The 144179-nt window shown below is 40.5% G+C and overlaps 2 protein-coding genes across 5 annotated transcripts; one reads left to right on the forward strand and one right to left on the reverse strand.

Annotated features, from left to right (window-relative positions):
* Window positions 1–27564: 27564 nt before the first annotated feature.
* On the reverse strand, window positions 27565–84199 carry APOO (apolipoprotein O). 4 transcript variants are annotated; one of them, XM_057539096.1, is made up of 11 exons: window positions 83950–84199; window positions 68082–68186; window positions 61585–61692; window positions 60044–60163; window positions 56146–56200; window positions 53029–53124; window positions 44842–44933; window positions 44149–44187; window positions 41341–41421; window positions 31239–31304; window positions 27565–27815 (listed from the first exon to the last, which is right to left on the reverse strand). In XM_057539096.1, exons 1-10 carry the CDS (start codon window positions 83956–83958, stop codon window positions 31269–31271), a joined length of 741 nt encoding a protein of 246 aa, XP_057395079.1. In that variant the 5' UTR covers window positions 83959–84199; the 3' UTR covers window positions 27565–27815; window positions 31239–31268. The 4 variants fall into 4 exon arrangements, with proteins under 4 accessions (XP_057395079.1, XP_057395078.1, XP_057395080.1 ...); XM_057539095.1 differs by having other exon boundaries at window positions 68082–68232; XM_057539097.1 differs by lacking the exon at window positions 44149–44187 and having other exon boundaries at window positions 68082–68232; window positions 83950–84198.
* A 190-nt stretch (window positions 84200–84389) lies between these two features.
* Window positions 84390–111935, forward strand: CXHXorf58 (chromosome X CXorf58 homolog). The gene is made up of 9 exons (XM_007185140.2): window positions 84390–84473; window positions 88062–88197; window positions 89206–89305; window positions 93224–93318; window positions 93732–93843; window positions 104107–104238; window positions 108531–108760; window positions 110894–111056; window positions 111610–111935. Exons 2-9 carry the CDS (start codon window positions 88082–88084, stop codon window positions 111784–111786), a joined length of 1125 nt encoding a protein of 374 aa, XP_007185202.2. The 5' UTR covers window positions 84390–84473; window positions 88062–88081; the 3' UTR covers window positions 111787–111935.
* Window positions 111936–144179: the final 32244 nt, after the last annotated feature.

Below are 144179 nucleotides of genomic sequence, written 5' to 3' on the forward strand. Positions count from 1 at the left end.
GAGTCTACTAGTTCAAGGCCTTCAAACTGGGAAATACTTGCCATTTGAAGTATATGAGAACTTTCCAGGTGACTGAGATTTAGGAACTTGCTTTCCAAACCTCAAATTCCATATGTACTCTTTCTGGAAATAATCTGCCTGACAGTGCCCATGAGGTAACAAGGGTTCCTCTTGACCATCTCCCCGTCCATACTAGTCCTTGCACTTGAATACAAAAAGATGTATCCCTCATCTACCCTGAATCTTAGCAGAGTGTGTTACCTCAAAGTGTAAAAACCTCTGGGCACCAAACCAAGGAATAATTCAGCAATGTATAGCTCCTGAGGGAAGTTCCCTGAGAGTTAAGCCAGAGTCAGGGAGGAAAAATAATTTTTTCTCGACCCTTCTAGGTTCTTGGCTGAGATCTCCCTATAATGAAAGACAGATTAACAGGAGATAAACAAACAGAAGTTTAACAACATGTATGCCTCCTGTATACCCAGGAAAACTAATGCTCCAAAATGGCCCAAGGCACCACCTTCAATACCATCTCTAGCTAAAGACAAAAGAAAGATGTTAGGGGAGAGGAGAGCCAGTTACGGATGGTTACCAGAAAAAGCACAGTAAACAGTAAAGGGTATGGCAGATTTAAGTTGTCTTCTCCACTGATAAGAGGTTCTAGAGACTTAGACATTTTCTTTCTCCTGGTACACAGAGGGAGACACCCTTACAAACGGATATTTCTCTTATAAGTGTAAACGTCTCTTACAAAAGGGTAATTTCTACTCGATTTTCAGAGCTTCTCCTGTGTCTGCTAGTTCTTAAAAATAATCAGCCTAAAATAATCGTCATGCCAAAGAGGCATGTTTGGGGGGAGGGATATTCTGCTCCCCTTCACCAGCTTCTCAGATTGCTTAGGAGCACAAACCAAGGTTTATATTTCAAACTCCACAAAGAAAGAGGCTCCTGAGCAAGCCAATTCAAAGTGTCTCTCTTGGTAGAGATCTAAGTGGTACAATAAAGGAACTACTGGCTAAAGAGTGTCAGCAGTCAGTTGGCTCCGGGCAGGGGCGGGGGCGGGGCGGGGGGGGGGGGGCGGTGGGGTGGGGAAACGACCATAAATTTCCACGAGATTGCTGGCTCAAGCATTTTATCATGATTGTTTATTACATCCCAGAAGAGACTGTAAATTCCATTAGACATTTGGGACAGTTTTCTCTCTCAAGATCTGAGAAAGAGATCATTTGGTTAAAAAACAAATTGAGAGGAACGGCAACTTATTTTATCCAGGTGACAAACTGCTTTATCTAAGCATTAGAAGTGGAAGTGAGGTAATATTTAACATTTATTTGAATTGAAAAATAAAGTCAGATTTTCTTTAAGGATTTCCATTCCCTTTCACCTAATTAACTCCTACTCTTCCTCAACGCTCCACTTAAATGTCACTTCCTCAGGGAAGCCCTCCCAGACCACCTCCTAGTATACATTCCACTAACACCTCCTTCATTGCAGTCTTCCCATTTGTGACTTGCTGTTTATCTGTGAAATTCTTTAAGATCTGTCTCTCTCATTAGAACAGAAGCTCATAACAGCAAGAATCATGTCAGTTTTAGGTCCACCATTGGTTGGTGAGCAGGGAGAGGGTTAATATTTTGCACAATTCTTTAAAAGTTAGTTTGCTTTGGCTGATTGGTTTGACAATGAGGACTGGCTGTGCCATTAGGTGTACAGCAGGCACTTTCCATTAACTGAATGAGCTAAATGAGCTGTGCTGAGATTTCAAAGCAATAAAAATGGATTTAAAGTATGTGCATAATGTACAGTACATCAGAAATCATGTTCTTTGCAACTATTTAACCTATGATTTTAAAAATATAAAATGTCAATTCAAAATGTACAAGAGAAAATTTGAAAATTAAATTTTTAAAAGATGAAATACGTGGAGGGGTACATAGTTGTTCAAAATTCTTTTGACCAGAAATGCCTGAACGAAACTGAAATAGTACAATCACTGCATGAACACAGGACTCCCACTTCTACTCTTCCTGGGTGGGCGTCAGTCAGCATCTGCTTGAACACATTCGGTGCTGGGGAAGTTACTACCCTACATGCTAGCTCAAAGCACTGTTGGAAAGCTCCATTTGTGAAAAAGTTCAGCTAGCTTGAAGTTGAAAACTGTCTCTTTGTTGTTTCTATTCACCCAACTGTGGCCTTAACTCTGCCACTGGAGCTGGAATAGCCCCTCACCCACTGAGCAGGCTTTTAATGATTCCAAGATAGACACATCCAATATCCAATCCTTTAAAAATTCTGTATTATATTATTTCTTGGCAGGCCACCATCCTTCTTTGAAGATCTCCATTCCCCTTCACCTAATTATAGACTCCTACTCTTCCTCAGCAATCAGCTTAAATGTCACTTCCGGCACCTCCAAGCAATGTGTCCACTTTCTGCGCAGGGAAAGGGGGAAGGCAGAGGGTAAAATACACAGCCTGTCCTTAAACAGCTCGGCCTTTTTAAAAAAATTCTGTAGAACGCCATCTCCAAAAAAAAAAAAAAAAAAAGAAAGCCTTCTCTAATCACTTCCATCTACATTTCATTGGCTGGGACGTGTCACAAGGAAACTCTTAGTGGTAAAGGAGAGGCTGGGAATTCTAGTATGTTGCTTTCCGATTACTCTTATAGAAAGTCATGGGTATAAGGTGAGCAAAGTGATAAATCACATATCGGAAAAATTACAAGCTATGATTTTAGAAGTTATTTAGAAGACTGTAAGGTAAACTAAATAATCAGCTAACAAAGTAGTTATTAAGACAAAACAAAACTTTGACAGTGTGTAAAGCAATGCAATTTTCTAGTTGGGTCAAAGCAAAAATATAAACAGTTCACCAAAAAATGTAGACTCACAAAAAAATAAAAGGTAGTATACATGGCCTGACATCGCTTTGCTCTTGAAATTTTCCAGTGACTTCTCTTTCCACTCCCAACTCCAACCACCCTACCCCAAAGTGTTAAATGGTTGTGATGTTCACGTTTCCTAATCAGCATTAAGTCAGAAATTCTTAAAATGCATTTTAAATTGTGAATCATACCAGGACATGACTTTGTCTATAGAGCAATTTGATTTTTTAAGGCAACTTAATTTTAAAAAGACTTGCACACAAATGTTCAGTTGATTACGATTAAGACCATTTTCTTCTGGTGAATCAGCATGATTTCTTCATCAAATTATGCATTTTTTCTGCTTTGTGGAACATTGGCAGTTTCATTTCCTGTTAAGGAAACAGTATCTTCAAAACTCAGATAAACCTTTGCCTTTACTATTTGAGTACTGAAAATAAACCAGGAAAAATCTCAAATAAGTCTTCATGATTACTTAAAGGTTTAGAAGGGGATTATTTGTTCTGATTGAAAAAAATTATCTTTTCATGTGAGTCTTTTATATGGAAGATCATTTCTGAAGCTTTTGTGGCTGATACGGTTGGATTCATACCTAACTTCTTTCTTCTTGTAAAATAGAATCCTGTCATCATCACAATCTATACTCTCCCACCTGGACTCTCAGCAGGACCCTGGGGTGGCTCCAGGGGTAAGAGCCCCAGTTCTCTCAGTATACATTGCATACAAACATCCTAACAACTTTTTGCAAAGTGTTTCATTATTAGTGTTTTGTTTGAGAAAAAGTCCAAAAGAGGATATGGTGAAAAGTCTACAGGATAAGGAACATGAGGAGAAAGAGACAGCATTTTAAAATAGAATCACATGATTTGCAAGCAGAAAAAAAACAAGAAGAAAAAAAAAGAGGGGTGGTGAGAAATCATAGAGAAATTGTGCTGAGTGGCAGGGAAGAGAGGCTAGTACCATACTGAACATTTTTTGAAGTGTCTGTATAGGCGTTGGTATGACAGTGACCTTAATGTACCAATAGCATCCTGTAGACAATACAGGGGGACTACATATAAGGTTGTTTGGTTTCTGTTTTTTTTTATGGAATGGTCCAGATTTTTTGTTTTCTGTCTAGAAAGCAAAAAAAATCAAAAGTGCAAATATCATGGCCTGCAGAGGCTCTAGCTTTCGCCCAGCCCATTCCCCATCTCCCTCCTCCTGTTCATTAGCAGAACTCCCCTTCCACCTACATGGTCCCGGTGTCCTGGTAAGATTATCAGTCAGGATGCCAGCTCCTCTCGAAGCTCCCATCACCCCAGGACTTGGCTCAGGGCTGGGTGTACCCGGGCTCCACAGCCCCCACTAGTTCACAGGCTACAGGCTGTAGCCGGGGGCTGTTGGCTGCCACCGTCCTCGCCTTGAGGGAGCACCTGCTGTGAGATGCACCGAGGCCTGTGGGAGCCAGAGCCAAGCGCTGGGTTTGACATGTTCCTCCTACCCTTGAACTCTTAGCTCACGCTCCACCATGAACCGCAGCCTCCCCATTTATAGGTTGCCTCATATTCTTGAATCTACCCCACGAGGGTAGCTCTTCTCCCCACCTAGGTCCTAAATGGCTTGGTAGCAGGTCAGGTCATGTTATGTTGTTGTGTTTTTTTTCCAAGAAACAAGGAAATGTAGTTAAGATTTGTTCAATTCTTTTCTTGTGACAGAAAGTATACTAAAACCAGAATGTTTTTCTAATAACTGAGCACACTAGGTGGCTGCTTAAAAAACAGCATTTATGGTGCAGAACTTACATTATCTCATTTAATCTGCACACCTGACCTGTGAGGTGGATGTTCAAGTTTATGACCTTGGAATTTTGAACTGAGTTATAAATTGCAGTGAACGCAAGTACCTCTGACTCCAAATTCTGTATAAGAAAACGAACGGCCCATAATGCCTCCTCTTCGCCACGCCCCACCCCCCCACCCCGCAACCAACAAGCAAACTTGCACCACCTTGTTATTCCTGGTTATCTCAGGGATAAAGGATGTTCAAAGACAAGGCCTTACAAGCTGAATAAACTGGACAAATTATCCACTTGAATTTCATCAAATACATTTCCCAAGCAACAAAGTATGTGATTCAGCATAGAAAAAACTAACTGCTCATGAAGATAACACATTTTCTGAGAGTGCCTTTGGCCAACCTTAATAACTGTCTCTGCAGGAGAGGCCTACATTTGGGGAATGGAGGGAGGGAGGACAAGCCAGTTGTTGGATTGGGACCTTCCAGAACCACAGCTGTGACCCTTAACAAGATAGCTGACCTAAAAAAAAAAAAAAAAAAGATAGCTGACCTGGGCCTTTCATTTCTTTGACTTTATTTATGCTTTTAATTCCAAAGTTGCAAATAACAGGAAATGAACCACAGTGTTAGCCAGTTAACATCAAAGGTAGAAGGAGACCAGGAGGCCGACTGTGAAAAAGAATTAAAAGGGTAAACATTCCAGTGAGTCACAAGCATTCAAAACTCACTAGAACCACAAGAAGCAAATAGTGTGGGAACCCAGAAGTGGACACCCCAAGGAAGAGCAGACCTGGAGCTCTTTGAAAAGTATAAAGTTCTATACAAATGTGAGAAATAAGACATAAGTCACAGTTAGGGAAAATATTCATAAGATAGAAAAATGATTTTTTTTTTTTTTTAAAGGGGTGACAACGTTTTTATAGCTACTTTATTTATTTATTTATTTCTTTATTTTTGGCTGTGTTGGGTCTTCGGTTCGTGCGAGGGCTTTCTCTAGTTACGGCAAGTGGGGGCCACTCTTCATCGCGGTGCAGGGACCGCTCTTCATCGCGGTGCGCGGGCCTTTCACTATCGCAGCCCCTCCCGTTGCGGGGCACAGGCTCCAGACGCGCAGGCTCAGTAGTTGTGGCTCACGGGCCCAGCTGCTCCGCGGCATGTGGGATCCTCCCAGACCAGGGCTCGAACCCGTGTCCCCTGCATTAGCAGGCAGATTCTCAACCACTGCGCCACCAGGGAAGCCCAGAAAAATGATTTTTAATGGAAATTAATTTGGAGATATACTGACCTGCACTATGTACACGCTAGCCATTTGTTCTTTCTTGTAGAGAGAATAATCCTTGAAGGATACTTGCTCTTATATTTTTCAGACCGTAAATATCACAGATTATATGGTACTTCAACTTTGAAATGAAAGTTTGTGTGCTGTGTTTTAATAAAAATGGTAAATTTACAAATCATGGTGCTGAGAGGAAAGCAGTAGCAATCTGCTTTTTCTCTTTGGCACAGTGGTTCCCAGCCTTGGGGAGTCTTACAAAATACTGATGACTGGGTTCCCCCTGCTTGTCTGCCCCAGAGAACCTGATGTCATTGGTCTGAGTACAGCCTGGACATCGGACATTTAAAAATCACCCCAGGAAAAAAAAAAAAATCACCCCAGGGACTTCCCTGGTGGTGCAGTGGTTAAGAATCCGTCTGCCAATGCAGGGGACACGGGTTCGAGCCCTGGTCTGGGAAGATCCCACATGCCGCGGAGCAACTAAGCCCGTGTGCCACAGCTACTGAGCCCGTGTGCCACAACTACTGAAGCCCACGCGCCTAGAGCCTGTGCTCCGCAACAAGAGAAGCCACCGCAATGAGAAGTCCGCGCTTAGTAACAAAGAGTAGCCCCTGCTCGCCAAGTAGAGAAAGCCCGCACGCAGCAACGAAGACCCAACACAGCCAACAATAAATAAACAAGCAAACAAAAAAAATAAAAAAAATAAAAAAAAATAAAAATCACCCCAGGTGATTCAAATGTGTGGTTAAGGGCAAGAACCACTACCCTCAAAATTGCTTAGAAAGCAAGGCAGCTGCTCAGAGAAAGAAGGGAATTTCTTTTAAAAAAAAATTTATTTATTTGGCTGCTCTGGGTCTTAGATGTAGCACGCGGGATCTTAGTTGCCACATGGGCATGCGGGATCTTTAGTTGGGGCACGCGGGATCTAGTTCCCTAACCAGGGATCAACCCGGGCCCCCTGCGTTGGGAGCACTGAGTCTTAACCACTGAACCACCAGGGAAGTCTCGGGGAATTTCTTGAGGTAGATGGAATCCATAGTTCTGATTCCATCCCCCTTAGCTTAGCACCCTCCACCGCAGGTATATCCTCAGAGAGTTTCTACTCTAAGAAATCTGGGCATCAAAAAAACCTTTTAGGGAATTCCCTGGGGGCCCAGTGGTTAGGACTCCACACTTTCACTGCCGAGGGCGCAGGTTCAAACCCCGGTCAGGGAACTAAGATCCTGCAAGCCACTCGGTGTGGCCAAATTAAAAAAACAAAACAAAAAACCACCTTTTAATTTTCCCATTCTTTCAGATGTTTGGGAGAAAAGGGTATAAAGGAGAAGTTCCACGGCTGGCATCTGTCATGCTGGGTTTGCTCACCACCACTTAGGCTGAGTTTGAACGCCAAAAATGTTCGAAGTTAGACTGTTTAAGAGATGGGACCTGCATGTGTATGTGTGTTTTAATGACAATCAGAGAAATCTGGTGTAAAGGTGCTTGACATCACACTTATTGCTACCTCCATCTGACCAAAAGCTCATGTAACTTTAGCCATAAAAATATCTATGTAATGATGCACATGCGGGAGCTTTAGTTTCTGTCTAGTTTTATTTCACCTAACAATTAAACAGCGCTAGATGAGGAAAAAAGTGATCTGTAACTCCTCTTTGTCTCTGAGAACTCATTCTAGTAAAGTAAAATGAGGTTTAATGAGAGGAGGTAAAAAATAGTATAAAGAAGTGAAAATCAGATTGAAAATGAAGATACATTTTCAAGTCTGATCTCGAAATGAAACGTTCACTGCTGTGACTTCATTACAATTTCATTTTGACCATTTCAATTTGATATAAATTCTGCTCCACCTTTTTTTTCTGTGTCTGCCAAAAATATTGGTATTTCCTTGATGTACACTTCTGAATCTGCGAAGAGATTAAGATTTACATATCTCTGGGTTAAAACTGAAAGAGAAAAACAGTATGGAAGTTCCTCAAAAAGTTAAAAATAGAACTACCACATGATCCAGCAATCCCACTTCTGAGTATTTATCTAAAATGGCTGAAAGCAGGTCTCAAAGAGATATGTGTACACTCAGGTTCATAGCAACATTTTTCACAATAGCCCAGAGGCAGAAGCAACCCAAATGTCCATAGATGTATGAACAGATTAACAAAATGTGGTACATACATACAGTGGAATATTATTTAGCGCTAAAAAGGAATCCTGTCACATGCTACAACATGGATGAACCTCGAGGATATTATGCTAAGTGAAATAAGGGCAGTCACTAAAGACAAATACTATATTATTTCATTTATATGAGGTATCTATCTAGTCAAATTCATAGAAACAGAAAGCAGAATGGAGGTTCCCAGGGGTTGTGGGGAGGGAGAAACAGGGAGTTGTCGTTTAATCGGTATTATAGGGGAGCAAAACTTGCCATCCCAAAATGTGTCTCTTCGGCATGTGGATTATTTCGAGCTGAAAACAACCAAGGCCCAAGACTCAGGAAGAACCTCTGACCTGCCGCCTAACTGCCTAAAAGAATTTAGGTAAAAGGCCTGCTCCCCAAATAGAGCTATCACCAGAGATCTCTGTAAAGAACGTGGGCGAGGTGTGATGAAGGAGATTCAGCAGGGCCTAGAGAGATCAGAGTCTACTATGTACCCCACTGTCTCTGCCTGGCCCAGCAAACATTGTTTATGAAACATTTGCTTATGGTTCCATCTTCACTATGAATTGCCTTCCTCTCCTTTGAAGTCCCAAACCACTACCCCCAACATGCTCTTTTGTCTTTAGCTGAAGATGGTATTCAAGGTGAGGGCTTAGGCCGTTTTGGGGAGTGACTTAGTTTCCCTGGGTCTCTCCCATGTATACATGTTATTAAACTTTTGTTTGATTTTCTCCTATTAATTTTTTCATGTCAATTTAATTCTTAGACCAGCCAGAAAAACCTAGGAGGGCAAAGGAAAATTTCTTCCTCCCCAACAGTACAGAGTTTTAGTTTTGCAAGATGAAAAAGTTCTTGAGATCTTTTTCACATCAATGTGACTATATTTACTACTACTAAACTGTACACTTTAAAATGGTTAAGATGGTAAATTTTATGTTATGTGGTTTTTATGACAAGTTTTTAAAAATCTTGGTTTCAAATGTCAGAAACAGAATCTGGGTAACTTAAAGGAAGAAAATTTGGAAGATGATGTGATCACTCATGGATCAAATCTGAGAAGGCTGAAGATCCAAACTTGTAAGAACAAGAAAGACTGGGAATCAGGAAATTGGGTGGTCCCTTGAAGTTGGAGAGTTTTGCATGTTCCTTTGACTGGGAAGCATCCAGTAATAAATCTCGGGTTCATAAATATCATGGGGGAAAAAAAACTAAAAAAGGAAGGCTGAGCTAAAGAAAGTCAAAGGGTTTGGGCAGCAGGTGCCCTCCGTTCTAAATTAGGACAAGAACAGTCGTGCAACTGCAGACTCTGAAACAATAAAAGGCAGAGGACTCAACAGTACTCTGAAAAGGTATTCCATTGTGATGTATTTTGATCTGAGTCTGTTCTCATTCTATTAAAAGAAAAGTCTCTCTTTGGTGGGAACTAAAAACAAAATCTGATTCATATTGAATTTTTTCCCAAAAGTTACACAAAGGGAAATAATAATGCCAACTGTGAGAATTGAAGTGGAAATCAGATCTCAGCCCGACTAGAACAACCAATGGGGACAATAGACAATAACTGTGACTCTAATGAAATTCATTTCTCAGCTGAAGGCACTGGGCCTATGTTTCTCTTGCTCTATTCTTAGTACTAAATTTAACTTTTTCCCTTTCAGGGAAACAGCTCTCTTCAGTTTGAAACAATAGATATTCACACTGCATTCCATATTTTCTGGGTTCTCAGTGTTGCCTAAAATGTCATGACCTCCTCTCTTCCCCCACAATATTTCTCCTTCTGCAGCGGGGGTGGGGGGTGGTGGTGTCACAGCTGTTTTCAGCACATGAGAGTGGAGAGTCGGGGTAGGCGGTGCAAATCTACGCAGCAGGAGCAGTAGTGATGAAGTGAGGGAAGGCACAAAAGCTGTATCTTACTCATCTCTTCCTCTCCAGTGCTATGCTGCCATTTGCTGGCATTCAGGAAATTTTGCTGAATGAATAGGACAGACAAATTTGGTATCTTTCTACACATGAAAATGAGCTAAAAGTTTTAAAGTAAAAGTGGTTGTTGCATTATGACACCTCAATAAATGCTAAGGGAATGTGTGGCTGAATGAACTAGATTTCCCAGTAACCATGCCTGCTGTTGCCTTTTAGGCTGTTGTGGTGCAGGGCCTAGCTGCCTACCAAATATACTCTCCAATTCTCTCTCACATTAAGAGAATCCCAGTTTTTCACTTGGCATATTGCTTCTCAGCTAAAAGACATTTGTCAGACTCCGTTGTAGCTTGGTTAAGTTATAGTCAACAAGTAAGCTGAAGTAATGGGTGGAAGTTCTGGGAAGTCTTGGAAGGGAGGTGGCATATGCACCATCCTCTCTTCTTCTATTCTGCTGCTTGGAACTATGGTGTGATGGCTGGAGCTCCAGCAGCCATTTTAGACCACAAGGATGAAGAGTCTATCCTAGAGATGGCACAGTGGAAAGCTGAAGGGAGCCTTAGTCCCTATGACCATGAAGCTGTCACACCAGCCCTTGGACTGCTTACTTCTAAGGTTCTTTTATTTGAGAAATAAACTTCTGTATTTTCAGCCACTAGTTTTAGGCTGAACCCAATCCTAAGAGATACAGCTGTGATCTCAGAAAATCAAGAACTAGGGGAGAGGTCTCAGACCCTCCCCTTTCTCTCCTTAACACATCAAACTCAGTTTAGGGAGGGTACCAGTCCTCTACCTTACAAAGGTACCCCTTTGTTTTCATGATATATTCCTGTATTACTGCAAAGGTAGTTTAATTTGACTGGCAGACTCCTGGCTCCTGACTCCTCTTCTGTATTGCTAGAAGCCAGGTCAGTGCCATGGTGCTTACCAAAGACTCCCCTTGGCCTCTCTGCTGCCTTCCCTTGTGACCTCTTCTAGGCCTGCCTTCTCCCTACGGCAAAACTGTCCAACACCCTCTTGCAATCCGATTAAACTGATTCACAGTGAGAATGAATGACTAATAGTCTTCATCTAGGGAGAAGGGTAGGCGAGCACACATTCTATGGGTGTATAATTCAGAATGCATTTGTCACTCGGGGAGAGAGAGAGTGGAACATGGTTGTAAAATGATTTGTGAGGTCACACAGGCGGTGAGGCACAGGCCTGGGACACGAATCCAGGCCTTCTACCTCCTGGTTCAGTGTTCTTTCCTTCAAGCCAAGGAGTCAGGCACACTAGGCACTCCACTTCAAAACTGGTGTTGCCATGTCCAGGAAGAGCATGTGGAGGGTGAGACGAGTGCCTTATGAGCTCTGCCAAGTTATAATCTGTTGGCAGAGCTGAAGCCACAGGAGTGGGAAGCACATGGGGATGATCACAGGCTGAACTTTTAACCCAAAGGCTCTGAGCGGCACATGATGGGAAAGGGAAGAGGCTCCCACTGTGTGCACGTGACTTCTCTCGTGTGGCTCTTTCATGGAAGGCTTGCGAGGAAGAGATGAAACTGCCCAGAAGGCATCTCTATTGCTTCTTCCAGGGCTAAATTTGTGGTATGGGTCTCATATCTTCTTGGTGATATTCAAAAAACAGGCTATATAGAAATCTTTTTTTTAAGTTGTAAAATTAACATAATATAAAATTTACCATCTTAACCATTTTTAAGCATACAGCTCAGTGTCATTAAATACATTCACATTGTTGTGCTACCATCACAACCATCCATCCACAGGGCTCTTTTCATCTTCCCCAACTGAAACTCTCTCCTCATTAAACACTAAGCCCCCGTTCCTTTCTCTGCAGCCCTCAACAATCACCATCCAACTTTCTGTCTCTATGAATCTGACTACTCTAGGTGCCTCATATAAGTAAAATCATACAGCATTTGTCCTTTTGTGTCCAGCTTATTTCACTTACCTTAACGTCTTCAACGCTCATCCACGTGGTAGCATGTGTCAGAATTTTATTCCTTCCAGGGCTGAATTATGTTTCATTGTATGGATAGATATAGGAACTGTTTTTAAAGAAAAGATACATACATGTGTATATACACAAAGACACTGAAGTTATGTGATACTGTACAAAGGGGTTGAATTTTGAGTCTATGCTTCATGCGGTGAGTATAGAAGGAACTGGTAGCCTTGCCACATATTAGGTGCCAGTGGAGAGAGAGAATACAACGTGGGCCCGTCCTCCAAGACAGCTCACAGTCAACCTGGGAGGCAGACACAAGTAGTTTTAATACAATATGACAAACATTACATCAAAATAGAGGCGAAACAGATGAATTCTCCCCAGGAGGCATCAGAATGATTACAGGGTGACCTTTGACTAGGCCTTTGAGAACAACGAAGTCGGGAGTATCTGGACTGGCTATCTCAATGCCAGGACTGAAACTCTCACAGGTGTTATGTGGGGTTCCTGTTGCGATGGTGGCGAAACAAATTATACCCAAACTTGGAAGCGGAAAAACAGCCATTTATTTATGCTCATGGATCCTGTGAGTCGTCAATTCCATCGCGGCTCAGCAGAGACAGAGGGTTGCTGCTCCACTGCATCTCGGCTGGAAGACCTGAAGCCTGGCTCAGTCGCATGTCTGACAGTTGATGCTGGCTGTCTGCCAAGATCATAGCTGGAACCATCAGTGGAACACCTACACTTGGCCTCTCCGTGCGACCCGGGCTTCCTCACAGCATGGTGCCTGGGTTCTGAGGGCAAGCTTAGTGAGGCGACCAGGTGGAAGTCACATTGCCTTTTCTGACCTAACCTCAAAAGTCATGCAGCTCACTTCTGCTGCATCCAATTTGATATGAGGAAATCACTAAGGTCGGCCTGCACTCAAAGGGAGGAGAATTAGATTCCTCCTTTTGGTGGGAGGTATGGCCAGGTTCTACAATAACATGTGGAACCAGAAACACTGCTATGGCCATATCTGATCATAGCAGGTTTGGCGGTACGTGCCTGAGGCTGGAACTATCTTGGCATGGGGACTCCCTGTGGGACAAAGGCCGAGTCCATGAGTACAAATCAGCTACAGGAATATAAAGAGTGGTAATCTTAGGCCACCATTCCAGCCCTTACAGTGACTAATTTCAGTAGTGAGCAGGTGGTAATGGTCATGTGTCTATCTTTCATTTAGGACTGACCGATTCAGACCTAGTAAGCCCCTTGGGTTCTTGAATACAATTTGGGGGGGGGCTTGAGAGAGAGAGTGCAATATTGGATTGGCTACTAATTTGGGTATGTGGCTGTTTGAGCAATTAACTTGGTTACAGGGAAGTGACATTTGTACCTCCAAGCTGGTGAAAAGGTCATACCTACTACAACTTTCATATGCTAATTTGTGGGCCTACCTGCCCCTCCCACCAGATTAGAAGCTCTTTTAAGGACAGGACCCATCTTACCTGGTCTCCCCAAAGGATTTAACAACAAGCTTGGCCTCTGGAGTCACACAATTCTTTTTTTTAACATCTTTATTGGAATATAATTGCTTTACAATGGTGTGTTAGTTTCTGCTTTATAACAAAGTGAATCAGCTATACATATACATATATCCCCATATCCCCTCCCTCTTGCATCTCCCTCCCACCCTCCCTATCCTACCTCTCTAGGTGGTCACAAAGCACTGAGCTGATCTCCCTGTGCTATGCAGCTGCTTCCCACTAGCTATCTATTTTACATTTGGTAGTGTATATATGTCCATGCCACTCTCTCACTTCGTCCCAGCTTACCCTTCCCCTTCCCGGTGTCCTCAAGTCCATTCTCTACGTCTGCGTCTTTATTCCTGTCCTGCCCCTAGGTTCTTCAGAACCATTTTTTTTTTAGATTCCATATGTATGTGTTAGCATACGGTATTTGTTTTTCTTTTTCTGACTTACTTCACTCTGTAAGACAGACTCTAGGTCCATCCACCTCACTACAAATAACTCAATTTCATTTCTTTTCATGGCTGAGTAATATTCCATTGTATATATGTGCCACATCTTCTTTATCCATTCATCTGTCGATGGACACTTAGGTTGCTTCCATGTCCTGGCTATTGTAAATACAGCTGCAATGAACATTGTGGTACATGAATCTTTTTGAATTATGGTTTTCTCAGGGTATATGCCCAGTAGGGGGATTGCTGGGTCGTATGGTAGTTCTATTTTTAGTTTTTTAAGGAACCTCCATACTGTTCTCCATAGTGGATGTATCAATTTACATTCCCACCAACAGGGCAAGAGGGTTCCCTTTTCTCCACACCCTCTGCAGCATTTATTGTTTGTAGATTTTTTGATGATGGCCATTCTGACTGGTGTGAGGTGATACCTCATTGTAGTTCTGACTTGCACTTCTCTAATGATTAGTGATGTTGAGCATCCTTTCATGTGTTTGTTGGCAATCTGTAAATCTTCTTTGGAGAAATGTCTGTTTAGGTCTTCTGCCCATTTTTGGATTGGGTTGTTTGTTTTTTTGATATTGAGCTGCATGAGCTGCTTGTAAATTTTGGAGATTAATCCTTTGTCAGTTGCTTCATTTACAAATATTTTCTCCCATTCTGAGGGTTGTCTTTTCATCTTGTTTATGGTTTCCTTTGCTGTGCAAAAGCTTTTAAGTTTCATTAGGTCCCATTTGTTTTTGTTTTTATTTCCATTTCTCTAGGAGGTGGGTCAAAAAGGATCTTGCTGTGATGTCATAGAGTGTTCTGCCTATGTTTTCCTCTAAGAGTTTTATAGTGTCTGGCCTTACGTTTAGGTCTTTAATCCATTTTGAGTTTATTTTTGTGTATGGTGGAATCACACAATTCTTGATTTAAATCTCAACTCTGCCACGTGCTAGTCGTGTGGACTTGATTATGCCGGACTTAAGGGTCCTCATCTCAGAATTATTAAAAGGATTCAATGAGATTATTTTGCCCTGCACCAAGAAGGCAGTCAATAAATATTAGTTCCTTTCTTTCCCACTCAAAAATGTATGGTCAGGCAGACTCAGACTCCCCCATCCTACCCTTTGCCAGTTAGCTTTTTAATTTCCCATGAGTCCTTCCTCTCCCTGTTGGCGCATGCTCCAGAGACTTCCCTTGAGCCCTGCCGGTCTTGTTCCCCCAGGAATTTCACTTCTCCCCAATTTCCACCATGATAGGAGGAGGAGCTGGGGAGGCAGGAAGGGACCAGGGGCTTTAGGAATAAGAAAGAGGAGCTGGTATGCCTTGGGGAGCAGGGAGGAAGCCCAGTTACTAGAGCAAGTTAAATCCATTTCATTCATTGATGAAATAAATATTGATTCCATCTCACTAGGTCCTAAAGACTATGCAAGAAGCTGGGGATACAGCAATGAGGAAGAACAAGGTCTCTATCTGATCTTTGCAGACTTTTGGAATTTATATTAGTCATTACTATATTGTATGTGGGGAAAAGATGGTGTAGACAAAAGATAGACAAACAAAATATAGCGATAGTGCAAGAAGGAAAATAAAACTACCTTACACTGGTTGATTGGAACCCACCCAACTGACGATCGATTTAGGTCAAGACCTGGATGTCAAGGAGCTAGCCTTGCAAAGATCCAGGGCAGGGCTGCTCACCCCCAGCACTACTGACATTTGGGGATGGATCATTCTTTGTTGTGAGACTGTCCTGTGCATTGGCAGAAGTTCAGTAGCATCCCTGGCCTCTGCCCACAAGATGCCAATGGCACCCACTCTCCTAAGTTGAGACAGCCAGAAATGTCTCCAGACATTGTCAAGTGTCACCTGGGGGGCAGAATTGCCTGATTGAGAACCACTGGGCCCAGCCTGCTTGGCCTCACCAGTTCCAGCTGCCCCTCCCTCTCAGTGAATCTGTCAACTGTGACAACTGGCAATAGATCTTGAAGATGAAAGAGGTAAACCACGAAGTGGGAATACTTCCTGGTTCAACCCTTCTTCGTGGGCTGCTCTTCTTCCCCACTTGCAGCCTGAAACTGGGGTGAGATAGTATCAGAATACCACAGGGTACACAGTCAGGCGGGTACCATGGGACTGGGTTCTGCATCACTCCCCTGAAGAGGACCCCCCAGCAGTCCATCAAACTTAGAGAAGGGCCAGGCAGCCACATTTCTTTTTTTTTTTTTTTTTTTTTTTTTAAAGTTTTACTTGATTTTATTTATTTATTTATTTATTTATTTATTTTTGGCTGTGTTGGGTCTTCGGTTCGTGCGAGGGCTTTCTCCAGTTGCGGCAAGCGGGGGCCACTCTTCATCGCGGTGCGGGGACCGCTCTTCATCGCGGTGCGCGGGCCTTTCTCTATCGCGGCCCCTCCCGTCGCGGGGCACAGGCTCCAGACGCGCAGGCTCAGCAATTGTGGCTCACGGGCCCAGCTGCTCCGTGGCATGTGGGATCTTCCCAGACCAGGGCTCGAACCCGTGTCCCCTGCATTAGCAGGCAGATTCTCAACCACTGCGCCACCAGGGAAGCCAGCCACATTTCTATCATTCAAGACCAGATTTTTAGTAGCTTTTAGCAGTTGTCTTAGTTCACTGGAAAAAGTAAATGTAAACAACTCTACCTCAAATTTTATCGTCTAAACTCACCATCTCTAAATATCATCAGCTTCCTAGAAATAAGCCACAAATAGAAATAACTGAGCTAATATCACTTGAACTTCCTAAGTATACTTTTATTACATTTTGAGAAATTCCCTCATTTTCATTTCAGAGACTATGTATAACACGATATGGGACAGAACAGGGTGTTGGGGCAGAGTTCAGGTAATAGGGGTGTTGCTTGGGCAATGCAGGACACAAAGTCTTTTTTTTTTTTCATTTTAAAAATTGTGATTTTAAAAAAACAACATAAAACCTACCATCTTAACCATTTTTAAGTATGCTATTTTTAAGTTCAGTAGTGTTAAGTATATTTACATTGCTATGCAAAAGAACTTTTCCATCTTGAACTTTTTCATTTTGCAAATCTGAAACTCCAGAACTCCAGAACCTTTTCATTTTGCAAATCTGAAACTGTACCCATTAAACAAGAACTCCCCATTTCCCCCTCACCCTAATTCCTGGCAACTACCATTCTTTCTGTTTCTATGAATTTGACTATAGTAATGCCCCCTTAACCATGGGGGATACATTGTTCCAAGACCCCCAGTGGATGCCTGAAACCACAGATAATACCGAACCCTATATACATACAGGCATACCTCGTTTTATTGCATTTCACTTTATTGTACCTTGTAGATACCGCAGTTTTTACAAATTGAAGGTTTGTGGCAACCCTGTGTCAAGCAAGTCTTTTGGTGCGATTTTTCCAAACATTTGCTCATTTCAGGTCTCTGTGTCACATTTTGGTAATTCTTGCAGTATTTTAAACTTCTTCATTATTATTATACTTGTTATGGTGATCTGTGATCTTTGATGTTACTATTACAAAAAGATTATGACTTGCTGAAGGCTGATGATGGTCAGCATTTTTTTAGTAATAAAGTATTTCTAATTAAGGTACATACATTGCTTTTTAAGACAAAATGCTATTGCACACTTAACAAACTACAATACAATATAAACATAACTTTTATATGTCCCAGGTGGGATGGTGCAAGATTTCATCACACTACTCATAATGGTAACTTAAAACTTACAAATTGTTTATTTCTGGAATTTTCCATTTAATATATTGGGAACTTGGTTGACTATGGGTAACTGAAACTGGGTAACTGAAACTGCAGAAAGCAAAACCATGGATAAGGGGGGACCACTGTACTTTAGATACCATATCAGTGGAATCACACAGTATTTGTCCTTTTGTGACTTATTTCAATTAGAATAATGTCCTCAAGTTTCATCCACATTGTAGCATGCTGATAGGATTTCTTTCCTTTTTAAAAAAATTTTTTTGGTTTTAGATTTCCTTCATTTTTAAGGCTGAGTAATATTCCACTTATGGATATATTACATTTTATTTATCTGTCGATGGGCATTTGGGTTGCTTCCACCCCCCAGCTATTGTGAATAGTGTTGCTATGAACACAGGTATGCAAATACATACACAGTCTTTTAAAAAATATCTTTATTGAGATATAATTCACAAACCACACAATTCACCCATTTAAAGTGTACAATTCAACAGTTTTCCATATATTCGGAGTTGTGCAACCATCACCACAATTTTAGAACATATTCATCACCTCAAAAAGAAAACCATTAGCAGTCACTTCCCCTCCATGCCCCTGCCCATGATGGTCAGCTTTATGTATCAACTTGGCTAGACTACAGTCCCTAGGTGTCCAATCAAACACTAATCTAGGTACTGCTGTGAAAGTTATTTTGTAGATGTGATTAAGTCCATAATCAGTTGACTTAAATCTAAGTGGGCCTGATTCAATCAGTTGAAAGGCCTAAAAGCAGAACTGAGGTTTCCCTGAAGAAGAAGTTCCACTTACGGACTATAGCTTCAGCTCACACCTGAGAGCCTGCCCTTCCTGACACTCTGTCCTATGGATTCTGGACTTGCCTAGCTAACCCCCACAATCACCTAAGCAAATTCCTTGCAATAAACCTCTCAATATATATCTCCTACTTGTTCTGTTTCTCTAGTTGGACCCTGATTGATAACACTCAACTCCACTCCCACCCTACACAGCCCTAAAAGCAACCACTAATCTACTTTCTGTCTCTATGGATTTGCCTATTCTAGACATCTCAAGTAAATGGAATCATACCATATGTGGTCTTACAATACAATATGTGACTGGTTTCTTTCACTTAGCATAACGTTTTAAAGTGTCATCGATGCAGCATTTATCAGTACGTCATTCCTTTCCATGGTTGAATAATATTCCATTGTGTGAAAATGCATTTTGTTTACCTATTCTTCTGTTGATGGACATTCAGTTGTTTCCACTGTTTGGCTGTTATGAATAATGATGCTATGGACATGTGTGTACCAGTTTTCATGAGGACCATGTTTTCATTTCTCTTGGGTATATACCTAGGAATGGAATTTCTGGGTCATATGAATACTCTAGGCTCAATATTTTGAGGAACTGCTGGACTGTTTTCTCCACATTCTCATCAATGCTTGTTATTTTCTGCCTTTTTTATTATAGCCATCCTAGTAGATGTGATGTGGTATCTCACTGTGGTCTTCATTTGTATTGCCCTAATGACTAAGGATGTTGAACATCTTTTTCATGTATTTATTGGCCATTTGCATACCTTCTTTGGAAAAATGTCTGTTCAAATCCTTTGCCCAGTTTTAACTGGGTTATTTGTCTTTCTATTGCTGAGTTGTAAAAGTTCTTCATGGGCTTCCCTGGTGGCGCAGTGGTTGGGAATCCGCCTGCCAATGCAGGGGACACGGGTTCGAGCCCTGGTCTGGGAAGATCCCACATGCCGTGGAGCAACTAGGGCCATGAGCCACAACTACTGAGCCTGCGCGTCTGGAGCCTGTGCTCCGCAACAGGAGAGGCCGCGACAGTGAGAGGCCCGCGCACCGCGATGAGGAGGCCCCCGCTTGCCGCAACTAGAGAAAGCCCTAGCACAGAAACGAAGACCCAACACAGCCAAAAATAAATAAATAAATAAATAAATAAATAAAGTAATTTAAAAAAAAAAGTTCTTCATATATCTGGACACCGACTCTTATCAGATATACGTCTTATTATACAAATATTTTCTGCACTCAATGGGTTGTCTTTTAATTTTCTTGATAGTATTGTTTATAGCACTAAAGTTTTTAAATTTTGAGATAGCCCAATTTATCTATCCTGTCACTTGTACTTTTGGTGTTGTATCAAAGGAACCATTGCCCAACCCAAGGTCATGATTTACTCCTTTACCAAGATTTACTCCTATGTCATCTTCTCAGAGTTCTGGTTTTAGCTCTTACATTTAGGTCTAAAAGTCTTACCTATCTGGTAGCGCTTTCCCAGGGAAATATTTATGGCACCATCAAAAAACAAACAAACTATTGTGTTTAAAACAAAATGTGCAATGTGTGCTCTTCAGCATTCTGATCTAGGCTGAGAACAATATTTGAAATGAGCTAGTGCTCTCTCTGTAGGACAAATAAATGCTTTCATAAGTACGTCACTTTTGAATGGAGTGCAGTTTATGACCTATTTACTTATGAACTAGCCCAAACAGCTTGCCTCCATAGCGTGAGGGAAGGAAGAAAGACTCTATTGTAAGAACCAGAAAAAAAAATCCAATCACTAATTTGGTCTAAATAAGGGAGCTTAGAGTTTTTGGTGGCTTTCAAAAACTACTTTCTCTTTGCTTGAGGAAGACGAATAAAAACTGTTTTTTAATGTTTTGTGACCTGGAAATATTTAATGTAAATATAATAGTCCTTTTATATTTATGTTTTCCCTCTAAAGCAGAGGGGAAGATGGCACAACATAAATTAAACAAATAGCATCTCAACATGCTGTTTTGCGTGTCCCCAAGATTACCCACACATTCGGCAATTCGCTGAGATGACTCACAGGACAGCATACAGTTGTCCTCGTGGCTTAGGTTTATTACGGCAAAGGGTACACAACAAGACCAGCAAGAGAAAAAGACAAGGGCAGAATCTGGAGAAATGCACGCATAAGCTTCAGAGGCTCTCTCCCTCCCAGCCTAGCAGGGATACATGAGTATCTTCCTTTCTCCAGCAGAAAACCTGCACACAGGTGCAATGCTTCTGCCACAGGGAAGCCCATTATAGAGACTCAGCACCCAAGGTTTTTACTGGGGGCTGGTCGCAGAGGCAGCCCCTGCCTAGCAACTACCAAAATTCACGATCCCCAGAAGAAAATCAAGTGCTTGCCATAAATCACATCATTTGCACAAACAATCTATGTGACCTGACAGAGCAGAGTCTGGTGCCCCAGCCTTTATCAGCTTGGGGAACTTCTGAGAAGCTGAGTTTCCTAAGGGCCAACCCTGCAAGCAAGTCTTTCTAAAGATGGCAGTCTCAGGCTTGCTATGTTAACTCTCTTCTGCACAGAGGCCATCGCATTCACTTAAGCTCTAATTTGAAATTTACTTAAGGAAACATTCAAATTTGGTGTCTAATAATATTCTGATTTTGTCATCATTTTAGTGAGATGAAGTTTATACTATCAATGAATTTTAAAAAGTATATTACAACAGTAGATATTGTATGGTACATGTTTAAGCTAAGAGATTTTTAAAGGACAGTGGCATACCTTACTATGCAAACAGATATTAATTTTATAGCTACTTTATTTATTTATTTATTTATTTGGCTGTGTTGGGTCTTTGTTTCGTGCGAGGGCTTTCTCTAGTTGCAGCAAGTGGGGGCCACTCTTCATCGTGGTGCGCGGGCCTTTCACTATCGCGGCCCCTCCCGTTGCGGGGCACAGGCTCCAGACGCGCAGGCTCAGTAGTTGTGGCTCACGGGCCCAGTTGCTCCACGGCATGTGGGATCTTCCCAGACCAGGGCTCGAACCCGTGTCCCCTGCATTGGCAGGCAGATTCTCAACCACTGCGCCACCAGGGAAGCCCAGATATTAATTTTAAATTAAACATATCTATCCATTAAAGCACGACCTGCAGGATCTCAACTGGTACTACTCTTAGCCAGACATTTAAATTCCTATTCATACTGAAAGTAATAAGACATTAAATCTTGTCTAGGACTTCCCTGGTGGTGCAGTGGTTAAGTATCGGCCTGCCAATGCAGGGGACATGGGTTTGATCCCTGGTCCGGGAAGATGCCACATGCCTTGGAGTAACTAAGCCCGTGTGCCACAACTACTTAGCCCTCACTCTAGAGCCTGCGCACCACAACTACTGAGCCCACATGCTGCAACTACTGAAGCCCACGCGCCTAGAGCCCATGCTCCGAAACAAGAAATGCCACCGCAATGAGAAACCCGCGTACTGCAACGAAGAGTAGCCCCTGCTCGCCACAACTAGAGAAAGCCTGTGCGCAGCCAAAAAAAAAAAAAAAATCTTGTCTATATGCAATAACATTAAGGAATAAGCTAGAAGAATAAAACAAGGGTGCCTCAAAAGCCCAACCTGGGCTAACTCCTGCTGAACTTACTACGGAAGGTGTTCCAAGGGGCAACAGTGATTACACAAAGAGAGCACAAGTTAGGTCCTAACGCAGTAAAAGTAAAATCACACATTCAATGTCATCTGTTTTACCAGGCTTGTTTCCTCTGATTACTCTTCTTTCTCTAAAAAACTTACTGTACACAAAAAACGTATAACCACTGCCTAGGTACATTACGTTCATGTTTTAGACAAATATCCTTGGGTGCTTCTTTGCACAAGACCAGTATACGGAATCACTATCTATTAGATAGTTAATCTGTATGTTACAATGATGCTCCCCTGTAATTATTCTGATTGTTTTGTGTACTTGCTTTGTCTTTGCATCTGAATTGTAAACTGTATTTCTCCTCTGCCTATCAAAACAAAATATCTAGACCATGCACTCAATTGATGCTTAATAAATCTAAGGAGGAAAAGTTACAGGGACTGAAGGCCTTTACAGAGTACCTAGCCCAATCTCCTCTGTTCATAGATTTGGAAGTCAGAAACACAGGGACACACACTCTCAGGTTGGTGGCAATGAAATAATTCCAATACCTATGGGTACCCTCAAAGGCTCGACTAAAACAAAATCAGAATGCAATTTTGAACTTTAAAGAGTTCACTCAACACACATTTTGCAATGTATACATCAGTACATTAGGTCAGCACTGGGAACACAAAGAAGAAAGATACTTGCCCTGGCCTCAAGGAGATTATAGCCCACTAGAGATCAGGTATGAGCTAACAAGGGTAGAACATGCATAAAGCCATAAGAAATCTAGAAAGTGATCCAGGAGTTCAGAGAGAGAAGATTTTTAATGTCTGGAAATTCAGTTCTTCAGAACTGAAGAGTGATGGTGAATTCAATAGGAGTACAAACAAGTTAAAAATGGTTTGCAAGGGTGCAAGTTTTTCCTAAACCTCACATCCTGCCTAGAAACAAGTAACAAGAACAGAAGATGTCCCAAGGGGTAACAGAAATCGCACGAAGAAATCTATTAGTAATAAGTTAAGCCTCTTTAGGTCAGTGGGACCACAAAGAGCCAGTAACACAAAGTGAGGGGTAGGAAACAGTGCCATGTTTGCTTGATAGGATAGAGGGCAGGTGCGGAAAGGAGACACATTCTCCTCTCCACCCTCACCAACAGGAGGCAAGTGGGGTGCATGAAGTGGGGAAGGCCCTGGAAGCACTACGGCCACTTCCGGTTCTGAAGAGCCTCAGCCAGGCTAATGATACACTAAGCACTTTCTGCTTTTCTTCACGGAAACAACGGACTTCCTATTCCAGAGAACATGCCCCCAAATGCATCACAGCCTCCCTCTTGAGCAATGTTGCAATAGAAAGTTGCCTTCCCAAGGGAGGATTCAGAAAATGAATCAGAGGTATGACCCACAAAATGCCATAGATACAAAGACACACCAAAACCTTCTCAAACTTTAAAAAATGGGGAGAAATGTATCATATTGCATTCATTACAGGAAGGGCCCCATTGGACACATGGAACCAAAGTTTACAAAGTAAATATGACACTTTTAATATTAACTTCCTTGCTTTTCTTAGAACTTGTTTTTAAATGTTTTTGTTATTTCTATTTGTGTCAATTTTATATGGGTACAGGGTTTCAAGAGTCAAACAGTTCCACTAAGTCTGTTGCAAAAAACAGGAGTCCTATTGTCTCCCTCTCCCCAGCCTTTCCTTGTGTGCTAGTGCCATCCCTTTCTTCTTGGCTTCCTGGGGTTTCAGGCGAAAGTAATGTATGTGTTCAGACACTATCATTACCTGAAAGCCATTTTCTCATAATTTAGAAGAGATATGGAAGATAAATGAGATGGCTGATACTTAAAAGCTGATATTTTCCCTGTAGTGAACGAAAGCATTTAAAATCATTCCTCCAGACTTCCCTGGTGGTGCAGTGGTTAAAGAATCCGCCTGCTAACACAGGGGACACGGGTTCAAGCCCTGGTCCGGGAAGATCCCACATGCCGCGGAGCAAGTAAGCCCGTGCGCCACAACTACTGAGCCTGCACTCTAGAGCCCGCGAGCCACAACTACTGAAGCCTGCGCGCCTAGAGCCCCTGCTCCACAACAAGAGAAGCCACCATGATGAGAGGCCCGTACACTGCAATGAAGAGTAGCCCCCGCTCACCGCAACTAGAGAAAGCCTGCGCACAGCAGCAAACACCCAGCGCAGCCAAAAATAAAATAAATAAATTTATTTTTTAAAAAAATCATTCCTCCAACCACACTCAAATTTGGGGTCACTAACAAAATCCCAGTATTGTGTCAAATAAGCATTTAAAGGACTCACTAATGACTTCACTTTTGAGTGTGGGGAGCAGTCTTTGCATCCTGTATTTTCCTCCATCTTTGCATTTGTTTTTTGTTCCACCTGTCCTGTACACTCCCAAAACAGGCCAGCACTGAAGTGAGTCTTCAGTGTGTACCTTCAGGGTGTACCTGAGAGGAGAGAGAGTTTACGGAGTGACTTTGCCAATGCTGAGTCTGAAGACTACGTCACAGGTGGGAGGGTGGGCAGGGAGAAGAGTCACTTCCTTCGCTTTTCTTTTGCCTTTAAGAGTCACAGCTAAAGTTGAACAACTAAGTTCTGCAGCTGATTAAGATGATAAAGGCCCTTAAATATGAAATACAGGTGACTCAGCACTGAACAAAATGTGAACAAAATGTGAAATAGTGAAACACTTGTTTATGAAAACAAACTTTTCTCCCACTGAGAAATGTGCTTGGCTATCATTTCATAAACTTAAATAAGCCTGAACTTTGGTTATATCTGGAGTTTGACCTAATTGTACCTTTAGAACTATGTGCTGGCTAATTATTGACCTGAAATCTGAACCTCTCAGAAGGGAAACAAAACATCAGACAGGAGGTGGACAGGGTGAAAACCAAAACCTCAGGCAAGTTTCTTTCAACCAGTGGTGAACAAAACCATTATTGCAAATATTTACTTTTAATTAAACTTAAGCCTCGGATGAGGGTGTAGTCCCACAAATATACTGCTGGTCCCTCTGACAGTGGTTTTTGCATTAACTTGGGTGGGTGCAATGAATTAAAAAGTGAAAACTTACACTCACGGTAAATTCCTCAGCTCCTATAAATAATCATGAATAGTGCTGGTCACAGACGAAAATGATCCTCTAAATACCCAGCCTTTTCCAAAAGATTGTGCCAAGTGTGTTCATCAAGATAGGAGAATGAGGAAAACATAATCTGTCTCTTTTTTTTGCTGAGCTCAAGCATTCTGAATTTTATCTTTAAACTAATGAAAATCATCATTACTCATTACTTGGCCTAATTTTAACTGTCACAGATTTGCTATTTAACCACAAGCTAGTTGCATTTTTCTATCTCTATATGTGAACACAGGCATTTTACATATATTCTGAATTTTCTTTGAGCCATTTAGATATAATGTCATTGATCCATTAGGGAAGTGCCTTGCATCACACAGGCCTCTACTGGGCTGGGATCCAGCACTGCACTTAGCACAAAAGTTGCTGACCCAGCGGCCCAGGCACCTGCTACTCCACTGCCTGGGGGGGTGGTCCCTCAGCGGGGCTCATTCTTCTGTCTACTACTATTATTGTGACTCTGTACCAAGGCGTGACATAGGTGATAAGATTGATGAAGGCATTCTTTAGCGCCACTAGTCCCTTTCTTCCCCACTGAAACAATTGCTTTTAAATCTTGATTTTTGACAAAGCAATCTTTCTCAGGACACATTATTACAGAACAAAACATGCCACATCTGTCTCTTCAGAGAAGCTTAAATCACTCCATATGGTAGAGAACGTTCTCTCCAAAGCCCTAAAGTTATTCAAATAGATCCATCCTGATTAAGTTAGAGATAAATTGGATTGAGAGTCAGTCTTATAATAAAAAATGGTCATAAGAAACAGAATAAAGAGTGTAAATGTAAGTAGAGAGTATTACCTCAGGACAGAGAAAAACAGAGTACAAATGCACTGAGGTCAGGAAATAAGCCAAAAAGGAAAGATATAAAATAGCACTTAGTAAAGTATAAACAGCTAGGGAAATGCAAGATACTATAATATGCAAAATTTATATTCCCTGCAGTTCAAAGTTCATGGAAGGCACGCGAAAAGTATTAAATAAAAAAAAGGCAGCACTGGATACAAACAGCCATGAAAGGAAAAGATCATAGTATAAAAGCAACTGAGTTGCCCTAGGTGGGAGGTGATTCTCTTGTTATCCTAAATATGGGCCAGATACTACCGGGTGCCAGCTCTGTGAGACCCACCCTCCTTGGAGGAGTTAAGAGATTTTAAGGCAATGTTTCAACACGACTAAAGTGTTAAAAATGGAAGTAATACCTTCCAATTAGGAGACTCTGAAACACCTTTTGATTGATGATCTCCAGAGCACGCTGTGGTGGGGGCCATTCCTTCATCTTCTCTAGATCAACAGTGAGGAAACCTGTGGATTCTCTACTTTCTGGAGGCGACAGAGGAAGCCAAGCCAATGGGAAAAGCCTGAAACAATAATAGTATATTTATAGTGAGATATTATAATTTAGGCACAGCTTTAATGTATTTGGTTGACTGGTACAGTAACACGAAAGTATTTCAGTATAGCAGGAAATAAAAGATTTCTGGGTCACTAGGGGGATTATTCTAGAGACAAACATGCTTCGGCTCATTAATCCAGTAACAATGCTGGCACCACTCCTGTCATCTTGGCTCTGTCAAATGTATTTAACATTAACATGTGCACGTTCCATTTGTGTATTGCTATCTTACCAACTGCTATCAGTTCTGGAAGGTCAACAATTTAGGAATTAAATTGACACTATAAGAATACAAAGATGACTTATAATTTCTAAGCTTGATTGAAATTTGGAAATTCTCAACCCTCTTTCATATAGTTTCCCCACCCATCCTTCCTGGCTGGCTGACAAGTCAAAAGAAACTCCTGCTGTTCCCACCAGCACTGGGAAGACGGAGTTCAATGAGCTGTGCATTTAGAGGCCACAAAGGCAAATACAAGGCCTACACACAGAGAACCAACACACACAACCACATACCATTCCTCCACTGGCAGAGGACAGAGACTACGTCATTAAGCATCTCCCGCTGGCAGTCAAGAACTGGAAGATCTGTACAAGCTGGGAGGCAATGGCACACAATAAGGGGTCACGGTCATTGTTTTCTTTTGTATGTCTTCTCATCAGGGTCAGGCAAACTATTACTTACAAGTTTTGTTCCTTATGCTGGCAATAGAAGCATCGTCTCTCAGCTCCAGAGCCACTTTTCCCAACTTGACCTTTGGAGACTGCCTGACAGCTGATGCTAAGAAGCAGAGTGAATGGTTTTAACACACACACACACCATGCACACACGCACACACGCATATCCCCCCCCACATACATGTACACTCAGAGACACACACAGGGACATCAGATACACTTAAACTGTCACTCAATAAATAATAAGAGAAAAAAAAGCAGGACAACTTTTTTTTTTAACTTAGAATTTTAATTATGTACATAAATAGCAACATGAGAACGAGGAGTTCTAAGGCTTATACATTATCTCTAGGTGAAAGAACTTCAGATTAGTCCACTTGGAGTATGGCATCACCCAAGATAACAAAGAGGCCTAGTATAGTTTCTCCTGAAGAAGAATGCCAATATACTACATTCAATACTAACTTCTCTGCCATTTTTCTGTAGAAATACTGGTTTACCATATGGAGTTTCCAATGTTTACCTATAACTAAAAGAAAAAGAAAAACATAAATAAACAGTTCCTCCCAAAATAAAAACAGCTCTAAGATTTTGCATTTTGAAAATTCTTTAGGTTTAAGTAATCACATCAAATACTTATAATACCATTATATGACCATGAGGATCACAATGAGCCAGAGAAAACAGTAATTATTCCCATTTTATAAATGGGTACACTAAAAACCAGAAAGGTTTTGTGTTACATCAATACTACATGCAGATTCTCAGCTAGCTGTGTATCTGAGATAAACAGATGGATGGGTGAATAAATTAAAAATAAACGCTTAAATGGCACAGGACACACTACATCACTCCCCTTCTGAAAACCAAACAACTACATTTCCATCCACCTGCTGGAGGAGAGCATGATTATATCATTGCTAGTCTGACACATACCTTTCCTCACATCACCCCATCATTCTTTTCTGGAATGAAACACACATCAAATCCAAAGACACCAAAGACAAACCAATTCTTCTCCAGATTGCCTTTTTCCTAATACGTAATGAATCTACTTAGCAATTAGACGTTTATAAATATTTTAGAGGCCAGTGACTACTCACTTGATCTTTTAATATAAAACTAAAAATTCTTAAACATCTAAACCACTAACTTACCTTTTCTATCTCTGTTTATTAATCTGTTTTGAACTTCTCTAAGAATTCAATAGATTTACTGCACTGTTAAAAAAAACCTACAAACTGCCAGTAATCTATATTAATAAGGATTCAATAGATCATGGTAGTCCATACTAGGAAATTATGAAGCAGCTAAAGGAGGAATGAGATAGACCTATAAGTACAACAGGGAAAGATGTACACAACATATTAAGTGGAAAAAAAAGCAAGTTCATTCATTCATTCAACATAACTAAACATAACACTGTCTACAAAGTATTCTTACCAAAAAATTGAACCAAAATCTGATTTAGCCTTCAGATCCAACTATCAGTTTATGGGAAATGCAGAGAGGAGAGGAACCAAGAGATAAACAGAATGACACTAAATGGATGCACTCAGCCACAGCCAGAGCATGGGAAATTTAAAGGACAAATAAGCCCAGTTTTTCAACAAATAAATGATAAGAGAAAAATGAGGGAGAAGGAACTATTACAGTTTAAAAGGGACTTAAAACATCTGAAAATAAAGACAGTTTATATCTTTGTAAAAAAATTAAAAAACAAAAAAATAAAAGGGACTTAAGAGACTCATCAGTCAAATGCAGTGGGCAGATCTTGTTTGGATCCTGACTCAAACAAAATAACTGTAAAAAAGTTATTAATGAGACAATCAGGGAAATCTGCAAACTATCTGAATATTAGATGATATTACGGAATTAGTGTTAATTTCTTTAGGTGTGATAATAAAACTGCAATATGTGCCTGCATGGAGCTTTCAGTGTACTTGCAAAACAGTACAAGGAATATGATCTCATTCTATCAAAAACCCAAAAGCATGTATGGATGCGTGTGTGTGTGTGTGTGTGTGTGTGTGTGTGTGTGTGTGTGTGTGTATGTTACACATAAAGAAAAAAGTCTGGAATGATGTACCAAACTATCAACAGAAATTACCTCTGGGAAAGGAATGGAGGACAAGACAAGCTTTAAAAATATTTATCTAAAAAAAATTCTTTACAACAAATATGCATCGCTTTTATAATTAAAAATTACGTCTCCAATAAAGAGCTAACAAAAATTAAAAATGAAATCAAGGCTGTGTATATAGTAAGCTGAACTCTGGCCCAGAATATTTTTGAAAGAATGAAGTGGATATGTACATAGTTTTCCTTTATTCTGTGGCTCGTTGCCCCTGTAAAGAAATATAACCATATTCAGTGTAAAGTCTCTGAAGGACACGTGTGACTTCCTGGCTGCTTACCCACCAGTCGCCTTTCTAACAGCATATCTGATGCACATCAGGTCCCACTTTCCAGAGATGCCAGTTCTAGGGTAGGGCTTACGCCGCTGCTTTTTAACAAGCTTCCCAGGTAACTTGTATAACAAAATTTGAGAAATGCTGATTTGGGGTTACTATATGAAAGGCTGTGATGTGAAAGAGGATCTGGATTTATTTTCTGTGACTGCTAAGGCAAGATCAGACCATTGTGTAGGAGTTACAAGGAGACATATTTTTGCTTAGTATAAGAAACAGCTCCCTAAAAATTAGGACTGCCCAAAGATGGCTGTCCTGTGGGGTGCTTTTCCTATCAGTGGAGGTGAAAAGTGGGAACACACAGGGCTACAGAGAATTTATGCTTGAGGCTGGGGGTTGCGCCAGATGATCCTTTTCAAATTCTAAGATTATATGACTCTCTAGGTCTCTGAAAACACGGAGACAACTTGAGAAAGAAAACCTCAAACCCAGAGCTTTCATGAGTTTTAAATAGTAGCCATGACTTATGATAAATGTGACACTGATTTTTTAAACAAATTTCTATTATAAAGAAAATGCATATTCATTGCAAAAAATTTAAAAATACATAAAGTTACATAGAAGAAAAAATATAAAAATCATCCATAATCCTACCATCCGAAGATACATACTTAAATTTTTTGTTGTGTTTCCTGGTCATTATCCTCTCTAAATATGTATCACACTAGCTTTTTTTCTTTTAATTTAATAATTGTGCATATGTTCCCATGCAATTAAATATTATTGAAACATAATAACATTCCTCTTTATGGACATACCATAATTAAACCATTTTCCTGTAGCTGAATATTTAGATTGTTTCCAAATTCAATATAATCTAATTGCCATGAAATCATAAGTGCTATTATATAATTTTTAATATATACACAAAATAATATTAACATAACTAGTGTTTTCTACTTAGCAAGTACTCAGTGGGTAAATATTGAACATATGAATGAAAACAAATGGTGAATTGAGTATACGACCAGAAGAAATCACACTGATTGACTTTATCAGATACCATCCTAAATTTCTCTAGACTCAAGTTACTCAAATCTGCAAAGAAAGACGACACCTATGAATTCCCTATGTCACTTACTCTATATAATCTTGAGCTTCTCTACAATAGTCATGCATTCAGCCAATTTTTATTGAACGATTATTAGATGAATACAACTGTGCTTACTATAGTGAAATGCTGTCTGAAAAAAAAAATAAGCCTAAGAAATAATTGTTTGAAATAGGTTTATAGACAAATCCCAAATGTCGAGTTCTAGCTTGTCTAAAAAACCCAGGTACTTCTCAGGAACAAACACAATTAAAAACTCATAGCACTTAAGCCCAGAAATTAAAGATGGAATGAAATATCATCCTGACCCTTATGTGTCCACACGAAGTTGAAATGGCTACAATTAATCAAATTAAATTAATTAAAGACAAGTCATTTCAATTGGTGCTAATAATGCTAAAAATAACCACAGAGTTTTCTTGTTCTTTACCTGATTAAAATGGGCAGAGCATGGAGTATTCTACTTATTTCCGGGTGAATTCTTCACATTTTCCGACTTGTAAAACAGAAAGTAAGAATATTAATGCAGTTTGAAAAGAAATAGTAAAACTTCTAAAGAAATAGTAGACTATCTCAAAGTGCACATCTTCACTATGTGACTGAATATTATCTGATGCAAAGTGACCCATGTCTCGGTAAACTGAAGGAATTACTAGGGCTCCCTGAGGGCCCTGCTGTAAAAAGTGACTCAGGCACAGAGAGCAGGAAATAAAGCTCCATTAATCCTCACTACACAGATTCGGCCAACAGCTGATTTGATAAAAAATCCAATCAATAGTGAAAAGATTTCTTTACTACTTCATGTCACTGTAATTGTTAAAGAAGGTTACTGAATCACTTTGCTGTACACCTGAAACTAACACAACACTGTAAATCAACTATACTCCAATTAAAAAAAAAAAAGAATAATCATCATGATCTGAAACTAAAAAAAAAAAAGGTTTTACACCTATGGGACGGTTTCCGGTGGGTACTCCACTCCGTATATCATCCACCATAGGGGCCAAATCACAAAACATGTTTACTCTGAAAGAGGTTATAACCAGACCGCACCCATTCCGCCTGGCCACCATCTGGGAACATATAATTAGGTCACGTCATCAATGAGAAGTAAGGTAGGAAAGGTTCTAGTGGGAAAAGTTCACGTGCTAAATGTTTAAGGCCTTACTTTCTTTCCCAGATGTTTTTAAGACTTTAATTCTGAAAACACGTTAATAAGACCTGATGTACGTCAAGGATCTGAGCTCTCATGAGATGGCAATCTGAAAAACACTAGGCTGTAGTTGGGTGGGCAATAGGGCTGTGATTCTGTGGTCTAGACTTGGTGCAGGTTCTGCCGGTGGCCTCTCAGAGTTATCCACGGGTGAAGGAGGGGGAAATGTGAGAAAGCAGGACCACATGCCTAACCCTGTAATTTCAGAGCATGGTTTCTAGGCAACTTCAGGCTTACTGAAGTGGTTGAGAACCTGTCTCTAAGCATAGTGATCATACATCTTGGCTTGCCCAAGTTATACATACTGGTTTATACCTATTGTCCCAGCATAATTAATAGTGCCCCCTTTCACTCTCAAGAGTATCCTGGTTTGGATGATAAATTATATGGTCACCCTATCTACAGACCACATTCACTTGATGATGGAGTTCTGGGGAAAAAGGCCATACGTATTGCTTGGTGGATCATCATACAATATCCAGGTCTACTTGTTGCTCTGAACAGAGCTCTACAGGACTCAGCGCCTATGCCTTACGCTATTCCTTGTATTCCTTGAGAGCCACTTTCACACACACACACACACACACACACACACACACAGAGGCCTTCTTGCTGTTGCTCTTCCAACTTGCCAAGCTCTTTCCTGGGATAAAACCTTTGCAAAATAAATCCCTTGACCTAGACTGGTCCATCCCAATTTTGGCCTGGCTAAATGCTATTCATCCTTTAGATCAAGGCTTTCCCCTGTCCTCCACCCTTCGATTCAGATAAGAACCTTTTATTCACATTGATAGCACCCATGCACTTCCTGATTTGTGTAATTCTTTCATTCATGTTTGAATCCTTCACAAATATATATAAGTTTCATGAGGGCACAATACTCCTAGAACCTCCTAGCACACAGTATTCAAACATTCGTTAAATAAACAAATGAAATGAGGTAGAACCTAGAGACCTGATGAGTGTTTAAAAAAAAGTTTGGGTATTAATGAAGAAGAGATAAAAAGAGGCTTATGAAGGCAAGTGAGATAACCATGTCCAACAACTGGGTCTGTCATAAAAACCATGTGGTTCCCTACTTAGTTAAATGTATTTTAGGTCTGAATTACCTTAACATAATGCTTGCCAAATACTTCTAGTGATATTCTTATATATTCTACTACCTATATTTGCCAGCAACTCAATCTCAAAAATATAAGATAAGATATATTATCTTAGAATAAGATAAGAATATAAGATGCTAAATTCATAAGCTTTTTTTATCCTTCGGACATTAAGAAAATGAGCACATAAAAACATTCTTCTGGTTGAAGAAAACAACTCTGTTGCTAGGAAATTTTTCTTGTTTGATTACATATCACTTATAGTATAACAAAACATGACAGTCAAATATCTCACTAGTGAAGTATTGAACCTATCCACCCTATTACAAATCAGATCTCTCTTGGCAGAAACCATCATCATCTCAGCAAAAACAACATTATGACTTCAAAAGACAGTTTGTGACTTAGCACAAGCCAGAAATTAAATTTTTTTTGCATTTTCGGACAGTTTTATTTAAAATATTTTACAATGCAACCATTCTCCTTATAATCTAATTTCAAAACATATTGGGTTTCGGGCTTCCCTGGTGGCGCAGTGGTTGAGAGTCTGCCTGCCAACGCAGGGGACGCGGGTTCGAGCCCTGGTCTGGGAAGATCCCACATGCCGCGGAGCGACTAGGCCCGTGAGCCACAATTGCTGAGCCTGCGCGTCTGGAGCCTGTGCTCCGCAACAAGAGAGGCCACGATAGTGAGAGGCCTGCGCACCGCGATGAAGAGTGGCCCCCACTTGCCGCAACTAGAGAAAGCCCTCGCACAGAAACGAAGACCCAACACAGCCATAAATAAATAAATAAAATAAAATTAAAAAAAAAAAAACATATTGGGTTTCATCGTTTTTTTAAAGTGATTGATACATTTTATTTAACCCAACACATCTAAAATACTATTATCTCAACATGTAATCAATATAACATCAATCAACATTAAAATTATGAGATAGTTTACAATCTTTTTACCTGTACCATGTCTTCTAAATTTGGTGTGAATTTGCGCTTACAGCATACCTCAGTTCAGATTAGCTACACTTCATGTAGTCAACATCTAGTGCCTGCCATATTGGATTGCAAAGGGCTAGAGGAATAAGCTAAACAGCACTGCACTGTGATGGTTAATTTTATGTGTCAACTTGGCTAAGCTACAGTAGAAATTTTATTTTCTTACCATGTCCATGAACATGAATAATAATTTCTATTAGCAAAATTGAAACATTTGTTTTAATCAAAATATTTATTTCTAATTAGTATGCACTGCCATATGAAGGGGGATTTCCAGCCAAACTTTTGAGGTACAGCAATCCACTTGAAATGTCTGATCCCCTCACCAGTTGAATTATTTTGATCAATTACTTAACTCCTCCAAAATGCAGTTTCCTCGTTTATAACATGGAGATAGTAATAGAACCTGCCTCACAGACTCTTCCTGAGCATACAGTTAGCACCCAGGGCCAAGCTCACAGCAAGTGCTCAATAAAAATGACCTATCCCAAAAGAAACGAAATTGAGTTATTTGTAGTGAGGTGGATGGAGTTAGAGTCTGTCATACAGAGTGAAGTAAGTCAGAAAGAGAAAAAATAAATACCGTATGCTAACACATATATATGGAATCTAAAAAAAAAATGGTTCTAATGAACCTAGGGGCAGGACAGGAATAAAGATGCAGACATAGAGAATGGACTTGAGGACACGGGGAGGGGGAAGGGTAAGCTGGGATGAAGTGAGAGGGTGGCATGGACTTATATATACTGACAAATGTAACATAGATAGCTAGTGGGAAGCAGCTGCATAGCACAGGGAGATCAGCTCGGTGCTTTGTGACCACCTAGAGGAGTGGGATAGGGAGGGTGGGAGGGAGACGCAAGAGGGAGGAGATATGGGGATATATGTATATGTATAGTTGATTCACTTTGTTATAAAGCAGAAACTAACACACCATTGTAAAGCAATTATACTCCAATAAAGATGCTAAAAAAAAATTACCTATCCTATGTGGTAGGTCACTTAAGTTTTTTGATGAGGAAATAAAAGGTAAACATAAATGACCTGTTAAAGACCCCAGTGAAATTCCAGTTCACTGGATGTGGTAGGCAGAATAACGGCCCCCTCAAAGATGTTTGCACCTTAATCCTGGAACCTGTGACTGTGCTACCGTACATGGCAAAGGAGAATTACGGTGGCATTGGAGTTAAGGTTGCTAACCAGCTGACCTTACAATAGGGAGATTATCTTGGATTATCTGGGTGGGCCCAATCGAATCACATGGGTTCCTATAGTCTAAGAGGACGGAAGACAGGGTCAAAGAAATGGGACATGAAAAGGACTCATCTGCAGCAGCTGGCTTTGAAGATGAAGGAAGAGGGCTGGGAGTCAAGGAATGCTGCAGCCTCTAGAAGCTGGGAACTACCCTCAGCTGACAGCTAGCAAAGCAGACCTTGGTCCTATAACTGCCAAGAAACTAAATTCTGTCAACAACCTCAATGAGCAGGAAGCGGATTCTCCCCTGGTACCTCCAGAAAGGAACGCAGCCCTGCTGACACCTTGATTTAGCACCGGACTCCTGACCTACAGAGTCTAAGATAATAAATTTGTATTACTTTCAGCCAGTAAATTTGTGGTCATTTGTTATGGCTGCAATAGGAAACTAAAACAGATAGGAGGACTTTTGACTAAGGAGTATAATAAGCCCTAGGGCTCCATTTTCCATCAGGAAATGCTACCTTCTCCTATGCAGATGTCACATGACATCTATCATGGCTACCATTTCTAAAGTCTGTCCATTTTCTCAGCTTCTCACATGGATAAACTCAATCCTTGAAACAGCCCCATGAGGTACTACCCCCATTTCCCAAGAGCACCAGAGCAATTTCCCAAGGTTTCAAGGCTTGTAAGAGGTGGGGGTGGGGTGGGAGTGGGGGAAGAGCCCGGTGCACCCACTCTGGAGTCAACTCTCTTGGCCACCAGGCCATGCTGCATCCTGCCTTGTCTACCTTTCCTCATACCAAAAGTGTATGCCTTTCGAAAAAGGAGACATTTTTTTTCAAGATTTCTTACTTTTTATTTTGCTAAGTAATGATGTTTAAAAAAAAAGAAAGGGACTTCCCTGGTGGCGCAGTGGTTAGGAATCTGCCTGCCAATGCAGGGGACACGGGTTCAATCCCTGGTCCAGGAAGATCTCACATGCCGTGGAGCAACTAAGCCCGTGCGCCACAACTACTGAGCCTGCGCTCCAGAGCCCACGAGCCACAAATACTGAGCCTGTGTGCCACAACTACTGAAGCCCAGGCGCCTAGAGCCCGTGCTCTGCAATAAGAGAAGCCACCGCAATGAGAAGCCCATGCACCGCAACGAAGAGTAGCCCCTGCTCGCCACAACTAGAGAAACCCCATGCACAGCAATGAAGACCCAACGCAGCCAAGAAAAAAAAAAAGAAAAATCACTGCCTAGTACCTTTATTTCTTAGAATTTTAAACAGCAAAAACTAGAAAGGGCACAAATTCAGAACAAATTTAGCTTTATGGAAAACCCACCACATTGTCCTTTTTATTTTATTGTGATAAGAACACTTAACATGAGATCTGCCCTCCTGACAAATTTTTAAGTGTACAATACAGTAATGTTAACTACAGGCACTATATTGTACAGCAGGTCTCTAGAATGTATTCATCTTGCATAACTGAAACTTTATACCCATTGATTAGCAACTCCCCATTTTCCCCTCCCCCCAGCCCCTGGCAACCACCACTCTACTCTCTGCTTCTATAAATTTGACTATTTTAGATACTTCATTTAAGTGGAATCATACAGTATTTCTCCTTCTGTGACTGCCTTATTTCAAAGATGATCATTTTAAAATCACATAACTTACAGCAAAACTTGAGTGTGTTTAGAAAGCTAAGGAATTTCGAATGGAGAAAAAGAAAGCAGGACATATTTACACAGGATGATGGCTGCTGCTTCCCTTTCATTTTCCTGCTGAGCCAGCAAAGGCTTGACTACAACTATTAAAAGCTCAGCTTTAGAAGTTCTGCTCAGTTTTCATGTTAGTAACAGGTTTATATTTCTTTTATATTTTCCTTACCTTCAAAGAATTATTAAGATTTTTTTTAGTTACTGTTGGTCTTTAACAGTCATTCTACAATTCTTTGATAGTAACTTGTCACATTTTTTAAAAATCTAGTGAAAATTAAACATGACTTTTACTGAAACACACTGCTGTGTTTGGCTAATGTAGAAGACAACTCCAAAAGAGCTATCTGTGACCCTGGGGCCTGACACCCACAAATAGCCTCCATCTCTGAAACTCAGGCTTTGAGCTGGGACTATTCTGAAAGGGTTTCAGATTAGCAATGGACAATCAATAGTTTCATGCTTTTATTAAACACCTAGAGTAAAACAGTGAAAACTGTAATGGAAAAGATCTATGAATCAACTACATTAAGTACTTCTGATCATCAAAAGACACCAAAACTGAAGAGACAAGCCTAAAACTGGGAGAAGACATCCGCAAACATGTGACCAAAAATATTAGTATCTAGGAAAAAATAAAGAACTCTTATAAATCATTAAGAAAGGAACTAATGATCCACATAAAAAATGGCCAAAAGACATGAACAGGCATTTCAAGAAGAAACCAATAAACATGTGAAAAGATGCTCAACCTCATTAGTAATCAAAGGAACATACAATAAAACAACAATGAGAGATTCTGAGACCATTTTGACATGCCAGACAGCGAGGAAACTATTGCAGTCCTTGCATCATGTCAAAAGGATGCAGAGCCAACTTCTACTAGCCAAAATGGAACAATCTGAACTCCAACAAGGATAAGAAATACAAAGCATTCAAACCCAAATATATTTAAGTCTACAAATTCAAAATGATTCTAAAAAAAACCCCACTAATTGGTGACCTTCTGAGGATGAGAGGGAACCAATTTATTATTTTGAAAACCAGATAAATAAGAGCAAAAATTGAGCATTTATCCTATCTTTCCTATAACTGAGTAACTAAATAGTATATGAGGGGAAGTAGTTCCTTATTAAAGTGTTCTAGCTATTATGTGAAAATGAAATGACAGAAGTAGAATATCACCATTTTCCAACTCCCAGTGAATCAGTAGGTCTAGGCATTGAGACTCAACAGCCACTAACGCCAAAATGGTAAACTGAAGCAAAAACTTAGATGCCTACATAGAACTATAGCCTTGCCAATAGGATCAAACACGAACTTGATTAGGCAGCCTCTGGATCCAGTGGCCAATCTACAGGAAACGTAGAGAAGAAAGGAACACGTTCAACTGCACCGTAAGCGTGCAATCCGCAAAACCCAAACTGTTGGAAACTCTACAGGTCCGACACGCCAGGTTCCTTTAACAGATACAGTGTAAGGAAAATAAGAGGATGGAAGGGGAACCTGTAGATTAAAAGTGACTTAAAAGGGAAAAAAAGACTTAAAAGGAATATCAAGACAGAAATAATCATGGGCAAGACTAAAGTGACAGGGATAAAGACTTAGGTGATAAAGCCATTAAGAAAAACAGGGAAGTTACTTCCTACTATGGAAGTCAGGATAGTAGGTAGTTTTGGATGGAAAGAGAGGAATGTGATTGGGGTGAGCTACATGGAAGGGCTTCTGGGGAGGCTGGCAAAATTCCGGGTTTTTATCCTAGATGATGGTTACAAGGGTGTGTGCCTTATAAGAATTCACTCAGGTATAAAAAACTCAATTTAAAAATTGTTGAAGGAAAGCACATTATTGTGGCAACTGAAGAAATCTGACTATGGACTGTATATTAGATAATGATTATGGAAACAATGAAATGTCAACTTTCCTGAGCATGATAATGGTATTGTGATTATATCAGTAAATGACCATGTTCTTTAGAAATATATGCTGAATTAGATATGGGTAGAAAGCGCAATATCTACAACTAACTCCTAAATGGTTCAGAAAAATAAAATACACATGTGTGTGAGCACCCAAGCATGTGTAAAAAGACAAAGCAAATGTAGCAAAACGTTAATTGGTGAATCTAAGTGAGAGGTATATTCATTATACTATTCCTGCAACTGTTCTGTAGTTTTGAAATTTTTTTTCAAAATAAAAATTGGGGAACAGGGGCTTCCCTGGTGGCGCAGTGGTTGAGAATCTGCCTGCCAATGCAGGGGACACGGTTCAATGCAGGGTTCGAGCCCTGGTCTGGGAAGATCCCACATGCCGCGGAGCTACTAGGCCTGTGAGGCACAACTACTGAGCCTGCGCGTCTGGAGCCTGTGCTCCGCAACAAGAGAGGCCATGATAGTGAGAGGCCCGCGCACCGCGATGAAGAGTGGCCCCCTCTCGCCGCAACTAGAGAAAGCCCTCGCACAGAAACGAAGACCCAACAAGCCAAAAATAAATAAATAAATTAATTAATTAATTAAAAAAAAAACAACTTGTGCTAAATGTTTAAGTAGTCAACATCCATTTTATTATCTTCTATTCACAACAGATAGCTGTCAGGACAACTGTGCTTTGAGAGTAAATGAATGGAAGAACACTAAGCTCTCAGTGACGCTCAAGAGGGCAAGAGCATAGAAAGAAGACCAGAGGAGACATGCAGACCAACCCCAGGCTAATTAGGCATCTTTACTATCTCACTCCCCAAAGACTTGCATGTAAATACGAGTAGCTGTAATAGGCAACGTTTTCAAATTACCATAAAATGCTGTTCTGCTTAGCTTGCATTCCAACCACAGTCCCATTGGTGTGCACGTGTCTGCCTAACACCACAGTGAGCGCTCAGAGGCTCCCAGGGGATCCCCCCCACCATAGCTTTCATGTGCATCGGTTCTGCACTGACACCACAGTGAGCACTCAGAGCTGAGGAGGAGTTTCATCTTCCACATTTCTTTCTAAGGCTGTGTATAGCTTTCCTGACATTCTGTTTCCTTTCCCATATTAAACTCAGTGTGGACTTAAGGAATTTTTTAAACAGGAAAGAAAGCTTCCAAAGAAAATGTCAGAGACATGAAAATAAAACTATGAGCGTTTATTCTTTAAAAGGGATTGCCAAAGGGCACTTGATATTAATACAGAACTTCCTACTCAAGAGCTAGTATAAACAGGCTCAACAGAGACTAATTCATTTACAAATCACCAGTACAATAATTAGTCTTACGATTTCACTGGAAGATTATTTATGTAACTAATGAGGAGGGCTTATAATTTATTCCGTTAATGTTACTTCCAAATTCCAGTTCGAAATCCTGGGTTTTGAGATAGGTATGTATGTATGTATCTATTTATCTATCTAGCTATTTATTTATGGGCCATGCCACATAGCATGCGGGATCTTAGTTCCCCGACCAGGGATCGAACCCATGCCCCCTGCAGTGGAAGCTCAGAGCCTAACCACTGGACCACCAGGGAAGTCCCTAGGTATTTATATTTTTAAAAAGGGTATTCTGATTTGAGATGACAGGAGTCAAAAGTATTCTATGATACAGAAGGTATGTTAATAATAAGAACCCTAATTCTTCCTTATCGAGCTGTGCCTCTGAGTGCTTGGAGGAGACATGATGCCTTGTTCTATATTCACTAATCCTTATCAGAGGAAAGAGAGAATGTCCCAGCAAACATGGGCAACATTTAATCAGCTAAGTGGCTGTGAGAAGAGACAAAAAAATGACCTGTCCTTATAATTCCACAACCTTTTCCCCTCTGCTGTTCACCCACCAATCAGCACAGTGGCCTGTAACTGGTGGCTGGTCCTGTATATGCCCTTAACTGGGCCCATAGGCTAGGGGATGAACAGTTACAGTACTGATAAAGTGAAGAATGAAGCCTATGATGAATGAAATAGCAAGAGGAGGAGTCTCGGTTATTTGTCTTTTGCTGGGAGCATAGCATGTTCCCTTTGAATCTAGTTTTGAAAAAACTTTCAGATAATATGCAACACTCTGAGCCAACTGTAAATACAATACAGTGGAAATTATGGTCTAAGACTGGGGTGGAATGTATTTTATGGTCCCCACTTATTCAGCCCTGCTGAAAATAATCAAATGCACAGAGGTTCTATTGCTCCTCCAATAAAGGCCACCAGAGAATCTGAGCTAGAAGCATAAGGAAATACAAACAGAAAAAGCAAGAGCAAGCAACAGGGCATCAAGAATTTTATAAAACCCGAGAGAAACCACATATTTAAACCAAAAGGAAGATAATGAAAAAGATCTTTCTCACCTTTTGAATATTCTCCTTCCACAAATCTTCAACGACTATGTATCCTCGTAAACCCCAGTCATATAATTTCTCCCCACTGACCTTGAAACAAAATATAAAAGATCCATTGCTATTCCATACATGAAGTGGTAAGGAAGAGAATTTTCTGTTTTCTTTTGTCCTGTTTCCAAAAGAACTGTATTTAAGCATACGACAAACACAGGAATCTTGGGACATACACATTAAAACTGTGCAATGTAAGCAAATAAAAGATAGTAAGAATGATAGCATAAAAAGAAAAAATAGCTTGCCCGTGTATAGTTACTGTTTAAAATAATTTGCCATAAATTATAGGTGTATATTTCAAACTTTCACAATTTCAAGGGAAAAAAATGTGGATCATTGTTGATATGGGAAATGCCTGAAGATCAGACAAGAAGGAAGGCTACTACCTATCACATCTAGCACGTAACAGCCAAACAAGTCTGAAAATCAAGCTTAAAATCAATCATTCATTTTAGGGGCTACGTAAAAAAATAGGTGAGCTCAGTAAAGATGCTCTCAGTCTTCCCAGATCCCTCAAAACATAAAGTCTTTGAGTTTCTACAGCGATTTTGCCTCCTGTTTCAAAATCCTTTCTACAACATCCTGAGAGGTAGGCCCCAGGGTCAGAGAATATTTTGGGGTCAGTGAGCTCACTACCTTAAAATGCACTTGTCCAACTTTGGCCTGCTGGCTTTAATTGTTGGAAACTTTTTTTTTAAGTATTGAGCTTTCTTAAAAAAAATGCTTCCAATAATTTGCATTCGTTGGTCCTACTTATGACCATATTGATTATTCTTCTAAATGACAGTACTTCAATTTTCTGAAAGCAGTTATTATTCTCTTCCTAATTTTTATAATAATTTGTCAATGTATAGCATTTTACTTTACAAAGCACATTCACATGGTTTATCTCTATTCTATATAACAACCCTATGTGGTAAGTAGGCAAAGACTGTAAGGAAATATTCAGAGGCCAAGTGACTCATCCAAGATCACAGTGCTAGTAAATCCAGGGGTTGCTGCAACATGCTGGTTTCTTACAAGTTACATTCTTCCAGTTGCTCCAACTGTTCTTAGAATATGATATGATTCTCAGACCCACTGGTAGACATATCAAGCATTTATCATGAGTATGGCACTGTTTTCAGTGCTTTAAATTTGAGAGAAAAACAATATTTGCCATCACTTTAAGGGTTTTCTTACAGTACTTTTCTCCAAACACTACTGAACAGAAAACAGAATATAAGTGATTAAGTGGCTTGTCCAAGGTCATGGCATTCATTAAAAAAAAGAATAAAAAAGAAGAGGAAGTAGAAAAGAAACTGTGAAATAGGAACTAAATGACACTAAAACGGTATCAGAAATTCTCTTTCAGTCGCTGATGTTGTTTTGTTTTACTGTGGCAAATACACATAATATAACATTTACCATTTTAACCACTTTTAGGTGTACAATTCAGTGGCATTAATTACATTCACAATGCTATGCAGCCATCACCACTATCCATTTTCAAAACGTTTTCATCATCCCAAACAGATCACTAATGTTTTATATCTAGTGAAACTAGTTAATTGCTTTGCTCTGGCTTACCCTAGGTACAAAATAAAAGACAAAACTCCTTCCCACTGACTTTAAAAATAAATTAGAATACAACTCAGATTTGCATGCTACTATCTTGGTTGTGAATACAAAAAATCTTTTGCAACATATGCTGTGGCATAGAAGATAAAAAAAGACCTCTACTCAGAGGGCAGCCACATATGCTTCTCAACCAGCAGCCAATTTACTATTTACACCATAACAGACTGAGATGATGTTTGATCATTTTTATGATCTAGGGCAGGCAGACACGATTCACTGTTCCAGAGCTGGGGCTGAAGCAGGCAGAGGATCAGTAACTGTCTGCCTCCAGGACTGCTGTAAACAATGTTAAGGCCATGCCATGAAGATCTTACTGGTATTTGCCACCAAAGGCAACAATTTCCCGCAGCTGGAGCCACTGGGCTCCCACCTTCAACTGCAGCACCGTCTAGGAATCTAGACTCGATACTGTCACAAGGACTCCAGGGGGCACAGTTTCAGGTCAGTTTGGCTCAGAGCCCTCAGGGCCCAAATCTGGTGATGGCACTGCTATTCCTCCTAGGACCAAGTCTCAGTGTGAGATGGCAATTCTGGCAAATGAGTCCTTGTCTCCATAAGCTGTCTAGGACCTCAAAACCTCGAGTCTGCCTTGCTCTTGCCAGTTTTCCAAGGGACTCTACATGTAGAGTCGCACTAAGTCCACATACCACTGCCCGGAGAGAGTCTAGTCTTTATCAGTGGTTCTCAAATATTATGGGCTTGCTAAAAATCCCCCGGAGGGCTTGCTAAACCACATATTGCTGGCCCTAACCTTCAGAGTGTCTGAGTCAGTAGGTCCGGGTTGGGGCCTGAAAATGTGCATTCCTGACAAGTTCCCAGGTGATCCTGATGCTGCTGGGCCGGGGAGTACACTCTGAGAACTGCTGGTCCAGCTGTTATGGACTGAATTGTATCCCCCAAAATTCATATATTGAAGACCTAACCCACAGTGTTAATACAGTAGACTGTATTTGGAGACAGGGCCTTTAGAGAGGTAATTAAGGTCAAGTTCGTCATAAGGGTAGAGCTCTAATCTAACTAGTGTCATTATAAGGCAAGGATGATAAACCAGGGGAGTGCACGCACAATGACAAGGCCATGTGAGGACACAGGGAGAAGGTGGCCATCTGCAAGTCCCGGAGAGAGGCCTCAGGAGAAACCAACCTTGCTGACACCTTGATCTTGGACTTCCAGCCTCCAGAACTGTGAGAAAATAAATTTCTGTTATTTAAGCCTCACAGTCTGTGGTATTTTGTTACGGCAGCTCAACCTGACTAAGGCATCAGCTTTATCCGTGTTCTTGCCACTGTGTTCTACTTGCCAGGATGCCATCAAACTGAGGCCTGAAGGGTAGGAAAGGAGCAGCCAACTGACAGCCCTGAGAAAGGCGTTCCCAGCAGAAGGGACTGCACTCCCTGTAGTCCCCAGCAAGGAAAGCGAGGCTAGCACCAGGATGAGGGAGAAGGCGCAGAGGGCCAGAGCACAGGCCTGTGCCTGCAACTCCAAGGAGGGCAGGTTGTGACCAGATAAGCCCAAACTGAGAATGACCTGTAACTATCAGCTTTGGAATTTGAGTCTCTAGATTTCCATGTAATTATGCAAAAAAAAGGCATAGCAAATTTTCTTTGATTAATATTCAAATTAGCATGCATTCTCTGAATACTGACATTGGAAGGAGGGCCAGAACTGAGGTACATAGTGCAGAAAAACATTTAAATTTGTTGTAGTTCATTTATATGTGCAAACAAATTTTAGTCTGGTGTTAGAAAGGCTGCAAAATAAAATTAAATTAAGCAGTAAACCCATACATACATAAGCAAGAACAAAGGACATGCAAGCTTACTGGATCTAACTTACCTGGACAAATACGATGGCTTGTTGTGGATAATAAAGAGAGGCAGCTAATCCCATGAAACCAGGTGGATACACCAGCTTCTTTATTTTTGAACCTATTAAAAAAAAGGTTATGGACACCATCAGAGTATTCATTATCTTCACCATTACAGTTTCCGTCATATATCTAACATTGAGTAAGACTTCTTTGGTCTTAGACTGACAGAGAATGTGCCTAATATATGAACCAAAAAGGACCACCACATTTTCATAGCTTTAGGAAGATACAATTCACACAACTCACCCACTTAAATTGTACCATTCAACGGCTTTTAGTGTATTCACAGAGGTACACGGCCATCACCACAATTAATTTTAGAAGTGATCACCCAAAAAGAATCCCCACATCCGTGAGCAGTCACCCCCCAATTCCTCCATCACCTCCAGCCCTAGGAAACCATTAATCTACTTTCTAGCTCTATGGATTTGCCTACTCTGGACATTTCGTATAAATGGAATTATATAATATGTAGTCCTTTGCACCTGGCTTTTTTCATCAATACAATGTTTTCAAGAGAACCACCATTTCTAAGGAAACAGAAAAAAAGATTGTTTTAAAAAGAAAACCACACATTATTTTGGTTTCTAAGGTTTACATTCTTTCATAGTAAACTGGCTTCCTATTTAAATACTGAATGCAAGCATTCCTCTCCTCTCCTTTCCAATACCCCATAAAAATAACAGTAAAAGAATAAAATACAGATAATAAACCCACAACGAAGAGAAAATGTATGGAGGGGCTATTGGCTATTAAGAAGTGTCAAGCAAGTTTCAGAAAACGGAGAGTGGATGGGAGCAAGAGGACAGACAGCCTTTAAATCCTGAGCAGGGGCCACAGCAGAGGAGGGAGCAGAATGTCCCTGGCAGCCCAGAGATGTCAGGTACCATGCAGGGTGGAGAGGGCAACCAGGGATCAAGATAGAGGGAGAAATACAAGTCCTGTGCATGGACCAGGTGAGCCTCTCCTTCCTCCATGCCATGCCAGTGCAAAACTGCCTGTGGTCATGCCATCTCGCCAGACAAAATCTTAAAAGGGGGGCAGGGTATCGCGGAAGAAATGCCATGGATTTGCTGCTGAGAACCGAGACAGCTGGTGTGAGTGCATGTGTGTGTTAGTGCTGAGGGTCCAGCCTTCCCCAGGTGGGCACTGTCACCCCCCCACCTAAGGGCAGTCCCCTTTTGGCTCACCCTGAGGAAGAACCTGCTTGCCAGCAAGCCCCATCTATACGCAAAAAGTTCTTATTAGAGTTTCAATTGCCTTGTTCTTTCTTGTTTTGTTTTTTGCCTTGTTCTTAAACATGACTGTACAACTGAGGAAAGTTGAGGAAAGCCTGCAACATAAAAGAGAAGATCAAGACAAGCAAGAAGGAAAAATGACCCTAAAGGAAAGAGACGAACTTAAAAACAAAACTAAACCTGTTATTAAGTATCATCAATAAATTCAAGAAGCTACTGCATTAAAAGAAAAATGAGTTCTGTGAAAAGAGAGCAGAAAAGAGCTCTTGGAAATGACCAAAGTAAACTAATGCAAAAAGAATAAAATAGTCAAGAAAATACAAGAGACATATGGGGTCAGTTTAAATAGCTCAATCACAAATGAATTCGTGTTCAGGAAAGAAAAAGAATGAGAGGAAATTTTCAAATAAATACAAGATATATATTTGCCTACAGCTGAGGGCTGCAAGCCACCAAAATGCTCAACCAAAGAATGAAAAACATCTATATGTAGTCACAGCACCATGGAAGTTCAGAACACTGAAGACGAAGAGAAGATCCTCAAAGCTTCCAGAAAAAAAGAAAAAAATGAATCACTTCATACGGAACAATCATGCAGACAGACTGGTTGCTGACTCTCACACCTGCAACGCTGGGTGCTAGAAGATGCAGCCTTCAAAGTTTTGATGGAGAACAAATTCTACGACCAACCAAACGATCACTAGGTATGAGTCCTTTCAGACTTGCAAAAACTTGGAAAGTTTACCTCCAACATAGGCTTTTTCGAAAGTGACTTAAGCATGTAGTTCAACAACAGGCAGCAAACCTAGGAGAAGACAACATGGACCTCAGGCAAAGGGGGTCAAACCCAAGAGAGCGTGGAGCCATGTCCCAAGACAAGAGCTGTGTTGACTGAGTCTCAGTCTAGACTGTGAGAATACGTAGAGCCCTGGGAAAGGGGAAATGAACAGACAGAAGGATGGAGAGCTGGGAGAAATGAGAATGAGATTAAGAAAACTGGTAGAGGGTAAAACTGGAGAATACACTAGAAATGGACTTGACACAAGAAACAGTCTCCACTCAGAGGCACGGGGGTTTTGAGATGGGACGCATATAGATGCTAGTGCAATGTATGTTACTCACATTTACAAAGAAGAATGCAAGTGCTGTTTATCGGTCTTAAACTTTAAACAGACAAATCCCCCAAAATGGAACTGGGGTTACAGAAGAGAATACAAATACTATCAATCTAGACTCTTAATATTATGTTTCTCTCCCTGTCCTACTGCCTTGACTGAAAGGCTATAATTACTCTAGAAGAGAAAAGCCTTTTACACCTCTGGAAGCCCACCTGTACACTTGAAGCTTTAAGCACCTGGGCAGCTCATGAAGGTGAGGACCAGGTGAAGGACAGCAAACCCTCCAACCAGCCATTTTTCACTCCTCTAGGGAAAGCTGATAGGCAGCAGCTCTTGAGCTTCTAGCTCCTAGTGGTTCACACAATGAGCTGGGGGCCCCAGAACTTCTGGAAGAAAGTGCAATCCCCTGTCTCCCTGCCTATCTCCACACCCACACCTCCCAAGAAGCCAGTGGTCTACACTGTAACCGTCAGCATTGCCAGAGAGGAACCACTGGCTGCCAGTGCTGGAGGGAGCCACCAGAAGGCAACAACGGTGGGCAACGACCACCTGCCACCCTTGGGTGTCCTGGCTGGGCCCACTTCCTCTGAATGATCATCCACTCATCTCTCTTCCAGAGAAGTACCTCTTGTCCTCACCACAGTCCTGGCCACCCTCACCACCAGTATCTGCCGAATGCTCAAGAAACCTATCCATATGATCCAGCAATCCCTCTTCTGGGTATATACCCAAAGGAAATGAAATCAGTATCTTGAAGTATCCCATGTTCACTGCAGCATTATTCACAATAGCCAAGACATGAAACCAAACTAAGTGTCTTTCAATGGAAGAATGGATAAAGAAATTATGGTATATATTTGCAATGGAATATTATTCAGCCTTTAAAAGGAAGGACATTCTACCATGTGCAAAAATATGGATGAACCTGGAGGACATTATGCTAAGTGAAATAAGCCAGACAGAGAAAGAAAAAACAGTGCAAGATCTCACTGATATGTAGAATCTAAAAAAGTCAAATACATAGAAGCAGAGAGTAGAAGGGTGGCTATCAGGAGTGGGGAGGTGGGAGAAATGGGGAGATATTGGTCAAAGGGTACAAAGGTGCAGCTATGTAGGATGAATAAGTCTAGAGATCTAATGTACGGCATGATGACTACAGTTAATAATACTGAACCCTGGACATTTACTAAGAGGAGATTTCAGGTGCTCTCATCACAAAAAAGGTAACTATATGAGAAGATATATTAATTAGCTCGACTCTAGTAATAATTTCACTATGCATACGTGTATCAAAACATCATGTTGTACACCTTAAATACATATAACTTTTATTAAAAAATAAAATTAAAATAAATAAAATGTTAGACTGAAAACAAAGAAGAAACGAAACTCCACCAGGAGGGACCTTCTGAGCCCATCGTACTGCTGCCAGCATAGGGGACCTGGAGGGGCCTGAAAATCACTCTGACCACCCATGAACATACCTACCCTCCCACTCCCCACTCATCTTGCTTAGGGATCCCCCACCCCAACATTGTTTACCTCAGGCCCTTGTACCCCAGCACCCACAGGAAAAGATCTGTTGTTTGGTATGTGCGCATGAGTATGTGTGCGTGTGTACTTTTCTGAAAAAGAATTAAGGTTTTAAATTATTTTAATACAACCGAGCCCTCTCAGGAAAAGGAAGGAGAGAGAGGAACATATAAACAAGCAAGAAAACAAAAGCAAAGACAAAGGACCCGCAGTAGTGGTGTCCTTCTGCTGCTGTTCTGCCCAGGAGAGCATAGCCCCCAGTTGTCCTCAGGACAGTCACCACAGTGGATATGCAGGAGATAAACACGGTGTAAAGAGCACACATGGCACAGGGAGCTCTCTTTAGGGCTGTAAAACTGCTCCACATGCTCTACCCATGGAGAGGGAAGGAGGAAGCTAATCTCACTTGATTCCACGTTCCTGGCTCCCTAACACCCAGTCAAATTCCAACACCTTGGCCTTGGGATCTTCATAAATTCTAAACACTATCTAAATAAGATAGGAATGCTTTCCTAGACAGCTTTACAGAAGGAGGGGAAAGAAGTTTGGGACAAAAAGATGGTTCAACTATTGCCCAAGCTGATTAGTAAAAATAAACTCTGCATTTAATTCTTATATATCCTGCACAAGACGGGAGGAGGACACAAAAACTACAACAGGAGTTCATTCCACACACTGGGGGAATGGCACCAGGGCAGCATATTTAGGAATTTTTGTGAAGTCTGAATTTTACAATCAGTGAAACTTCAAGTAGTTCATAACAAATTCATCTCATTATAATGAAGTATTTTACCATCCTGTATTTCCTATAAATGTTTTGTAATCCAGCAGTAAGGTGTAGTAATATCTTTAAGTTGATATTTGTTAGCTTTTAATTTTAAGTATATTTTTAAAAAATATTTATTTATTTCGCTGCATTAGGTCTTAGTTGCGGCATGCGGGATCCTTGTAGCATGCAGGCTCTTCGTTGCAGTGCACGGGCTTCTTTCTAGTTGTAGCGCGTGGGCTCTAGAGCACAGGGGCTCAGTAGTTGTGGTGCACGGGCTCTCTAGTTGTGGTGCAAAGGCTCCAGAGCGTGCGGGCTCAGTAGTTGTGGCAAGCAGGCTTAGTTGCCCTATGGCATGCGGGATCCTAGTTCCCCGACCAGGAATGGAACCCGCGTCCCCTGCACTGGAAGGTGGATTCTTAACCACTGGACCCCAGGGAAGTCCCTAATTTTAAGTATTTTTAGAAGTTTTTATCATCACTGACTGAAGGTACAAGACATCAAGAAATTAATAAACTCTCCATGAAATCACTGTTACTAGGAATAATAGCCTGATCTTTTATTTTAATATAAATTTATTTTATTTATTTATTTTTGGCTGCATTGGGTCTTTATTGCTGTGCACGGGCTTTCTCTAGTTGCAGGGAGTGGGGGCCACTCTTCGTTGTGGTGTGCGGGCTTCTCATTGAGGTGGCTTCTCTTATTGTGGAGCATGGGCTCTAGGTGTGTGGGCTTCAGTAGTTGTGGCACGTGGGCTTCAGTAGTTGTGGCTCGCGGGCTCTAGAGTGCAGGCTCAGTAGGTGTGGTGCACGGGCCCAGTTGCTCTGTGGCATGTGGGATCTTCCCAGGCCAGGGCTCAAACCCACGTCCCCTGCATTGGCAGGCGGATTTTTAACCACTGCACCAACAGGGAAGCCCTAATAGCCTAATCTTAATAGTGAAACATTTACAGTTTCTCAGGTGTGACAGATCTTCATTAATGAAAGTTCACTCTTTCTGTATCAAAGAGCAACAGGAATTTGACCAAGTAAGTGTACCTATAAAGGATAACTAATTTCTTTTTTTTATTCTAATTAATTTTTTAATTGGAGTATAGTTGATTTACAATGCTGTGTTAGTTTCTGCTGTACAGCAAAGTGAGTCAGTGATACATATACATATATCTACTCTTTTCTATACTCTATTCCCATATAGGTCATCACAGAGTACTGAATAGAGTTCCCTGTGATATTCAGTAGGTTCTTATTAGGGAAAATTATCTTTTTTTTTTAAACATCTTTATTGGAGTATAATTGCTTTACAATGGTGTGTTAGTTCCTGCTTTATAACAAAGTGAATCAGTTATACATATACATATGTTCCCATATCTCTTCCCTCTTGCGTCTCCCTCCCTCCCTCCTTCCCTATCCCACCCCTCTAGGTGGTCACAGAGCACCGAGCTGATCTCCCTGTGCTATGCGGCTGCTTCCCACTAGCTATCTATTTTACGTTTGGTAGTGTATATATGTCCATGCAACTCTCTCACTTTGTCCCAGCTTACCCTTTCCCCTCCCCATATCCTCAAGTCCATTCTCTAGTAGGTCTGTGTCTTTTTTTTTTTTTTTTAATTGTATAGCTACTTTATTTATTTATTTATTTATTTTTGGCTGTGTTGGGTCTTCGGTTCGTGCGAGGGCTTTCTCTAGTTGCGGCAAGTGGGGGCCACTCTTCATCGCGGTGCGGGGACCGCTCTTCATCGCGGTGCGCGGGCCTTTCACTATCGCGGCCCCTCCCGTTGCGGGGCACAGGCTCCAGACGCGCAGGCTCAGTAGTTGTGGCTCACGGGCCCAGCTGCTCCGTGGCATGTGGGATCTTCCCAGACCAGGGCTCGAACCCGTGTCCCCTGCATTAGCAGGCAGATTCTCAACCACTGCGCCACCAGGGAAGCCCGGTCTGTGTCTTTATTCCCGTCTTGCCCCTAGGTTTTTCATGACCTTTTTTTTTTTTTCTTAGATTCCATACATATGTGTTAGCATACGGTATTTGTTTTTCTCTTTCTGACTTACTTCACTCTGTATGACAGACTCTAGGTCCACCCATCTCACTACAAATAACTCAATTTCGTTTCTTTTTATGGCTGGGTAACATTCCATTGTATATATGTGCCACATCTTCTTTATCCATTCATCTGTCGATGGACACTTAGGTTGCTTCCATGTCCTGGCTATTGTAAATAGAGCTGCAATGAACATTTTGGTACATGACTCTTTTTTTTTTTTTTTTAATTTTTTTTTTTATTTATTATTTATTTATTATGTTTATTTTTGGCTGTGTGGGTCTTCGTTTCTGTGCGAGGGCTTTCTCCAGTTGCGGCGAGTGGGAGCCACTCTTCATCGCGGTGCTCGGGCCTCTCACTATCGCGGCCTCTCCTGCTGCGGAGCAGAGGCTCCAGACACTCAGGCTCAGCAGTTGTGGCTCACGGGCCCAGCCGCTCCACGGCATGTGGGATCCTCCCAGACCAGGGCTCGAACCCGTGTCCCCTGCATTGGCAGGCAGACTCTCAACCACTGCGCCACCAGGGAAGCCCATGACTCTTTTTGAATTATGGTGTTCTCAGGGTATATGCCCAGTAGTGGGATTGCTGGGTCATATGGTAGTTCTATTTTTAGTTTTTTAAGGAACCTCCATACTGTTCTCCATAGTGGCTGTATCAGTTTACATTCCCACCAACAGTGCAAGAGTGTTCCCTTTTCTCCACACCCTCTCCAGCATTTATTGTTTCTAGATTTTTTGATGATGGCCATTCTGACCGGTGTGAGATGATATCTCATTGTAGTTTTGATTTGCATTTCTCTAATGATTAATGATGTTGAGCATTCTTTCATGTGTTTGTTGGCAATCTGTGTATCTTCTTTGGAGAAATGTCTGTTTAGGTCTTCTGCCCATTTTTGGATTGGGTTGTTTGTTTTTTGATATTGAGCTGCATGAGCTGCTTGTAAATTTTGGAGATTAATCCTTTGTCAGTTGCTTCATTTGCAAATATTTTTTCCCATTCTGAGGGTTGTCTTTTCATCTTGTTTATGGTTTCCTTTGCTGTGCAAAAGCTTTTAAGTTTCATTAGGTCCCATTTGTTTATTTTTGTTTTTATTTCCATTTCTCTAGGAGGTGGGTCAAAAAGGATCTTGCTGTGATGTATGTCATAGAGTGTTCTGCCTATGTTTTCCTCTAAGAGTTTGATAGTGTCTGGCCTTACATTTAGGTCTTTAATCCATTTTTAGTTTTCTTTTTGTAACCAAAAGTATATAATTTCTTTCATTTTATTTTTTTACAATTTCTATATATGTTTAAAATCAAATATACTGGAGAAAACAACCATATCAATTATACATCAAGAAGGCCATATTCAGGAACTAACTCATTACTCCAAAAACTGGTAAGTGAAAAGAAAGAATCAAATGTATATGTTATGTCTCCCTTATGAACTGTTTAAAAAAAAAAAAACTACAAAATTGTACCTACCTCTAGCCAAAAGGAGTCCAACAACTCCAGCAAAACCAATAACACCAAGTCTTGGAAAAAATCCAGGAGGTGCATTTTGGAGATATTCATAGCTGTCTACAATAGAATCAGACCAGGAAACAGTTTTATAAATTGCTCATTAAAAAACAAAACATGTACATCAACTATATTTCAATTAAAAATAAACATAAACAAAAAGAACAAAACAAAAAAGTCAAATATAAGCAGCATATGTAGTAGCAAATGCTTTTCAAATAATGTATTCTTTGCTTTCTGTTAATATGCTTCTTTTCAACAAGTTTTTTTTATGTAAGAGATAAACATGATTTACTAGTTACATCGCAAGTATCCAATTTTCAAACAACTTTTTAGCCTGATGACATTCTGACAATAAAGTAATGTTAGATTACCTTCATATTCCTGAAGGCAACAGATTTGAATCAATTATTCGTAAGGGCAGAAAGACAAATATAGGAATCCCTTGCTATCCAAACACAGAAACAGAATAAATTTGGATAAATCTTTGGATAGATCTGTCGCTATCAGAAGCTTTGCTGCTTGCTCTCTAAAATTCAGGAACCAAATACATTAGACTCTGGAAAAAAAATGTATCTTTTGCCATCTGAATTCATTATTTAAACTCAAGATAAGAATAAATCTGGATAATGAAGGAAACTTGTAGTGCAAGTATATGCAGGAAATAGTCACTGTTGATAGATAAAATAAATACAAATAAATGCAACACGTGAGTCTACTTGCCACACCTGACCATGCATTATGACCTCATTCACATGATGCCGCCTCTCCTCTCCCCTGAGCCAATGCCACCAAATAAAAGCCAGCTTAAGTCCTACCTCCTCAGAAAAGCCTTTCCTATACTCATCAGCCCACACCTCTCTTTCTCCTCTAAAGTCCCACCATATTTATTTTCTCTACCATCATCTGATGCCTAATTGTATGGCCCTTGTTTTTAATTATTCAGGGTGTATTTTATGTCTCCTCAAAGAGAATATCTGCTCCTTAATGGTGGACTGCTTAGACTTCTATGTCATTTTCCCCCAGTGGTAAATAGTGGATGTTCACTCAACAGATACTTATTTGAAGCCCTGCTAGGAGTTAATGGATACTGAATGAATTAACAAAGGGATTTCAGCTAGGTCATGACTTGAAAAGCCTGCAGGTCTCTCAACCTCATCTTCAGCACTCCCGACCTGCTTCCAGTTCCCGGCACACGCAACACTAAGTCACCACTCCAAGCCTTGGTCATGCTGTGCCCTCTGTGTGGAATGCCTCCCAACTCCCACCCCCATGTTTTGGTGTGGCTAACTGTTCCTTCAAGACTCATCTCAGAACTCCTTCCCTGACTGCTCCCATCTCCCCAATCTCTGTTAAACTAGTCTCTTTCCTCTGTACCTTCAATGGTGGTCTACGACTGTCTCTGTATTTGTGCTAGTATTGAACACTTTATTATATGCACCTCACTGGCTGTGACCACTGTCTCAATCAGCCTCTCTCTTCAATGCCTGCCACGATGGTGACTTAACAGACATACATGGAACTGAACTAATTGGAATACTCAATAATTCTCTCGTCTAGATAATACTAGGCATGTGCCAGTTATCCTTTTCTTGGTTTCTTTGGGAAATGTGGTGATCATTTTAAATACTACTATACAGCTTGTGTTCTTTGCACCAATTCCTGTCTGGCCTTTTACTTATTTTGCCTTTAACCTGGTTTTAACTTTTCATCCTCTTGTCTGGGTCATTTGAGGCAATTTTCTGCTTCCCTTTATTTTTGCCTACCAGCATGGTATTTTCAATTCTAGACAGGCACACAGAGCAGGTGATAGAAGGACACCCAGATGCCTTGGTGAGCTGAGCCAAAGTGGGAAAATCACAAAGAAATGAGAAAGAAGATATGCTGTAAGACTACACTAAATATGAAGCCCAGCTTCTAGCAACATGTCTTGGATATGACTCCTGGGAAATGGACTGGTTGCCTTGGCAGACAACAATGCAACTCATAATGGAACGTTTCTTAAGTCTTTGCAGTAACTATGAGTCCAGGAGAAGAAAAAAAAGACTCATATTGCAAATACTGCCTACTGCTGTGAATCAATGGGAAATGATAGGCGACAATGAAGAGACACCTCAGTCACCCATATAGATAAAAGATCAGGAGTTCTTTAGCTTTCTCAGGTAAAAAATGAAGGTAACAAATTACCTAACTGCCAAGGTTGTTATGAGGATTGTACATAAATTAATACTTTCAAAGCACTTAGACTAGTTCCTGACACATAATAAGCACTAAATAAGTGTTTATAAAATTAAGATATTAATGAACATACATGAATAATTTAAAGAAGTGGTAAGCTACTGATATGTCTGTCTTCAAATGAAGAATTTACTTATATAGTAGTCTCAGGGGTATCAGTGCATCAATACTATGATAATCTTCACAAAGAAACAAATTGTACTCATGCTTATTTTATTCTGTCACGGAAACACTTGTAAAAACAAGAGGATGACTGGCTGAGATGTCCAATAAAGGGAATGAAATGTGATCAATGTCTATTAATTTATCAGTTCTTGATATTAGTTAGAACACAGTCTGTGAAACCAGTTTATGGGTGTATATGTTAAGTGAATGTGAAAAACAATCAAAGGCGATAAAAAACAAATGAAAACATGTAAGAACACTACGAATTATGCAATAAAGCCTTTCCTAGGCACACCAGCCCAGTTCCTTCCTGCCTCTAAACTTCTATAAAATGTGTTAATAGCTGTGCCAATGAGCTATCCTGATTCTGAAAACCTATAGATGAGTTAGGACATTGCACCTGGAAATAGATTTAAAGAAAGAAAATCCAGTGTATCTGCACCTGCTAGGCCAACAATCCTAATGATCTTGAAGAAACTTACCTGAGTGTTTGGGGACACTAGTTCTCTGAAATCTGATGAAAAACATAGATCCTCTTTCCAGAAAAATCCAAATAGCTCTAAAATTCTACACACAATTTTAAGGAATTCACAGATCTCCTGGAGCCCATCCATGGACTCCCAGTTAAAGAATCCAATGTCAAACAAACTGATTATGCCTAATTAAAAATCAACTTACCTAACCCCCACTGAACCAAACTTTGCATCTTGGGCTTAGTTTGGGAGTACATTTCCTAAAAAGATGAGAAAAAAAAAAGAATCAATAGGATTTGCTGATTAGAATGTAGCAATAAATATATTTGTCTTTACTGAATAAATTATCATGTTATTAGCACTTTTTGAACAAAGGGATACACTGTCTATCTGGGTTTTTTGTGTTGTTTTTCCTTTTCTAATTTCCCCTTCACCACAAATTGCTCAGCAGAATGGCTTATTATTGCCACAGGAAGCAAAGATTTCAAGTAGGGTGGTTTCAACAACCCAGCCTTTTCATTCTTCTATTGAAATTGAAGAGGACGAAAAAAAATCAATCCCCTTGATAATTAAAGTGGATATTCTTTCCCTGTGAGATTAAATCATTCATATTAAGTCTATTTCCTGATTTGCCATGATTTTAGAGCCTATATCTGAAAACTGCCCATTTGAGGCAGGAATGACCAGCTGTAATGGGACAAAGGAGTCTATATCCAGGTTTGGAGAAACATTTACCCCAAATGAGCAAATGAAGTATTAACATTCTCTTAACGACAACAATAAAAAGGCTTTGTACATGAACATCAGATGATCCTAAAGAAAGCAAGGGACTACTTCAAAAAGTGTACAGTAAAGATGGGAAAAGAGATATGTGGGTATCAGAAGATATCAGAACCAGTTGCCACTTGGAAAAGGATTTGTTTATTTTAATTCACTTCAAGTCAGAGCAAGTTACCCTAATACTGTTAAATGGTCTTAAATAATAAGTGCTGAATTTGGGTGAGGACATAAAGAACATTAAAAAAACCTGAGTACTGCTTCATTAAAATCCATTATTAGTTTTTTTTCTGCACATGAAAAGAGAAAAACTACAGATCAATGTCTAGACTGACTGCCCACTTCTTTTGCTAGCATAATCTGTTTACTATGAAGAAAAATTAAATCAGTTCTTGAAGAAAGGGACTAGAACTTGTAGGCCTGAAAATGGAGCCAGGAATGAGAAAAATTTTCATTCATGAAGACTTCAATCTATAGGAAAATAAAACCAGTGTAATCACAAAAAAAAGCTTTTTTACATATAACTAGTACAAATAAACATGTTGATAACTATTCTGAGGCATTTTGTTGCACTAGGCATCATGCACAGACGAAAACGTAAAAAACAAAAAGCAACCTTGAGTTGAAGGGTAGAGACAAAGTACTTTTATAACCACAAAAAAAAAAAGAGCAAGAGGGCTTCCCTGGTGGCGCAGTGGCTGAGAATCTGCCTGCTAATGCAGGGGACACGGGTTCGTGCCCTGGTCTGGGAAGATCCCACATGCCGCGGAGCAACTAGGCCCGTGAGCCACAACTACTGAGCCTGCGTGTCTGGAGCCTGTGCTCTGCAACAAGAGAGGCCGCGATAGTGAGAGGCCCACGCACTGCGATGAAGAGTGGCCCCCGCTTGCCGCAACAAGAGAAAGCCCTCGCACAGAAACGAAGACCCAACAGAGCAATCAATCAATCAATCAATCTTTAAAAAAAAAAAAAAAGAGCAAGAGAGAAATAACAGTAGCCATGCCTACATGATACAGAAATATTTGCAAATGTGCTGACCTTATCTTAACCACCAGCAGATGGTTTAAAAATCTTCTAGTCCATTCTCTACGTCTGCGTCTTTATTCCTGTCCTGCCCCTAGGTTCTTCAGAACCTTTTTTTTTTTTATATTCCATATATATGTTAGCATATGGTATTTGTTTTTCTCTTTCTGACTTACTTCACTCTGTATGACAGACTCTAGGTCCATCCACCTCACTACAAATAACTCAATTTCGTTTCTTTTTATGGCTGAGTAATATTCCACTGTATATATGTGCCACACCTTCTTTATCCATTCATCTGTTGATGGACACTATGTCCTGGCTATTGTAAACAGAGCTGCAATGAACCTTGTGGTACATGACTCTTTTTGAATTATGGTTTTCTCAGGATATATGCCCAGTAGTGGGATTGCTGGGTCATATGGTAGTTCTATTTTTAGTTTTTTAAGGAACCTCCATACTGTTCTCCATAGTGGCTTGAGGACACGGGGAGGGGGAAGGGTAAGCTGGGACGAAGTGAGAGAGTGGCATGGACATATATATACTACCAAATGTAAAATAGATAGCTAGTGGGAAGCAGCCGCATAGCACAGGGAGATCAGCTCGGTGCTTTGTGACCACGTAGAGGGGTGGGATAGGGAAGGAGGGAAGAAGACACAAGAGGGAGGAGATATGGGGATATATGTATATGTATAGCTGATTCACTCTGTTATAAAGCAGAAACTAACACACAATTGTAAAGCAAGTATACTCCAATAAAGATGTTAAAATTTAAAAATCTTCTAGAACAAGAGAATAAAGTTTAAGTGTGTTACAACACATTATGTATAAAGTCTTTAGGTATTTCATAACTCAATAATATGGTTACGGTACTTTAGTATAATGGCCTAATTTATGCTATTTTCTTTCTAAATTGGTGAACAAAAGTTCAGCACTGGCACAGACAGTGGAAATTAAAAATTTTAAAACAAGTTCTGGATGAAAATTGAGTTTATCATCTCAAGCAAAGTAAATCTAGACCACGTCACACACATCTACATTCTTTTACTTTGTCATCAGTTTTCAAAATCAAGATCAAGTGTGGCAAATATACATATCAAAGCCCACGAAAACATTCTGTAGACTGTAAACTTCAGTTTCCAATGTTAAAAATTGCACACATGCTTTCATGAACATAATGACAAATGCCTGATTTAAAACCTGAGCAGTAAAAGTCAATTTGTATATGCAGATCTTTGGTCACGAAGGGAAACAGTTAAGTACTCAAGTATGTAATTCCACCCTCTTTTAGTTATCTACACTCCTATTATAGCATTCAAAATCCTCTGTACCCATTCCTGTTTAAAGTGGTACTGGGATTCCCCTGGCGGCACACTTGTTAAGAATCTGCCTGCCAACGCAGGGGACACGGGTTTGAGCCCTGGTCCAGGAGGATCCCACATGCCGCAGGGCAACTAAGCCCGTATGCCACAACTACTGAGCCTGCGGTCTAGAGCCTGTGAGCCACAACTATTGAGCCCGCAAGCCACAACTATTGAGCCTGTGTGCCACAACTACTGAAGCCCACGCACCTAGAGACCGTTCTCTGCAACAAGAGAAGCCACCTCAATGAGAAGCCCGAGCACTGCAACAAATAGTAGCCCCGGCTCGCTGCAACTAGAGAATGCCTGCACGCAGCAACAAAGACCCAACACAGCCAAAAATAAATAAATAAATAAATAAATTAAAAAATAAAATAAAATAAAGTGGTACTGACTTGTAGAATCTCTGTGGGGAGAGAAACTTCCTAATTTTGATATAAATGTTTACATTGTACCCTTTTCCTTCTTCTGAAGTTCCAGCCCCATATCCTCCCCTGGTGGACAATAATGTTTTCATAGCCACAACCAACAAGATAGGCACCATGGGGGAATTCCCTGGCAGTCCAGTAGTTAGGACTCGGCGCTTTCACTGCTGTGGCCCAGGTTCAAGTCCTGGTCGGGTAACTGAGATCCCACAAACCGAGCGGCCTGGCCGAAAAAAAAAAGAGAGGTACCATGGGCCTCTGCTCTCTAGTCAACATGACACAGGCTGCCCAGTGGGAGGGAAACTCTCTCTGCAGCTATGGCGACAGCTGCCACCAGGAAGGTAGGGCTCTCTGCTCCCCTCCAGAGATGGCACTGACGAACATTTTTAAGTCAGGCACTCTTAAGTTGGGGCCCTTTATTCTGCCTTTTTCTGAAAACATGCAGCCAGTATAGACTTTTTACTACTGACTCTAAACAGAAATGCATTCATTCCATTTTCAGAACAGCTGTCTGTACCTGACACCAACTTGTATATGGTTCACAATAATGTCGGAGATGGGAGATGCTTTCTTCAAGTTGGGTCCTTGGCTCTTCCACATATTTAGACTGACCCTCAGGAACAGAGTAGAGTGAAAGCTGCAAAGATTGAAAAACAAAATAAAAAGAAATTAAGAAGTGTATACAGTAATGAAATAACAATCAATTATTAAATTTGTAATAACTCACAAACTACAGTGAATAAGGATTATGTGCACCCTGAACCTTGCTTCAGACGATCTTTGCACCTTAATCAATAAGGACAAGGCCAAGAGAGCAGGGCTATGAGGTGTCCTAGCCTCCCCCAACCCTACTCATAGCAGACAAAGCAGTCCCCTTTTACCCATTTTATATATTAGTATTCGTTATTTCATCTTAGATTTAGTTTGGAAAAAGGATTCTATTACTCTAAATGGTGGGTTGAAGGTGGGATAGGAAAAAAAAAGCTTGAGAATAACTGAATAGCATATGACTTAGTTCTAGTGATCAGTCTAGTGCTAATCAAAGCAGAATAGCAGGTTTGTTCCCCACCAGAGAGGAAACGTTTCACAGCCACCACTGGCTGCCTTCTTCACCCTCAAAAATGCCACTGTCCCAAGGCCTGAGAAGAAGAGAGTAAAGGGCAAAAAAACAAGCTATTTAGCTTTAGGTAAACACCATTCAAGTAACCCTGACCATAACTGAAGGTAGATCTTTTTTTTTTTTTTAATTAATTAATTTATTTATTTATTATTTTTGGCTGTGTTGGGTCTTCGTTTCTGTGCGAGGGCTTTCTCTAGTTGTGGCGAGCGGGGGCCACTCTTCATCGCGGTGCGCGGGCCTCTCACTGTCGCGGCCTCTCTTGTTGCGGAGCACAGGGTCCAGACACGCAGGCTCAGCAGTTGTGGCTCACGGGCCTAGCTGTTCCGCAGCATGTGGGATCTTCCCGGACCAGGGCTCGAACCCGTGTCCTCTGCATTGGCAGGCAGATTCTCAACCACTGCGCCACCAGGGAAGCCCGAAGGTAGATCTTTATGACACTTTACTCAAAGTCAAAAGAAACCAAATATCTAAAATAATCAGTGGGAAGTATAGACAAAAAGGAATGTAAACAATGGAGAGATGATTTCCTGTTTTATTTATTTAGTATTTATTAAGCATCTACTTATGAGACTCTAATCCAGCCAAGAAGCAGGATGAGCCCTGGTCTTTAATTTCTTAGGAGAGGGAAAAATGTGAATGTTTTCCTGGCTTGATAAGCAGTCTGGAAGCAGGCAGATCACTTAGAAGTGACTTGGGCTTACAATCTAATGGGACAGAGCAGATTCCCCACTAAAAATCTAGGAGATATTCCTTAACTATGCCCTTAGCTAAGTGCCATTAATTAAAGTTGAAAAAGCCATAGTCTAGCAGCTTCCCACAAGGAAAAACTATTTCCTCCTTTTAAATATCTTCTGAATTGTCCTATCTTCCTGATATTCAATTTGTATGCTTCCCATAGTAACTAAATCACATGTTCAAAATATATCACAACATGTTACCTCATTAACCTTCACAGCAACTTTGTGAGATGAGTCCTTTTTTGCTGATGCATAGACTTTGAAGGTGAGCAGGCTCAGGCTGGCCGGCCCCACAGACCTCTGAATTACCTGAAACACAGAAACAATCTTAAGCCTTCTCTCAATTCTACAAACTGAAGGTACATAACGTGGGCACATTTGCAACCTCAGCCACTCCTGCCCTGAGAGGCTTATTGAGCATTATGAGAAACGTATTCCCGAAGTTTTATGGAAGTCAGAAACTAAAAAACATGTTCTCGGGCTTCCCTGGTGGCGCAGTGGTTGAGAGTCTGCCTGCCAATGTAGGGGACACGGGTTCCAGCCCTGGTCTGGGAGGATCCCACATGCCGTGGAGCAACTAGGCCCGTGAGCCAGAACTACTGAGCCTGCGCGTCTGGAGCCTGTGCTCCGCAACAAGAGAGGCCGCGACAGTGAGAGGCCCGCGCACCGCGATGAAGAGTGGCCCCCGTTTGCCGCAACTAGAGAAAGCCCTCGCACAGAAATGAAGACCCAACACAGCCAAAAATAAATAAATAAATAAATAAATTAAAAAAAAAAGAAGAACCTCTGCTTAAACAAAACAAAAAAACAAAACAAAAAAAAAACATGTTCTCGTGGACTTAAAATTCCAGGTCACCTTTATCTTCATTTCCAAAACAGCAGTTCCTGAGTTTTCTACTTAGCCTTTCAAGGAAAATAAAAGATACACCTCCCCTACTCTCCCCAATAACAAGAGGGGAAGGAGTTTTGTTTGTTTTTTTTTTTTTTTTGGCTGCATTGGGTCTTCATTGCCATGCACGGGCTTTCACTAGTTGCAGCGAGCGGGGGTTACTCTTGGTTGTGGTGCGTGGGCTACCCATTGCGGTGGCTTCTCTTGTTGTGGAGCATGGGCTCTAGGCGCGCAGGCTTCAGTAGTTGTGGCACACGGGCTCAGTAGTTGTGGCTCTTGGGCTCTAGAGCGCAGGCTCAGCAGTTGTGGCATATGGGCTTAGGTGCTCCGCGGCATGTGGGATCTTCCCGGACCAAGGCTTGAACCTGTGTCCCCCGCATTAGCAGGCGGATTCTTTAACCACTGTGCCACCAGGGAAGCCCGGGAAGGAGTTTTTAATGATCTCACCTAGTGATTCATTGAACAGAGTGAAGATTCTTTCGATAATTCCAATAATCAAACTTTGAGCAGCTCTCCCTTTCCATTCCCACCCAGAACCGCTCTCCCCCAACCTCAGTTCCCAAACTCAGTCTCTTTCTGTGCCTTGCTCTCCCTGACTAGGTCACTCATGCCCATGGCTTCAACATGAAGCCAGTGACCCCTAGATATGCAGCTCCAGCCCAGAGCTCTCTCCTGAGTTCCCAACTCCCTTATCCTATTGCTTCTGGACATTTCCACTTGGATGGGACACAAGCTCCCTACACCAAGAACACCCAAAACCAACTCATCAGGATCCTGTCTGTGCCTCCAAGTCTATACTAGGCCTGACAGGTGAATGTGTGCTGTGGAATCTAGAAAGCTTTTTCAAAAGTGATACATTTTAAAAATTAATACACAGCACTTGACCATCTTGCATCTTTACCCCAGAAATGCCCCCTCTTCCTCTACTTCTTCTCTCAGGAATGGTGCCACCATCCAACTAGACAACCCAATCGGAAACTCTGAGGTCATCTCCACTGCCCCCCACCCCGCCATCCTACTGGTCATTAAGTCCTGTTAATTCTGCCTATTAAATGAACTTAATTCACTCTCTCCTCTTTATCTTCTCCTGTACAATCTACCCTTGGGCCCTTGTTTCTTTCCTGGATTGTTTCAACAGCTTAATTCTAAATGTTCACCTGGCCCTCTGATGACTCAAACCACCACACTGCAAAAGAATGATCTTTCTGAACAGCAAACCCGAATATCTTCTATCCTTATTTGAGATCCTTTGGTATTCATTACCTAGGACTTTTATGTGAGCCAAACAAGGCCCATTTATGATCTGACCCCAACCACCTTCTTAACTTCATCTGTCACTCTGCCTTTTCCCACAAAACTTGAACTCCCTATATTTCTCCCATGCTGCTTCCCAGCCTCATGGGTTCACACATGCTGGTTCCTCTGCCTAGAATGTTCTATATTTGCTTTGCCTTTCTGTACAATTGCCTAAGAGCATGGAGACTTATTGCTTTTCTTTTCTTATTTATGTCTATCAAGTTTTCCCTCCCAAACTGGAAGCCCTTTCAGGATGGGGCTGTGTCTTACCCTGTATTCCTCATGTCTATAACTGTGCCTAACACATAAGAAATGCTCAAGAACTGTTTAATGCCTGCATGAATGGACAGAAGAGAGGCAAAAAGTAAATGACCGGTTGACTTGTTCTAACTACTTAGGCATGATTTGGCATCACGGAAATCATATTCCTGAGATCTGCAGTGCCCGTAATGTGAAAGACTATGCTACTCTGTAATACTCACAAAACATGTAATGCTAGATAAAACCTAAAAAGGTCTGTTGAAATGTATGCCTTGGGCTTCCCTGGTGGTGCAGTGGTTAAGAATCCACCTGCCAATGCAGGGCACACGGGTTCGAGCCCTGGTCCGGGAAGATCCCACATGCCACGGAGCAACTAAGCCCGTGTGCCACAACTACTGAGCCTGCGCTCTAGAGCCCGCGAGCCACAACTACTAAGCCCACGCACCACAACTACTGAAGCCTGCACGCCTAGAGCCCGTGCTCCGCGACAAGAGAAGCCACTGCAGTGAGAAGCCCGCGCACTGCAATGAAGAGTAGCCCCTGCTCGCCTCAACTAAAGAAAGCCTGCACGCAGCAACGAAGACCCAACGCAGCCAAAAAAAAATGAATAAATAAAATAAAATAAAAATTTTTTAAAAAATGTATGCCTGAAGTTGCACACAAAAAAGGAAATACCCATATTTCAGAAGCAAATAAAGAGCTAGAAGCTATTTTTAAAAGGAGTGGTTATTACTTAAACTGGTTTAAAAATAATTAACACGGGGCTTCCCTGGTGGCGCAGTGGTTGAGAATCTGCCTGCTAATGCAGGGGACACGGGTTCGAGCCCTGGCCTGGGAAGATCCCACATGCCGCAGAGCGGCTGGGCCCGTGAGCCACAACTGCTGAGCCTGCGCGTCTGGAGCCTGTGCTCCGCAAGGAGAGAGGCCCGCGCATCGCGATGAAGAGTGGCCCCCGCTTGCCACAACTGGAGAAAGCCCTCGCACAGAAACGAAGACCCAACACAGCCAAAATCAATCAATCAATCAATCAATCAAACATACGCATCTGATTCAAAGATCCTCATTAAAAAAAAAAAAAAAATAATAATAATTAACACACCCTAAAGCATTAAGTGGAATACTTAAAAGATATTTATTTCCAGGCAATATTGCCACTAATTTTTTTTGCTTCCAGGATAAAGGTTAGTGAGCCACTGCTGACAGTCAGTGTGGTCCCTCCCTACTTCCCAGGAGAGGGCCTATTAGGCTGCTGGTATCTGCAGGTGCCAACTCACTGCTCTCTGCCTTCTGGGTTTGTCCACAACTTACTGACAACACTGCTTAACCTGGGGACTTTCCACTGAGCCAGCTGGCAGGCACCGCCCCAACTTTGTTTCAGATTCCCTTTCTTACCATCAATGGCTGGTGCCCCACCCCTTTTCCCACTTCCTCATCCAAGCATTTTGGGTTCATGTTGTCCCCTTTTTCATCCTCATTTGATATAATGCCTTGTGTTGACCTTTTAAAGTCTTTTCTTTTTTTAAATAAATTTACTTATTTATTTTTGGCTGCGTTGGGTCTTCGTTGCTGCATGCGAGAGCTCTCTAGTTGTCGCGAGCGGGGGCTACTCATCGTTGCGGTGCACGGGTTTCTCATTGCAGTAGCTTCTCTTGTTACGGAGCACGGGCTCTACGCATATGAGCTTCAGTAGTTGTGGCTCGTAGGCTCCAGAGTGCAGGCTCAGTAGTTGTGATGCATGGGCTTAGTTGCTCCATTGCATGTGGGATCTTCCCAGACCAGGGCTCGAACCCGTGTCCCCTGCACTGGCAGGCGGATTCCTAACCACTGCGCCACCAGGGAAGTCCCCAGATACCTTTTTGAGTTAGTGTTTTTGTTTCCTTTTGATATATTCCCGGAAGTGGAATTGCTGGATCATATGGTAGGTCTATTTTTAATTTTTTTTGAAGAACCTCCATACTGTTTTCCATGGTAGCCGCACCAATTTACAATTCCATCAGCAGCGCACAAGGGTTCCCTTTTCTCCACATCCATGCCAGCATTCATCTCGTCTTTTTTTAACATATATATTTATTTACTTATTTTATTATTTATTTTTGGCTGTGTCGGGTCTCAGCTGCAGCAGGCAGGATCTTCGTTGCGGTGCGCAGGCTCTTCGTTGTGGGGAGTGGGCTTCTCTCTAGTTGTGGTGTGCAGGTTTTCTCTCTCTAGTTGGGGCGCTCAGGCTCCAGAGTGTGTGGGCTCTGTAGTTTGCAGCACGCATGCACAGTAGTTGCGGCGCATGGGCTCAGTTGCCCCACAGCATGAGGGATCTTAGTTCTCTGACCAGGGATCGAACCCACGTCCCCTGCATTGGAAGGCGGGTTCTTAACCACTGGACCACCAGGGAAGTCCCTCATCTCTTGTCTTTTTGATGATGGCCATTGTAACAGAGGTGAGATGGTATCTCATGGTGGTTTTAATTTGCATTTTCCAAAAGACTTGTGATGTTGAGCATCTTTTCATGTACCTTCTGGCCTTTTGTATATCTTATTTGGAGAAATGTCTACTCAGGTCCTTTGCCCATTTTTTAATTGGGTTATTTGTTTGTTTGCTTTTTGCTATTGAGTTGTATGTGTTCTTTATATACTTTATTTTATTTTTTTTAATTTTATTTTTAAGGAATTCCTTTATTTTTATTATTTATTTATTTATTTATTTATTTATTTATTTATTTAGTTTTGGCCGTGTTGGGTCTTCGTTTCTGTGCGAGGGCTTTCTCTAGTTGCGGCGAGCGGGGGCCACTCTTCATCGCGGTGCGCGGGCCTCTCACTGTCGCGGCCTCTCTTGTTGAGGAGCACAAGCTCCAAACACGCAGGCTCAGTAGTTGTGGCTCACGGGCCTAGTTGCTCCGTGGCATGTGGGATCCTCCCAGACCAGGGCTCGAACCCGTGTCCCCTGCATTAGCAGGCAGCAGATTCTCAACCACTGTGCCACCAGGGAAGCCCTATACTTTAGATATTAACCCCTTATCAGATATATGGTGTGCAAATATTTTTTTTTCTGTTCTGTAGGTTTTTTCGCTTTGTTGATGGTTTCTTTTGCTGTGCAGAGGTTTTTCAGTTTGATGTAGTCTCACCTGTTTATTTTTTATTTTGCTGCTTGTACTTTAGGTGTCATTAATTTCTACTTTATTTTTCCCTCTTGTCCATTTTTCTAGTTTTAATATTATGCTAAGCCTGCCCTTTTATTGCCCAAGTTGTTTTCTTCATCACTCTCTTCTCCTGTTAGTCACTCCCATTCCACAGCAAGAACTGTGGCCACAAGGGTGGTAGCACTCAAGAAAGGTCCCTCTTGCAGTTGCCCTTTCCGTTTCCTGCAAGCTCTCAACAAACAAAACAAAACAAACAAAAAACAAACCTCATCCCCAGAGACTTGGGAGATACAGAGATTAACACTCCCCAGGGCCACAATTCTCTCTGCAGAGGTTTACTTCAGGGTTTATCAATCTCAGCACTGTTGACATTTTGAGCTGGATCATCCTTTGTTGGGAGGCTGTCCTGTGCACTGTAGGAGGCTTAGCAGCATCCCTGGCCTCTACCCACTAGATGCCACTGCCAACCACTCCCAGCCATAAGTCAAAAATGTGTCTAGACATTGACAAAAGTCTCCTGGGGGGCATCCTCCCGCCTTGAGAAGCACCAATCTACATGAATAAATATTTTCTGATATCTCTCACCATCTAGATTTTTTTTTAAGATAAAACACAAGTCAAATTTATTGTTAGATTTGTCCACAGTCAGCAGTGGTGATCTTCTTGCTGGTCTTGCCATTCCTGGACCGAAAGCGCTCCATGGCTTCCACAATATTCATGCCCTCTTCCACCTTGCCAAAGACCACATGCTTACCATCCAACCACTCAGTCTGGGCAGTGCAGATGAAAAACTGGGAACTGTTTGTGTTGAGGCCAGCATTTGCCATGGACAAGATGCCAGGACCCGTATGCTTCAGGAGGAAATTCTCATCATCAAATTTCTCCCCATAGATGGACTTGCCACCAGTGCCATTATGGCGTGTGAAGTCACCACCCTGGCACATAAATCCCGGAATTATTCTGTGACAGCAGGAACCTTTATAACCAAAGCCTTTCTCCCCAGTGCTCAGAGCATGAAAGTTTTCTGCTGTCTTTGGAACTTTGTCTGCAAACAGCTCCAATCTGTTAACATAGCTTTATGGATTGGATGAGCAGTCACTTCTTGGTTTCCAGGTCCCTTACCTCGAAGGAGACACGGCCCAAGGGCTCACCGTCGATGGTGATGTCAAAGAACACGGAAGGGCCGACCATGGTTGGGCAGCATGGGAGGTTCCGGGGTGACGGCGTCTGCAAAGCAGCCACCATCTAGATTTTAAGATCTGTGGCCTTAAACCTAATACACAGGGATAGAAATCAGAATAGTCGATGCCTGGGAGGTGAGGCTTGCATGGGGTAGACTTACTAAGAAGGGGCACAAGGGAACTTTCTGCAGTGACAGAAATGATCTATATCTTCATTGGGTGTGAGTTACAGAAGGTGTATACACTTGTCAAAACTCAAATTGTTGCACGATCTGTACAACGTACAACCTGTGCATCTCACTGTATGTAAATTACATGTCAAAAAAAATCCACACAGACCTAAACCATGTCAAGTTTATGCCAAAATATGGGTGGGAACTGCAGGTCAAGGGTCATTCTTAGGAAGGAGTCAGCCATACACCTGACCATGGTAAGGATCTAGGTGGTACTGACCTGTGCAATGGAAACTCACAGGAAGAGCCTGGGTAAAAGATCCACAGGCAGACACGCCTGACACTGATGCACTACCCAGCATCTTGGGTGGTTCACTTTCTTTTTTGGCATCAAAGAGGGCTCCTCATCATGAGAGAATACCCCATCCTGCCTTGACCAGATGTTATCACAAATGGGGATTCTCAATGCTGAGTCCCTACTGGGTGGCTATCATAATTTGTTAGAGCTCATATTGATTATACAGGCTAACCCATTCAACATCAGAATTTAAGAAGGAAAGTCTGTTAAAATAGGCAGAGATCACCCCAAGAAAGTGTGAGGGCAATAAAGGGGGCAAAGAATCTTCTTCTTCAACCTTTTGTCTACCCAAGGAAGAAAAAGAATATGAATCTGGAAGTTAGATCTCCTGAAGAAAGATTTAACCAACTGGGTCATAATCACTAAAGCTCTAGCTTTATCACCTTTTCTCCCATGGGTACTCCTGTTGGGTTGCCTTGTGAGACACGAACACAAAGGCTTTCTCTCTCCATGAGGGGTCCTGACCCATTATGGTACAACCAGAATGAAAATACCTCCTGGGAAGTGAGATCTCCCCTGGACCTCTTCTGATGAGGGGCTGGAACCTCTAGACTGTGTGTACCCATGGCCTGAGCACTCACTGTCCCAAGTGACAGTCCTTGAGAATCCTTGTTTGCCAGGCTCACTCTCCACCCAGGGCAGATGGCTTGGCTCAGAAACTGGGTTCACATGCACCTTCCAAGAGCTGATTAAACATTCTCTGCTTTGGATTAGATGAGTTTGGCTTGCTAGATCAAAGTCAAGCCCACTCTGTTAAGAGCTGTATGTTCAATGAGTGCTAAGCTACAGCTACAGACTAATTAGATCCAAAGGCTGCATTGCTTTACATCCAGCCTATCCTCTGGAGTGTGCCCTTCAGTCACTAGATGCCCCTCCTGGAATTCAGCTAGTTGAGGGTCTCAAATTAAGGACCCAACGTATTGGCTTGTTTGAGGTTTTAAATATAGCTGTAAGAGACCCACAGTCATAGGGGAAACAGGCGAGTTGGTGACCCTGAGCTTTGCAAACCTCAGAGGGAGTGTCACCGAGTTCCCTGGCTCATGTGGTTAAACACTCTTTCTTTCTGTCTGATTATATTCCCCAGCAAGATATCTTATATACTCTGCTTATCAAGGTATATTCTCCATCTTAGACCTTTGGACTCTCTTTGCTCTCAACTTTTGTTGAGTCCTCAGAGTGCTTAATTGTCAATGGAAACTGAGCACCAGGATTGGCAGTTGGTTGGATGGGGCCCTAACAAGAAGTGTTGTAAAGGAGTAAGTCACCACTGTCTAAAAGGCTTTTGCTTCTTACTCTCTCCACTGGAGCTCATCAAGGACTGATGAGAACAAAACAAATCTGGCTAGGGAAGCAGGGTTATGTATGATATAACAATTAGAAGTGGTCAACTAGAATTTTATTTCAAAAACAAGTATTTATTACATATCTATTCCACATCAGGTACCATGCTAAACAGGACACAACACTTAAGCAGACATGGTCCCTGCCCTTACAGAGTTTCCAGGAAGCTTATGAGTTTACTCAAAAAAACTCAGGTTACAACTTTAAAAAAAAAATGTTTTTTAAGACTGAGGCATAAGATTGAGTTTAGCCTTCAGCTCTAGCAGCAAGGGCAGATTCTTGTACACAGTTAACTAAGATATGAATCGGGTGAGGTTACACTCAGATCATAATGGGTACCCAGAAGGCTAAACTTTCCTTGTTTTGCAAATAAAAGTGTACTGCCCAGAACTCTAGCTCCAGGACCACTTCCTGATTGTGTCCCAGTAAAACTGCTTCAAGGACAAATAAAACTCTCAAACTGAATAAGCCACCCTCAGAATTATTCAAGGATGCTCAGGAATGGTGGGGCTCAAAACCCTGACAATTTGCTTTCTCTGTCAACTTTATGGAAAACCCAGTAAATAGTCTCTCTCCTTATTAAGAAGGGTATGCTTTTGGGCTTCCCTGGTGGCGCAGTGGTTAAGAATCCGCCTGCCAATGCAGGGGACACGGGTTCGAGCCCTGGTCCGGGAAGATCCCACATGCCACGGAGCAACTAAGCCCGTGCGCCACAACTACTGAGCCTGCGCTCTAGAGCCCGCGAGTCGCAACTACTGAAGCCCGCGTGCCTAGAGCCCGTGCTCCGCAACAAGAGAAGCCACTGCAATGAGAAGCCCGCACACCGCAAGGAAGAGTAGCCCCCGCTTGCTGCAACTAGAGAAAGCCCGTGTGCAGCAACGAAGACCCAACACAGCCAAAAATAAATAAACAACAAAAAAAGGGTATACATTTATTCCCCCACAATTACAGATCTATTATTTTATTAGACCTTCCACTAAAAATATATACCAGTTTCCTAACACAACATTTTAAATCAACTATACTTCAGTAAAATAAATTTAAAATATATACATACATACACCAGTTTCCTTTTCGATAAAACGTAAGCCTCACTTTCCAGGACTGTGTAACATAAAAAGTTTCAGAATCACCTGGGGAGTTTTTTAGAATCACAGATTCCATTGCCTTCCCCCAGAGTATCTGACTCAGTAAACCTAAGAGAGTCCCAAGAATCTATCCCCACAATCAGCCAAGTTTAGAAAACCACTATTCTAAAAGCAGATGCTTGGGGAACAGTTATTCAACTTAAGTTTGTATAAACACTCAATCGTACTTACTTTTAAAAACATTTGAAAGAATGAAATGAAAACTGTCCTAAACATAAAAAGAAACAGTGACTGGTCAACCACTCTAGAGAAGTTATGGGATTTATTTACATTCAAGAAAATCTTTCCCATCTTAAACACAACACAAACAATACCCTCCACCCCTAATCCCCTTTCTAACTACCATCCTATTCTTCTATCTCCCTCCACTGACAAAATTATTTTTAAAAAAAAGACTGGTTAGAAGGCAGAATAATGGATATCCTTAGCAAGCTGGGGAGTGACTGGAAGGGCCCTGAAGGCTTCTCGAGTGCAAGATATACCAGTATGGTCAGTTTGCAAAAATTCCTTGTAATCTGTGCACCTTCCTATATGTATGTTATATGTCAACACAAAGTTAGAAAGATAGATTCTGCCTGCTTTCTCTGCTTTATTCCCTCGTCCCCTCACTACTCAAGATATCTAAAACTGGCCTTCCCAAAGCCACCAATGGCCTCCCAGTAACTAAACTCCAATGGACATCTGGCACCTCAGTTGTACCCTGAAACTGGTGACCACTCCACCATCTTCAAACTCTCTCTTCCTTTGGTTTCCAAGTTTCTACTCTAGCTCCATTCTATAAGCTTTGTAGGGCACTCCTTCCATCTCTCTTTTGGGCCTTCTCTTCCTCTGTCTGCCCATCTCTTCAAGGCTGACAAGTCAGAGTAGTACTTAACCAACCCTCTTCTCACTCCAGAGCAATTTCACTTAAATCTAACTCTTCAACTCCCGCCCTATGCTATTGATACCCAAATCAGTATTCCCAGGCCTGGCCACTCCCTAAGGCTCAGGCTTGTGTGTCTAACTCCCCATGGACATCTTCACCAGGTTTCTCAATTGCTACCTCATAACGAATTCTCTTTCTCCAAAAACCTCTTTTTCTCTGGGTTTCCCTACCTCATTTAATAGCCTTACAAGCCACACAAAGGACAACATCAAAGCAACTCTTTAATGAAACAATGAAAATAGACTTCAAAGACAATAAAATGTGGTCGCTGCCTCCACAATCTAATAAAGCAGATAAACGAATAATTACACCACTTGTGATAAGTACATTACCAGAAAACGGACAGGAGTAACACAGAAAAAGGAATAATGTACCACGACTGGAAATTCTGGGAAACAACTGTAGAGAGAAGGCAGAATCAACAAAGTTTATGCCTTTCTGCCTGCCTTCCTTCCTTTCTTTTTTAAGCAAAGTCACCCAACAGATTGATGTAAAGACTCAGCGTCACTAGGAACAGCCTCCGTAAAGAGCAGTAACAAAAGAAACAAAGGTTTGGAACATGAGGATGATTTCTGACACACTACAATCTTTTCAGCTATACTCATAAGTAGCTACCATCTCTAGATGGAGCAAATATAGGCAACCATAAACCATGACTGCTACATATCAACATTCTCAATCCACAAGTTCCCTTTTAATATCAAGATCAGATGAGGTGGGACTTCCCTGGTGGCACAATGGTTAAGAATCCACCTGCCAATGCAGGGGACACGGGTTCGAGCCCTGGTCTGGGAAGATCACACATGCTGTGGAGCAACTAAGCCCGTGTGCCACAACTACTGGGCCCGCGTGCTACAACTACTGAAGCCCGAGCGCCTAGAGCCCGTGCTCTGCAACAAGAGAAGCCACCGCAATGAGAAGCCCGCGCACCGCAACGAAGAGTGGCCCCCACTCGCCACAGCTAGAGAAAGCCCGTGCGCAGCAACGAAGACCTGATGTAGCCAAAAATAAATAAACAAAATAAAATTTTTAATTATGAAAAAATAAATAAAATAAAATTAGATATTCCTCTATTTACAGGAAATAAGACACAGCTATGTATTTTTCCCCTGTTACACTGCTTCTTTGATCTTCAATCAATCTTTTCTGCAAAAATTTCCATCTGAAAGCATTTTTCATTTAAAAACAAAATGCTTTTAATCTGATTCTTTTCAGTTGTTTAAGAGGTAAAAATGTGATAGGGATTTTTAAAGGTCTATGAAAAGTGACAATACTTTTGAGGTTATTCTTGTTCTAAAAAAAGAACATAAAACAAAAAATAAATTATGTAAAAGAATTTAGGGTAAAACAAAATGATGAAAACAATCAACAATTTTGCCCACATCAGGCTGCATTGCTGTCCTTAGTACTGTGTCATAAACTGAATTAATAAAGAGAAACTAAATGAGTCCATAACCTCCAAAGATCAAAAGAATATGCCTCCCCCCATAGTGAGCATTCAGTACAGTTCCTACATTTTATACAGCAATCCTTTCTAATCTGGAGGGCCATATACCAAACTGGCAACAGAGGCTTTCTCTGAGAAGAGAATTAGAGGGAAGCAGATGATGGGAACCATATAATTACCGTTAACTGTACTGTTTGACTTTTTACAAGTTATTTCAGCATTACTTATACAATTTTTAAAATAGGTATTTTCTCACCTCATACCCCTCAGGATGGCCACTATCAAAAAAACAGAAAATAACAAGTGTTGGAGAAGATATAGAGAAACTGGAACCCTTGTGCACTGTTGGTGGTATTATAAAATGGTGCAATCACTAAGGAAAACAATATGTACGTTCTGCAAAAAATTAAAAATAGAATTACCATATGATTCAGCAACTCCCCTTTTGGGTATATATCCAAAAGAATTGAAAACAGGGTCTCAAGGATGTACCTGCACACCCACGTTCATAGCAGCATTATTCACAACAGCCAAAAGGTGAAAAGTCACCCAAGTGCCCATGGACAGATGCATGGATAAATAAAATGTATATACATATAATGAAATATTATATAGAACCTCGAGGATATTATGTTAGGAGAAATAAGTCAGTCACAAAAGACAAATACTGTATGATTTCATCTATATGAAGTGTCTAAAGTAGTCAAGTTCATAGAAACAGAAAGAAGACTGGTGGTTACCAGAAGCTGTGGGGGAGGAGAAAATGGGGAGTTTTTGTTTAATGGGTACAGAGTTTCAGTTTGGCAACAAGAAAAAGTTCTGGAGATCTTTTCCACAACAATGTGAATATATGTAACAGAACTGAACTGTACACTTAAAAATGGTTAAGATGGTAAAGTTTATGTTATGTGGGTTTTATCAGCATAATTAAAAACTATGGAACTTAAAAAAAATGCAACCAGGAAAAAAAAAATAAACAGTATGCCTCCTCCTCCTCAAAAATAAGTATTTTCTCTCCAAAGCAGTAACCTTGATGGATCATATCAGAACTCACTGTAACTATTTATATAACAAATTAATAAAGGAAATTTACTTTTTTTTTTTTGGAAATTTACTTTTAATATGTGATCATACAGCTTCCATTTCCAAATGCCTTCACATCAAATTTTAAGCCTATAAGAAAATCAGTCTCAATATATTTGAAATAAAAGCAGATTAGAAAATGAAATAAATTAGATTGTTTTAAAAAGAGGGGGGAGGATCTGTGAGGTTTTTGAAAATGTTAGACTGAGGAGGTCTATTTAAGTATGCCCAGAAATGAGTCTGAAAACTATGTTAACAATGGTTATCTACAGGTGGTAGGATTAAGGGTGATTCTTCAGTATTAACTGAATTTCCTGAAGTTTTTGCAATGAATATTAATTTGTTTTGTAACATGCAAGAAACAAAAATAGCTGGCTCCTGAGGATATTCTAAAGAATCTGTCAGAGAGTGTGACCATAACTCCAAATGAAAAGAGACAAAATGTTTTGATCAGGGATGATATTTCTGGAACAAATATATTGATCAGTGACGGCATGTTTGGAAGAGATGTATTGACAAGATAATTAAATCTGTCCTCTCAATAACGACTGTTTTGACAGGCACTCATTTGGATGTATAAATCTGGGAGCACTTACACTTCAACAACAACAAGACAAACCACAATCATTTCAATCTGTTTCATAGTGAATGGATTATGAAGCCAATATTTTAAGAGTTCAGACTTTAACCAACAAAAAGAAAAACTGTCTTCCAACTATGACAAACATAGAACTATCTTATGATAAACTTTCAATTCTGTAATTCTGTACTGGGGTAACTGATATTTTCTAGTTCTTCCTCATCCACTATAAACACGCTGTGGTCTAAAGAGATAAGTGAAGAAAAAAAACCAAGTGAAGAAAAAAAACCAAGGCTGTTTTCAAGATTAACATCAACTTTTTTTTTTTTTTTAAAGAGAAAACCAGCTTCTATTTTATCTTTGGAGGGCAGAATTCACCCAAAATTAGGTCAGCAAAGCAAAGCAAGTATGTTTCATTTGCAATTGTTTCACCTTTAAAAATAATCATTGGATTTTGTTAAATTCACGCAAAAAAAATAATAAACTTGTCTGATAAACAGGAAGGAAACCTCAGAGCCAAAGAGTGAGATAATTGTTCGTTCAGGCAGGTTTTGAGTCATCTGGTTGGGCTGTACTGGTTTCACAGTCTTGGAACACAGATGACACATAATTTACCATGTTGCAAATTTATTTTGAACTTCCTCATTCAGACAGAAACTTAACAGTGCTTACCTAAAACTCCAAAATATAAATATATTTCTTTTCTCTCTTGGAATGGCATCCCAAGATCCATTCAGTCTTTAATGAGTTAAGAAAATAGAGGCAGAAAAAAACAATCACAGAGAAACATTTACTTCAAAATTTGCCTTTCAAATGCTTCTACATTTTCAAACAACTAAAAAAAATTCCATTTTCTAAGAGGAAGAGGTATTCTGTCAAAGTAAAGTCTATCTAGACCCAAGTTTCGTTTCCTAATAGACCGCTGTGTGCACAGAGAATGCCGAACTCACTGACAACAACTGCCTTCAACCTCATCTCAGTTATTCACAGGCTCTTCCTTCTTTAAGGAAAAGGAAACTACAACATTCTTTTGGAAAAAAAATCATGGGCAAGGCTCAATTCAGCTGATGACAATCTGGATTCATAATGAAAATCTCTGTGAAAATAAGGAACAAAAACAAGAGAAGTCAATATTTGGACTAAACACAGCAATTTTTAACAGTGCTCCCGAAAGATGTGACTCCACAAACAGGCTCAGTCAATATTTGCCAAGTGAGGTAAGCCATCAACAAACGATTTAGGAAACTTGTTGGAGTCCCTGTATCACTTGGTTCTTACTTACTCACTCACCAGTTTAACCCATGTCATAATACGACACATGAAGCAGCACCTCTAATGGGAGAGATTCATTTCAGCAAGCACAAAGAAAAGCAGGCTGTTATTTCACAAGGACTGACATCTATGGAATGGGGGAAAAAACAAAAATGAACGTTTATTATTTTCATATATCCTATTTAAAGACTGTTCAAAGGAATGAACAGGAACATCTGAAAAAAAGAAACCACTGGGTATCCCTCCCAACTAAAGCAATGAACATGCACTTGTGAACCTATCTCTAGCTCCCACAGAGGGCTCCTCATCCTCACCCAACCAAACAAAGACGTCCTTAAGTTGGAGCCAGTGTGGGCTTTGAACAAAACACGCTGCATTGCTTCAAAGACTTAGAAAGAAGTAGAAAGACAAAGGGTGACTGTATTTAAAGTGCCTTTAAAAACAATATTCATTCAAAATACAACTTACTGTCTATAATGGTATTATCATGAAAATATAGCTTAATATTCAAAGTTATAGGCTCTCAGTATAATGAAAACTCTACAACCCTTGCTCTAAATTCCTCCTTCTACAAGTTTTAGTGTACAATGAACACAAGTTTTTTTTTGTTTGTTTGTTTTTTAAAATTTATTTATTTATTTATTTTTTTGGGCTGTGTTGGGTCCTCGTTTCTGTGCGAGGGCTTCCCCTAGTTGCGGTGAGCGGGGGCCACTCTTCATCGCGGTGCGCGGGCCTCTCACTATCGCGGCCTCCCTTGTTGCGGAGCACAGGCTCCAGACGCGCAGGCTCAGTAGTTGTGGCTCACGGGCCCAGTCGCTCCGCGGCATGTGGGATCTTCCCAGACCAGGGCTCGAACCCGTGTCCCCTGCATTGGCAGGCAGACTCTCAACCACTGCATCACCAGGGAAGCCCTGAACACAAGTTTTAAAACCCACTAAATTAAGAAACTGGCACTGTTCCAGTTTTCTAATAAAACTGGCATAAGGCCATGCAAAAATCAGGAAAAACTCAGCAAAAGTGAAAAACAAATAGCTTCCAAATTCTACAATATACCTCTAGACTGAGTTTTTTTTCCCCTGAAAATATCCACATAAACTTTCATGCTGTATGCACTAACCATAAATTTCCGCTTAAGCATTACTGGGGAAAATTAACTGATACAAACTATATAATTCCTCAAGGAGAATTCCCTCGGAGATGTTTTAACTGTAAGGGCAAAAAATCTTTATTATCTTTCAAAATATGTGACATTTAAAATAATATTCAAGTAAAATAAACTTACAGTACTTTTCCAATTTACAGATGATTTTCCTTTTCCAGTTATCAGTGCAATTCTCCCCTTAGTTTGTAATAGTAACATACTATTCACGATAAGAAAATTTATTTCAGGACTTCCCTGATGGCACGGTGGTTAAGAATCTGCCCGCCAATGCAGGGGACATGGGTTCGAGCCCTGGTCCGGGAAGATCCCACGTGTCGTGGAGCAACTAAACCCATGCACCACAACTACTGAAGCCTGCACTCTAAAGCCCGCAAGCCACAACTACTGAGCCCGTGCGCCACAACTACTGAAGCCCGCGTGCTCTAGAGCCCGTGTGCCACAACTACTAAAGCCCGTGTGCTCTAGGGCCCACGTGCCACAACTACCGAGCCTGTGTGCTGCAACTACTGAAGTCTGCACACCTAGAGCCCGTGCTCCGCCACAAGAAGCCATCAAGCCACTGCAATGAGAAGCCCGCGCACCGCAACGAAGAGCAGCCCCCGCTTGACGCAACTAGAGAAAGCCTGTGCACAGCAAGGAAGACCCAACGCAGCCAAAAAAAAAAAAAAGGAAATTTATTTCAGAAAGATAGGCAATAAAGGCATTACATCAAGACCAAACAGCCACAACAGGTAATAATGCCTTATAGCCAAGGATACGGTCACCTCAGGCTCCTATGAGCAGTGAGCTCTGAGTGGAGCTCACATCTCCGTCCTTCAGGAAGGAAGTGATGCAGACCAGCTTTCACTAGGCCATCTTCTGGCCCTTGAAGCATCTGATGATTCCTCCATCTCCAGCCCACATCTCTCTCAGGAAAACTCCTCACTCCTGGATTCCATGTCAACTGATTACCACCTCTTAATGTCCACAGATACTTCTCCAAGTCCAACCTATTCAAAAGCAAGTTATCACCTCCCCGCAAACCGAACTCAGCCTTCTTCCACTCTCCCATCTCAATCAACAGTTCTAAGAGCCACTCAATTTTCCAAGCCAAAAGCCTGGGCAGCATCCTTAAATTCTCCTTCTCCCAACTCTGCCACATCCAATGAACTACCAAGATTTGACACTAAAAAATACTTCTGGAAAGTCCCAAGACTGTGCACCACCATAACACTACCATAGCAGCCTCCTACAAGACGCCAACTAAAAGTTATTAATAACTCACGTTTACAGAGAACTTACTTTGTACCAAACACTGTGCTAAACTTTGGGTCTGAGTTAATTTAATCCACGCAACAATTTAAGGTTGGTACTAGTCTTATCCTTGTTTTATAGATGAGGACACAGCTACAGAGAACTTTAGTGTCTCACCCTAGGTAACAAGGTTTTAACTTGGCACTGAACTCTCAGTTCTGTGTCCTTGCATGAGCTTTTCTGCTCTGCTTGGAACGCCCTTTCAACCATGTCTGCTCAGCTTCAAAGGCATGTTCTCCTCTATCAAGTCTCCTTATGCCCCCTGCTGGTGCTTGTTCCTCTAAGTCAGTAGTTCTCAAGGTTGGCTACATGCCCTATATGCCCTATAAACTAGATCCCTAAATCTCAACCCCAGAGATTCTGATAGCACTGGTCTGGGTGCAGTCTGGGCATAGGGACTTATAAAAGCAACCCAGGTGGGTCTAATATGCAGTCAAGGTTGAGACCTACTGCTCTACATTTCCCCAACCCTTTTACATCAGAGCACTTATCCCACTGCATCTGAATGAACTGTTCCTGTCTGTGCCACTAATTACATTGTGAGGTCCTGAAACCCAAGTTTCACAGTCACCTGGGGGGCTTTTTCAAAACTAGAGATTCCTGGACCTCACTTAAAAACCAAATCCGACCCATGGGCAGGCCCTGGAAACTGTCTCACAAATAATTCTGATATGTGGCCACACTGGGGGACTCTCTCCTAGGTAAAAAGTGGGTCTTTTCATTTATACCTGCCAAGGTACCGCAGAGTGCCCAGCCCATAGATGAACTGTGATAAACATTTGTGCAACAAATGAAATCTAGTAACATGAATCTGAAGACTGGGTGTATGTAGTCAGTATTCAAGCTTCTTGCAGCAGCACCTGGAAAAGCTGCTTCCTGCAATAGAATGCAAACACTGGGCAGCTTTTCAAATGTGTTTTGTGATCCACCAGTGCCCCCTACTGACTTGAAGATGGATAGCTAAATCAAAACAACAGTTAAAACACAAATATTTTCATTGTATATGCACATAACTAGCCACACAAACTGTACTTTTTCCACCAACACCTATACTATCAACTCTTCTGCCCTCCAGTCCTAGTTGACCCAAGCTGATAAGTCTCAAACCTGATCAAGCCCTACCATGTGCTCAGCCCCACTCCCAGGCTGCAATCATGAAAGACGGCCAGTAGCAGTTCTCAGCAGCGCCCTCAAAGACTCTCACTTATCTTTTTTGTTCTTTGGTCAATGCCTCTTCCAAATCCCACCACATTCATAAAATCACTCACCTGGAAAATACAAGAAACCATTCATCTACCAGTTTGCCTCAGTTCTTACTATTCAAAGTATGACAGGAGACGAGCAGCATCTACATCAGCCAGGAGCTTGTTAAAAAATGAAGACTCTGAGGCCCCCACCCAGACCTCCTGGATCAGAATCTGCATTTTAATAAGAGTCGCATGCACATGAAAGCTTGAGAAGCACTGGTCCTCACCTACTAGACCTGACACCGCCATTTTATGACAAATAATTTTCTAAGTAACTCTTGCTATCTTGAAGTAAAATTCATCACCCACCTACATACATAAGTCCAAAAAAAAAGAGAGACCCGTATATCAATTTGATGGTAACACAATGGAGAAAAGGAAAGACTTATAAGCATTATATTTCAGCATACGAATGTTCAACACAACTAAATGAAAGATGTGAAGAACCAACCAAGTTTCTAAAACACGCTCGAGGCAGGTGGTACCATCCAGATGAGAACCACTAGTCTACAATTACTGCTATCCTTCGTTCCCTTCCATCTCACAGGTGGAAGGGACTATCTCTCCTCCTTTTCGAAGCTAAGGGATTCTCTTTTATAAAAGTTCCCTCCCTACATTCCTCCCGAGGCCATAAACATTGCCAAATCTTGAATACTGGACCAACCACAAAACAACTCTAGAATCTTGACCAAACATGTCCCTCAAGTTACTATATTCTCCCTCCTTCCCTTGACAGTCAAGCTTATAAACCCCATTTACTCATCTTTCAGCCACCAACCCACATTAATCTAGCTTTCACTTCCATCAGTAAACCTACATGTATAAACATTGTGAAAGCCTTCCAACCAAATTGCCCAAAACAGTGAACACTTCTCCAAACCCATCTAACTCATCTTTCTGTAACAGACATTGTCGTTGCACATCCAGTCTCCATTCCCCCACTGTGTTCATGGATTCATTTCTCTCCCAGGTGATTAATGTAGTGATCCCATCCTGAGCTGATCCTGTTTAGTCTAAGCCAATCAGGGCATGGCATTCCCCTGGCACTGGCTATTGGGTCAGGGGCACTGGTCCAATCAGACTGAAGAGTGTAATCCAAGTCTGGGAGTTTTGTCCTCTCTCTTTCTCTTGCTGTAGTGGATGGGAAAGCATGTGTTACTGGCAGTCATCTTGCAACCATAAGGGGAACCAATCTTACTTCAGAAAGCCAAGAAAAGAGATGGGGACCTTGAGGACATCGTTGACCCGCTGGAGTCCACCCTTTCTCTGGACTTTGTGAAATAATTTTCCTTACTATTTAAGCAATTGGGTTTTCCCAACTGGAAGCACCCTAACATAGCCTGTCCTTGAAACTTCCCTCCCTTAATTTTCTAAACATCACTCTTGTGCTCCTACTTCTACTTATCAAAAGTTGCTTCTCGAAAATCTCTGGCCTTCCCTCTTCCTCTTTCTCCTCCTTACATTTTGGTATCCACCAAGGTTTGTCGTGAGTTTTTCTACTCAAAGCACATATTTCAACAATTTCAGCTCCCTTTAATCTTTCCCTTGACACAGCACAGCTGAGCTACTGGCACTTCCTCAATGGAGTACCCCTGCTGCTGTTCCCCAGCTCATCGACCTGAGCAACTCCTGTCTCTCAAAACTTGCCTCCCCTGAAGTCCCCAGGGGTTCCTTGCCTTTTTTGTGCCACTGACCTCTTTGGCAGTCTGGTGAGCGCTATGGACCCCTTCTCAAAATAATGCTTCTAATTGCATAAATGCCAATTATAGTGCAATATAATTGTTTTTTAAGACCCAAAATCTGATACAGTAATATGTGCTTCTTTATTAGCTCATTAATACTAAAAAGATCTAGTAGTGAGTCATAACTACTATAACTTTGATGTAGTGATGAGCATCAATGATATTTGGAGATCTGCAACAACTGTAATGTGACATGAAAATGTCTGTGACATGCACTGGTCCTGTTAACTTCGACTGGTGACAGGTACTGCCAATACTACTGTAGTTTGTTGCTGTAGTAGCTTATTAAATGAATTGTTCCCAATCAATCACATGTCCTCATATCCATGCTCTGTGTAGTCCCCCACCATATTGACTCTGGGCTTGGCCATATGACTCATTTTGACATCAACAAATGTGATGCAAGCAGGTGTTTAGCATCAGGACTAGCCTTCTTGGAACCCAGTAACCATGTTAGGAAGCCCAAGATAGCCACACTGAGGGGCCCTAGGCCCACAGATATGGGAATAAGTCCACCTCATAGTCTAGCCACCAGCTGAATTCAGCCACTGGGAGATGCCAGCAGAACTGCCCAGCCAACCTATAGATGGTAAGAAATAATAAATCATTGTTGTTTTAAGGTCGTTATCCGGAAATAGATAACAAACAGTTACCTACATTCATAACTGAAGGAAATGCTAAACTGCAGTGAAAGATTAGTGAAAAAGAGTATTTTTTCCCCTCAGAGTTCAGGGACCCCCTGAATGCTATTCGCAGACCCTCTGAAGGGCCAATAACCACAAACCCCTGGTAAGACAGATCCTGCTCTTTTTACTACCACAGTACATTGATAACCATATAAACTGATCACAGCATATCCTTTGTTGTTCCAACCTTAAAACTGAGCCGAGCTCCTAGCACATAATAGATGTTCAACATAAATTTATCAAATGAACCAAGTTTCTTATGGGATCTGTTGTCCTAACTAAACTGTGAGCTGCCTGAAAACAAAATAAAAGCAAATACTTGGATGTCACTTCTATGTGCCAGGACCTCTTCCAAGTGCTTAACACATACTAACTTATTTATTCCTTATAACAACCCTATGAGGTAGATGTTATTTCCCCAATTTCACCAATAGGAAAACAGGCTCAGAGAGGTTAAGTGACTTGTCCAAGGTGACACAGCTAGAAAGTGGCAATGCCAAGATTGGATGGCCAAATCCATGTTCTGATTTTATTGTCTGTCCTAATGCACCCAAAGCACATTGCAGAAGCTCAATAAGACTTTTAAATGAGTAGTGCAATTCTGATATTTCATTAGCAATATTTTATGGGTGCACTGCTTCTTCAAGACTCGATTTTGTAGACTCCTTTCTAGTAGCCTGTGATTTGTTTTTCATGATAGAAAATATCATTTACTTTTTTTTAAACTAGGAGAATAACACCTTCATGTGTACAGATTTTCGAAACAGTCTTCCCTGTGAAAGTGTATTTCTTTCAAAGGACATGAGTTCATAGAATGTAAATGGAGTTGACCTATCCATACTATATACTGTTCACTGGAAATGGCAGAGAAGTTCCAGCTTCTCCCTCTCACCCAGCCATTCCCATGCCAGCCTCCCCGACTTCCTGCAGCAGCCTCTCCGAAGGTGACCCTCCCCCATTCATACACCAGGTTCTGAAACCTGACCTTACCAGGCAACCAGAACCGAACCCCGCAGTGCCCTGAGGTGGCCTAACCCTACTCACGAACCCAAGAGGGCACCAGACGAAGGGTGGATACTTTGTACTTTAATTTTTTAAGTGTTTTATTCACGAGAGCACAACCCAAAGGGCCCCACCCACCCACCCCCGGGTCTCACGCCTCCGCCCGGCAGCGCCTAGCTCCACGCGGACCGGTGAATGAACTGCGGGGCCGGGACGCAGCCGGCCCGGAGGCGGGAAAAACCTCGGGGCGAGCCGGGCCTGATCCCCGGAGAGGCCCACGAGAGCGCGGGGAGGGCTCCGGGAGGCCGGGAAGGGGCGGTGACAGCTGTGACCCGGCTCCACTCTCTCACCTTGAACATGTCGCTGGCAGCGGCGGCTCCGGCGGGGGTCAGCCGGCCTTGACCCCGCCCACTACAGAGAGGTCGCTACGGCGGCCGGCTAGGGCCCGATTCCTCCGACCGCAAATGGGCCGCGGTGCGGGTGACGGCCGTAGAGCCAATTCGATCCGACCAAGGCTTAGCTCGGAAGCCTCGGGGGGAAACCGCGACGTTGAGCTGCAGCGCGTCGCGCCTCGAGCGGCGAGCGAACGCAAGCCCCGCCTTCCAGAGGCTCCACCCCTGCGCCGACGGTTGCTAGGCGGCGGGAAAGCGCCACCTCAGTGTGGGCGGCACGCGGGGGTGAGAGGAGGGAGGTACCGGCCCCGCGCCCCGCTGGGAATCGGCCTTCGCCGTTGCGATTGGGCGCCCAGTGGTGTGGGCTGAGAATCGTGTGTGCGGAGGCCGCCGGGCGGGGGCGCTCGGCAGGCCTCGGGCGGCTTCGAAAGCCTAGCAGCCGCAGCTGCCGACCTCTGGGGCCTGGATTTACCTCACAAAAGGTTTTTAGTTTTGTGGGGATTTTGTTGTTGTTGTTGTTGTTGTTGTTGTTTTACTCTGGGCTGGACATTTCTAAGATTTTAAATTTAAACTAATTTGCCACGTCCTTTAATCTCGAAAGACCTGACATTTTATTTTTCCTCTTGAAAATACTTAAGCTTCTGTCCCTCACTGGGAATCAAATGTCCCTTAATACTAGTAGAAATAAGTAATAATGACAATAATTATCTTTTTTTAAAAAATTAGTTAATTTATTTTTGGCTGTGTTGGGTCTTCGTTTCTGTGCGAGGGCTTTCTCTAGTTGCGGCGAGTGGGGTGCGAGACTCTTCATCGCGGTGCGCGGGCCTCTCACTGTCACGGCCTCTCTTGCTGCGGAGCACAGGCTCCAGACGCGCAGGCTCAGTAGTTGTGGCTCACGGGCCTAGTTGCTCCGCGGCATGTGGGATCTTCCCAGACCAGGGCTCGAACCCGTGTCCCCTGCATTGGCAGGCAGACTCTCAACCACTGCGCCACCAGGGAAGCCCCGACAATAATTATCTTATTAACAAGAGTAGCAACCACCAATAGCGTTTACTATATGCCAGGCTCTGACCTAAACTCCTTATACATAGTCGTCTTCTCTTTCCAACAACCCAAGTAGGTGGGCACGATTATTACTTCCCATCTAATAGATGAAGAAACTGAGGCACAGACAAGTAATATGTGCAAGGCCACACAGAAGGAAAGTGGGAAGTCTGGATCCAAATCTAAGTTGTCAGCCTTTAAACCCTGTGATCTCACCTAAACAATTGTTACAGTGGCTCATAATGGGGTTGTGTTTCATATTTCATTCTGTATTTTATATTCTAAACCTATAGCAAGTGTAAGCCCATCCAGGCAGGCATCCAGAAGATTTGGGGGATTTTTGTGATGCAGTGTCACTGCCCTCCAGCCAAAGACCACTAGGAACCCATCTGTAGTTGAACAAGTTGGGTTTTTTTCTTGTTGCTGCTAGGAAAATGCACACCTTGGGAAACAGTGGGGCATCTCAGTAAGAGGGTGTTAGAAAGATTTATTCTAGGATTGGGCTTTGGTTGGGTGATTTGGGGGCGGGTTCAAGGAAGCAGGGCTTTGCTCTGGGTTCGGTGGTGTTAGGAAGCCAGGGTTAACACTAAAGCCCAGCTGTGAGTGCCAGGCCAGCTCCTGGATATATATATTTTTAATATAGATTTATTTATTTTTTTATTTATGGCTGCATTGGGTCTTCATTGCTGCGTGCGGGCTTTTCTCTAGTTGCGGTGAGCAGGGGCTACTCCTCGTTGCGGTGCGCAGGCTTCTCATTGCAGTGGCTTGTCTTGTTGAGGAGCACGGGCTCTAGGCACACGGGCTTCAGTAGTTGTGGCTCTCGGGTTCAGTAGTTGTGGCACGCGGGCTCAGTAGTTGTGGCTTGCGGGCTCTAGAGCGTAGGCTCAGTAGTTGTGGTGCATGGGCTTAGTTGCTCTGTGGCATGTGGGATCTTCCTGGACCAGGGCTTGAACCCGTGTCCCCTGCACTGGCAGGTGGATTCTTAACCACTGCGCCACCAGGGAAGCCCCAGCTCCTGGATATCAAGGCATGCTTTTCTCTTTCTCGAGAGATTAGTGTATTCCAAGCCATCCACATCCCCATCCCTAAGGAGAAATATTAAGGAGACTCTGAAGGCTCTGCATCAGTAATGGAATGTCATATGTATATAAAAGTGTGACTTATAAGTGGTAAATTAGGGCAGGAATTCTTAATTTGGGGGTACATGAACTTGGGGAAAAATTGCAACTTTATTTTCACTAACGTCTAACTGAACTTTAGCATTTCTTTCAATTATAGTGTAGGTAACAAACCACAGTAGTATCAGCAGCACTTGTGACTTTGTCATCCATAGAAAGCACAGTATTTTCATATCATGTTACAGTCACAGCAGATTTCTTGAAATATTGTTTCTGCTCATTACCACTTCACAAGTACAGTGATTATTAGCACTCTCGTATTATTTAATGCATAAAGAAGACACATTTCTATAATTTTGTTTTTGAAAATGTTTTGACAATGATTTCAATATAATTGGAGTCTTTTGTAATCCCATATAGTTTATGTTATGCGTCTTAAAAAACATAGTTCGTAGAAGGAGTTTGTCCATAGGGGTCCATGGCACCAAAAGAAAAGATAAAGAGGACCTGGTTTAGTACAAGATACTAAGCAGCGACTAAGAATTTGGCAGCTGCTTCCAAATTGGAGTAATGTGTGTCAAAGGATAGAAAACCAGAGATGGAATCAGATCACTTACTACACGTCCTCTCACTTTACCAGGGAGGGAACTGAGCTACTGAAAGGTTAAGGGACTTGCCCAAAGTCTCACAGCTATTCCATGGTAAAAACCAGGATGAAAAGTTTTTAGAAAGCATGTAAAAACCCTCCACTCTGATAGGCACTGGGGATTCCATAGTTAGCAAGATGCCTCCTGCCTTCAACAAGCTTGTTGGGGTGACGGTCAAGAAACCAAATTATGATGCAATATGAGAAGTACTGTAAAAGAAAAACATATACAGTATTATGGGACCTTGGAGACAGTAGTCAGTAGTTCTGGAAAAAAGACAGTGGAAAACTTCAGAGAAGAGGCATCAATTAGCTGGGGTCTTGAAAGATGAATTGATATTTGCTGGTGGTAGGGAAGTCATTCCAGGTAGAGGAAATGGCATGATCAGCAGCACAGAGTCGTAAAACATTGATTTTGGCAAGAAGTTCTTGTTCTCACAGAGTATAGAGAGGAATGCTAGTGGAAAGTTGATATTTTGAGATTTGAGAAAGAATGGAACTAGATTGTGAAAAGAGTTGAACGCAATTCTAAGGAGTCTGGACTTTAGCTTGGAGGAAATGAGGTGTCCCTGAAAGATTTTAAGTTGAAGAGTGATAAGGTTGGATTATTGCTCTGAAAAGTTAACTCCAGCTGCAGTGTGGAGGATGGAAGAGACTGCAGACAGGGAGACCAGTTAGAAGGCTATGGATAGATCCACTTGTCTTTCCCATATACCTCATAATATTTGTAGTACACAAAGAATGTAAGCAACATTAAGAGATCTAGGAATAAAGACGCAGACGTAGAGAATGGACTTGAGGACACGGGGAGGGGGAAGGGTAAGCTGGGAGGAAGTGAGAGAGTGGCATGGACATATATACACTACCAAATGTAAAATAGATAACTAGTGGGAAGCAGCCGCATAGCACAGGGAGATCAGCTCGGTGCTTTGTGTCCACCTAGAGGGGTGGGATAGGGATGGTGGGAGGGAGACGCAAGAGAGAGGAGATATGGGGACATATGTATATGTATAGCTGATTCACTTTGTTCTAAAGCAGAAACTAACACACCATTGTAAAGCAATTATACTCCAATAAAGATGTTAAAAAAAAAAGAAAAAAAAGTGTTACTCATGACTCAAAAAAAAAAAAAAGAGATCTATGAAACCTTCCTTTTTCAGGGGTTCTGGAATTAGCACAACAATCATAATGGCACTTGAGTCTCATCCAAACAGTGTAATAACATAGATTGTGACCTCAAATGTTTAATTTATGTATTTCAGAGTACTTCATTGTGAGGAAAATGAGTCATTCCCCAAAGACATCAGTTACTGGTGTCCCAAAATCAGATAGTCCACACTTGGGAAAAGGTCACAAAGTACATTTGTCAAATACTGTAAAGACAAAGGGAAAACAACAGTAAGTAGCCATCTTTCGCCTTGTATCATCTTCCACAACTGAACAGTTTCCGTATGGTATTTACCCAGCTAACATCAAACACTTCTTGTTTGAAGAATTTGTAAATTAGAGGTTTTTTGTGTGTTTTAAAATTACTTGTGAATTGAATAATAATTATTATAATTATAGTATTTCATAATTGACAAAGCATGTTAACACACATCTCTTTGATCCTGACACAACCCTGTGATGCAGTCTTGTTATTACATTTTATAAGTGAGGAAGTAGCAACTGGAAGAAGGTAAATGATTTGCAGAAGGTTAAACAGCTAATAAATGGCATCAGCTAGTATTCAAGGGTTTGTTTCCATACTTCAGGCCTTTTCTACTCTACATCTTGTAGTCTGCACTTTGCCAGTCAACAGTGGCATTATACAGGGGTACCTACCTCTCTTTGTAGCCCTATGAGGGGTAATGATGGGGTTGGGGGGGGGCAGTTCTTGGAGAGTGAGATCCCTATTATCTGCCAGTGCTGGGACATGATCCAAAGTAGAATAATGCTGTGACCTGACTGGGATGAGCCTGGTTCAAACAAAGATCAGAGAAGGGAGTTTCTTTTTCTAGGGCATGGTCATCTGCTCCCAGAAGAAAATTGGGCCTACTGTAACTTCAACTATTCTACATTCTATTTTCTTAGCACTTCAACTAGTTGGACAGTGTTTTTAAGAACTATAATGGAATCATTTTAGGTCATGGATGTTTTTAGAAAGCACATTTTTTTGACGATAAAGTTTTAGCCAGGATTTTTTTAATCTCAAGGGAAATATTCTCAAGCATTTCATATCCTCATTCTGACTAGATTCTGCAGATGACCAGTTCTAATTACCACATCCAAATGTTCCTCATTAGGTCAGTCTTAGGGTGGAGGATGGGGAGATGCAAGAGGAGGAAGCATAAATTCAGAGTTCCCCAAGACTTTAGGAAAATGAAAACTACTTCACAAATCTTAAGCTCTTTTTTTTCCTCTCAGAAATAATAAAGATATTTCAGCTCACACGATACAGAGAGTGTGGTTATCTCATCTCGACAAATCAATGTTTCAACTCCTTAAGCATACAATTTGTGCAGCGGTATGTATTTTGCTTTTTGTTTGCTCTGACAGATATAATTACTTATCAAGGTAAAAGGTGTGTTAAATAAAGAAAGAATATATAACCTTTTAAAATCTCTTCTATTTGAATATAATAATATTGCATGGAATTATGGGATTTCTTCTTTGGTTGACCCTAAATGAATATTTCTGGATTTACTTTTAACATGGGTAACTACTGTGTCTTTTTCTGAAACCAATATGATTTTTTTAAAAATCTATTTCTTATTTGAAGATGTGAGACAGTGATCTTCCAGCACTAAAAATCTCTGAATTAAAAGTGCCTTTGCCTTCCACCCAGCAATTTCACTTGTAGGAATCCATTCTACAATCTATGTACAGTTTCATTGCAGTATTGTTTGTAACAGCAAAGAAAGTAAACCCTATAATGTCCATCGATAGGATACTGGTTAAATAAATGTTGGTGCTTTCATACTGTTAAGGCTTGCAGCCTTGCATATGATTCTGCAATAGAAAGATAGCTAAAATATCTCATTAGTGAAAAGGCAAGTGCAGAACATTATGAATAATATAGTCCTATTTGAATAAAAACAAACAAACGAACAAAAAGGTGCACATCCCCCACTCCCCAAAGAAACAACTCTGGCAACGCTGGTAGAGTATTAAGCCTTCTTTCATATAGTACTAAATATTCTCCTAATAAAATCACCTGTGATTACAGTAATCTATAATTAGTAATAGTCACATTAAGCGAATTTTAGCAGCTCTGAAAAAAATGATAAACTCTGAGAAATGTGTACACTTTTTCACCGTCTGACCCACAGGCCCATTGCTTTATTTATTTTTTAAATTTATTTATTTTTAAAAATTTTTTTTCCCTCTTGCGTCTCCCTCCCTCCCACCCTCCCTATCCTACCCTTCTAGCTGGTTGCAAACCACCGAGCTGATCTCCCTGTGCTATGCGACTGCTTCCCACTAGCTAGCTATTTTACATTTGGTAGTGTATATATGTCCATATATACACTACCACTCTCTCACTTTGTCCCAGCTTACCCTTCCCCCTCCATGTGTCCTCAAGTCCATTCTCTAGTAGGTCTGCGTCTTTATTCCCATCTTACCCCTAGGTTCTTCATGACCATTTTCTTTTTTTTTTTTTAGATTCCATATATATGTGTTAGCATACGGTATTTGTTTTTCTCTTTCTGACTTACTTCACTCTGTATGACAGACTCTAGGTCCATCCACCTCACTACAAATAATTCAATTTTGTTCCCTTTTATGGCTGAGTAATATTCTATTGTATATATGTGCCACATCTTCTTTATCCATTCATCTGTTGATGGACATTTAGGTTGCTTCCATGTCCTGGCTATTGTAAATAGAGCTGCAATGAACATTGTGGTACATGACTCTTTTTTTAATCAGTCATCAATTTTATACACATCAGTGTATACATGTCAATACCAATCGCCCAATTCAGCACACCACCATCCCCACCCCACTGTGGTTTTCGCCCCTTGGTGTCTATACGTTTGTTCTCTACGTCTGTGTCTCAACTGCTGCCCTGCAAACCGGTTCATCTGTACCATTTTTCTAGGTTCCACATACATGCGTTAATATACAATATTTGTTTTTCTCTTTCTGACTTACTTCACTCTGTATGACAGTCTCTAGATCCATCCACATCTCAACAAATGACTCAATTTCGTTCCTTTTCATGGCTGAGTAATATTCCATTGGATATATGTACCACACCTTCTTTATCCATTCGTCTGTCGATGGGCATTTAGGTTGCTTCCATGACCTGGCTATTGTAAATAGTGCTGCAATGAACATTGGGGTGCATGTGTCTTTTTTTTTTTTTTTAAAGGATTTTCTTATTTATTTATTTATTTATTTATTTATTTTTGGCTGTGTTGGGTCTTCGGTTCGTGCGAGGGCTTTCTCCAGTTGCGGCAAGCGGGGGCCACTCTTCATCGCGGTGCGGGGACCGCCCTTCATCGCGGTGCGTGGGCCTTTCTCTATCGCGGCCCCTCCCGTCGCGGGGCACAGGCTCCAGACGCGCAGGCTCAGCAATTGTGGCTCACGGGCCCAGCTGCTCCGTGGCATGTGGGATCTTCCCAGACCAGGGCTCGAACCCGTGTCCCCTGCATTAGCAGGCAGATTCTCAACCACTGCGCCACCAGGGAAGCCCGCATGTGTCTTTTTGAATTACGGTTTTCTCTGGGTATATGCTCAGTAGTGGGATTGCTGGATCATATGGTAATTCTACTTTTAATTTTTTAAGGAACCTCCATATTGTTCTCCATAGTGGCTGTATCAATTTACATTCCCACCAACAGTGCGAGAGTGTTCCCTTTTCTCCACACCCTCTCCAGCATTTGTTGTTTGTAGATTTTATGATGATGCCCATTCTAACTGGTGTGAGGTGATGCCTCATTGTAGTTTTGATTTGCATTTCTCTAATAATTAGTGATGTTGAGCATCTTTTCATGTGCTTCTTGGCCATCTGTATGTCTTCTTTGGAGAAATGTCTATTTAGGTCTTCTGCCCATTTTTGGATTGGGTTGTTTGTTTCTTTAATATTGAGCTGCATGAGCTGTTTATATATTTTGGAGATTAATCCTTTGTCCGTTGATTCGTTTGCAAATATTTTCTCCCATTCTGAAGGTTGTCTTTTCGTCTTGTTTATGGTTTCGTTTGCTGTGCAAAAGCTTTGAAGTTTCATTAGGTCCCATCTGTTTATTTTTGTTTTTATTTCCATTACTCTAGGAGGTGGATCAAAAAAGATCTTGCTGTGATTTATGTCAAAGAGTGTTCTTCCTATGTTTTCCTCTAAGAGTTTTATAGTGTCCGGACATGACTCTTTTTGAATTATGGTTTTCTCAGGGTATATGCCCAGTAGTGGGATTGCTGGGTCGTATGGCAGTTCTATTTTTAGTTTTTTAAGGAACCTCCATACTGTTCTCCATAGTGGCTGTATCAGTTTACCCCACCAACAGTGCAAGAGGGTTCCCTTTTCTCCACACCCTCTCCAGCATTTATTGTTTGCAGATTTTTTGATGATGGCCATTCTGCCCAGTGTGAGATGATACCTCATTGTAGTTTTGATTTGCATTTCTCTAATGATTAATGATGTTGCGCATTCTTTCATGTGTTTGTTGGCAATCTGTATGTCTTCTTTGGAGAAATGTCTATTTAGGTCTTCTGCCCATTTTTGGATTGGGTTGTTTGTTTTTTTGATATTGAGCTGCATGAGCTGCTTGTAAATTTGGAGATTAATCCTTTGTCAGTTACTTCATTTGCAAATATTTTCTCCCATTCTGAGGGTTGTCTTTTCGTCTTGTTTATGGTTTCCTTTGCTGTGCAAAAGCTTTGAAGTTTTGTTAGGTCCCATTTGTTTATTTTTGTTTTTATTTCCATCTCTCTAGGATCTGGGTCAAAAAGGATCTTGCCATGATTTATGTCATAGAGTGTTCTGCCTATGTTTTCCTCTAAGAGTTTTATAGTGTCTGGCCTTACATTTAGGTCTTTAATCCATTTTGAGTTTATTTTTGTGTATGGTGTTAGGCAGTGTTCTAATTTCATTCTTTTACATGTAGCTGTCCAGTTTTCCCAGCACCACTTATTGAAGAGGCTGTCTTTTCTCCATTGTATATTCTTGCCTCCTTTATCAAAGATAAGGTGACCACATGTGCGTGGGTTTATCTCTGGGCTTTTTATCCTGTTCCATTGATCTATATTTCTGTTTTTGTGCCAGTACCATACTTTCTTGATTACTGTAGCTTTGTAGTATAGCCTGAAGTCAGGGAGCCTGATTCCTCCAGCTCCGTTTTTCTGGTGTACTGTCACTTTGCCATGCCCCCTCTGTTATTTTCAATAGATTGTGCCTGGGCAGGGTACCGCATTCCATTTATAGCACCATCATCTATTTCAGGAACATCATGTGACACATGAAATTTTGAAGAAAGTGAGCCCTTTAGAGGCTGAGCTTGTTAAAGATCCTTGCATGAAGTGTAAAGTTAGATTCAGGTAATGTTTTTATGCTGATTTATTTCAAGCAGTACTTCGTTAATGTGAAGGAATCTTAGAAATTTATTTTCTTAAGTCCTCATATGTAATTACAAAGTAAATGTGTTGTTCTTATTTACATTTATTATGTGAAGAAACTGAGGCATGACTCTTGGGCCAAAAGTTGCCTTGAGAGTAGCTCTCATCTCTCATGATGTGTTCAGTCTGACACACATATGAGAATAACTGTGAGCACACATGCCAAAGTGTGGCTCTTTCATACTCTGTGATCCGTTTCATTATCAGTTCTTTTTATGCTCTGGTATAGCCTTTACCCTGCATGCAAAAAACTATGTGAATGATCTTAAGTACAAGGAGGAGAAGTAACAGCCCCAAACCTGATGCCAAATGACTAATTTTGGTCTTTATTTCAGATTTAGTGGCGAAACATTTCCACCTTTCATCGTGTTTAAAATTTTTCTTCATACTGAAGGCCTTGGTTACAAGTATTTCAGTGGAAAAAGTTTATTAAAGCCATCAAGTGAGGTGATGTTTCATGATGTAGAGTTTGTGTTAATTTAGCTTCTTAACATCTATGCGGTATCTGAATTGCATTCAAAGTGTACAGACTACGTTATTTCACCATTAAACAGCCCAGCAGGAAGGTAGTATTTTTTTAAGCATCATGTTTCAAAGTGTCTCTGTTTATTAGCTAAAAAAATATTTGGAATGAATTTCTTATATAAGGCCCTAAAAAATACCCATCAGTTTTCTTTGTATGAAAATTTTGGTTTGTTAATAATGAATTACAGTGGCCTATTGGTCAGGGCTTTTTAATTATGCAGAACATTTGATGCAACTTTGTTTTAATGGTATTTTATCATTGTTTCTTTGATTCTGGTAGCATGTTTAGAAAAAGTGTGCTAGAGTATTGAAAAGGAACTTTTAAAATGTTTATCCTTTTTTACATGAGTTCTCATACTTTTAACTTTCATGAATATTCATCATAATTGTGTCTACAGCATAGGACTCACCTGAGGATCTTATTAAAATGCAGTTTTTGATTCAGTAAATCTGGGACGGGTCCTGAGATTCTGCATTTCTACCCAGCTTCCAGCAGCTGCCACTGCTGCTGATGCATGTACCACATTTTTAATAGTGAGGATCTACAGCATAGGTTTTATTCCTTTGACCCTTATATATGACTATAGTTGAGAAAAATGTGTACATTCTCATATTTAGCCTTTTATAAACCACATATCAAAGATTGTTTTCTTGTAGCCTTCTGGAAATATCTTACATGAAAAGTATGACCCACCTGAAATCATCAGTAATGGCATGTATTCAGGATAGAAGACCACACAACCTGGCAGTTTCTGACCAGATCCAGCATGTGCAGCATTTATTCTCTGAAGAATATTAGAAAAGGAAAAGAGACTGCTTTTCTATGTCTTCTCAGGCAATATCAGAGAAAATTTAGCTTGGTTTCAGAAATGTATCAAAAGGACTAGTGGTTTCATGTGGAATATGGTGTTTCAGAAACATTAATATTTGTTCATTTATATAGAATGACTTCAAATGGGAAAGTAGATGTTTATTCTCCATTCCAGAGATAAATTCATGCCACATTTATCTACAGAGTAAGCTTATAGTTGTCCCTATAAAATGTCATCAACTTTTGCTTTTCTGAGGTTATATAATGGGGCTTTTTTAGGAACTGAAATTTTCCCAAGACAGCTAATGGCAGACCCTGCTATGCCCAGGCTGCAGCAAATGAGAACCTTAGAGGCCATGACTGAAAAGCACTGTGTATATATCCAATGCATTAAAATGCTGTATAATAACTTAAATTTTATTTTAATTACAAAGTAACTGTTAAAAAAGGGAAATAGCACAGAGATTTTTTTTTAAAGGAAAATATGCCTTTATGCCTTTCTTCTTTGTGCTGCAACTTTCATTCACCTTGGGTGATCACTGTTAATAGTTTGTTGTGTATCCTTCATTTTTTTCCATAAAAATACACATATTATTGCACATATTTTTCCATAAAAGTATTTTTTAATTTAAATATATTTTTAAATTTTTCATTCTTATTTTTAAAATGTGATTATACTATTCAGCTTGAGTTTTTCACTAAACATTATAAGGGGTTTTAAATGATCAGAACATACCCAACTTGGAGAGAACAGTTTAGGATTCCTTTTTCCTTTAGTTCAGGTTCAAAACAAACTCTGGCAATACTTGGATTCATAGTTAATAGAAAGCCTGTAGAAATGGAAATTTTCTCACTTTAAGTTCACTCAACTTTTTTGCTCTTTGAATGTAGACACTGTGTCTTTAGCAAACTGATACAACTTTACTAAGTTTATTTATTTCTCCATGTGAAAGAAATAAGTCAGTTGTAGTCCATTCAGATGTTTAATCTAAGTTCATTTATGAAGGAGGGGAGTTTCACCAATTCTTTTTTGTTCCATCTTTTCCCTCGTTCTTATAGCCAATTCTAGTTTCATTTCCTTATCATTTTCCAACAGAATTTCTCATGTACTTACAAACACACACACACACACACACAGAAGAAAAACAAGTGAAAGGATGTAGAATAGCCTGAACAACTTTGGAGAAGAAGAACGAAATTAGGCTATTTACACTACCTGATTCCAAGACTTAAAACGCTATAGTAGAGGGCAGACAGCAGAAGCAAGAAGAACTACAATCCTGCAGCCTGTGGAACAAAAACCACATTCACAGAAAGATAGACAAGATGAAAAGGCAGAGGGCTATGTACCAGATAAAGGAACAAGAAAAAACCCCAGAAAAACAACTAAATGAAATGGAGATAGGCAATCTTCCGGAAAAAGAATTCAGAATAGTGATAGTGAAGATGATCCAGGACCTACGAAAAAGAGTGGAGGCAAAGATCGAGAAGATGCAAGAAATGTTTAACAAAGATCTAGAAGAATTAAAGAACAAACAACCAGAGATGAACAATACAATAACTGAAATGAAAACTACACTACAAGGAATCAATAGCAGAATAACTGAGGCAGAAGAACGGATAAGTGACCTGGAAGACAGAATGGTGGAATTCACTGCTGTGGAACAGACTAAAGAAAAAAGAATGAAAAGAAATGAAGACAGCCTAAGAGACATCAGGGACAACATTGAACACAACAACATTCACATTATAGGGATCCCAGAAGGAGAAGAGAGAAAGAAAGGACCCGAGAAAATATTTGAAGAGATTATAGTTGAAAACTTCCATAACATGGGAAAAGAAATACCCACCCAAGTCCAGGAAGCTCAGAGAGTCCCATACAGGATAAACCCAAGGAGAAACACGCCGAGACATGTAGTAATCAAATTGGCAAAAATTAGAGACAAAGAAAAATTATTGAAAGCAGCAAGGGAAAAACGACAAATAACATACAAGGGAACTCCCATAAGGTTAACAGCTGATTTCTCAGCAGAAACTCTACAAGCCAGAAGGGAGTGGCATGATATATTTCAAGTGATGAAAGGGAAGAACCTACAACCAAGATTACTCTACCCGGCAAGGATCTCATTCAGATTCGATGGAGAAATCAAAAGCTTTACAGACAAGCAAAAGCTAAGAGAATTCAGCACCACCAAACCAGCTCTACAACAAATGCTAAAGGAACTTCTCTAAGTGGGAAACACAAGAGAAGAAAAGGACCTACAAAAACAAACCCATAACAATTAAGAAAATGGTCATAGGAACATACATATCGATAATTACCTTAAAGGTAAATGGATTAAATACTCCAACCAAAAGACACAGGCTTGCTGAATGGGTACAGAAACAAGACCCATATATATGCTGTCTACAAAAGACCCACTTCAGACCTAGGGACACATACAGACTGAAAGTGAGGGGATGGAAAAAGATATTCCATGCAAATGGAAATCAAAAGAAAGCTGGAGTAGCAATACTCGTATCAGATAAAATAGACTTTAAAATAAAGACTGCTACAAGAGATAAGGAGGGACACTACATAATGATCAAGGGATCAATCCAAGAAGAAGATATAACAATTATAAATATATATGCACCCAACATAGGAACACCTCAATACATAAGGCAACTGCTAACAGCTATAAAAGAGGAAATCGACAGTAACACAATAACAGTAGGGGGCTTTAACACCTCACTTACACCAATGGACAGATCATCCAAACAGAAAATTAATAAGGAAACAGAAGCTTTAAATGACACAATAGACCAGATAGATTTAATTGATATTTATAGGACATTCCATCCAAAAACAGCAGATTACACTTTCTTCTCAGTGTGCACGGAACATTCCCCAGGACAGATCACATCTTGGGTCACAAATCAAGCCTCAGTAAAATTAAGAAAATTGAAATCATATCAAGCATCTTTTCTGACCAAAACGCTATGAGATTAGAAATCAATTACAGGGAAAAAACCATAGAAAACACAAACACATGGAGACTAAATAATATGTTACTAAATAACCAAGAGATCACTGAAGAAATCAAAGAGGAAATCAAAAAATACCTAGAGACAAATGACAATGAAAACACGACGATCCAAAACCTATGAGATGCAGCAAAAGCAGTTCTAAGAGGGAAGTTTATAGCTATACAAGCCTACCTCAAGAAAGAAGAAAAGTCTCAAATAAACAATCTAACCTTACACCTAAAGGAACTAGAGAAAGAAGAACAAACAAAACCCAAAGTTAGCAGAAGGAAGGAAATCATAAAGATCAGAGCAGAAATAAATGAAATAGAAACAAAGAAAACAATAGCAAAGATCAATAAAATTAAGAGCTGGTTCTTTGAGAAGATAAACAAAATTGATAAACCTTTAGCCAGACTCATCAAGAAAAAGAGGGAGAGGACTCAAATCAATAAAATCAGAAATGAAAAAGGAGAAGTTACAACAGACACCGCAGAAATACAAAGCATCCTAAGAGACTACTACAAGCAACTCTATGCCAATAAAATGGACAACCTCGAAGAAATGGACAAATTCTTAGACAGGTATAACCTTCCAAGACTGAACCAGGAAGAAATAGAAAATATGAACAGACCAATCACAAATAATGAGATTGAAACTGTGGTTAAAAATCTTCCAACAAACAAAAGTCCAGGACCAGATGGCTTCACAGGTGAATTCTATCAAACATTTAGAGAAGAGCTAACACCCATCCTTCTCAAACTCTTCCAGAAAATTGCAGAGGAAGGAACACTCCCAAACTCATTCTATGAGGCCACCATCACCCTGATACCAAAACCAGACAAAGATACTACAATAAAAGAAAATTACAGACCAATATCACTGATGAATATAGATGCAAATATCCTCAACAAAATATTAGCAAACAGAATCCAACAACACATTAAAAGGATCATACACCATGATCACGTGGGATTTATCCCAGGGATGCAAGGATTCTTCAATATATGCAAATCAATCAGTGTGGTACACCATATTAACAAACTGAAGAAGAAAAACCATATGATCATCTCAATAGATGCAGAAAAAGCTTTTGACAAAATTCAACACCCATTTATGACAAAAACTCTCCAGAAAGTGGGCATAGAGGGAACCTACCTCAACATAATAAAGGCCATATATGACAAACCCACAGCAAACATCATTCTCAATGGTGAAAAACTGAAAGCATTTCCTCTAAGATGAGGAACAAGACAAGGATGTCCACTCTCGCCCCTATTATTCAACATAGTTTTGCAAGTCCTAGCCACGGCAATCAGAGAAGAAAAAGAAATAAAAGGAATCCAAATTGGAAAAGAAGAAGTAAAACTGTCACTGTTTGCAGATGACATGATACTATACATAGAGAATCCTAAAGATGCCACCAGAAAACTACTAGAGCTAATCAATGAATTTGGTAAAGTTGCAGGATACAAAATTAATGCACAGAAATCCCTTGCATTCCTATACACTAATGATGAAAAATCTGAAAGTGAAATTAAGAAAACACTCCCATATACCAGTGCAACAAAAAGAATAAAATACCTAGGAATAAACCTACCTAGAGAGACAAAAGACCTGTATGCAGAAAACTATAAGACACTGATGAAAGAAATTAAAGATGATACCAACAGATGGAGAGATATTTACCACGTTCTTGGATTGGAAGAATCAATACTGTGAAAATTGCTATACTACCCAAAGCAATCTACAGATTCAATGCAATCCCTATCAAATTACCAATGGCATTTTTTACAGAACTAGAACAAAGAATCTTAAAATTTGTATGGAGACACAAAAGACCCCGAATAGCCAAAGCAGTCTTGAGGGAAAAAAAACGGAGCTGGAGGAATCAGACTCCCTGACTTCAGAGTATACTACAAAGCTACAGTAATCAAGACAATATTGTACTGGCACAAAAACAGAAATATAGATCAATGGAACAGGATAGAAAGCCCAGAGATAAACCCACGCACCTATGGTCAACTAATCTATGACAAAGGAGGCAAGGATATACAATGGAAAAAAAGACAGTCTCTTCAATAAGTGGTGCTGGGAAAACTGGACAGCTACATGTAAAAGAATGAAATTAGAACACTCCCTAACACCATACACAAAAATAAACTCAAAATGGATTAGATACCTAAATGTAAGACCGGGCACTATAAAACTCTTAGAGGAAAACACAGGAAGAACACTCTTTGACATAAATCACAGCAAGATCTTTTTTGATCCACCTCCTACAGTAATGGAAATAAAAACAAAAATAAACAAATGGGACCTAATGAAACTGAAAAGCTTTTGCACAGCAAAGGAAACCATAAACAAGATGAAAAGACAACCCTCAGAATGGGAGAAAATATTTGCAAACGAATCAACGGACAAAGGATTAATCTCCAAAATATATAAACAGCTCATGCAGCTCAGTCTTATAAAAATAAACAACCCAATCCAAAAATGGGCAGAAGACCTAAACAGACATTTCTCCAAAGAAGACATACAGATGGCCAAGAAGCACATGAAAAGATGCTCAACATCACTAATTATTAGAGAAATGCAAATCAAAACTACAATGAGGTATCACCTCACACCAGTTAGAATGGCCATCATCAGAAAATCTACAAACAATAAATGCTGGAGAAGGTATGGAGAAAAGGGAACCCTCTTGCCCTGTTGGTGGGAATGTACATTGATACAGCCACTATGGAAAACAGTATGGAGGCTCCTTAAAAAACTAAAAATAGAATTACCATATGACCCAACAATCCCACTACTGGGCATATACCCAGAGAAAACCGTAATTCAGAAAGACACATGCACCCCAATGTTCACTGCAGCACTATTTACAATAGTCAGGTCATGGAAGCAACCTAAGTTGCTTCGTCCCATCGACAGACGAATGGATAAAGATGTGGTACATATATACAATGGAATATTAGCCGTAAAAAGGAACAAAATTGGGTCATTTGTAGAGATGAGGATGCATCTAGAGACTGTCATACGGAGTGAGATAAGTCAGAAAGAGAAAAACAAATATTGTATATTAACGCATATATGTGGAACCTAGAGAATGGTACAGATGAACCAGTTTGCAGAGCAGAAATTGAGACACAGAAGTAGAGAAAAAACGTATGGACACCAAGGGGGGAAAGCGGCTGGGGGTGGGGGTGGTGGGGTGAATTGGGAGATTGGGATTGACATAGATACACTAATGTGTATAAAATTGATGACTAATAAGAAAAAAAATACATAAAAGTTGAGTGGAAATATAAAGAAAAAAAAACGCTATAGTAATCCCAAAGGTGTAGTGATGGCAAAAAGGCAAACATGTAGATCAATGAAATAGAACAGACAGTTCAGAAATAGACCCACACATATATGATCAGTTGCTTTTCATCAAAGGTGTGAAGGCAGTCTAAATGGTGCTAGAACAATTGGATAGCCATGTGTATAAAAAAGAGATCTCAATTCAGTTACCTACTTCGATGATCTATTTTCAGAGCTATGCTTATTTAAGGAGGGTTGTCACTATTGTAGTCCACCAACTATACTTAGAATATTCTAAAGCCTTGCTACTCAAAGTGTGGTCTGCAAAGATAAAACTAAAAAAAATCTTTCTAAAAAAATTTTTTTAAATAAATAAAAAATAAAATAAACAAAGTGTAGTCTGCAGACCTGCAGCAATGGCATCCCCTGGACCTTATTAGAAATGCAGGCTCTCAGGCCCCACCTCACACCCACTAAATTAGCCTATGCATTTTAACCAGACCCCCAGATGATCCTAGGCACAATATAGTCTGACAAGCACTGTCCTAAAGGTGCCCTCCCCCATGACCTGGACACCTCTGGGTAATTGACAATTCTTAAACATTAACATCCAGTAATTGTTATTTTAAATTGAAGATCCCTGTTCTTTTTGAGGATTGGGCATTTATGTAAAAAGGAAAAACATTATTATTAATAATAGCTGCCCTTATTGAGCACTATCAAGTATGATGTTAAACATTTAATGTGCATTATCATTTAATTCTCATAAACTCTAGAATGTAGATTCTGTTATTGTCTTCATTTTAAAAAGACTAAGTAACTTGCCTAAGGTCTCACAACTACAAAGTGAAGGAACTGACATCAAGACCCAGTGAGCCTGACTCCAGAGCCCATGCTCTTAACCACTTCTGTGTCAGGAACCCTGCTAAATACATTCTCTTATATGGCCCCCTGATAACTCTGATGAGGTACATGTCATTCCCATTTTGCCTGTGTGGAAGATGGAACTTGGAGAGGCTCGTCCGGGCCAGAACTGAGACTTCACTTCTCCATATTTCCGCTTGACAAGCCTAACTGTAGATCTTGGCCAGCAGGTAGCCGTAGGGCTGTGGGGAACTGATGCTGGCTATCAGGGGGGGAGTCAAGTTTAGAGATGCCCCCCTCTGACCCTTTGAGTTGCCCACCAAGAATGGAACCTGCCTCTTGAATCCTAGTCTGATTGGCTGCTCTCCTGGAATCGTTGCCTAGTTTTCACCCTTCCCTTTCTCCTGGGGCTGGGCTCTTTATTCCAATCCCTTCCTATCCAGAAAGACTTTCCTGAATCTGGCCATACACGGCAAATGTCTGAGAAAGAACATCTTGACCACTGGAGGGCAAACTTTTTTCAAACCCCTGTCACAAGTGGGCAACAAGCCTGCCCTGTGCTGCCAGGCGTGGGGTTTTTTTGGCTGAGAGCCTGGGATGGGCTTGACACACCTGAGCCACACAGCTGAGGCACTGTATGAATAAGGAAACTGGGGCTTGGAGAGATTGGTGGTGGTGGCTGAGTGGAGTAGAGTAGGAACTGACAAGAAATACCTTTTCTAACTTGAGCTAGTAAAATATATCTAAAGAAATTCTCAAGGCAGAAATTATATGGTTTTCAGACCTGTTCAGCGTACAACTATTTGCTTTTACCTTTAGTGTCACTGTGGGGATGGTTAATTAGAACCCACAGGAAATAAATTGCCAGTAAGCATAATGGAGATATGTGCCAATACTGCCTTTTCTTTAGATGCATAGTGTTTAAAGAAACTAATGAAACGGAAAGCCAAAATGATCTGCCTAAAGGAAGGTTCCATCACATTTTTAGTAAACTGTTTCTGTCCCTTCGATTTAGTGCATTAGGAATCAAACTACAACCATTTGAATATTTTCTTTCACTTTCCCTATGTGTCTGTGTTCTAAGCTTTGGAATTTAAATAAAGAAATAAATAGGAAATATTCTGGATAACAAAAGTGAGAATTGGAATAAGAAGTACATTAAGGCTTGCTATTATTTTGCGTGTTAAGTAAAAACAGAGATTCCGAGTTTTAGTCCTGTCTCAACCACTATTCTATGGTCTTATATCAGCATTAAAACACAGAGTTCCCATACTTTCACAGTATCACATTCTGAGATACAAAGGAAAAAAGAAACTGATCTAGAATCAAATGATGCTTGAATTTTCATCTATGCCAGTCTCCCTTCACATAAGCATAACCTTTGTGGCCAGAAGCACAGATATGTAATACAAATATGTATTAGAATAGTCAGCACATATTTACGGGGGGGTGGGAAGGAGGGTGGAGAAGCACTTAATTCTCTATTCACAGTCTATGTATAGCTCTTAGCACAAGGATAGGTATACGTGGAAGGGTATGGTGCAAATACAGCCAGACTGGATTCGAGCCTCCATGTTTTCTGTGATTCTTCTGTCTCTGCCCTCTCAGGTGCTTTCCTTGAGTAGAAAATGTTGACATTTGTGAGAGAAAAGAAAACCTTTGTTTGCTACTCTTTTGCTACTGAGAAAAGCCTAAAGGAGAGGGAGGTCTCAGCCCTCTGAAATGTACATGTTTCCGTTTGAGGGCAAGATATTAACAACCACATAAAAGAGAGCTGGCCCTAGTACCTTTCATTGCGGTTCCTAGGGCAACCTGTTTAATAACCAGATAAGCTTTCTCTGCATTCACAGCATGAATAACGTTAGAGGTTTGTTTTGTTTTTTAAAGGAAAATAATGTTTTTTCAGGGGGAAAAACTTTTTTTTTTAAAAAAACCTGTTGTCCTCTGAGGATTGTGGACTCAGCTATTCCTCTAGCTACATTTTAAAACTATTTAGATATGGTTATGGAAACAAATTTTAAGTGGTTTAAAAATCTATATAATCTTTTCTTTGTAAATACAGTCTTTTTATTGAATAGCAAGCTACTAGAAGAAAGGAACAATATTTGATGTATTTGTCTCAAAAAATATGTAAAGTGTGTGCTGATAGTTATTGCTATTATACTACTATTTTAAAAGTATTTTTTTCCTCTTTATAGGCTGTGGTTGATGCTTGCAAAATAATGGGGAAAAAGAAATTTTATCATCAAATTATGGAAGATGAACGTCTTTTCCAGAAGTTCAAAATAACTGATGAAATAGATATTGTCACCCTGAAAGATTACATGCAAGTAAGGAATTTAGATTTGGATATTGAAAACAAACAACAAAATAAGCCTTGTGACCCTATCCTCCAGGAAGAAAGAATCATGTATCAGTTTACTGTGGTGAAATACACACAATATAAAATGTACCATTTTAAAGTGTACAATTCAGTGGCATTAAGTACCTTCACAGTGTTGTGCAAACATCACTACCGGCTAGTTTAAGAACCTTTTTGTCACCCCGAAGGAAACCTCACATCCATTAAGCAGTCACTCCCCATTCCTCTGTCACTCCAGCCCCTATCAGCCACTAATCTGCTTTCTGTCTCTCTGAATTTGCCTGTTCTGGATGTTTCATATTAATGGAATCATATAATATGTGGCTTTTTGTGTCTGGGGAGTGATAGGTAAGGAATGTAGGGTGTTTTTCAGGGGTGATGGAAACGTTTTGGAATTAGTAGTGATAGATATTGTGAATTTACTAAAAAAAAAACAAAACACTGAATTTTATACTTTAAAACGGTAAATTTTATGTTATGTGAATTTTATCTCAATAAAAAAATCAAAAATAAATACATGGTGCTAAAAAGAGTACATGACGGGGATTTGACGTAGTAATGAAGGGGTCTATTATTGTTTCGATGCTTTCTGCTACAAGGAACAGAATATCCCCAACCACAAGAGGCTTAAACAATAAAGGACATTGTCCCATGTTAGGGAGCCCCTGGACAGGTCCGTCCTGGGATAGCTAGTGTCGCAGCTCAAGGACATCAGGGTTGTTTGTCAGCTTCCTTCACATAGTAACAAGATGACTATCACATTCTCAACTACATTCAAAGGCAGGAAGAAGAGGACTCAGCATCATTTTCTCTAAATCTCAAGAAGAAAAATCTTTCCCAGAAGCCCCCAACAGACTTCCTCTCAGGTCCCATTTGTCAGAACTGGATCACATGCTCCCCCTAAACCAATCACTGTAAAGGGAAATGGGATGGTTTCCCATGTGACTTAGAACAATCATGGTTCATGTGCTGGGGCCTTCCTTCCCAGAGCATATGTCTGTTCCATATGTGAAAAAAAAAATCGGGGCTCCATAAGTAAGGGAGAAGAGGGAAGTGGGTGATAGGCAGGCAATCAACAATGTGTCACAGCCTCGGTCTGCGGCTGAACGGGTGGTGCACCCCAGGCAAAGGCTCTGTGGCAGGACAAACTGCAGGGCATGAAAGCAGGTTTGTGGGCCTGAAGGGAGAGCACGGAAGGTGTGGTATGCAGTCAGGCTAGAGGGCTGGTGAGAGATCATGATGCAGGGCTTTTGACCATAGTAAGGTGTTTATTTTTTTCCTTGATTCTGTGTGCAATGAGAAGCTGGTGCAGTGTTTCGGGAAATGAGGTGACCTAATCTAATATGTGAAGAGATCCGTCTGGCTGCAGTGTATTATAGATAAGGGATTAGAAGACAGCAAGAGCCTCCTTCTAGTTTGGAGATTCCTGCAATATTTTAGGAGAGATGGTGGTATCTTGGTTTAGGGCTGTGAGGCTGGCGATGCAAGAGATAACTAGAGAATAAAAGCAGTGGGCCTTGGGGACAGAGAGGTAAGCTAAAGGAAAGTGTCCAACATGGCTTCTAGGTTTCTGGTTTGCATAACTGGTCGGACAGCAGTGCTGAATCAGGGAACTTAAACTAGATACCTGAATAGTAATAATAGCAAATGCTCGTGTAATAACAACTCCTTTTATTCTCATAACAACCCTAAGAAATAGGTACTATTATTACCCCTGCTTTATAAGTTCTAAAGAAACAAGGTATCCCAAAATTCTAGCTCAATAATAATAATAATATATGGCCTTAACTGTTCACCTAGTTGCTTGCATGTGAAACATGAAATTAACACGGTGCTTTAGAGACTCCCAATTGTGTTATCTTTCTTTTAGAGCATTAACCTAGAAGATTCAGGGACTGAACCAGGAAATAAGTAGAGCTTGGGGATGTCAGCTATCTTTGCTAAGGACATGGGTGGCATACTTCCAGATTGTCCCTATGCCAAGGATTGGTGTCATAGAAAGAAATTCCCAGATAGACATATTGGAAGAGAGAGATCTGATGATTGCTGACGTTTATTGGGCCCTTTATGGACACAGCATTGTTTTTAGCTCTTTAAATGCATATTATCTCCTTTTATCTCCAAGTTTGTAAATTATGTGACCCTTTAAGAGATGAGAAAAATGGGGCTTAATGAGATTTTTAAAAACTTACTCAAGGTCGTATAGCTAATAGGTGCAGAGCAGATGATTGACAGTTCTGAGATGTTTACCCATTTTACCATTCCACTGTCGGGAAAAAAAATATACAGGCAGTCCTCACTTTGCATGGTAGTGCAGGGCCATAAAAAGGACCGTGCAAGCTGAAACCATGCAGAGCAAACTTAATCATCAATGGGAAAAATCGTGATTGTTCCGTGCCTTTAAAAAATCTTATCAAAACATTAAAAACTCTCTTACTCTCTGTTATAAATATATAGGAAAATGGAAAAAGCAAAACATTTATTTAGTACACTATAATTTAAAACATTAGAAACATTCAGAATTTAAAATGTTTTATTTCTTTGTAAAAAGCTTATCAACTGTGAATATACTAGAAACTATTGAATTATATACTTTAAATGGGTGAATTATATGAGATGTGAATCTCAATAAATCTGTAAAAAAATCGTTTTATCAAGAGTAGTTTAAACAGTGCTTACCTTCTTGTTCTCATATAATTTACAACAAGGAGTGAGCATCTTCTCTATGCCCTGGCAAATTGTCATACTCCTTTCTAAGTTTGGATCACCCGCCAACATTTTATCCTTGTACTTTTATTGGCCACACCACGCAGCTTGCAGGATCTTAGTTCCCTCACCAGGGATCAAACCCAGGCCCCTGGGAGTAAGGGCACCGAGTCATAACCATCGGACCACCAAGGAATTCCCTATCCTTTGTACTTTGAATGTTATGAAATGTTTCAGAGCTCCTTTATTATGAAGTTTCTTTTTTGCCAACATTACTTCCTCTGAGAAAACTTTACCCTTTTCAGCAGTGCCATTTTCCCCATTTATGTTGGTAAGTTCACCTTCACCGAATTCCTCTAGCAGCCTCTCTGCAGTGTCTTGAATGATGGCAGTGTCAGCATCCCCATGGTCACCTATTTCTTCTAGAACTCTGTTTACATTTGATTTGAATTTCACTTCCAGCTTTACCACTTTTTGTTTCTTTGTTTGACCTTTCCCTCTTTTGATTATCTTTATTTGTAAAATGTCACATGGGTTTATCACTGGGAGACAAAGAGGTAACACAATTACACTCTTTGCTGTCTGTGAGTGAACTAAAAAGCAGATCTACAGTGACCAATCACTGACACACTTCGAAAGAACTGATGTGATTTGTCATCTACCACCATGCACATCTGTTATTTATGTAGTAATCTATGGACTGAAGAGCGAGCAGCAGAGTTTGTACTTTATGCATTTAACTCAGTTATACTGTGGTAACTGAAATTTGAACTGTGTTATTGAAGGACTGAGCTTATTTGACGAAATGGTGGTGATTGACTGAAATTCGTGCGTGCCTAAATGATACAAAGGGAGCACTGCCTGTACGTGTGTGAGTGCGAGAGTGCAAGAGGGAGAGAGAGAGTGTACGTGTGTTATACCCTAAATGCCAGGATTGTAGCTCCTCCTGCCCTATTCCTATCTCTTAAATGAACATTTATAAGGTTGAATTGATTATATATATTTACATTTTTAAATTCCTAATTTGATATCTTAAATTAAAAAAACAAAAGTGGGATTTCTACAAATACTCCAAATGAAAATAGTGAAATTTGCCACTTAGCCCCAGAGGTGAACTAATTATTTCTAAAAAGGTTTGTACAAATGTCCTTTCAATGCAAGCATGTCATGAACAAGCATTGCCAGGTATGTAGATCACATAGCTATTTTCAACTTTCAGGCCCATCCTGAGTTTAATTTATCTGAGTTATATTTGCCTTAAAGATTTAGTGTTTATGCATTAAATAAATATTTACTGAGCGTGGTACTATGTGCATGATACTGTGTGACAAGGATCCTGCCTTGTCACAGTAGGGGAGCTAAAACATACACAGATAGCTAGAACATCAAGTAGTCAGTAATAAGAGTCATAGAAGAGAGATACCAATACAGTTCAGAGACGGGATCAAGGAATGCTTTTGCATGAAGTAACATTTGAGTGGATCCTTGGGAAATGTGTCTAAAAACATTCGAGAGCACCACAGCCAATCATGCTTAGTTGTTTTTTCCATATAGTATTCCAGTCTTCTGGATGAGATCCCTGCATCTTCTGGTGGCAGAAATAACTATTGGCGAAGATTAAATCTCGAAAACATTCCCAGGACAATGATAATGTATGACATAGTTGATTATGCAGAGTCTGGAATAATCTCAAACCGTCTAAAAAAAGAAATGAAGTATCTAGTACAAAGACCAAAGACAGAAGAGATGCGTCAGCACCAGCTACGGATTGTTTCTCAAGTTAGGTAAAAAGTGATCCTTCACTGGGGTTACAATACTAGGGGCATTTCTGGAAATGTTCACATTCTGCCAAATAGCTCACGAAAAATAATAACAGAGCATATGGGGAAAAAGGGGTTGGGGCAGATTGCTCAAGACTTATGCAACTTTGCAAACAGAGCACTAACAAAAAGGACAATTGGTACCTGGGAAGATACCTTGTACCACCAGACAGGCCACCACAGCAAATATAAAAAATGTACAATAGAGTGAAAATGCTGGCGACTCTTTCATTAGAGCAGGTAGTGGGCACCGAGACAGTGCAGATGGAAGTGGAGCCGTGGGCCAATGTGGTGGCCTTTTAAGTGGACATGAGAGGCAGTGTGACCTGCCAAGAACCATGAACCACTCAAGGCAGGGAGTAGGGAAGAGGGCAGTAAGGGTGGATTGTGTGTGTGTGCGGGGGAGTGCCTCTCTGGGGAGAGAGCCCTAGGTGCCGGTGCTCATTCTTGTTTTCATGAATGCAGCCAAAAGGGCTCCCTTTGCCCATGCTGCACAGAGGAGAACTTTTTCCTTTTCCGCTGAAGGTTATAATTCTAGTCTTGATATTCTGGCTCCCTTTGCAGAGGATAAATTGCATATAAATTACAGTGACATTATTCCCTTCTTTACCAATAACATGTGCGCCATTTCACATTATAAAAGAACATGTTGTAGCAAAATAGACTGTGTTATGATTTGAAACAACATGGACAGACCATGACTGCACCAACTATCTTTCTTTTTTCTTTCCATTACCAAGTCTCACCTAGCCCATCTTATTTACAAATTAAGCTTTTTTCTTAAGAAAAAGAAAGAGATTATAAGACTGAAGAGGACCTGTTCGTAGTCTATTTCACACAGTCATATTTGAAATGAAAAATACTCCTTTAGTACATGAAAAGACACTGGTGACCCACTGTCAGGCAAACACACTGGTTGATTTTTTTTCAGCAGTAGAGATGAGTGGGTGCTGACCCAATAACATAATTTAGCCCATTTATTTTATGATCAAGGCTATACATTTGCCAGACAGATGGCCTAGTGTAGGGCGCAGTCTGTCATCATGAAATAGATTTTCTCTAACTCATCCGTCTAAGCACTGAATATGGAACTTAACCCTGTTACCACCAAGGTCAAATAAATGATGTAATTTTCTCTGCCACCATATATAACTGTAGGCTCCCTGCTATTTAGACTCATGCTACTGATTATCCTAGAATGAGTCACTTAAAGAACCAAATAAGTAGCCAAATTCTAAATCAACTGAAGAGGGAAAAGTACTTTCTTAAAGGCTCCTTTGAAGGCAGTTCAAAGTTTGTGATCTCCCAGAAGCAAACCCTGAGGTAAGTATTTGAGTATGAGTAGTTTATTTGGGAGGTGATCCCAGGAACCACTGATGAGAGGGGGTAGAGAAGTGAAACAGGGAAGAGCAGGAAGCCAAAACAGTGTATGTTAGCAAGCAGGTTGTCACTGTGGGTAACTGGAGCTTAATCTCTCCTGGGAATGTCCTAGCCAGTGTAGAGCACACAACTCAAGTTATCCCACAGAGGGGAAGGGAGTTGGGATATTTATACACCAACACCCATCAGTCACTGGTTAAGGGTAGCTTAGGAGGGGAGGTATTAATTCTGGGGCCCTTTCCCTGCACATGGGCTCTTGTTTTCATAAGAAAGCTCTCAGGCTAAGTGAGGCCAGCGTGCGCTATGGCCAAGGGGACTACGAGCATGGCACCAACTGTGTCTGGTCCCAACACTGATCAAAACAACTTGTCTCAGCCATTATGAAATTTAATACTTTTTGGTGTTAGTATATAGTATATCTTTTCAAAAGATTCAAATGGCTACTACACAGTATTTTCCAGGAAGACTGATTTTAAATTGATATAACATTTTATAATTTTCATTATTATTGTTGTAAACATCATCTATACACCTTCATAAGTGGCAAAGAACTATGCTATGTAACTCAAGCAGAAATGATAACTTTGGCCTAAAAACTTATGTGCAGTATTGCTCCAAGCACAGGTTTAGGATATATTTACCAGAGGATGCTTTAATAAAATTTGGAACTTGCTTATTTTGTACAATGTTTCTGTCTATACTACAAATATTTTCTAGGTGCCCTTCATCCTTATCAAGTCTTCAACCTTTATATCGGCCCTACCAACAGCAAAGTCAAATTAAACATCTGGGTCGTCGATCCCAGCAAGCTCAAATGAAAGTTGAAAAAATGAAAAAAGCTTATAAGATGGCTAAAGAAAAAATTGCTTCTGCAGGGACTGTAAGTTTAACTTGTACTGAATTCATTGTTTTGGACAATTTTCAAACTGTAAGTAATTCTACTTCCTTAAGTAGAATTTTCCTAATCTACAAGTTCAAGGATGAAACACATACATTTGGTATATACCTTGGGTAGTATAAAGCTACATTCCTCTTGGTAACGCATATTTTAAAAATTCTTAAACAATATGAGTAGCTAGTCTGATAAATACCAGCCATTTTGACTCCACATCAGCATGAGTTGGCAAAAACCCTATTGTTTCTTTATATTGGCACTGTTGATTCAGCACATCGCTAATGGTGCTTTTCTCAAAGTGGAAGTCATTTCTATTTACACTTATTAAGAGCTGTAGTGTGGAAAGTCGGCTTCAGTATACTACATTGCAGGAATATTTACAATGAACATGTATTCATGTTTTACTTTGTAATTTTTAAAAAATCTGCTATATATTTTTTTGAGATGAGACTAAGTGTGAACAGTCAAATATAAAAAACATAAAATAGTAAAAACCAAATATAAAACACTTAACGCTTTTATTTATAATTCTACCTAGGAACCGAAAATGGACACACCAGGTACAAAGCAAAAAGAGACGATGGTCTTCTCCACCCCATTCTTTGACATTGTAAAAGTTAATGAACTCATGTCAGATGACGAATTGGAAAAAGAGGAAAAGGAATTATTTGCCTGGTGTCAAGACTTGTATATTAATAATTCTCCATCACGTTAAAGCACAGCTAATTGACAGAAAACCAAGTTATTCAACAATCTGCTTGTCTATCTATAAATGATGAGTATGTGCGTTAAAGGAAAACAAAATATAAACAAGCCCTCAGTATGCTCTCTTAACCAAATGTGTGACAGATTTTAAAGCCCTTTTTGTATTACTGTAGGTACAGGTATTTTTTACTAACAGAATTTTAATCTAAATAAATTAAATTGAATCAACTAGATGCCCTCAAACTAGCTGTATATGGTTTTGTTCAAGAAATGGTATTTCGTCCCTGGAACTTTTATTCAATTGTGATTTTCCTTCATTTAAAAAAAATATCGAACAGGCCATGCTTAGCATAAATATTAGAATTCACAGAATAAAAGGCTGCTCTTGAGTCAGCCTCCAGTGTCTTTTTTTTTTTTTTGTAGCATGTTGTTTTTACAGAACAGCTTGTGATTGACCTATTCTGAATTATAATAAAAATAATAATGAATTTGTTGCTACAGTAGGCATGACATAGCATACCTAGTCATTACTGAGCATTGTAAGCACCTGGGGCAGAATGCTGCATCTGCTTCAATGTTGTACTTTGTATTTTTTTAAGTATAAAGACTGTTTTGAGTAATATTTATCAATTTCCTTTTAAATTGATAAATTCTCATTCCTGATGTAGTACAAATTATTGATATTTTTTTTGATCCAGGCTATTAGATTATATCAAACCTTACTTGAGGCTGCGATAATTAAACAAAGTGCGTTATTTATTGAACTTTAAAAATACAATTTTTTTTGAATTTTTGAATTTTATTTAATTTTTATACAGCAGGTTCTTATTAGTTGTCTATTTTATGCATATTAGTGTATATATGTCGATCCCAATCTCCCAATTCATCTCACCACCACCACCTGCCCCTGCCACTTTCCCCCCTTGGTGTCCATGCGTTTGTCCTCTACATCTGTGTCTCTATTTCTGCCTTGCAAACCGGTTCATCTGTACCATTTTTCTAGATTCCACATATATGTGTTAATATACGATATTTGTTTTTCTCTTTCTGACTTACTTCACTCTGTATGACAGACTCTAACTCCATCCACCTCATTACAAATACCTCAATTTCGTTTCTTTTTATGGCTGGGTAACATTCCATTGTATATATGTGCCACATCTTCTTTATCCATTCATCCGATGATGGACACTTAGGTTGCTTCCATGTCCTGGCTATTGTAAATAGAGCTGCAATGAACATTTTGGTACATGACTCTTTTTGAATTATGGTTTTCTCAGGGTATATGCCCAGTAGTGGGATTGCTGGGTCGTATGGCAGTTCTATTTTTAGTTTTTTAAGGAACCTCCATACTGTTCTCCATAGTGGCTGTATCAGTTTACCCCACCAACAGTGCAAGAGTGTTCCCTTTTCTCCACACCCTCTCCAGCATTCGTTGTTTGTAGATTTTTGATGATGGCCATTCCGACTGGTGTAAAGTGATACCTCATTGTAGTTTTGATGTGCATTTCCCTAATGATTAGAGATGTTGAGCATCTTTTCATGTGCCTGTTGGCCATCTGTATGTCTTCTTTGGAGAAATGTCTATTTAGGTCTTCTGCCCATTTTTGGATTGGGTTGTTTGTTTTTTTAATATTGAGCTGCATGAGCTGTTTATATATTTTGGAAATTAATCCTTTGTCCGTTGATTCGTTTGCAAATATTTTCTCCCATTCTGAGAGTTGTCTTTTCGTCTTTTGTTGTTGTTGTTGTTCCATTATTTATTTATTTTATTTATTTATTTATTTATTTATGGCTGTGTTAGGTCTTCGTTTCTTTCTTTCTTTCTTTCTTTATGGCTGTGTTAGGTCTTAGTTTCTGTGCGAGGGCTTTCTCTAGTTGTGGCAAGCGGAGGCCACTCTTCATCGCGGTGCGCGGGCCACTCACTGTCGCGGCCTCTCTTGTTGTGGAGCACAGGCTCCAGACGTGCTGGCTCAGCAGTTGTGGCTCACGGGCCCAGTTGCTCCGCGGCATGTGGGATCTTCCCAGACCAGGGCTCGAACCCGTGTCCCCTGCATTGGCAGGCAGATTCTCAACCACTGCGCCACCAGGGAAGCCCTGTCTTTTCGTCTTGTTTGTAGTTTCCTTTGCTGTGCAAAAGCTTTTAAGTTTCATTAGGTTCCATTTGTTTATTTTTGTTTTTATTTCCATTACTCTAGGAGGTGGATCAAAAAAGATCTTGCTGTGATTTATGTCAAAGAGTGTTCTTCCTATGTTTTCCTCTAAGAGTTTTATAGTGTCTGGCCTTACATTTAGGTCTTTAACCCATTTTGAGTTTATTTTTGTGTATGGTGTTAGGGAGTGTTCTAATTTCATTCTTTTACATGTAGCTGTCCAGTTTTCCCAGCACCACTTATTGAAGAGACAGTCTTTTCTCCATTGTATATCCTTGCCTCCTTTGTCATAGATTAGGTGACCATAGGTGCGTGGATTTATCTCTGGGCTTTCTTTTTTTGATTTTGCTTAACATTTAAAATGTAGAGGTTGATTCCCGATTTAACTCAGGCAAAGCAGCCTATAAATGGATCTCATCCTCTGATAAAACATTCTCTTAAATGATAAAGAATATTGGAGTAAATGTATATAATTCCCACTAGAATATGTTTTACATAAATGTGTACTCTTCAATATTAATATATCCTCATTCGATTTCCAAAAATAGGATGGATAATTCTGTTGTTTTCAGAGCTTGTACTGGACACTGGTTGAATAGAAAACACATATTTGTCCTCATGAGTCACACATATTCTCATTCATTAAGTTGGGAAGCAGTCCCTCATCTAATCAAATGCATATCAGATCTAGTCCACCCATAGTATGTGCAATAACAAAACTAAGGAAGATTTCAGATAACGAGATGAAGGAAAAGGTCAAAGGAAGGACAGACTCTTTACGTTTAAGGGCACACACTTCTCATATTTTATTAGCTATGACTTTGTCCCATCATAATGCCTGACTACAGGGGAGGCTGAGAAATGTACTCTTGTTTTGGGCAGTTATGTACCCAACTAAAATTCTGTTGTTATAGAAGAAAGGGATAATGGATATTAAGGCATAACTAGGGGCTTCCCTGGTGGCGCAGTGGTTAAGAATCCGCCTGCCAATGCAGGGGACGCAGGTTCGAGCCCTGGTCCAGGAAGATCCCACATGCTGCAGAGCAACTAAGCCCATGCACCACAACTACTGAGCCTGTGCTCTAGAGCCCATGAGCCACAACTCCTGAGCCCGCATGCTACAACTACTGAAGCCCGAGTGCCTAGAGCCCGTGCTCTGCAACAAGAGAAGCCACCGCAATAAGAAGCACATGCATCGCAATGAAGAGTAGCCCCCGCTCACCGCAACTAGAGAAAGCCTGCGCGCAGCACCGAAGACCCGATGCAGCCAAAAATCAATAAATAAAATAAATAATTTTTTTAAAAAAAGGCATAACTAGCATCAGCTACCAGAGATGTGTCTTCTATTATTCTTTTAACTCACATTAAACAATGAAGCCACATCACAAAAAACCCTTTTAAAAGTAGAATTACAGGATTTCCGTGGTGGCTCAGTGGTTAAGAATCCACCTGCCAATGCAGGGGACACGGGTTCGAGCCCTGGTCCAGGAAGATCCCACATGCCGCGGAGCAACTAAGCCCATGTGCCACAACTACTGAGCCTGCGCTCTAGAGCCCGCGAGCCACAACTACTGAAGCCCACGTGACTAGAGCCCGTGCTCCACAACAAGAAAAGCCAACACAATGAGAAGCCCGTGCACAGCAACGAAGAGTAGCTCCCACTCGCCGCAACTAGAGAAACCATGTGTGCAAGGAAGACCCAACGCAGCCAAAAATAAATAAATAAATATTTTAAAAAAAGAATTACATATAATCCCATCACTATAATGTAACAACTGTTTTCATTTGCTCATATTTTTCTTTCTTTCTTTTTTTTTTTTTTGGCTGCGTTGGGTCTTCGTTGCTGAGCGTGGGCTTTCTCCAGTTGCGGTGATCAGGGGCTACTCTTCATTGTGGTGCGTGGGCTTCTCATTGCAGTGGCTCCTCTTGTTTTGGAGCACGGGCTCTAGGCACGCAGGCTTCAGTAGTTGTGGTGCACGGACTTTGTTGTTCCACGGCATGTGGGATCTTCCTGGACCAGGGCTCGAACCCGTGTCCCCTGCATTGGCAGGTGGATTCTTAACCACTGCACCACCAGGGAAGTCCCTCATATCTTTCTGATCTGTCTAAATGCACACATATTTTCACATACAGTAAGTCCTCTACATATGAAACTCCAAGTTATGAACTTTCAAAGATGCAAATGTGCATTCAGATGTCCAATCACATAAGTTAGTTCACGTGTCTGGCGTACCTTGTCACGTGTGTGCATCCTTTACATATGGACCAGGGAGTTATAGCGACTGTCAAGAAATATTATTTACATCACACTTTTCGTCAGGCAGTAAAGGCAAGTGACGAATCAAGAACAACCTTGAGACAATTTTGGAAGGACTATAACATCTACAAGGCCATAAAAAATATTGACTTTCCTTGGCGTGAGGTTACGGCTGTCACCATGGGGGTTTGGAGGAACCTTTGCCCGAAGTTTGTTCATGATTTTCGTGGATTTGAGAAGGTGGATGAGGAGTCCAAAGAGGTCTTCAACAACTTAGTGACCCTCAGCAAGAAGCTGGAGCTAGATCTGCAAGAAGACAACTTCATTGAACTCCTGGCTGTGCAACATGAGGAGCTTACTAATGAAGACCTGATGGAATTGAAGGCCCAGAGAAAGGACGAAGAGAGACAAGAGGAAGAAGAAGTAACTGAAGAACCGAAGATATTCACCACACAGGAAATGGCAAGGGGATTCTCTTTATCTGAGGAGGCACTGTTAGTTTTTGAGGCACAGGACCTGAATGTAGAACAGTACATGAAGGTTGCAGCAGCCCTTCAGAATGCAATCCAGTGCTACCATGTCATCTGTGATGAGAAAAAAAGAGCTACTACCCAGACATCACTGGATCGTTTTTTTCAAGAGGGTAGATAGAATTGAGTCCAGCAAGGAACCAGAACCTGTGCCATCAACGTCAGGCATGAGTGAAATTGCAGCTTGCCCTTCATCTTCTATTACTGACGATCCTTCAGTTCTACCATCTCCCACCTCCTCTCCCTCCTCCAGTCAGTAATTCTTCTTGCCTGTTCACTCGATGCCAGCCCCTGTATACCAGTTGTTGTACTGTACTACTGTACTTTTCAAGGTACTGTGCTGTAAGATTAAAAATGTTTTCTTTATTCTGTGTGTTTGTTTTTTATGTATTATTTGTGTGAAAAGTATTATAAACCTGTTACAGTACAGCACTGTATAGCCGATTGTGTTAGTTAGGCACCTAGGCTAACTTTGTTGGACTTATAAACAAATTGAACTTATGGACGTGCTCTCGGAACGGAACTCGTTCGTATGCAGGGAACTTACTGTAGTTGTTATCATAAGTAACACATATAATATTAAGTGAAAATTTAGAATCTATCTTAAACATAGTCTATTTTAAAATAAATTAGGAGTTTGGAATTAACATATACACACTACTATATATAAAATAAGCAACAAGGACCTACTGTATAGCACAGGAAACTATATTCAATATCTTGTAATAACCTATAATGGATAACTGAATCACTTTGCTGTACACCTGAAACTAACAGAAAAAATAAAAAATAAAAAAAATTTGGGAATTCCCTGGTGGTCCAGTGGTTAGGACTCCGTGCTTTCGCTGCCGAGGGCACGGGTTCAATTCCTTCTCGGGGAACTACGATTCTGCAAGCCACATGGAAAAAAAAATTAGAAAGTAGAATTACATATAATCTCATTACTATAATATATCAACTGTTTTCATTTGCTCATATTGTTCTAATGTGTCTAAATACACACATTTTCACATGGTTGTAATCATAAGTTACATATAGATTCTAAATTTTCACTTAATATTACATCTTGAACATAGTCTATTTTAATAAAATAATTTTTAATAGCCACATGATACCCCATTGGGTTGATGAGGCATAATTTACTTAACCATACCCATATCATTGGATATTTCAGTGATTCTAATTTTTCACTATTGTAGGTAATTAACACTAGAGTGAACATCTTCATACACAGTCTTCTTCCTTTTGGTTATCTTTCTGTTATTTATTTTTAACCCAATTGCACTGTAATCAGAGAACATGATTTGTATGATACTGATCCTGGGAAACTTGTTGAGACTGGCTTTATAGCCAAGTATATGGTCAGTTTTTTTTTTTTTTTTTTTAAATATTTATTTATTTATTTATTTATGGCTGTGTTGGGTCTTCGTTTCTGTGCGAGGGCTTTCTCTAGTTGTGGCAAGCGGGGGCCACTCCTCATCGCGGTGCGCGGGCCTCTCACCATCGCGGGCTCTCTCGTTGCGGAGCACAGGCTCCAGACGCGCAGGCTCAGTAACTGTGGCTCACGGGCCCAGTCGCTCCGCGGCATGTGGGATCCTCCCAGACCAGGGCTCGAACCCGTGTCCCCCGCACTGGCAGGCGGACTCTCAACCACTGCGCCACCAGGGAAGCCCATATGGTCAGTTTTTATAAGTCTTTCTTGTACTCTTAAGAAAAATGTACATTCTCTATAGTTAGGTCCAACATTCTATACATGTCCTTTAGATCAAGCTTGTTAATTTTATTATTTATATTTTCTATACTATGCTACTAATTTTTGGTCTGTATGATATCAGTTACTGAGAAAGATATATGTTATATCCTACGATGGTGGTGGACTTGTTGGTTTCTCCTCATAAGTCTGTGAATTTTTGCTTTATGTTATTTGAAAATATCATTAGGTACATATATAATTTCAGAAACTGCATCTCTTCCTGGTGAATTGAATCTGTTATCATTATGTATTATAGTTACTATCTTTATTCCTAATAATACATTTTTCTTTGAAGACTTGTCCATTACGAACAGAGCTACTCTAGTATTCTTCTGGTTAGTGTCTGCCTGGCATATCCTTTTGCATCTTTTCTTATTTTCAACATTTTTATGTGCCAGAGACTGGCTAGATGTTCACTAATTCCATTTCCTCTTCCTGGGAACACAAGACTACATTTCCCAGCTCTTTTTGCAGTTATGTTGGGACCACCAGAGGAATGTGGGCAGAAGTGATGTATACCCCTTCTAGGCTTGGCCCCTAAAATGTTATACATGGTCTTCGATGTACTCTTTCAGCTGCTCACATGGCTCAAGGCAAAAAAACTCCAAAATGGTAGAACTAGGATTGAAAGATCTTAGATTCCTGTGTCACTGATTGAAGGCGCAACAGTCAAAGCAGCACCCTGACCTGATGAATTGTGATGTGAGCAAGAAATAAACTTTGTTGTGTTAAGCCCCAGGGATCTTAGGGGTGGTTTGTTACAGCAGCTAACATTAATTATTCTGATATACCATGTCTTTGTGTTTTAGGCTTTCTCTAGGATAACAGCAAATATCTGGATTGTTTTGTTTTGTTTTGTTTTAGTCCAGGCTGAGGATATCTTCCTTTTAACTGGTGAGTTTAGACCATTTACACTTTATTGTGATTTTAATTAATTGTTGATGTGTGGAACTATCTTTACCATTTTATTTTGTGCTGTCTGTCCTGATTTTTTCTGTCTTTTCTCCCATTTCCTGTTTTCTTTCAGATTGTTCTTTTTTTTTTTTAATTATATCTCAAAGCTCTTAATTTTTATTTTATTTATATTTTTATTTTTGGCTGTGTTGGGTCTTCGTTTCTGTGCGAGAGCTTTCTCTAGTTGCGGCAAGCGGGGGCCACTCCTCATCGCGGTGCGCGGGCCTCTCACTGTCGCGGCCTCTCCTGTTGCGGAGCACAAGCTCCAGACGCGCAGGCTCAGTAGTTGTGGCTCACGGGCCCAGTTGCTCCGCGGCATGTGGGATCTTCCCAGACCAGGACTCGAACCCGTGTCCACTGCATTGGCAGGCAGATTCTCAACTGCTGCGCCACCAGGGAAGCCCCAGATTGTTCTTTTGATTCCACATTTTCCCCTCTATTATTTTGGAAGTTATAACTCTATTTTTTTCTTAGTGATTACTCTTAAAGTTTAGCATGTGTACTTGAAATCTAAATCAGTAGTTCCACCCCCTCTCCAAATTTATCCAAGGGTCTTAGAATGCTAATCACCATCCCCTTGTCTTAAAAGTTATTGTTATCCAATATTTTAGCACCACCTTGTTTTCAACCTCCAAATTAGACATTGTTGTTGTTTTATAAATCTCAGACTTTTTTCTAAGATTATTTTTCTTTATCCTGATGAATAATCTTGAAAACTTCTTTAATGCGCATCATTTGGTGAGAACTCTGTTTTTGGTTTTCTGAAAATGTCTTTATTTCACCCTTATTCTTAAATACATAATTTCAGTAGGTATCAAATTCTGCATTGACAATGGTTTTCTCTCAGCAATCTGAAGTTATTGTTCCCCTGTTGCTGCCAGTCTAGTTATTGTGCCTTTTAGATGCTCTCTCTTTTCTCTTTGTATTTTGTGCTCTTCAGTTGTACTGAAGAAGATTGTCCCACATTCTCTCTCTTCCATCTCCGTTTTGTTTCACCTCACTGTCCTTTGAGAGTCTGGCTTTATGCGGAGGTCTCAGTTCCAACCTTACCTGAGCCCAAGATTTTGTCTCCCACATACATGAGGTCATTAAAACCTGAGACTTCAGGGACTTCCCCGGTGGTCCAGTGGTTAAGACTCCCCACTTCCACTGCAGGGGGTTTGATCCCACATGCCATGTGACATGGTGAAAAACAAATAAGTAAACAAATAAAATTAAAACCTGAGACTTTAGGTTCCAGGGAGTGACAAATGTGCTAGTGTGTAGCTCCCTCTTTATTTTTCACTCCTGAGGATTTTCATTTTTACAAGCTCAACTATACCTTTTTTTTCTTTCTTTTCTTTTTTTTTTTGGCCGTACCGCGCGGCATGTGGGATCTTAGTTCCTCCATCAGGGATCGAACCTGCGCCCCCCACCCCTGCAGTGGAAGCTCAGAGTCTTAACCACTGGACCACCAGGGAAGTTCCTCAACTATACCTTTTAAAAGATTTTAAATTTTATTTTATCTAGGGTTTCTGTGGTTTTTGCAGTGGGATGGTTTTTCAGAATATTTAGTCTACCATTTTCTCATAAGTGAAAGTTCACATTGTCATTTAATTCTGTTGAATTACATCCTTAGGATAAAATGTTGAGAGTGGCACTACTTACTGCATCAGAGATTTTAAACATTTTTATAGCTGTTCATATTTTGAGTGGTGAGTACTATATTGATGTTTGTTTATCCACTTCATGGAGGCAGAGTAGTATCATAGAGTATGAGTTTAAATCGCCCAAATCTGCTTCTCTCTCCCTACCCCATCTCTCTCTATTCTGCCACTATTCATACATATACAGATTAGAGAAACTCTTTCCCTAAAAACTTTTGTTGTGGTTTGAGATGCAAGAGAATTAAGAAAGAATTAATTAATTCTTCCCTTTGAAAAGGAGGGAATTAATATACGTGTAGAAGAACTTCTGACTAAAACTGCTGGCTTGAATATCTATCGTAGTCTCTTCTCCCCCGCCAAAACCCACTAAAATAACAGTAAAAAGATTTTTTTTAAGTATAAACTTTCAATGATAAAGAGAGATCAGAGGAAACAGTGGCAAAATTTTGTCAGTTGGAAAACTTACAAGTTTTTGACATAGTTGATGTAGCATGTCTGAGAAAACTGTATCTGAAACTGGCTAAGGAAAGCTAAGAAGCAAACCAATTTACACCGTGTGACCCCCAGAAGACTCAGGAATTGGCAACAACTAACAGGCTATTTTTGGAAGTGAGGGGTGAAGTGAAGGAGAAAGAACTGGCTGAAAATCTGTTAAAGAAGCAATTAAAACACCAAATCCCTTTCCCACTGTTACGGGTTGAATTGTGTCCCATCCTCTTCCACAGAAAATATATGTTGAAGTCCTAACCCCTAGTACCTCAGAATGTGACCTTATTTGGAAACAGAGTTGTTGCAGATGTAATTATTTAAGATGAGGTCATCCTAGAATAGGGTGGGCCCCTAATCCAATAAGACTGGTGTCTTTATAGGAAGACAGCCATGTGAAGACAGAATCAGTTAAAAGAATTGAAATGATTGCCTGTAAGGATCAGAAAATGGGAGAAAGAGGAGCAGTCTAATGGATTTTAGAGCAATCAGTGTAGAACTATTTGACTTTTAAAACTCTGTGCAAGTATGCATTTGATTTTAAAAACTAAATTTTTTGAAAAATACAAGAAAGCAAGAGAATTGTTGGGATGCAGACAGTAGTGTGTCAGAGCAGCTCATACTTAGCTTGCTCAAGCTGGTTGTTAAATTTCCAGGAATTTCATAAGCCAGTTGTTAAATATAGCCATTATTAAAAATTAAATAATATATGCTTACAATTAAATAAACTATTATATTAAAAGCACAGTTAGTTACTCAAAACTCATCACTTCCTATTTATCTTACTACATTTTACTATGATCTATGACCTTGCTGTTATTTATATCTATTTTATTTGTCTGGTAGAAATTATATATAATGTTGTGCTACTGGACATCTCTTCTGAACTCCGTGTTGTGGTATCATGTTGGAAAGTAACTTGAAAATATATGTATTTCTTGTTTACTTCTTAAACTTATTTATTGTTAAATATAACACATCTATAGAAAACTATATAAGACTAATATATAGTTTAATGAATTATTGGAAGCCAAAACACCTTTGTAACTACGATCCATGTCAGAAAAAGAACCATGGCTAACCACTCCAGAAGCTCTCCAGCTGCTCCCCTTCTAAGAGTAACCATACTTCTGACTTTTATGGTAATCACTTCATTACTTTATAGTTTCATCACCTAAGCATGCATCCATAAACACTATGGTTTAGTTTCACCTATTATTTTTATATGGCTTTTACCTCTTTTTAATCTGTAGGTTCCCCATCCACCTCTTTTTCTCCCCCTTCCAATGTGTTGACAAAACTGGATCATTTATCTCTAGCATCTCCCATGATCTGGATTTTGCTTATTGAATTCCCATGGGGTAGCTTAACATGTTCTTCTGTTCTGTGTATTTCCTATAAATTGGTAGGCGGATCTAGAGACTCGCTCTTTATTATTAACAACAATGACAACAACAAAAATAGTAATTCAGTAAATATATATTGAACATTTATTACATGCCTTAATGGGATGCTATAAAAATACGAAGTAATTTTTAAGGACTTTCATTATTTTCAGGTAACTGACAGAATCTTCTTGAGGGACAAATTGTTATACTTCACTCTATAGCATTAGCTTGGTCGCCAGCTCAGGATGCATCTCCAAAAGTGTGAGGTTTTATATGTGAAATGTTTATTAACTGACAGAGGGACTCCTGATAATAGCATAGCAGTAGTGCAACAATGCCTTCCTGAAGAAATTATTAACTGCATAACCACTTGTATAGAAACCTCTGTCTGTTTTTTCAAGGCTAGTACATTTACCAGACACCACTGACAATGATTGCAAATTTTATAGAAACAGTTTGTAGGAACTCAGCAGTAAAGGACTTTTTAAAAGAAAAGGAGGAAATTTGATTACATAGTTCTAAGTAATCAGAACCTGGGAATTCCCTGGCGGTCCAGTGGTTAGGACTCGGCGCTTTCACTGCCAGGGCCCAGGTTCGATCACTGGTCGGGGAAATAAGACCCCACAAGCCGTGCGGCGTGGCCAAAAAAAAAAAAAAAATCAGAACCTTAAGTTTAAAATAGGACACAGAACAGTAAGATTCTATAACTTGATGCTCTCTGTAACTTTTTCCCATGATGAGCCAATAATACAGTCTCCTTAACTAATACTAATTATTTCTAGAATAATATTGAAACTTGAAGAACTGTTGATTTGCTTTAAATCAAACATCAAGGCTTCCTGTTCATAAACAGTACTAGGCTAAATTATTTAAAGTGTGGTTTAATTTAGAATAGTTTTGTGGCTTATTTTCATAGTGTACTAGTGAATGTTTTACATATGTATATTATGCTGATAAAATTAATGAAGTTTAGTAAGAAGATTTTACTTCACCTCTACTATTCAATCTTTGCTTGGAAGTAAGGTGAGATGCTCAGATTTGTGGACCAGAAAGATAAGAAAGAATGAAGATTGCCCAAATACCTAAAAATTTCAACCCTATTCTCTAAATTTACAGTATTATATTCAGCTATGATTCATAGGAATGACATTAAGTTTAAAATATTCATGTGTATCATTTTTTAAAGTTCTCCAAGAGTAAGTCATTTCCTTCTGTATTTTTGGAAAAGTGAATATTCATTTCTCCCTGGTAATATTAAATTTTGACAATCTTTGGCATTAAAATTAACCTGTCAAATTATACTCTCCAACATTTGCAGAGATATGAGAAACTTTTAGAAGTGAAAATATCAATGATGGTTATAGACCAGACTAAAAAAATAAATACCAAAAATTATACCATTCCGTCATGAAATATTAAGAAAGAATCAAACACAACCTGAGCTTATTTTGGATCAATAATTATTGCGAGTTTCTATAAATAAAAATCCTCCAGTGTTAAAAGACGTTGGATCAGCATTTCCGGAAATCTATGACTAATGCCATTATACTATCTGTCCCAGGGAGTTTTATTATGACATCATCTCTTGAGAAACTTTAAATATTAATCCATAGGTTATTCTCAGCATGGAATCCATTACGTTTTTTCCTCATTCAGAGTACTTTCTCATTTAGTGCACATAAGTTGATGTAATTCTTTAAACATGCTAAATAGGATCAGATGATGATATTCAGCTTTGCATTAATTTTAAGTGAATAAAAATGCTCTATGCAAAGACTATGCATTGCCAGTCCCTTATTGCCTTCACAGATTATTTCTGAAGGCATAGCATCAAAGGGCTATTATTTTTGACAAAAATTTTATAGTGTCACTCCCAGGAATATGTTCCTATAGTTTGAGTAATTTTGGAATAAATTAAATCATGATATTCATATTTTCCTTCTAAAATCACACAAATCTTTCTCTGCAAGGTAATTTCACTGTCTCCAAAATGCGATTCCCCTTCCCAGCTATGGCAGATGCTGTAGATGTGCTGTGTGTATCCCTTCCCCTTTACCACTTCCGTGCACACAGCCTAACTTCCAACTTAACCAACCCCTGACCACCTTTTTTCCTCTTATTCATAAAATTCTGTATTCATATTTATATCATCATTAGGAAGACCACTGCAATGTACTAATGGTAAACAACTTTTTAAATTTAAACCTGGGAGAATGTATTTGAGAATTGTCAGTATAGAGAGATGAAGAACCACAAAAAGAAGAGAAGAGTGGATTAAGAAAGGAATGCAAAACCTGGAACAAAAATATTGGGACCAACAGGTAAAACCGTTGCTTCTGTTTTTGTTTTGTGTGTGCTTGGCTTTTTGTTTGGTAAGCAGACTGATCTTTGTTTAGGGCATTCTGCTGCTGGTTTTTACATAGCAGGCCAGAAGTGCCAGGGAATTAATGCCTCTCAAGAGTGACTCTAATGCAATGCCTGAAAGAACTTGGTATATAAATATCCCAGCTCCTTCTGTCTTTGGTGGAGTAACTGAGGTGTGTGTGTGCCTTACACTGGTTCTCAGAATTTCACCAGCACGATTAAGTTCCAGTCACCCACAGTGGCAATGGACTTAATAATTCACTCTATTGGCTGCCCTGCCTTCCTTGTCTTACTTTCCCAATAACTTCCTCATTCTCCTACTGAGGTGTTTGTTTGTTTGTTTTTCTACCTTCTAAATAAGCTACCTGCGCTGGAATCCTTGCCTCAGAGTCAGCTTTCTGGGGAAAACCAACCAAAGACCAGCCCTTACTGCTTTGGTTCATTCTTTCCTCAACATTTGAATTTATTTGTCATTTCCTGGTTTTATAGTGCAATGAAGAGAACAAATATCACCTTTGTTAGGAAATGACTTTTCAGCTCCTTCTGAACATACTATCTTCTTTCTATTCTGTGTCAAGAATAGTCATTTTAATTCCTTTGCTAATCCTCCAAAGTATAGAAATCTACGATTAAATTTGGCTACCTGGAGAGAAAAAATGGGGTCTCTGGTGTCCCTATAGTCAAATCAAGGTCCTAGTCAGTACTCGATTTCAAAGGTGCCTTCCAGCTTTAAAATTCTATGAGTTTTAGCACCAATTCTACAGAAACTCCTCCACAAAGTTGAAGAGGAGGGAATGCTTCCTAACTCATTTTGAGGACAATGTAATAATACCCAAACCAGCTGAAAGCAGCGCAAAAAGAAAACTATAGAATAATATCACGCATGAACTTAGACACAAAAATCCTCAAAAAAATTTTTTAGCAAATCAAATCCTGCAATATATAAAAAGAAGTATATACACCATAATCAAGTGGGGTTTATTCCAGGATGTAAAGGTAAAATATTTAAAAATCATATGAACAGGCTAAAGTAGAATAATCACATGATAATATAATTGATGCAGAAAAAGCATTTAACAAAATTAAACACTCATTCATAATAAACACTCAGCAAATTAGGAATATAGGGGAACTTCCTCACCTGATAAAGAGCATTGAAAAAAACCCCTATAGCTAACATCATACATAACGGTAAAAAACTGAATGCTTGCTCCCTAGGATCAGGAACAAGGCAAGGATGTCCACTCTCACCACTCTTACTCAATGCAGCACTGTGACTCCCAGCCAGTGCAATAAAACGATAAAAGGAAATAAGATGCATACATATCAGAAAGAAAGACTGAAAACTATTCCTATTTGCAGATGGCTTGATTGTCTACATAAAAAATCCCAAGGAATCTACCACAAAAACTTATAGAACTAATGAGTTCAACAAGGTTGCAGAGTACAAGATAAATACCCCGAAATCAATCTATTCCTATATACTAGCAAGAAACATGTGGAAACTGAAAAAGAATACCGTCTCATATCATTACTGAAAACACCCCCACCTATGTGCAAATCTAAACAATCATGTAAAACATATGTATGCTGAAAATTTTAAAATATGGATGAAAGAAACCAAAGATTTAAATAAATGGGGAGACATACTGTGTTCATGAATGGGCAGACAATATAGTAAAGGTGTTAATTATCTCTAAATTGATATACAGATTTAACACAATTCCTGTCAAACTCCCAGTAAGACTTTTTTGTAGATATGGAAAAGCTTATCCTAAAAGTTATATGGGACTTCCCTGGTGGCGCAGTGGTTAAGAATCCGCCTGCCAACGCAGGGGATGTAGGTTCGAGCCCTGGTCCGGGAAGATCCCACATGCCTCGGAGCAACTAAGCCCGTGCACCACAACTACTGAGGCTGTGCTCTAGAGCCTGTGCTCCGCAACAAGAGAAGCCACCGCAATGAGAAGCCCGCGCACCCCAACGAAGAGTAGCCCCCGCTCGCCACAACTAGAGAAAGCCTGCGCGCAGCAACGAAGACCCAATGCAGCCAAAAATAAATAAATAAATTTATTTAAAAAATAAATAAATAAAAGTTATATGGAAAGGCAAAGGAACTGAAATAGCTACAACATTTTGAAAAACAGGTATAAAGTGGCAATAATCACTCTACCTGATGTTAACATACTATCTAGCTACAGTAATGAAGGCAGTGTGATATTGGTGAAGGAAAAGACATATAGATCAATAGAACAAAATAGAACCCAGAAATAAACCAAAATAAATACACCAAATTGATTTTTTACAAACATGCAAAAGCAATTCAATAGAGGAAGAATAGTCATCTCAACAAATGGTGCTTGAACAATTGGACATCCATAAGCAAAAATAGAAGAACGTTAACTTGAACCTCACATCAATGTTTCCCATATTTCGAGCTTGCTTCACTCTGATTAATTTTTCATATGCCATTATTATTGCTTCCAGTTGTCTTTTCAGAAAGGGACATGACTCCTTAAATGTCTGAAATGTTTGCCTTTGCACATGAAGAATAGCTGGAACAGGGGCTGAATTACAGAGTCACATTCCTTTTCTGACAGAACTCCATTTTTTTCTATCATTTGATTCTAGACTTGAAGCTCCATGCTAGTGAAATTAATAATACTTTAATAGTATTTTGGTCAGATTGAGATGAGCGATCAACAATGATAATGGACAAAGCAGTATGGTAAAATATTTCAAATTTAAGTTTTATCTTTCATTTATTTCCTTCCTGACTTTACTAAAATGTTTCACATTTTAGCCAAATGTTGAAGTGCATTGATTGAAGAAGTTTAATTCTGCAAATAAAAGATGAATAATTTTCAAAGAGGAGAAAAATATCTTAGCCTTTGAATCCCTGTTTTTCTGCCTCTGATAACTAATAAATGGCGAGTGCCTGGTCAAGCATGACTATGGTTATAATCCTCACATAGAAAATTGGGCCAGGGGGCTTCCCTGGTGGCGCAGCGGTTGAGAGTCTGCCTGCCAATGCAGGGGACACGGGTTCGAGCCCCGGTTTGGGAGGATCCCACATGCCGCAGAGCAACTAGGCCCGTGAGCCACAACTACTGAGCCTGCGCGTCTGGAGCCTGTGCTCCGCAGCAGGAGAGGCCGCGACAGTGAGAGGCTCGCGCACCGCGATGAAGAGTGGCCCCCGCTTGCCACAGCTGGAGAAAGCCCTCGCACAGAAACGAAGACCCAACACAGCCAAAAATAAATATAAATAAAATAAAAAAATTAAAAAAAAAAAAGCTTTAAAAAAAAAAAAAAAAAAGAAAATTGGGCCAGGGAAAAATATTCTCAATACACAGTACAGGGACTTCCCTGGTGGCGCAGTGGTTAAGAATCCGCCTGCCAGTGCAGGGGACACAGGTTCGAGCCCTGGTCCAGGAAGATCCCACATGCCATGGAGCAACTAAGCCTGTGCACCACAACTACTGAGCCTGCGCTCTAGAGCCCGCGAGCCACAACTACTGAGCCCACGTGCCACAACTACTGAAGCCCACGCGCCTAGAGCCCGTGCTCTGCAACAAGAGAAGCCACCGCAATGAGAAGCCTGCGCACCGCAAGGATGAGTAGTCCCCGCTCGCCGCAACTAGAGAAAGCCCGCGAGCAGCAACGAAGACCCAACGCAGCCAAAAATATTAATTAATTAATTAATTAATTTAAAAAAGCTACACAATACACAAATCTTAATTTTAAAAAATTGCAACTGGGCTTCCTTGGTGGCGCAGTGGTTGAGAATCTGCCTGCCAATGCAGGGGACACGGGTTCGAGCCCTGGTCTGGGAAGATCCCACATGCCGCGGAGCAACTGGGCCCGTGAGCCACAATTACTGAGCCTGCGCGTCTGGAGCCTGTGCTCCGCAAGAAGAGAGGCCGTGATAGTGAGAGGCCCGCGCACCGCGATGAAGAGTGGCCCCCGCTTGCCACAACTAGAGAAAGCCCTCACACAGAAACGAAGACCCAACACAGCCATAAATAAATAAATTTTAAAAAACTAGCTTTAAAAACACAGCTAGAGAGCATAGGGCACTTCCACTCATGGGCCTATAAAATGGGAAAACTAAAAAAAAAAAAAATTGCAACTGCTTTGTTGAGGTGTTACCTTCTCCTCTTACTGACTTCTCTTGCGTCCCTCTTACAAGTACCTCTGTGATTATGTGAGGCCCACCCAGATAATCCAGGATTATTCCCTCATCCCAATAGCCTTAACTTAATCACATCTGCAACTTGTTCCTTTTACCATGTAAAGTAACTTTCACAAATTCCAGGGATTAGGATGTGGACACATTTGGAAGGTCATTATTCAGCCTATGTGTGTTTAACTTTGTAAGTGTATGTTTAACTTTATAAGAAACTGCCAAACTCTTTTCCAAAGTGGCCATGATATTTTGCATTCTCACCGGCAATGTATAAGAGTTCTAATGGCGCCACAGCCTTGCTTTGCGCTTGATATTATTAGTTGTCTTAATCTTAGCCATTGTAGAGGGAGTGGAGTGGTATTTCATTATGGTTTTAATTTGTGTTTCCCTAATAACTAATGATGTCAAGCAGCTTTTCGTCATGCATATATCTTCTTTAGTGAGGTATCTGTTTAAATATTTTGACCATTTGACCATTTTTTAGTTAGGTTGTTTGTGTTCTTAGTGAGTTTTCAGAGTTCATTATGTATTCTGCCTACAATTCCTTTATCAGATATGTATTTTGCAAATATTTTTCTCAGACTGTGGTTTGTCTGTTTCCTTTTCTTTTCTTTTTTTAAATGAAAGCTTCTTTATTTATTTATTTAGTTTTGGCTGTGTTGGGTCTTCTTTTCTGTGCGAGGGCTTTCTCTAGTTGCAGCGAGAGGGGGCCACTCTTCATCGCGGTGCGCGGGCCTCTCACTGTCGCGGCCTCTCCTGTTGCGGAGCACAAGCTCCGGACGCGCAGGCTCAGTAGTTGTGGCTCACGGGCCTAGTTACTCCGCGGCATCTGGGATCCTCCCAGACCAGGGATCAAACCCGCGTCCCCTGCCTTGGCAGGCAGATTCTCAACCACTGCGCCACCAGGGAAGCCTTGTTTCCTTTTCTTAAAAATGTTTTTCAAAGAGCAGAATTTTAGTGAAGTCCAACATCAATTTTTTATAGATTGTCCTTTTAGTGTCAGAGATAAGGATGCCTTGTCTAACAAAAGTCACAAAGATTTCATTCTAAAAGTTTTCTGCTTTAGATTTTACATCTAGGTCTGTGATCTATGCTTAATTCATTTGTGTATATGACGTGAGGTATACAATGAAGTTCTCTTGTTTGTTTTCCCTGTGACTGTTCAGTGGTTCCAGCAACATTTGTTGAAGAAATTATCTATTTAAAAATTGCCTTTGTGCCTATGTTAAAAATCAATTGACCATATATGTGTGGGTTTATTTCTGGATTCTCTGTTCTATTTCATGCGTCTATGGGTTTTTTTGCCAATACCACACTTAATTACTCTAGCTTTATATCACATCTTGAAATCAGGCACTGTGAGCCCTCCAGCTCTGCTCTTGTTTTTCAAAATTATTTTGACTATTCTAGTTCCTTTGCTTTACCATATCAATTTTAGAGGCAGATTGACAATTTCTACAAAAAGTCTTTCTGAGATTTTTGGTTGGGATTGCATGGAATCTATCCATAATTTGGGGAAAATTGACATAGTATTATCTATTACTATATAACAGACTAGCCTAAAATTAACTGGTCTACACCATCAAATATTTATTACCTCACAGATTCTGTGGATTAGGTGTCTCAGCTTAGCAGCGTGCCTCTGCCTCATGTCTTTTCACCATCCTGCAATAAGTTGTCAGCCAGGGCTTGGTTGAAGGCTCAACTTGTGGAGGTTCTCCTTCCAAACTCACTCATGTGGTTGTTGGCAAGATTCAGCTCCTTTTGGGGTGTTGGCTGGAAGCCTCCCTCAGTTCCTTTACCCATGGGCCTTTCTGAAGAGCAGCTCACAACATGGTAGCTCGTTTTCCTCTGAGCAACAGGGTGAGAGAGTGCTCAAGACAAAACCACAGAATCTTTGCAACCTAATCTAGGAAGCAACATCATTTTTGCCCTATTCTGTTCATTAGATGTGCAGGACCCTATGTAGTCCACCTTCAAGGGGAGGAGTTAGTGCAAGGGCATGAGTACCAGAAGGCAGGGATCATTAAGGGCCATCTTTTTTTTTTTTTTAACGTCTTTATTGGAGAATAATTGCTTTACAACGGTGTGTTAGTTTCTGCTTTATAACAAAGTGAATCAGCTATACATACACATATATCCCCATATCTCCTCCCTCTTGCGTATCCCTCCCACCCTCCCTATCCCACCCCTCTAGGTGGTCACAAAGCACCGAACTGATCTCCCTGTGCTATGCAGCTGCTTCTTAAGGGCCATCTTAAAGGCTGCCTACCACAGACATCTTAACAATGAGTCTTCCAGTTTATGAAGATAATATATCATTATGTATTGAGGTCTTCTTTGATTTCTTTCACTGATATTTTGTAATTTTCAGCATACTGATCTTGCACATATTTTATAAGAATCATACCTAAGGATTTCATGTTTCTGGTGCTCTTGTAAATAGGACTATTTTCAATTCTCAATTTCCAAATGTTTATTACTAGTATATAGAAATATAGTTGATTTTCACATATTGACCTCCTGTGCTATGACCTTGATAAATTCACTTATTGTTTCTAGTAGTTTTTTTGTAGACTCTTTGGGTTTTTATACATGGAAGGGTTGTTTGTCAATATAAATGATTTTATTTCTTTTCTGATATGTATGCTGTTTATTTCTTTTTCTTGCCTTTTTTCACTGGCAATGTCCCAGATGTTCCTCTTAGAATCATTTTTATCCTTCTGGGATATATTCTTTAAAAGTTCTTTTAATGATGTCTGTTTATGTCTGAAAATATCTCTATTTCACCATAATTCATAAAAGTTTATTTGCTGGTGGGACTTCCCTGGTGGCGCAGTGGTTAAGAATCCGCCTGCCGGGCTTCCCTGGTGGCGCAGCGGTTGAGAATCTGCCTGCCAATGCAGGGGACACGGGTTCGAGCCCTGGTCTGGGAAGATCCCACATGCCGCAGAGCAACTAGGCCCGTGAGCCACAATTACTGAGCCTGCGCGTCTGGAGCTTGTGCTCCGCAACAAGAGAGGCCACGACAGTGAGAGGCCCGCGCACCGCGATGAAGAGTGGCCCCCGCTTGCCGCAACTAGAGAAAGCCCTCGCACAGAAACAAAGACCCAACACAGCCAAAAATAAATATAAATAAATAAAAATTAAAAAAAAAAAGCTTTAAAAAAAAAAACTTAAAAAAAAAAAAAAAGAATCCGCCTGCCAATGCAGGGGACATGGGTTCCACCCCCGGTCAGGGAAGATCCCACATGCCGCGGAGCAACTAAGCCCGTGTGTCACAACTACTGAAGCTCACGCGCACCTGGACCCTGTGTTACGCAACAGGAGAAGCCCACGCACCTCAATGAGAAGTGGCCCCCTGCTCGCTGCAACTAGAGAAAGCCCGCGCACAGCAATGAAGACCCAACGCAGCCAAAAATAAATTAATTAATTTTTAAAAAAGTTTATTTGCTGGTATAAAATTCTAGGTTCACAGTTATTTCTCTTGCCGCTTCAAATATACTGTTTTATTGTCTTCTGGCTACCATTACTGGAAAGTCTTCGGCTTGTCTTTGGTATACTGAAGTTTTATTACTACGTATTTAAGTGTGAATTTATTTTAATGATCCTGCTTAGAATTCTTAGGTTTCTGCATCTGAAGATTGGTGTCCTTCATAATAACTGAAAACTTATCTCTTTATATATTGCGTTTTCCTCTATTATCATTCTTCTCTCCTTCTGGAATTCCACTTGGAACATATATTGGACCTTTTCCACGCTCTATTTCTCTTAACCTCTAATTAATATTTTCTATCATTGTCTTTTTTCCTATATTGGTAATTTATTTAGATCTATCTTCTAATTCTCTGATTTTATCTTTAGTTCTATCTGCTGTTTATAACATCCTTTGAGTTTCTAATTTAAATTATTACTTTTTTATTGTATAAACTCCTATTTGATTTTCTTTCAAACTTACCCTAGTCAGTTTTGATAGTCTCTTTGCCCTTAATTGTCAAGCCTATTTTTAATTTTTTTAAAAATATATTTATGTATTTATTTTTGGCTGTGTTGGGTCTTCGTTGCTGCGCGCAGGCTTTCTCTAGTTGCGGCGAGCAGGGGCTGCTCTTCGTTGTGGTATGCGGGCTTCTCATTGTGGTGGCTTCTCTTGTTGCGGAGCACGGGCTCTAGGTGCTTGGGGTTCAGTAGTTGTGGCTCGCGGGCTCTAGAGCGCAGGCTCAGTAGTTTTGGCGCACGGGCTTACTTGCTCCACGGCATGTGGGATCTTCCCGGACCAGGGCTTGAACCCGTGTCCGCCGCATTGGCAGGCGGATTCTTAACCACTGCGCCACCAGGGAAGTCCCTAATTCTTTATATACAACAAACATTGCTATTTTATAATTGGTACATGAATATCCCATATCTATTGTTTTGTGTGTGTATGTAGCTGAGTCTGAATTTTGATGTTCATACTGACTCTCATGGATTTATTGATTTACTTATTATTCTGAATTAGTAACTTTATGGTAATTCTTTAAAGCTGGTAAACGTGTTCCTTCAAAGAAAAATTTTTGTTTTCTTCTGGCAGTTTTCTGAGGACACTACCAAGGACTAGTTTGAACTCTGTTTTGGGCATGGGGTTTATTTTGGTCACAGCGATTCAGGTTTAGATCTGGCCCACACTCATGTGAGTTCGCTTGTGCGTGGCTGTCCCCATGAAGTTTACTTCCCCCAGTTCCATCTGCAGGGTGGGCTTTTTCCAGCTGAACTTCTTGAGGCTGTTGCTCTTTGGCTCTCCGGCCTTTATGCAAGCGTCTCCATGCTGACCTCTCACACTGCTTGGGCTCTAGGATTTGTCTCCTGTCCCCCACAGCAATGGCTCATTAAAAGCTGGCTCTAGGCCATCAGGAATCAGCAGATACCTCCAGAGTAATATGATCTCTAACTCTTGTGGATTTGTGCTTTCTTATCATTCCTGCCCCCACCCCAGGAATTCCCTTACTTTCCCACCACAACCCTATGTATTAAAATATTAAAACTAGGGGACTTCCCTGGTGGTCCAGTGGTTAAGACTCCATGCTTCCAATGCAGGGGGTGTGGGTTCGATCCCTGGTCAGGGAACTGAGATCCCACACGCTACACAGCCGAAAAATAAAATGTTAAAAGTTCTTTTTTTGGCATTTAATGTCTTCTGAACTAGGAGTTTCTCTAAATATCTAGTTCAGCATATTGCTGGAAAACACAAGTTCTGCTGTTAAATTATTAGTGTTTTCCTTTACGGAAATTTTTTCCATGCAGATATGTCATCTGTATAATAAGAAAACACCATGCATACTGCTTTATAACTTGTTGTTGTGTCATTTAGCAATATATTTTGAACATCTTTTTCACGTGAATAAATGTGTCAGCTGTGCTGTGGGCGGGGTTCCCCAGGAAACAGACTCTGAAGAGATTTGAGCGCAGGAAGTTTATCTGGGACAACTCTTAAGATCAACACCATGGGGAAAGGGAATAAAGTAGGACTAGGCAGAAGGAGAAGTTAACCAATGGTGCAGTAGTCGCAAGGGCTCCAGCTCTGGAGCTGGGAGGGCCCTGCAAATGGAAGAAAGAAGACTGGGTCTTTACACTTCTGTGGATAGGTTGATGTGGGCTGCCTCCCAGGAGGGGGAATGTGACATTGAGCAAGGCAGCCAACTTCAACTGAGTGCAATTCCTGGAGATAGCTGGCAGGTGAAGACTGGCAGCCTGGAGCACTCCTAGTATCTGGGAGCCCTGAAGGGAGATCTGAGGAAGCACATCACAACATCCATAAAGTTAGAGACACTTTGGGCTCCAAAAAAACAGAAAACCCAAGCAACTCTTGCTTAACAAATAGTTAAAATTTTCTCCCTTAATATAAGGTCTGCAGTAGATGATTATTGGCATCAACAGAATCTTTCCCTTTGATCAGGAAAGCAAAAAACTTCCTCAAAGCCCCCAGTAGACTTCTCCTTAGATTTCATTGACCAGAACCGGATCACATGTCCACTCCTAGGTGCAAGGGAAGCTGGGAAAGTGGGAACAGGATTGTCATGATTTTCTGCCTTCGAAGTGAGCATTGCTGCCCTGAAAAATATCTGGGTTCTGTCACTATAGAGGAAGACGGGAAAGGATTTTAGACATGCAATTAACAAAGCCTGCCACAATAGACCTCGACAAAATTATTTTGAATTATTAGACATGTATATAACTTAGTGAAGCAGTCCCCATATTGCTGGACATTTTGATTATTTCCAATATTTTGCTATTATACACTGCACTGCAGTAAACATCCTTGGCTGCCCATATCCTCAGTTATTTACTCGAAATGCCAAATATGTAACTTCTGGGCCAAGAGAATCCTTTTTAAGGATTTTGATATAGATACCAAGATGTACCTGAGAAAGGGTCTACAGATTTATGTTTCCAGGAGCAGTTAATGTAGAAGCCTAGTTCCCCTGGATCCTTACTAACGCTAGATGTTAACATTCTTGTGAATTTTCATCAGACTTATATTCTCAAAAATGTACCTTATTATAACTTGCATTTTTGATAACTTTGTACTCATCGTATTTATTCATTTTTTGAATTATGGTCCAAAAATAGGGTTTGTATGGTTTCAGCATTTTGGAAATTATTGAGTTATACTTTGTGTTTTGCTATTGCACTATAAAGGTTAATCACAGCAGATCTGCAATTAACCTGAGCTGTTTGGTAAAATTAAACCTCCTGATTGACACTGACTCCTGGTCAAAGCACGAAACATTGATGTGTAGTGTCTCTATGTAACCATGAATCCAAAGAGTTTCAGGGTAGTTTGGCCCAGCTTGTCTGCCTTGTTTATTAACAGTGAGATTGAAGAGTTGCACCTGGTTTGGTGTGATTCTCTGCTGGTTCTGCAGCAGGGCTATGCCTAGGTGGTGAGCAAAATGTAAACAACCTCAGCAAAGACTTCATTTTAGTCTCCCTGGTTCTGAAGTGTTCTGTGCATACATCAGTGGTTCCCGATCCACAAGACATCTGGCCTGGCCTTTCCAGCAAGAGGACAATAGGAGCCTGCACCTGGCCTCTCCAGACCCCTGCTGTGAGTCATATGCTCTGATGTATGTTCTGACTTTCACGCTCTTGCTATACTGTGTCCTTTCCCTGTAATAAACTGTACATTTGTAATCTTTGCCGTTTTGGGTCCTGTGAGTCTTCTTCAGCAATTGAACCCTGTTTAAGTGTCACTGTTAGTGCAGCATATATTCAGTTTTTGTAAGTGTTCCATGGGAACTAGGAAAAAAGATGAATTGTTTGGTATACATGTTTCTTTCCAGGAAGCTATTAAATAAGACTTACTGTTATTATTGAGGCTCTATCCTTCATATTTTAGTTTTATACATTTCCAAGCCATTTCATTCAGTTTTTGGTCTCAAATTCTACTAATTCAAGTATCTTGATCTTGGTTTCCCTTCATTTGTATCTGTTTTGCATATTTTTCCAATTCTCTTTTCGTGCCATTGTGTGATTCTTTTAAATAACATAGAAATGATTTTTTAAAATCCAGTCTGGGAAATTTTATTTTTAAATATGGGAGCAGATTCCATTTATATTTATCATTATCGCTAATACATTTAGTTTATTATGTTTCATCTTTTTCTATGCTATTTTTAGTGGGCTCTTTTGCCATTTCCTTTGGTTTATGATTTTTCTTTTATGAGTATTTCCTTTGCTTTAACTTCTTCATGCTTTGGAAGGCATATATACTCCTTTTAGGACTAGTAAGTATGACCTTTAAGCATTCTGTGGATCTGGGGAAGGACACATACAAGGTGTTTTGATAGCAATAAAACTATCACAGACTACTAGATCATGTCAAAAGGATTCAGGAGCCAAAGTGGGGATAATTTTAGCATCAATAAAGATAATTGCAGTGGTGTGAAACACATCAAATATGTTTGAATCCATGAGTTCATATTACCAAAAAACCTTTACTGTTTACCTTTTTAAAAAAACTTACTGTTTTTTTTTTAAAGAGATGTTTCTGGCCCCAGCTGTATTTGGAAAACTGCTAAATAAAATATTCAACCAGAACAACAATTTTTTAAAAAAGCATTCTGTGGCCTGTATTTCTTAAATTATCAGAATTTTTAAAATGAAATAGTAATCTTTTAGTTTCTCCTGATTCAGCCAAGTTGAGCTCACTTTTACTTTCCTCCCTCTTCTCTTTGTTAATAAAATCTTACATTTAGATGCAGATTAATCATTTAGACTTTTAAAAATTTTGTCGTTTTTACACGATTTTGTAATTTTTTTGAACTCTGTTTCTTTACTCTCGTTATTGTGGCATATATTTTTATTAAATTTTTTTTCAAGAAGTATGTGTTGGGACTTCCCTGGTGGTCCAGTGGTTAAGACTCCGCACTTCCACTGCAGAGGGCGTAGGTTCAATCCCTGGTTGGGGAACTAAGATCCCACATGCCACGCAGCATGGCCAAAACAAATATAATAAAATAAAAAGTGTGTGTTGATGATATGCTTTTGAACCCTGACAGTGTGGAAGATCAGATTGCCTAGGCACCATCCTGGCTCTTAGATAAGGTACTCAATCTCTCTGGGCTTCAGTTTCCTCATCTGTAAAATGAGGATAATAAGAATTTCTGTCTTACAGGGTTGTCCATGGAGTGGATGAGTCAATATATATAAAGCACTTAGAACAGTGTTTGTCACACAGGGTGTGGTTTTCTTTTTTTGGGGGGGCCGCCCCGCGTGGCATGCAGACCAGGGATCAAACCCGTGCCCCCTGCAGTGGAAGCATGGACTCTTAACCACTGGACCACCGGGGAAGTCCACACAGGGTGTGTTTAATATCTGTTCCGTATTATTGTGAAAGACAATTTGGCAGAGCACGCAAATCTTTGGTTACAATCTTTTTCTCCACAAAGTCTAGCTGTTGCTCCATTTTCTTCTGAAAGCTGATGTTGCAGAGAAGCCTGAAACCAAACTGGTGTTGTTGCCTTATAGCAGAGTGGTTAAGAGCTCTGGTCAGACTGCCTCGGTTTGTGTCCTGGCTCTTCAACTTACCCTGGATGTGCGACCTTGGGCAAGTTACTCGACCTCTCTAATCCTTACTGTCGTCATCTGTAAAGTGGGGCAGCTCCTAGACCTCCCTGTCGTGGACCCGTTGGATTTGTTAGCCAAACCATCCTTCCTCTCTTTTATTTGTCTATTTTTTCTCACTCTAACCTGTTAGTTCTGGGACTTCTAATCAGAGTGCCCTCAGCCCCTGGCCAAGTATCTTCCTCCCTCCTCTTGGCCACCGTGGTGGATCCAAGGGCAAGCACAGAACATAAAGACAACCGGTGTCCTTCTGTGGTGAAACCAGAAGAGGGACCCTGCCTTTCTTCTGGGGTAACTGAGCTGGGACAACGTGAGCCCGCAGCTGCGTGTGCCGCTCTGGGGGAAGCCTGCCTGCTCCCACGCGGAATGAGAGAGCTGAGGCAGCTGGAGAGCACAGGGGTCCTGACAAGATCGTCCGAGTTTCTGAACCCAGTCCCCTTAAAGGCCAGCACCGCCACTTTACTGGAACGCTATGAGGGTTAAACGAGAGCGTTCACGGAAAGCACCAAGTGGCGTGTGGAACTCAAGGTAAGCCCTCAATTAATGATGCCTTGTTTTCTCCTGCCGTAATGATCGCAGGGTTTTTTCCCCCTTGTTGAAAGTTGTCGCCAAATGTGTCTGTGTGTAGGTAGTTCATTTTCCCTGAAGTGTGGCAAGTTCTTGCAGTCTGCAGATACAGATCTTCCTCAAGCTTAGGAAGCCCTTTTTCTCAAAGATCTTTCATTGCATGTCTTGGCTGGGAACAGCGAGTACCTGGGTGCTGGTGCTCCCTCTCTGTTCTCCGTATCCATCGACGGTCTCTCTCGTCGTTCTCTCCTCCACCTGTGCCTGATGAGTTCCTGGGGGCGTGCACGTGGGTGACAGTGTGAATCCCAATAGCGCTTGACTCCTTCCTTGTTCTACCCCCAACCCTCCTGGGCCACAGAAGGCCTGGGAGGACGAAGCCCCTGGCTGCCATGAGGCAGCCCCTTTATCCGGAGGGGTCCCGGGGGGATGGGCTTCGGCCATTTCCCGGGCCAGGGCCTCTGTCTTTCTAGCAGCAGTGCTGGCAGGTACCTGCCATACACGAGTTCTCAGTGACAGACTTCAGGCAGAGTCGGGGGAAGAGTGGCAGCTCTGCAGGATCCCACAGACCACTGCTGCACAGGCCTAGCCTGGGCGCTCAGAGGAAATGCAGAATCTCAGGCCCCATTCAGGACCCACTGCATCCCAAGGAGCGTTTCTCACAACATCCCCAGGCGATTTGTGTGCCCGTTAACCTTTGAGAAGCTCTGCTCCAGAGCACAGGCCACTTTAACCCTTTTGTTCATAATCCTTTTTTTTTTTTTTGGTCTACTCACAAAGTCATTCTTTACAGCAAAAACCTTCCCAGACTTTATCACCAGACCAGATCATGTCATGTCCTCTTTATTGCTTACTTCAGCTTCATGTGAATTTTCCCTTAATGTAATGTTATTATCATAAAGTGGGGGCTCCATTGCCAGAGACTAGGAGTCTTACATGCACAGTCCACACTTCACTGAAACTTTAACTTTACTAGGTCAGATTCCTGCTGTGTCCTTGGCTCGCCTCACCTTGCCATAGTTGTGTCAGCAGCTTCTGTTTTGTTCTTCTCTCCATAAGAGCTCAATGATTTGAATACTTTCTCCTGGAGTTTAGAAACTTAACTAATTTGTTTCCACTCACTAACCCTGATATATTTTCTTTCTCCAGTACTGGATCAATATTGCCCACCCAACAATAACAAAATATTAATGGCTAACATTGGTTACCACACACCGTTGACATGGTTAATCTCATTGTAACTCCATCAGGTAGGTTCAAATATTCCCATTTTTTGGATGAGTTGGAATTGGGATCTTTCTCTCTTTAGGATACTTCCATTCTCATGACAAAATATTATGTGTACTATAATGGGTATATAGAAATTCAATATACAATTTTGTCTACTTTTGTGTACTTTTGCATATTTCCATCAGGAAAAGGTACGTAAAAGCAAAATAAGTAAGTACTGCCTGTAATAGTGGATGACTGTCCAATGTATCTCTCCAGCTCCGACCTCTCTTCTAAACTTCATCTAGATTTATATCTAGGGACTTTTTTGACCTTTACACTTGTGAACACCTCACAAGCATTTGAGACCTGATGGGACTGAACCTGCACTCCCGCTACTTCCTCCCCAAATCGCTCTTCTACCCATCCTTCCCATTGTAATTTATGGCATCATCATATGTCCTGTACTCAAGATGGTCCCCTCTCCAGCACCTCTTTTACCCAACCCATCACCAAGTTCTGCCGGTTGTAACCTCCAGAGCATGTCCTAACCATTCACTTCTCTGTCTGCAGTGTCAGTCACCACTGTTTTCCAAGTCATCATCACCCTTCACACTTCCCTGACCCACTCAGTGAGATTCCCAACTCCATCCTTATTGCCATCTGGGGACCAGACGACCCTTTAAAATATAAATCACATCGGCCACTTATTTAGAACCCTTCAATGACTTCCCATTTCCCTTAGAATAAAATACAAACTCCTCACCCAGCCTTAGGTGGCCTTGTGTGATCTGGCCCTAGTACCTCTCCCATCACATCTTGCACCACATTTCCCACTTTCCTCTCCTCAGTCCTCTTTTAGTCTCTCTGCTGCCCCACCTGCTTTTTTGCTGCAGAGCTACACATGCCTGCCCACTCTCTATTTTTCGATCTTCTCTTACTCATCCTTTATATCTCCAGCGATATATTCCTTCTTTAGAGAGATCTTTCCTAACTACCCAATCAGAACTGGCTTCTCCTGAGTAATCTTTATAGTGCCAATTGTGGTAGCCATCACAATTTGCAGAGTGGAAACATGTTAATTTGTGTTTAAGGGTTTAATGGCTGCCTCTCGTACTCTGAAGATAGAGAATATGAAAGCCTTTAGATCCTAGCACCTAGCACAGTGACTGGCACATAATAGGTGTTCATGAAGCATGTGGTGAAGAACTGAATCTCCTTGTCATTTTCTTCTGCACTCTGGGAAAGCATCTCAAAGATGTCTTTCACATGAGCAGGTGAATTTTCTACCGCATCCTTTCTATTCTTTACTGACTTCATATGGATTTTAATTCTCTTGTTGCCTTTGGAATTTTCTTAGTCTTTGAGTCAACTACCTTTTCGTCTTTTGCTCTTCATCTTCCTGTGACCTTTTGCTCCTCATGCACAGAGGTTATGGTTACTTGCAATCTTTGGAAGATGCCAAGTAGTGTGACTTTTTTCTTCTGGACCTGAAAGCAAATAACGTTCCACAAATATTTCCTTTCTCTGAGTCTTCCAACTACTTCTTTTATCCCATAGTCTTTGTTTGTAAACCCCAACTTGTTTTTTCACTTAAGTCATACACAAATAAGGGGAAGACCCTTCCAGACTCAGTGTGTCAACAGAATGCATGGGTTGCCTTTAGTCTCAACTCCTATCCGTTTGGGTAGCGGTTCCATCCCTTTGATACATCTGTCATTGGAAAGTGGGTGAGTTGATGAGCACAGCTTCCGGTCCACATTTCAGCTTCTGATAGGCTTTCTCTCATTGCACCTGTTGAATTCTGGTGGTTATTGCCCTCCTCTCATTGTCTCCTTCTCTGGTACTGGAAGCCAATGGCAGTAAGTGAAACTGTTCTTCCTATGTCTGTGGTCGCCTACACTGAGTGAGTAATGGGGGAGGATATGCTTTATACCACGGCCACTTGGTCCTTACTTCCTGCCTAGTTGATTGCTGGGCTTGTTCTGTCTCAACGTGAAAATGTAAAAAGACAGTTGGGTAGACTGAGGGGTGGGGATGGGGGACGGAGGGGTCAGAGGGAGCTGGTGGGGGTGAGGGGTTTCAAGGCAAGGGGCAAAACTCAGGAACAAAACTGCCTCACTTACAGTGTAGCTTCTTGGAATCAAGAGAATTGAATGCCCAGTTCTCTGGCTAGTAAAGGCCCGAATCTCTGAGTCAGGACACAGTTGGTGGAGCAATAACAATATACCTTAAAAAAATATATATTTCTCCACTTGCTCTCTTTCATGAAGGGAAGCCTGAGTATTCCATAATGTGAAGTATGGATCTATTTTTCTCAGTCTAACTCCATCTGCCTTAAAATTATTTTCAGGGCTGCTCACAATTTTATATTATGTTGCCTGTCAATCTTTCATTATTTTAATGGGTTTTTATTCTTTTCTGTAAGGTCATGGGATATTAGTGAAAAGTTGTGAAGAGTTTCACTGGAGGACTGTAATATCCAATTTTTCTCTTATCCGCTTTCAACAAAGAACTCTGCAGATCCACAGAATATTCATGAATATGATTTTTTTTTCTTAACATCTGCTCCCATAGCTCTGTCAGTGAGGAATTCATCATTCCCAAAGCATTCCATATGCTTTTCCACTCTGCATTTACCCATGCAATTTCCCCTGGCACAAATCCTCTTCATTTTTTGGCCTCTAGCAATTCAAGAACAGGATGTTTCGATCCTCCTCTTCTTTTGAGCCGAGGACACTGTGACTCCATGTTTGTGAGTACAAACATTCTAATCAGAATCATGCCAACATTGATGAAATTTAATGAAGAACATACTTTCCTGCGCAAACTCAAATCAATTTAATTCCTTGATATCATTTTTTCTGTATAATGCAGGTAAAATGTTTCTAGTATATATTTAAATTTATTTGCTTTTATTTTACTGAAATTATTTTCATCTGGAAAATTCTTGTTCATAAAAATGTCACCATGGAGACCTCTTTTAAAATTTGTCCCAATAAAAAAATTTAACCTCTTACAAGTGAGTTTACTTTTATGGCAATTTTGTCTACCAATTTCCTGAGATGCAAATTTTGTGGCCCTAAATTTTGCCAAGACGTGAATCTTCTGATAGTTGTGAGCCAATAACAAATGTAGAAGATAGTAGTGGTGACCCTCCCCATACTCCCTTGGCACTCACCCTTCAGTATACCTGCAACTCCCCACCTGAGGGCTTTCTCTCAGCCAGACACCCCAGGCCAGAAGTGCTGGGGAGTTAATGTGCCTGGGAGTAACCCTGAGCCAATGACGGACAGCAGTTGGAGGATAAATACCCGAGCTTCCTTGTCCTCTGGTGAGATGACTCAGGTGAGTTCTACAGTTTTTCCCAGTACCCCGGGGAAGGGGGTGGGATTGACCCCCAGTCACCCCCAGTGAAAAACTGCTTGCTGATATACCCTTTACTGGCTCATCCCCAGCCCTGTCTTATTTCCCACCCCCCTACTGATGCTTTCTGGAATGACCTCTTAGATCATTCTAATACTCTCATCCTAGTCTCAGATGGAGTCAGCTTCCAGGGAGTCCAACCTAAGATTACAAATATAATTGTATAAAGTTTCTGCCATTGTCAGTTATATTGTGTTGATTATTTTTATGGAGTCTAAATTTTCCATGGTTGGTGTTTTTTTTAATTTCCAGAGATAAAAAAATTTTTAATGAGTTAAAATAAATGAGCCCCTAAATAAAAATGAGCAACTTTTTCATCTTGACAAATTTTACTAGGTGCTATTCTATGTTGATTATTTCTACCAGAACTAGAATCCACTTGAATAGAAAA

Source organism: Balaenoptera acutorostrata, chromosome X (genome assembly GCF_949987535.1).
Source record: "Balaenoptera acutorostrata chromosome X, mBalAcu1.1, whole genome shotgun sequence".
In the NCBI taxonomy this organism is placed as follows: domain Eukaryota; kingdom Metazoa; phylum Chordata; class Mammalia; order Artiodactyla; family Balaenopteridae; genus Balaenoptera; species Balaenoptera acutorostrata.

Coding starts and splice junctions, on each gene's coding strand:
- APOO (XM_057539095.1), bottom strand. CDS start 68,204: ATGGTGGCTGCTTTGCAGACGCCGTCACCCCGGAACCTCCCATGCTGC. Junction 60,164..61,584: donor TTGCTGTGAAGGTTAATGAG/GTAACATGTTGT, acceptor CAATCTTTGCAG/CTTTCACTCTACTCTGTTCC. Junction 56,201..60,043: donor CATATACAAGTTGGTGTCAG/GTACAGACAGCT, acceptor TCATCTTTTTAG/GAAATGTACTCCCAAACTAA.
- CXHXorf58 (XM_007185140.2), top strand. CDS start 88,082: ATGAGTCATTCCCCAAAGACATCAGTTACTGGTGTCCCAAAATCAGAT. Junction 104,239..108,530: donor CCCTGAAAGATTACATGCAA/GTAAGGAATTTA, acceptor TTTTCCATATAG/TATTCCAGTCTTCTGGATGA. Junction 108,761..110,893: donor CGGATTGTTTCTCAAGTTAG/GTAAAAAGTGAT, acceptor AATATTTTCTAG/GTGCCCTTCATCCTTATCAA.